The sequence below is a fragment of the Perna viridis genome, chromosome 6, assembly GCF_037379345.1.
Source record: "Perna viridis isolate PV_CMFRI_1.1 ecotype Kerala chromosome 6, ASM3737934v1, whole genome shotgun sequence".
Classification (NCBI taxonomy): domain Eukaryota; kingdom Metazoa; phylum Mollusca; class Bivalvia; order Mytilida; family Mytilidae; genus Perna; species Perna viridis.
The window spans coordinates 27,424,861-27,569,039 of NC_142450.1; the positions used below are offsets into that span (position 1 = coordinate 27,424,861).

General features: G+C 32.4%; 8 protein-coding genes, 3 long non-coding RNA genes and 2 pseudogenes across 16 annotated transcripts; 7 read left to right on the plus strand and 6 right to left on the minus strand.

Annotated features, from left to right (window-relative positions):
• Positions 1-3,247: 3,247 nt before the first annotated feature.
• On the minus strand, positions 3,248-14,956 carry LOC148614326 (uncharacterized). Of its 2 annotated transcripts, none has more exons than XM_088588413.1 (6): positions 14,818-14,956; positions 12,080-12,183; positions 9,989-10,174; positions 9,399-9,485; positions 4,475-4,633; positions 3,248-3,495 (listed from the first exon to the last, which is right to left on the minus strand). In XM_088588413.1, the coding sequence occupies exons 3-6, from the start codon at positions 10,140-10,142 to the stop codon at positions 3,299-3,301; spliced, it is 597 nt and encodes a 198-aa protein (XP_088444539.1). In that variant the 5' UTR covers positions 10,143-10,174; positions 12,080-12,183; positions 14,818-14,956; the 3' UTR covers positions 3,248-3,298. The 2 variants fall into 2 exon arrangements, with proteins under 2 accessions (XP_088444539.1, XP_088444538.1); XM_088588412.1 differs by having other exon boundaries at positions 9,300-9,485.
• Positions 14,947-23,632, plus strand: LOC148614327 (uncharacterized). Its single transcript, XR_015923639.1, has 6 exons — positions 14,947-15,083; positions 16,651-16,714; positions 17,297-17,351; positions 18,586-18,700; positions 18,897-18,950; positions 20,374-23,632. It is a non-coding gene; the product is annotated as an uncharacterized LOC148614327 (long non-coding RNA).
• Positions 23,633-32,190: 8,558 nt separating this feature from the next.
• Positions 32,191-54,812, minus strand: LOC148614328 (uncharacterized). Its single transcript, XM_088590443.1, has 23 exons — positions 54,800-54,812; positions 53,326-53,487; positions 52,680-52,856; positions 50,554-52,063; positions 49,929-50,110; positions 49,358-49,531; positions 47,964-48,104; positions 47,426-47,550; positions 46,708-46,857; positions 46,235-46,399; positions 45,281-45,418; positions 44,731-44,833; positions 44,175-44,398; positions 43,509-43,739; positions 41,594-42,053; positions 40,850-41,016; positions 40,090-40,323; positions 38,689-38,868; positions 38,222-38,382; positions 36,901-37,664; positions 36,045-36,298; positions 35,432-35,606; positions 32,191-34,038 (listed from the first exon to the last, which is right to left on the minus strand). The coding sequence occupies exons 1-23, from the start codon at positions 54,810-54,812 to the stop codon at positions 32,723-32,725; spliced, it is 7,206 nt and encodes a 2,401-aa protein (XP_088446569.1). The 3' UTR covers positions 32,191-32,722.
• A 1,206-nt stretch (positions 54,813-56,018) lies between these two features.
• LOC148614329 (uncharacterized) lies at positions 56,019-57,798 on the minus strand (annotated as a pseudogene).
• Positions 57,799-70,421: 12,623 nt separating this feature from the next.
• LOC148614330 (placenta-specific gene 8 protein-like) lies at positions 70,422-75,766 on the plus strand. The gene is made up of 4 exons (XM_088588418.1): positions 70,422-70,580; positions 72,474-72,671; positions 73,559-73,698; positions 75,620-75,766. The coding sequence occupies exons 2-4, from the start codon at positions 72,479-72,481 to the stop codon at positions 75,626-75,628; spliced, it is 342 nt and encodes a 113-aa protein (XP_088444544.1). The 5' UTR covers positions 70,422-70,580; positions 72,474-72,478; the 3' UTR covers positions 75,629-75,766.
• Positions 75,625-76,917, plus strand: LOC148614331 (placenta-specific gene 8 protein-like). The gene is made up of 2 exons (XM_088588419.1): positions 75,625-75,817; positions 76,706-76,917. Exons 1-2 carry the CDS (start codon positions 75,625-75,627, stop codon positions 76,900-76,902), a joined length of 390 nt encoding a protein of 129 aa, XP_088444545.1. The 3' UTR covers positions 76,903-76,917.
• A 1,819-nt stretch (positions 76,918-78,736) lies between these two features.
• On the plus strand, positions 78,737-90,940 carry LOC148614332 (cornifelin homolog B-like). 2 transcript variants are annotated; one of them, XM_088588416.1, is made up of 7 exons: positions 81,924-82,121; positions 83,010-83,149; positions 85,075-85,272; positions 86,160-86,299; positions 88,226-88,423; positions 89,312-89,451; positions 89,842-90,940. In XM_088588416.1, exons 5-7 carry the CDS (start codon positions 88,231-88,233, stop codon positions 89,932-89,934), a joined length of 426 nt encoding a protein of 141 aa, XP_088444542.1. In that variant the 5' UTR covers positions 81,924-82,121; positions 83,010-83,149; positions 85,075-85,272; positions 86,160-86,299; positions 88,226-88,230; the 3' UTR covers positions 89,935-90,940. The 2 variants fall into 2 exon arrangements, 1 of the variants encoding a protein (XP_088444542.1); XR_015923640.1 differs by lacking the exons at positions 86,160-86,299; positions 88,226-88,423; positions 89,312-89,451; positions 89,842-90,940 and adding exons at positions 78,737-78,969; positions 79,858-79,997 and having other exon boundaries at positions 85,075-85,221.
• Positions 88,744-91,222, minus strand: LOC148614333 (uncharacterized). Its single transcript, XR_015923642.1, has 3 exons — positions 91,117-91,222; positions 90,127-90,187; positions 88,744-89,053 (listed from the first exon to the last, which is right to left on the minus strand). It is a non-coding gene; the product is annotated as an uncharacterized LOC148614333 (long non-coding RNA).
• LOC148614334 (cornifelin homolog B-like) lies at positions 89,312-96,731 on the plus strand. 2 transcript variants are annotated; one of them, XM_088588415.1, is made up of 4 exons: positions 89,312-89,451; positions 94,049-94,246; positions 95,083-95,222; positions 95,632-96,731. In XM_088588415.1, the coding sequence occupies exons 2-4, from the start codon at positions 94,054-94,056 to the stop codon at positions 95,722-95,724; spliced, it is 426 nt and encodes a 141-aa protein (XP_088444541.1). In that variant the 5' UTR covers positions 89,312-89,451; positions 94,049-94,053; the 3' UTR covers positions 95,725-96,731. The 2 variants fall into 2 exon arrangements, with proteins under 2 accessions (XP_088444541.1, XP_088444540.1); XM_088588414.1 differs by lacking the exon at positions 89,312-89,451 and adding an exon at positions 91,879-92,156.
• LOC148614335 (uncharacterized) lies at positions 94,547-97,013 on the minus strand. The gene is made up of 3 exons (XR_015923641.1): positions 96,908-97,013; positions 95,917-95,977; positions 94,547-94,875 (listed from the first exon to the last, which is right to left on the minus strand). It is a non-coding gene; the product is annotated as an uncharacterized LOC148614335 (long non-coding RNA).
• A 3,553-nt stretch (positions 97,014-100,566) lies between these two features.
• On the plus strand, positions 100,567-106,727 carry LOC148614336 (uncharacterized). Its single transcript, XM_088590444.1, has 3 exons — positions 100,567-100,575; positions 101,369-101,621; positions 104,187-106,727. The coding sequence occupies exons 1-3, from the start codon at positions 100,567-100,569 to the stop codon at positions 105,356-105,358; spliced, it is 1,434 nt and encodes a 477-aa protein (XP_088446570.1). The 3' UTR covers positions 105,359-106,727.
• Positions 106,589-112,374, minus strand: LOC148614337 (uncharacterized; annotated as a pseudogene). Its single transcript, XR_015923643.1, has 6 exons — positions 111,664-112,374; positions 109,981-110,126; positions 109,340-109,559; positions 108,160-108,353; positions 107,716-107,784; positions 106,589-107,240 (listed from the first exon to the last, which is right to left on the minus strand). The product of XR_015923643.1 is annotated as an uncharacterized LOC148614337 (transcript).
• A 7,138-nt stretch (positions 112,375-119,512) lies between these two features.
• On the plus strand, positions 119,513-130,787 carry LOC148614338 (cornifelin homolog B-like). 2 transcript variants are annotated; one of them, XM_088588421.1, is made up of 4 exons: positions 119,513-119,663; positions 127,570-127,770; positions 128,866-129,005; positions 130,141-130,787. In XM_088588421.1, the coding sequence occupies exons 2-4, from the start codon at positions 127,575-127,577 to the stop codon at positions 130,231-130,233; spliced, it is 429 nt and encodes a 142-aa protein (XP_088444547.1). In that variant the 5' UTR covers positions 119,513-119,663; positions 127,570-127,574; the 3' UTR covers positions 130,234-130,787. The 2 variants fall into 2 exon arrangements, with proteins under 2 accessions (XP_088444547.1, XP_088444546.1); XM_088588420.1 differs by lacking the exon at positions 119,513-119,663 and adding an exon at positions 120,834-120,861.
• Positions 130,788-144,179: the final 13,392 nt, after the last annotated feature.

Here is a 144,179-nt window from a genome sequence, read left to right on the forward strand (position 1 = left end):
CCTATTAATCGCCTTTTATTTAAACATTACTTTATTAAGCATAAAAAATGTAGGTACCCATTTCAATAGGGAAACTACCCTCAATTACAAATTGTGTCAAATTTACAGATCAAACATTAACTGCAGCCATCTTGCTATTTTTATATGACAGGGATAATATCAAATATTTTACTTATATCCTGAAATACTTTAGGAAACACTGGTAAGCAATTTCATTCTTTCTTGCATCGCTCTTCAAAAACTATGCACTGTTTGAATTGTATGCTGACTCCATATTTGAGTCATTGTCCTTGAAAGAACGCGAGATGGCAAATGCGTTTACAGCTAACAATATAAATATCGTTATAGATACACGTACATTTCCTAATATTAGTTACAGCCATTGATTAGTGAAAGGAGAATACTATATTCCAGGTAAGCGAATCAAGCTTTATTCAGCCCCTTGTTTATCAACCTTTCTTTTTTTATACGGTAACCTGAAATAAAAAGTTTTAATCATATCCTACTAAGGGACTAAAAACTGTATACAGTATTTAAGGACCCGCTCGTGTTCTAATTCCGAAATTATAACAAAGGTGTTATATAATCTGATCATAAGTATTCTAAAAGACATTTAGGTGTATGACGAATTAACTCAAGCTTAAACAAATAATCCGTTATTTGCGTATGGTGGAAGAAAATTCAATAAAAAGTTACATCAAGTATTGTACTTCCAGTTTAAAGACAGCACTTTTTTATAGTTTGATCATTTTTAGGGGGACTCAACAAAATTATTAAGAACACTTTGTTTACAATTCTTAACTGTAAACAATAATCCCTTCTCGATGTAATGCAACCCGCCTAGTTGCTAATGAAAAGTCAGGTCCGGGGTAGATAAACGAGGAAAGGAAAACTATGACCTGTTGAATAAATCAGTTGTCATGGTGCAGATGGATATACCATAAAGAATCATGCTGATTGTGATTCATGGTTGGAAAGCCTACATATTTTTATATTTGATATTTTTTTTTCAAATGTTATACTAAAAAGAAATTAGCATGTTGTTTTTTTCATACAACCTTAGCTCTTAGGGAATAAAACTTATAAAGAATGTACTGTAAAATTCAAAATTAAAGAAAATACTCTGTAAATGACACTAAATACAATAGAAACTTTTGGATTCTCAATGTAGAATATTTCCTATGAGCAGACAATTTGCGATGAATGATTATGCATTTCATTATATAGACCTGAAATGCAACTTAATAACAATAATACAAATGTGTAGACTTTTTTCATGTGTATCACAATTTTACAGTTTGCTTGATTCTTACAAAGACTATTACTTAAGATCTGAGAGAAAAGTGTTAGAGGGTGAGTGTTATATTCGTGTCAAGATTAATCGTACATATTGTTTAAGTATATCCCATGTAATGTATGATAGACGTTTCTATATGAAAATTAAATTTAAGAAAATCATTATAATTAAAGAGAGACAATCAACTGAGTATAACTGAGAATGGCATTCGTTAATGCACAAAAATAAATGCACTTAATTATAAAAAAGTGTCAATAAATAAACGAAATTACTTTTACCTCTAAATGGTCCCCGTTAACCTCAATATAAATAAAAAAGTAGCATGGCACGAGTGCGTATGCTTGTTCAACCTGGAGTTATATGTAGGCATTGTAGAGTTATAACAAATACTAGGCAATTTTATGCACTTTTAATAGGGTATATAGACATCGTCACATGACTCTGATTTTTACAATATAACGAGAATTGGTGTGGTGTGTATGTCAAAGAGACAACAATCCCACCAGGATGAAAATGTCACCCCAAGCCACCCAATGATCTTCTTAGAACGACGAAGAAATCCTCATACTACAAGGCAGGCTGCAGCCGGCGCCAAACATCATTATACACAAGTACAGCAAATGAGTTGCCCGCTATATACTCAAGTAACATTTAAAATAAACTAAAGGTGAAAACGAAACAAGACATAAAGGGGCAAAACATTTCTCACTTAGGACAGGCGCAAAAAATGCGGCGGGGTTAAGGTTAAAGTACTTTTAGGCGTGACCCTTTCCCTTTAAATTTTGGCCGCTGTGGAAAAATATTACAAAATTAAACACACCTTAACATCAGTCAAAAAGAGTCTGAATCCCTTGTCACAACGAAAAAAAAGAAACTGAATATAGATTACAAAAGTGTCAAACCAAGGCCTACTAGCAGTTAACTGACATGCCAACCTTAGTCCAGTTTAAACCTGCAACAAATTATGTCCCCTTCGTATGCAAAACAATCCGAATTCTTCCAATGTGGGGTTGAGAATAACGGTACATCAAAAGTCGTACAATAATGTCACAACCATGTCATGCAAAAAGCTGCTTTTAAATATAGTGTTTTAATTTCTATGTAAAGAGCCTATGAGTGAATAAATGTAAATACCAAAAATGCTATGGATTACGATCAGAAATATATCTCTTAAGAATGATCCTATTCTTTGGTTCAGTTAACTTATTGGTTGAGTATCGGGCTTTCCGTCCTTTGTGTAGAATATTACCGTAGAACAATTGGTAAGAGATATTCACACATATTAATCTTTTACAAGAACATCTGTATTTGAGAGTGAGTTCGCTGTATCAGTTGAAAAAAAGTTGTGAATGAATTTATTATCTTGTTATATCGAAAACTTGGTGAAGTTAAGATTCCTTTCGTTTAAATCCGAAACATGAATGTGTGAATCCTAAACAATCATTCGAACATGGGGATGTGTTATTTACAGTGTTTTGAATTACGTTTTAAAATCAAAACACATTTTTGTGTAGAAGTGCATAAATACCAATAAACATGATACATATATAGTTCTAATTAATACAAGTGTTAAGACATGCATACAAATGAAAGATAATGCAGCCATCCGAGACCCTAAAATTAAACTATTAAATGCAGAATGATCATGGGATTTTAATACGTTTTACATCGACAATTCAAGTGAGTAAAATGAAAATAAACCAACATTTACAAAGACCAGACATGGAAAACAGACACACAACAAAGAACATGAAGTAACTTTAATCATACATACAAAGTAACAAAAGCATATGAGCAACTCAGACTCCACTAAAATCTGGGAGCATTGGACCAGATGCATCTTTGTTGATTTTAATATGATTTTATCTGTTTTAGTTTAAACATTGCCGTGTATGCTTTTTGGTCAACAAACTGTCAAGGTAGAATTCGCGAATAAAAGAATACTTAAGATCATATCAATACAGTAATTTAATTCAGGAGGAAAAGATTATCTACAAATTATTAACATGGTTGTGATAGAATACATCTATGTCTTCCCATTATTTTTTTTCCACAAATGCATCTTGATTGAAAAGCACAATTTGCACATACGACATGACCGCATTCGACCAAAACAAATTGAAATTGATTATTCTTGCAGATCGTACAATTCATCATTTGTTTTAACTTGTGGTTTTCAGACAACAGGGAAGAAACATCTGAAAGTCAGAAAGTTATATGTTAAAAAAAAAAAAACATATAATTCATAATTTAAAAAACACAGGGATTTTATGTTTTCATCGATCCAAAATAAATGTTACATGTATAAAGCTGTTACAAAAAATACGACAAAAACGGTAATGAACTTATTAAACCAAAAACTATGAAAACAGATGAACGAAGGTTTCTGATTTTTACACGGGAGTTTAGCTATTACTCAACATTAAAATAAATATGAAGATTAAGCATGATAAAATAGAAACACTAAAGAATATATAAAAATTTGATTGAACACACAAATAAACTAAATGTCAATTAGCATGGACTAGGTGTTTCAATAGGATGGTGTCCTCTGCTTTTCTAGAAATATTCTTTGTGTTTCTCATATCATATTCGTACTACTGACAAAGAAGATGAAAGTTTATTTGATTAAATATGTCCTTATTGCTGATACAGCATTTGGACAAGTTCATGATGGGGGCCGTAGACATTTTGAAGTCATGACTTAAATCACAAGGTGACATCAGATGATTCAAATCAACTTCATAAATTAGGGTACTACTATTTATCAATACATTAAGATAATGTAATGATTTTCTTGGGTATATTAACAGTGTTATTAGCTCAATACACCAACAATGGTTATCTGGTTACATGATATTTATATCTTCACAATAGATTGACGACAATAAAATGCATTCATGCTTGAAACAAATGGTACCCAACATGTGAAATGGCTGTATCAGAGGTTGTTCGGGCATGTGATACAAAGTCAGGATCATCGTGGTAGTTTCCATCTTCACGGATTTTACCTTAATATCTCTCTTTTTTACGGACTTTCCTAATTTAAAGTTCCTTTTGACTTTGCCTAATATTTCGGTATTGTCGTTATTACCCTTCATGAAAAACACGCCTGAACATGGTATTCGGAATACGTATAGACGCCATGAAATGCGCAATATAACATTTCTATTTTACCTTGGAAATTTTGTTGACATCTCTCTTGTTCGTTTACCCCGATTTGTAAACTAGCCTGCCTTTTGTTGTGCAGATTATTATGACTATCCATAGAAGATGCATCATCAAACCCATCTCTTGGTATATCCTCTATCGATATTGCGCTCCGATGTGACAAATCTAAACAAGAAAAAACATATTAAGACATCTTGGAAACACGGAATTTTCAATCAACATGAGTATATTATGTTTTTTTAAAAAAAAATTAAAGGATCTAACCAAACGATATTATTTCTTTCGGATCAGATCAGGTAGGACTCCGAGACGGTCAGCAGTCCTACCGCAACACTTGTTACTCCCGTAGTGGTATTAATTCAATGTGGACCCTGAAAAAATCGAACGATCTTTTGGAGACAATCGGTTCAAGACTATTATCTAAATATAAAAGAGTTAAAAGCTATGATTTTTCAACACTGTATACTTCTATTCCCCATATTCAGTTTCAATCCCGACTTAAAAACATAATATATCTTTGTTCTTCCAAAAAATATGGTAAATAAATCTAGATACAAATATATAGTTCTTGATAGAGATTCCTCATACTTTGTAAGAAATAATTCCAAATCATCTTCCAAATATACAGAGGAAGTTGTTTACAAAATGCTGGAATTTTTATTTGACAACATATTTGTCCAGTACGGTGGACGTGTTTTTCAACAAACGGTCGGCATTCCAATGGGAACAAAAAAGTGCTTCTTTACTTGCTGACCTATTCCTACACTCTAATGATGCTGACTTTATAGCTAATCTGATCCGAAAGAAAAAAAAAACACTGCGAAGTCCGCCTCATGTCTTGACCTATACTTAGAAATCGATGGTAAAGGAAAACTATTGACCAAACTTTACGACAAACGTGATGACTTTTCATTCATAATTGCCAACTTTCCTTTCATCTGTGGCATCATCCCTTCAGCACCTGCATATGGTGTTTTCATATCAAAACTCATACGTTATGCCAGAGCTTGCCGAAACTACACAGACTTTTTGTATCGCGTTAGAACTCTAACACATAAATGTTTAGAACAGGATTATTTTGCTACAAGAATGAAGTCATCACTACAGAAGTTTTATGGTTGTCATCATGAACTCGTGGATCGTTGTGGTGTATCCATCTGCACCATGAACACTGATTTATTCAACAGGTCATAGTTTTCCTTTCCTCGTTTTTCTACCCGGACTTGACTTTTTATGAGCGACTCAGAGGGTGTTTCTAGAAAAGCAGAGGACGCTTGCCCTGCGGGTGTATCTGGTCCATGCTCCCAGTTTTGAGTGGAATCCGAGTTGCTCATTTGCTTTTGTTACTTTGTATGTATGATTTTAGTTACTTTGTGTTCTTTGTTGTGTATGACTGGTTTCCATGTCCGGTCTTTGTCCCTGAATTACATTCTTTTGATTACCACTATAACCTTGGTTCCTTTGATAACACTTTAAAAAAAGACATGCATCTAAAGTATTATAAAATGACATACATCCATTTTAAGAAATGGTGTATCTGGAGCCTTTATATGATATAGAAAGCAACGGAATTTTATATAATTTACATGTTTTGATTTTTCTCTCAGCAAATTTAGTGTCTAGACATCAAACAAATAGAGCAATAAGAAAAGGCAGACGTAAATCAGTCGCGTCATCAATATGTCGGATTACGTTTCTCGTATTTGTTTGTAGACAGCTACCGGGGTTACTGTTCTAGATTAAATGACTGTAGGTATTTTATATTGAATGATGATATTTGCTAAGCATATCAATAAAATATAAAGTTAAAGTATTTTGGGTCGCAAATACTAAGTTATGCACACTAAAATAATTATTTTTGTTATATTTGCACCAAATCATCGTTTCTTAAACTCGGCAAAGTCACCTTTTCAATTTTTCATATAGTTTTCCCAATGGCGTCTTGCCTAGAAGTTTTAACGATAAATACACCCGACACCAATGATATAACGGCTAAAGACTACTTCATGTACATAGATCACAACGGTTTCTATTCATATTTGAATTCATATTTGTTCAAATATATCAAGTGCAACTCGACCTGGATTGATGGACATTTGTGTTACCGTACCAACCTTTTTTTCTCGATACCCAAATAATATGTTCACAAATATTCGTTAATACAGAACATATTTTTTAATTGATGAAGATATGTAGTAATTAAGATCAATTTTATTCCACATAATGAAAGTTCCTAAAAATTTCCGATATTTCTTATTTGGCTTTTTATTTATCACATTTCTATTTGTACTTAAAGTATTCTTGAAATTATTCAGTAGTTTAAAACTTAAATAAAAGTCATAGCTATATACTGAATGATGTAGTGGAGGTTTAAATTATAAGCTGTAGAGAGTTAATTCCGCAGTGTATCTGGCGGGATTTTCCGTACCAGCAGCGGGATGATATGATTGTATAGAAATAAGATAAATAAGATCACCCTGCATGAGTAAAGTAGTAACCTCGCATGATTTGAAAAAAAAGTTAACCCATATATTTTTTCCATTTTTTTTTCAAGTGTTGGTGCTTTAGTTGCATTTGTGGCAGGTGACCGTATAAAAATGTCGATAATGGCAACATTTCAAAAATTTGAATTGATTACTTTATATGCAAATTTAACATACTGTTCAAACGTTTGAGTGAAATGCGACGGACATGATTAAAAATCATCAACATTGCTAGGTCGACGTTTTTTTTTCCAGTTTACCTATTTTTGTGATAGTAAAACACTATTCAAAACACGGAAAATCAGTCTAAGTCTCAGGAGGTTTAGTTTTTAATAGCGGAAAACAATATACACGTCGATACTAAATGTAATATGTAGACAAATAAAATAAGTAAGTAGCAGTCAAGCTAAGAAATGTTAAAAAGGAGATGCTATATGTGTCTTATCTTTTCAATCTGTTCATTTGTTCCTAAAACAAATCGTTCATTATATAGGAGCATTTTTGGAGTGACAATTTTCCCATACCCTTTTCTTTCATAACTAGGTAAATTATATTTCCCATGACCGGAGTCAATTATATACAAGCCTACAGCGGCAGTCGTTCGTTTTTTTCTCTTACTAACTGCTGCTGACGGGCCTTTCGAAATTATCGAAAATTACTCAAATCATACGTCGTTTGACGATCGGATAGAATTGAGTAAAATCATTTTTAGCCAAAAAAGGCTGGATGCAGTGTCTGGAGTGAGTTCCGAACGTCAGACGCTGTTTTAGAGCTAGGGTCAATCATAGCTTGTAACACTGTCGGATATGATTAAGAACCAAATAAACAAATTAGGAAGAAAAACACCATTGTACCCTTTTAATGCACAAATCACATATTGTTCATGATTCTTACATGGACTGCTACCTAACTACATAAAAAAGAAATCCTTTTTTAAAAAAGGATTCCAAAAAGGAGACGTATATAGAAATATAGTTGTGAACATTTCATTCCGCGCACAACAAGCGTTCCTTTTGCATCGTGCTTGAACGCGTTGTGCGGCGATAGGTAGTCATACGTTGATAGGTAGAGATATGAGGAGTAATGTCAAAATGTTCTTTAATTAAACATAATCCAAAGATTTTAAAATAAATTCTTTTAGTGTATTTCTTAATAAGAATCATGCAAAATTGTAAAAAAATGTAAAATGCATGTATAAAACACCGACTTGATAATATAATTTTACTTAAGGGTAATTTTTCACTTTTTGTTAAAATGGTTGAATTTTTTTATCAACAACATATCTGTCCGATGTGGTGGACGGTAGACATTCCCTTGGGTACTAACAGTGCTCCACTATTCTCTGACCTATATGCTGATCTAAAGGTATATCATTTAGCCTGATTGTGATAAAAGGTAGGTTTTTTAAGAGTTGTTGAACAGGTTTGTGAGCAATTGTCAGGTACAACTTGACCTATTTAGTATCAAAGTATTTAACCAGGCTCTGGACAGGGGAGAGGCAGCATGTGCCAAGGTGGCATATCGTAAAACAAACATTTGAGTTGGAGTAAATTATAAGTATTGCCAGATCAATGAAATTGGAAATAGGAACTTTCAGTACAGAAAAATTCCTAAACTTTTGTTCACAAGATCAATAAAGTGCCCACTGATAGCCTTGGGTTTTAAAAATAATCTTGACCACACCCTGTTAGATTTTATCATTTCAATTTTGCGTGGATATTTTTGATTTTTTCTGATCTTAATGACGTGATGTGGACTACTCAAAATTGGTTTTTATTCCTTCACATGTAGAGGGGATATTCTCTTGCATATAGTTCAAGATGGTAGCAAATTGACTATAGAGTCAATCCATGGTTTGCCAAATTTGTATTAAGGCTCTCAGGCACTATGTATCACCATCAGGTGTGTGTGTGTGTGTCAAAATTTGGATAATATAGACATTACATTACATTTTGGCATGTTTAAGAAATTGTAGAAAATTTCATAGAAATAATGATAAAGTTTAGTGTAGAAATATTTTGTAAACCTCTGTGTGATTACAACAAAATTCTGATTTTATGAATAATTCTGAAGACTTGATTTGGAAAGAAAATTATATGATCAAGAGAACTTTGATAAAATGATGATGAACACAGTATTGATTTACATTTTTTATTCTTTAGTTTGTGTTGAATTTTATGTTGTATTTGACAGAAAGAGAGTGTGAGTAGAGAGTCCTATGCTTGTTTTATTTTTTGTTTCATTATTAAAAGTAAATGTTTATTGGTTAATTTTAAGCCTTTTAACAGATAAGTTTTTCCACTTGGGTCTTTAAAGAGTGAAGGTTACTTAGTTACAATAACATATACCATTCCTGTTTGTAATGTGTAACGATGGTTTGTATCTCGGAAGTTCATCTTTATCCAAGACTAATCTAGCTTGACTTTCTTTCTGTTGCTGATCATTACCCTTTACGCCAGGAGATCCACCATCTAGAACATCTAATGGTACATCAACTTTTTTGCCAAGTATTATTTTGGATTTGCATTCGTTGCCTAGAAACACAAAATTATACACTTTAACACTTTAAACTTAAGTTGTGTGATATGAAACACATTTTCTCTACTTAAATCTTTCTTTAATGAATAATTATCAAATGGTTTATGTTCCAACCTGTTGCAAAAATAACCTGTGAGCAAACAAAATATTTATATTTATATATTTTAGACTATTGGTTTTAATATATTCACTGGTTTACTCCCTGTGATGAATGCATCTGCATTTGACATTTCCTCAATTAGTCTATATACATAAATCCACTATATTTGTCACTTTAATCTGAAAATATCCCTCAGGTGGATGCAACATGAAATTCGTATCATTCATTCAATAGATATATCTAAACAGCATGAAAGAATTCGCTTATTATCATTAACTATTACCAAATAAACCAACAATACTATTGCACCCTCAATAAGGATTAAATTATGTGAACAACTGCGTGATGAATTTCCATTGGTACCTCAGTTTATAGGTTTGTAAAGAAAGTAACACGTACTATTTCTGTTCGTAATTGGTAAGGTTTCTTCGCATCTCAAATTTTCATGTTCATCGATGCCAGTTCTACCTTTCTTTTCTTCCGGTCGCCGATCACAGTCCTCTACACATGCAGTGGCGACTTCTGGGTCCCTTTCGTATACATTTTTTGCCATATTCGATATTTTGATATTTATGCCAGAGAAATCTAAACGATAAATGCATTCCCTTTTACTTATCCAAAATATCAAAGAAGATAATTTCTACTTTATCGGATGTAGTATTGTTTAGTGTGTTTGGGTAACATCTCGAGGGAGGAAAGAACAAAAGTCTACATTTTGAAAAAAAAACAAATTGAAATAACAAAATTACAGTTTTAAGGGGATATGACATTTACAAATATATTAATGAAAACTTCTATTTACCTTTACATTAAATCTATTGAAAGGGGACTGGGAAAATGAAGCTAAATAAATTGATTCTAAACAAAGTGGATACCATGATAAATATAATATACTATACACTAATTTATTTTGAAATTTAACACACAGAGTACCATGCCATGATGCAATTTCGTCATTGTTATCTAAGGGTTCATCTATTTGTGTGTCTGTTTGTTCGTCTGTCAGATTATAAATTGTTACCAGTGAATAACTGAAAAGCTTATCGACGGACCCCCCCCCCCCCCACACACACAAAGAAAATGCACACGTGTTTGGAAGTTTTGAGATAATTAAAATTGACACCTCGGTTTTTACGACAAGGAAACAAAAAATAGCTAAAAGTCAATATTTACATGTATCCACAATTAAAGCGTTAATTCAATTGCTATATTACGCAAACAATAAAACGGCAATGTTCAAAGCTTTTCATTTAAATCTTGCAATACTGTTAGACTAATTTACACTATTCAAAACTGCCATATACATATATATAAGTATTTGAATTCTTCAACAATTTGATATCAATTTGATTAGCCTAGGGTATTAAAATGTTTATTCCGATATATCATTCCACTAATGTTTCTTTCCTACGGAATGGTGTTTTTTTATGAAATGATGTATGGCTGCTAAATTATTTATTATGCAAAATAATTTACAGTAGACGTCACCTTACAGTTATCATTACTTTGACTTTCAATTTCGAAAATAATGTTTTTAGAGTGGCAGTGTTTATTACAAAAACAGACAGGAGGTGATTCCCGTATATCAACTGAGTTACTAATCACATAACCCGACTTAGTTTCTTCAATTTGTTGTTGTGCTTTTGAGATAAAAAAGAATAAAATTTATCAATTGTACATGCTATTGTCACTTTGCAAGAATTGCAGTTCTTGATTTTGTTTGATTTGGTTGATTTTATGGGAGATTAAGTTATGATTTTCTCAACAATACAGATCTGAATATAAAAATGATTATTGGCATGTAGAATTATAACATATGCTGACCGGAACAGCATCATTTGTTCCGTGGGGTTTTCCATGCAAAGAATCACTTTGACATTGGAATTGTCTGCATTGTACATGGACTGGTACTTGAACTTTATAAATGTTAACCAGTGAACGTCTTTTTGTGCACAAAATTATGCATGAATTGTTAATATACTTCCTTTTGAATCATGACAAAAGGGTTATTTACTAGATAGATATGGACAAATTTTGTTGATTTGATGCAGTAATTATTTCTATTTTGCTTCGGGTTAACTTCAAATTTTTTTAACATCACATATAAGAATATAAAATCGCATCGATTCGCTCAAAAAGCCGGTATTTGTGTGTACGTTTTAATAATGTTTTTTTTTGTTTGTTCTTCTGTTGTCATATTTTTTTGTTGGGGGGAGGGGGGGGGGGCGGTCGTGGTTGTTTTTTTTACACGAATTATATCTGATTTGAAATTTCAAGATCAATTCTGAAGGGCACCTTGTCTCTGGGGTGCGGATTGACAGTTTTTCTTCTGAATACTTTTTGCCGCTGATGAAGGCCTTATCTTATTTTACTGAGTTCCTATTTTTACCTTTTACACGTGGTTATTGTTCACTAATTCATTATTCTTATTTACGTTTAATGTGAGCCACTACACAACATATATCATTTTTAATAATAACATAGACATACCTTTTATGAATAACAAATACTTTGTAGTGAAGTCCTTCAGATTTCAGCATAACTAACCGTGTTAGTAATACTGTTTAGCCACTCCGATTTGTGATGCAAGATTTCTATGAAAATATATCATACTGATCATTTTAAGAAGTGTGAATCAAACAAACATAACTGGTCATACATGTTTTGTGTAGACCACAACATAAAACCATATCTTTAACAATTTCATTTATTTTAATCTTACAAGAATTCTTATCTGAGCAAGTCATTCTTTTGACAATGTCAATATTCTTCATCTTTTGTATTATTCTACTCATTTACGTCTTGTGTTGAGTGTCATTCTTTCCGAAATTTAAAATGTTTACGTTTTTGTATTGAAAATCTTTCGTTTAGATGAAATTAGCATAAGGATACTGACGACCATTTTGTGTGAAGACAATGTTGATTGAGCATAGCAATATCGTGATTTAGAGTATGAGAAAAAATGTTTGAATCATATAATAGTGTCAGTCTACGTAAGAATTAGGCAGTTGGTGAAACATGGAATAAAAAACCAAACATTTTGTAAGTTTAATTTGACTATTTGCATCATCAAAATCAAAGAAAAAAGACATGATTTTCCACTCAGGTAAATTGAGTTATAATTTCATTGAAATGCACCACAAATGAAAATCTTAAGGTCAGATAACTCTGTAAAAACCCCAAACGAACTAACACGCAAGTAAGATGCATTACAGATATAAGTTGTATTTCAAACTTACATATGGGTATCTACCAGTTTTATGCGAATTAGACCAGACATGGAAAACAAACATACACAACAAAGAACATAAAGGAACTAAAATCATGCATATAAAGTAACAAAAGCAAATGAGCAAATCTGACTCCACTAAAAACTGGGAGCATGGACCAGGTGCACCTGTAGGTAAGCGTCCTCTGCTTTTCTAGAAACATCAGCCGAGTTGCTCATAAAAAATCCGGGATAGACAAACGAGGAAAGGAAAACTATGACCCGTTGAATAAATCAGTTTTCATGGTGGAGATGGATACACCATAACGATCCACGTGTTCAAAATGACAACCATAAAACTTCTGTAGTGACGACTTTAATCTTGTAGCAACATAACCCTGTTCCAGGAGCCTATTTGTTAGAGTTCTAGCACGATACAAAAAGTAGTTTCAGCAAGCTCTGGCATAACGTATGAGTTGTGATATGAACACTCCATACGCAGGTGCTAAATGGATGTTGCCACAGATGAAAGGAAAGTTGACAATTCTGAATGAAAAGTCATCACGTTTGTCGTAAAGTTTGGTCAATAGTTTCCTTTACGATCGATTTCTAAGTATAGGTCAAGATATGAGGCTAACTTAACAGTGTCTGTAGTATCCTTTATCTAAAGTTCTTTTTGATAAAAGAGTAATCAAGGGAACCAAGGTTATAGCCAAAATCAAAAGAATGTAATCCAGGTACAAAGACCACATATGGAAAACAAACATACACAGCAAAGGACATAAAGTAAATAAAATCATACATACAAAGTAACAAAAGCTAATGAGCAACTCGGACTCCGCTAAAAACTGGGAGCATGGACCGGTAGTGGAAGCGTCCTCTGCCTTTCTAGAAACACCCGCCGATTTTCTCATAAAAAAAGTCAAGTCCGGGTAGACGAAAGAGGAAAAGAAAACCATGACACGTCGAAAAAATCAGTTTTCATGGCGCAGATTGATACACCGTAACGATCCACGTGTTCATGATGACGACCATAAAAGTTTTGTTGTGATGACTTCAATCTTGTAGCAACATAACCCTGCTCCAGAAGCCTTTTTGTTAGAAGTTTAGCGCGATACAAATAGTCTGCTTGGTCTCGGCAGATTGTAATAAAGTTATCGTAACTCATTTTTGAAAGCAGGCTACTTTCAAACTTTTTATGATTGAATATAACACTCCCGTAACAAGTTGTAATTCGTTTTGTTTACAAATTATGATTGATACATCTTGTAATATTTCTCAAATCCTTTATTTCGCGAACCAGTAATAGAATCAACCATACCCCTGCCATATGTATAAAAATGACATTTACTTTGCATCAGATTTTAACGACATTTCTATGTACTATAGGCAAATGAATCAATTGAGTACGTCGTAGTGAAAGAATTGATCGTAGACTTGGAAGAAGTGATAAAGAGGAATTTTAGTTATTTTTGATTATTGCTACGGACGGGACAGGATAAACTTATGAAGGTGTTAGCTCCGAAAAGGGTGGAGGAATCTGCGAGACATTTCCTATCCAACAATATTGGTCTTTTTGTCTGCGACTGTGGAATATATATTTTCTAATTCTGGGGATACCTAAACGGAAACATGTTCTTCTAGATCCGTCAGCTCTTAATGTAAGGTTTGGAATACTAAAGGATGTCTTTTCCGTTAACGGTTCTAGTTTTGCTACAGGAAAATATTAAGTCTTAAATTCGAACCTCACAATGTAACCACACATTTCGTATTGAATTGAATTGTAATTACTGCTGGTTCATCAAACATATAGTAGATAGATATCTTTTAAGATTATCTGTGTGAGGCACGTTGATCATTATTTGACATCGTGTTTGCAGTTTTGTTTAAACACGAAGACAATAATATAATTATCTTTATACGGAGAGAAGAATTTAGAAATATTTTAAGGAGGTAGGAACAACAAAGGAGTTGTACAAAGTGTTTTCAAATAGTCTTTCTTTTGTAAAAAGCAACCTACCTTGTGAAATGTATTTTCGCCGTTGGTTTTTCTTCCGGTTTTGTTGGTTTGTTTTGGTTCTTAAAATAGATTGAGCTGACTTAAAATCGAACATATGATTAGCTACTTCAGAAATACTATCGGAATTTATGTCTGCACCGGAAAGGGAAGACAACTCTAGATGAAAATTGACTTCCTGCGTTGGTCTTCCTCATGGTTCACGTGCAGCACATAATCGTATGATTCAGTTGTGGAATAATTTTTTAGGTTGACATTTTGAATTGGAGGTAAGAAGTAGATCAAATATAAAGCTATAACAGGTATACACATTAAACAAGGATATCAAATAAGCGCAAATGCGTTTTTTCTTGTGTAATATGCGCTGGCACTCAACGGCACTTCCAATAGACGATAATTTTTGTAAAAAAAATCCCGATTGAGTGTTTCATTTAAATGTACTATTATGTGAATACGTGTGAAAAGTTGATTTGGGAAATATGAGGTTAAGAGTTAACTCCCTTGGTTATAGATTTTTCTCTATGTATTGTTAAAACTTTTTTTTTTTGATAAAAATCATCAAAATAAAAAACTATATAAATGTTTTTTACATACACTTGAAAACATTACATATACAAATTGAACACAAAGAAAAGAGGGGGGAATTGGAAAATCACATCAATATATTAAATAACAATTGACAACTAGCATAAGTATACATCTTCATTGAAACATACATTTGCATGTTAAATAAATGCTGTTTTACAGAGTGTAGGTTATTTATTCAATAGAGGGGGTTTCAACTGGGATTGCCTTTCCTTTGTTACATTGCTTCCCTTGTTATTAGCAAAAAATATTAGAAATAAGTTATTTAAATTGTATATAAAGAAGATTACTAGTAAAATTTTATAATAAGAGTCATTTTTTACAGATAAACATGCTTCTAGTTATACCTTCATGACAATCTGGTTTTTCAATTATATCTGAAGATTTGAAAATATTTCGAAAAAAATATAGTAAACAAATATTACCTTTATGATAACATACTACATGGTTGATTTAATTGGATATCCATTGTGCACATCAACTGCATATAACACATGTAGACTATAGAAAGTATTTTTTATCAACAATTATACATTTTTTTCCATAGATGTAAAACTGATGTGAAATAATCATAATTATAAAATATTACTGTCATTACATAGTGGAATTTTAAAAATGAATTTTCTTTTTCAATTAAAGTAAGTATCAGGAATTTCCATGGATCAAAATGAACATATGGCTCAATCTCGGGTTGGACACATTTTCATTGTGGCGCATGTCCTTTAACACAGAAAATAAATTGCCAAAGAAAGTATAATAGGTTGAACGAGACGTATTTAATAGCACAAGCTTCAACATAGAAATTTATAAACAACAGTTATGGTAAATCTTTCTATCTGCACTGTCCAACTCAGTTATACTAAGGTGAATTTTTCCCTTCCCTATAGGCTTGACCACAGGTCCACAGCTCTAGAGGAATTAAAGTAGGTGTGGTCATTGTGTTGTTGCCATTATAAAAGTTTTTTTGTATAATTTAACCACAATAACTTATGACAGGTATAGGTAATTAATAAGTAAGCGTAATTGGGAAATACATTGTCGATTTGTGATGTGTGACGCAAATTGTTGAATACATGGCGCACGTGAAATGAACACATCGCGCTTGTTTTGAATTCATGGCACGAGGAAAGTAACACATGGCACAGGGCCATGCAGAAAGAGGTCATGAAGAACCCTTAGTATGTATATATACAAATTATCATCAATATTAAGTATGGCTATTTTCCTTAGTGAAACAATCTTTTTTTTCAGAAATACTTCACATTATATAGTATACAGAGATTCTACTTGAAAATGTTTGCTTTATAGTCACTTGGTAAGGTTAAAAATTTTAAAGTTATCTGAAAATTGAGATTAAATAATCCAAATAATGTGTCTGGTTGGGTTGCCTACCTGTGGCCTGTTTCTTCCTTGGTCTAGCACAATAACAATCAAGCTCAGCTTCTCACACTTTTGTTTCATTGACTAATTAATAATGATTTTGTATGTCAATTACATTCTAAATTTTGAATATATTTCTGTTGTTGTGCATAGATAGTTTAATCAATATAGCAATGTTTTACCACAGATTGCATTAAAATACTTTTAAGCTCTAATTAATAGCAAAACTAGAAACCTAATATAGTCTTACATAATCTATTTTGGGTTTACCATAAATTTTTCAGATTTCCTTTGGATAGGGGAGATAACTCTAAAGCTTATTAAATTGATAGAAACTCATTACAATGCCTTATATGATAAACTAAATTTAGAAATACTAAATATTTACTAAATTTCATGATGCAACCAATAAATCTATCATGTATGATATGATGTTTTTTATTTTATATGAAAACAATACAATATAGTATTTTTCTCCTTTCCATTGGTGATGTTTTTATTACATTCTTTATTGTAGATTGATACATTTCCTGTATAACACGATACATTTCCTGTATAACAGGTCTTACTTGGTATGTACATATTTAGTATTATTAGAAACATCGTGCAGTTGCTTGGGCTAACAAATAAAGAGCTCTCTTCTTTATGTCCTAGACTAGTTATGAAAACAATCATACTCTAAAACCAGTTATTAATTCCATCTGTCGTTTTTGGCTTTAATTTTATCCAAACATTATAGATTTTAAACTTGAATATTGAAGAAAATATATAATTTTACATAGATTTACAGAAATTTTGATGAGATGTTAATTTTACAGAAAATGGCAAGATGTCAATATAGGACACAATTATTGGAAATGCCACAATGCAATGATGCAAGAATAGGTTACTATATAGATTTGTCTGCAGAGAAAACATTGATGTTTTCCCAGACTTCAATATTGCAGAGGAACTTGCTGATCCATGCACATACCCATGTGACTGTAATTGTTGCAATTGCAGGACAAATGCAAGTGTTATAGTTGCTCCAGAAACAGTGGATTCACCTGATTCCCTGTTTGATCTAAGTGACACGTGGTCAGATGATTCATCCACTGTTGATGTCACATGCTGTACATAAGATGAAGGCAGTATGGCAATTTCAGAATCAGATTCCAGTAGCTTTAATCTAGAATCACAAACACAATCAAATTTGTTTGATGAGTATGACAGTCAACTGTGGTCTGATTCTGAATATGCTGTCAAACATGTAGCAAAATCACCTGGCATTTGTCTTAGTGACAGTGATTGTGTATCTCAGCCTCGAAACTGTTTACATAACCAACAGGAGGAAGTATCCTTCATTGATGCTGACACCCAAATGCCACCTGATCTTTTTGCATGTTCAGCAGGTGTAAGTTTCAGTGATGCAGAAACTCAGCCTCCTTTTAGTTATGAAAATAATAAATTTAATATTTTAACTACTGAAGATATAAAAACTTTTAACAATAAATACATGTGGAATTAAAGACTTTATTCTTTATTTAAACGTTTGCTTATTTATTAACACAAAGCTATATATTTTGCTTTAACCTAATGGGGGAGCATTATTATAAACTTTTGTGTGCTTTTTCAATTATTTCAGAATGGATTTGGTTAAAGCATTGTTTTAGTTGTACTATATGCTTTTAATTTTCCTTTAGCATTTTAAGTTATTTTAGAATTGCTTTTGTTGGTACATTATATCAGTTGCATTTTATGTTTTTTATTTTGCATTCAATAATTATAAATATAGTACTTAATACATGTTAAATTACTATTTTACAGATTATATATTGGAATCCTAAAACTGGAGGAAAAGAAAATAAAAGTTTGGACAAATATGAACTCACAGATGACAAATTTAGTAATGATCTTCTGGAAGGCACTCTTAAACTGAAATGTAAGCAATATATATATTTAAACAAGAATTTGTTTAATGCATATGTCTGTTTTTAACTTCTACAGATATTTGTTTTAAGAAAATTAAAATTAAGTATGACCTAATACTTTTTTTGTATTTTTGTTTAAAATTTTATTTATTTAAAATCAAATAATTATGCTTCTTAAGTGTATATTTTTTTTCTTATTTTTTTCAGAAATAATTGAATTGGTGAAACAGACTTTAGTTCATTGATTTGGAATAAACCACAGTAAGTTCCTTGAAATAAGTTTGAGTTATCTCTGTTAGTAATTTCAAAATCTATGTTTTTGGAAAACTTTATATGTTGCTATTATTAGAAATGGGGATATCTGTTTATTGAAAGTAACCAATCAAATATGGTTATGTGGTTTTGAAAGGTCATGGACTTCTATAAAGGAAGTTACATATAAATTTGAAATTTTATTGGATATTTTTTTTTCCTGAATTAGCTAATATGATACATTCTTCTTTCCTTGAAGAAATTAAAGTTTCGTTGAACATATGTTGTATATTCCTTATATTTTAAAAAAATCAAAATATATTCAAAAGCGCGAAGATCGTGACTCATTATATAGGTCAACTAGAAAATCACGCCCCATATACTTTCGTATAGCGAGGATGATAAAATACTATAAATAGAAAACAAACACAAGTGCATTTAACAATTTACTACATAAAGGTATGTGGTTGAAGTGTGGTTGAATTTATCATAAATTCTAGGGTATATATACATAACAGTATAATATTTGTGTCAAGATACATTTAAGCTCGATGATTTTTTTCTCAGTACGATTGAAGCAATCAGGAAAAACGTATACGTTGCAAGTGAAATAAAACCCTCTGCAAACAGAAATGATGCATAATTAACTGATGTATAGTTTGACGGTCATGTACTTCAGTCGTCAAATTCTAAAATTGCTGTATCTACCACAAGTTGTCGTGGAAAGTCGGTTGGACAACCATACTTAAATTAAACAATCTCCATGATGGAATACAATCGTGCCTACAATGCTACCGATATATTATCTCTACGGGTTCATCACGACATAGCTGTTGCACTTAATAATAAAAAAAATTGCAACTCTATTAATGTAAGATATTAAGGCTGCATTTTATGTCATCGATCATTCAATATTACGTTAAATACTTGGATACACTATCGGAATATCCGGAGTCGCGTTAAAGTAATTGCTTTTATATCTTATTAATGCTCAATGCATTCCAATTCGTACCGCTCACTTTGGCCGAATTAATCTTTATTATGGTATTCCACAGGGATACGTTCTCTGAACTAAGCTGTATTGCATTTTCCCGAGATCCATTGGTGAAATGCAGAATATATATTACCGTTGCTTCTAGTATTATTCACACGTGATTTGGTAATTAAACAGGTAGCTAATAATAAGCATTGTAAACAATAATTGTCATAAAAAATGGATAGTGATGATAATGATACATGCTTCTTCGTCTACTACTACTATTACTTATATTGATAATCAGATAATAATTGATAACAATAAGAAATGTTTTAAATATTTTATGCCACAACAACTAATCTAACGTCAAAATGAAATGTCTGACCTTTCCGACATCACTCTTTGACAATTGCAAAAATACAAAATATCTAATTTATTCGGCAATATTTATTATAGTTCGTCGTCACCATCTATCCAATCCTATGACTTTTTACCACAGAAGATCTAACACTTAAAAAGAACCTTGGTGACAGTGGCGTGTAAACTACAGATACTAGATTGACACTGACTTCGTTTCAGGACATAGTGGTATGCTTTTGTACAGCAGAAAAATGGATCCACTGATGACATTAGAAAATTTCGACGTATCATTTTTATCATGCACTTCGAAGAAGTGAAAATAGGATTTTGAGATATTCGCAAATGTAACTATACACGAGAAATGGTTAACCTACAATAAAGTGCTCAAGTTATTAGTTTGAACAAGGCGAGATAAATTTACAAGATACTTCCTTGTGCCACTGAGGAAGACAAAATAACTGCTGTATAGATTAATCCACATATCTAAAGGTGCAGATGTCCGTTTAAGGAATTGCTATGAAGTTGATGTCAAGCATCAGGGACACACATTATTTATTCTTCTCCCAAGTGACGGAGTAAAAATCGATTTGTATCACTGTATGTAAAGTTTGTATTGATCAGTTCTGTAGAGTTTCGCTCGATCTATTTATGATTTATTGACTCCGTGAGGCCCTTGTCACAGCCGAAACATATGCAAGCAGTGTTGATAAAAACTACAGATGTTTAATTGACAGTGCTTTACACCAGACATATAGATAAAAAAAGATCGTCGGAAAAACTAAATTAAAGTTTATTGGATTCAGCATCAACATGGAAGAAGTTGGAAAAGAGGTTTTTAGTTGAAAGCAAAACACTGATAGTAAAATGCTCTAGTTCCATATTGGCACACAGAGAAACGTCTTTTTACCAGTTGAACCTAGGGGAAGGAAACAAACTGTGAGAATAATCTTGACAGTTTTGATGTTTATCGCAATATGATCATAAAACAGAAAACTGTGGAGATGTAAATTAATCTTAAAACCAACTATCGCTATCGCTAAATGATAATACTTTCCAATTGAGTGATATGATTAATTCGATTGAGAAGTTTCTAAAGTTAAGACATCTTTTAGGATTTAAGGAAAGTGCTAACAGATGGAATTGCAATTTGCCATATTTATAAACATAAATACCAATATTTCTCTTGATTTTATAAGATTTGCTATTACAATGATTACAAATGAAAAATTAGGACCCCGAACGGCTTTACTTATTGATCCTCAAATGTCGATTTGTTAGTATGGCAAAAACATGAAACCATAGAGGAATGGATAATGTCCTACGTATATAAGTTCATTTCTTTACCAGTAGTAAACGATATTTCGTTCTTTTTTACCATTCACAATAAGGAACTCTTAATTTCTTGAATATGTTTGATGTATTCCAAAAGAAAGGTTTCTCTTGACATCATTACCAACGCTCCCTTTTCACGAGACAACACTTAATACGTCTGTTTCCTCCAAGTGTTTTCACAGATAGGTATAAACAGGTATAAATAGGTATAAAGAAATTATATAGCTATACAGGTGTTTTACCATTTTTTATTTTTTAATATCAAATTACGTATTACATATTTAAAGGACTGCACTAAGACGGTATATTACATATATAAATGTAAGGACATAATGATTAAACTTGTCCAAATCCCTTAACGTTTTACGTTGACATTTGCCCATTATTTACGAAAGAACTAGATATATCTAATTAGAAACTTGATATTAATTGGCGTAACAAAGTCTGATTGAAAAGAATCCCCCATACGTCACCTGCAGACGTTGATTTCTATCCAAGAGACGATATTTGTTGAACACCCTCCCGTTCAGGACACGGAAGAGACTTTCATCCGACGAAATAATCCTGGTAATCTTTTTTCTAAAAGATAGTAGTACTAGAAACATTCGCTGTTGAAGTTATATCTAGATATACTGCAACTTTTTGTAAGTAGAACCATAAAGTATTCCCGTACTCCTTTTGTAAATCGGCTGCAATTAGTATGTTTGATTTTAGGATTATCAAAAGAACTAAACAATAAACAAATAAGACATATATTTGCACCTGTACCATATAGGTCAAATGCATTTCTAAAATTTATCCTGTATAAATTTGAAAAATGTTGGGGGATATGACGAACATATTGACGTAAAAACAATAGCCATATAAGCAAATGATATACAAGCAAACCAAAGCATGAATGAAAATGAAATAAACATGCAAACCGTGGACAAAGCTAAGGTAGAGACATCCCAACTCCTCTCACTGGAGAATTAAAAAGGAAACCCAAAATTTATTTAATGGGAAAAACAGAATAGGAGGTGCACAATAGCGCCATGTGAAATCAAAAGTGTAGAAGTTTCATCAAATTTCATTCAACTATTTGCATTAGAACATTGGAGATGGACGATACGACGGACAAATAGACTGAGATAATGAGATATAATTCCCACTTCTAAGGTCGAAATATAAAAAAAGAACACTTCATTGTATATGTTCTATTATGACTACCTTAGACTTTAAACCCATTTTCTGATATAAGCGGATCTTAGTTTAAAGATTTCATTTCAACTGCCTTAGTTACATATACTAGTACAAAGATATAACCAAAAAGAATATATAAAACAAATGAAAGAGTAATCAAGGGAACCAAGGTGATAGCGGTAATCAAATGAATGTAATCCAGGGACAAAGACCAGACATGGAAAACAGACATACACAACAAAGAACAAAAACTAAAATCACACATACAAAGTAACAAAAGTAAATGAGCAACTCGGACTCCACTAGAAACTGGGTGCACCGGTAGGGTAAGCGTCCTCTGCTTTTCTAGAAACACCCGCCGAGTTGCTCATAAAAAGTCAAGTCCGGGGTAGACAAACGAGGAAAGGAAAACTATGACCCGTTGAATAAATCAGTTTTCATGGCTCAGATGGATAAACCATAACGATCCACAAGTTCATGATGACGACCATAAAACTTCTGTAGTGATGACTTCTATCTTGTAGCAATATAACCCTGTTCCAGAAGCCTATTTGGTAGAGTTCTAGTGCAATACAAAAAGTCTGCGTAGTTTGGCAAGCTCTGGCATAACGTATGAGTTGTGATATGAACACTCCATACGCAGGAGCCCAAGGGATGTTGCCACAGATGTAAGGAATGTTGACAATTCTGAATGAAAAGTCATCACGTTTGTCGTAAAGATTGGTCAATAGTTTTCCTTTACCATCGATTTCTAAGTGTAGGTCAATAGTAGGTAGGTAAAACAAATAAACAAACAAACAAAAAACAAAAACACAAATGAAACAACTTCAAAATAAACAAATCAGTGATATCATACACCATTATAGGCTTGGATAAAACCATATATGGAGAGATGTTGTCAAATGAGTTAAAATTTAAATAAAGTTTATCATTGTAAAACGCTCCTGTATTCTCAAAGTTCATGCTCTGCCAGTACCAACCCGGAAATTCAAAATATCTATCACAAACTGTCTGTTGCAAAAACCCAAAAAAGTTCAGAAATAGACTGCATTGTAAAAAGAAATTGAACGAATATTACACTTGATCGACACAGAGAATTTAAAAATTAAGACATAATGTTTCATCGTCTCTATACGTACTTAGAATTGTTTTATTTAATGAATGACAATATTTGGCTTAAATAAAGAAGAGTTACCTCTTTTTGTCAGTAAGATGCAAATTCCTCTGGGTATCCTCTGGATATTTGTTAATTGTTAGCAACCAAATAAGGCATTATGATATTGAAAGGTAAACAGTAATTTGCATTGAATTTGGAGTCTTTCGTTCATTTGATTTCAACAAGTGTTCATAAAATTTATTTGAATTAGTGAAATCGCCCCTAAATTTCAGTGTTTCGCTAGAAAATAATAATATCAGTTGATGTGTTTTGAAGTAACAATGATTGTTAATATAACGGTTTGCAACCAAATCTCAAGTTTGTTTAGAATATTATGATAATCATAACACAAATCAAGTTGATATGTTAAGGAAATGCTCCGTATATTAATTTTTGGAGGTCCAGTTTAGTTTCTTTTGATTGTACATAAAAACATTGTATCATTTAAACTTAAAACATACTTTTGTCAACAGACTCCTTGTTTACAATTTTCTGTGTGACATGAACCTTTATTATGGAATTGGATTTTATTGAATTGCTACAGACACGGGTAATATTACAGGTAACAACTCGTAACTTTAACAATGACAGCTTCTGATTTTTATAAAAGAAAAAGTACTTTGTAAGAAACAAAAATACATATTTTTCACATCAAATTATGGTTAATCAAACCGTCTCCTTTAATACAATTATATTTTGTGCTGCCTTGATCACAGTTCAAGGTGAACATTTTCGTTAATATACACACTAAGTGTTTAACAAATTTAATCTCCTGAAAACAATAAAATTCGAGTTTTCTATGTGATACATATATAGAGACTAGGAGTAAACAAAAATAATTGATTAAATTTATAACTTTCAAATAATATCTCCAGGCACATAATAAGATTCAATGCGTATATGAAACCTTATAGCAGCGGTACTGGCGACTTTTACTAGTATGGCATGCCAACAATAATATAAGATAGGCATATCTGAGGTATGCAAACTGATGTTTTAAATATCAATTGTTTAACAAAAATAAATTTTGTGACAATTTCTAAATATGTGAAAAGCCAAAATACTTATTGATAAAACAGAAGTACATTCACTTGTGCTAAGACTACTGCTTCGCCTTTTTTATAATCTAAAAAGAAACCCATTCAAAACGTGTTGCGTTAGAGACTTTACTAACAAAGGCACGAATGAAATACTTAAATTTTCAAATCATATATAAAGGCTTAGTTATGAAAATACAGAATGATTACAGTACAACATACCTTACTTGTATGGTAAGTAGAACTTGGAAAGCTCGCCAAAACTAATAATCTCTCAGATATGCCTCTTTATTAAATAAAAGATCCAAACTTTAGTTTAATACAATATTTTCAAAACTGTGACGGGAAACTAATTCATACGTTTTAGTGCCAATCACGAATCTTAAACAAGCCAAAAAAAGCCAAACAATAATCCAAAAAGATTGTATAAAAAAGTAAATTTCGCTACGTCAAAACAATCGTTATATGAACATTTTAATATTTAATAGTGAAATGAAAAATAACCAAAATTAAGTTAACTGTAACTATTCTTAACGTAATATTTTACGTTTCCTTACTCTAGATAGCAACGTATTTGTAACTTTCAACGTGCTAATGTATGAAAGGATCAACAGTTTAAAAGGACTGTGTATACTCCAAGAACGCCAAGACTTAATGACGTCAAAAACAACGTTCCGATCAGGTTTTTATATGTCGATGTTGCACAGATGGGCGGTGCCCATGTGCTATGTGCATGGTGCAGAACACGAGTGCAGTGCACCAAAATAGCAAAATGAAGTGAAAACTAAAAAGTTCTAAAGTATTCAAAGAGAGATTATAATTATCTTCACAATGTAGGTTTGCATCACAAATAAGCTCAAATGCTCAGTGAATACTGTAAAAATACCACAAGAAGGTTCTGAATGCGCTTCACATGTGCAGACAAATGATACAAAGTTATGTCACAGAAATAGTATTATCTACTCTCTATAAATAGTATAACTGTAACTTAATAAGTTACTTGCATTACGTTTAGAATATGATCCATCTTTTTAGTCAATGGCTTTTTGAAAAAATAATTTGAAAAAAAGTTACTGAAAGACATTTTCTGAGATTATTTACCAAACTGAATATAAGTATTTTTAAAATATAAATGCAATTGCAATTCAAAATTTGAAAAAAAAAGCAAATGAAAGAACTTTTTAATTTGGTGGGATATAACATGTAAGCGTGGAAAGAAAAACAAATTAATAACTTATTTCTTAAATACTGTCTTAAAGAGCATTTTCATCTGAATTCTGTTACCTAAGACCTGACTTAAACTCTCTTCTATCACCTTTAAATACAAAACCCTTGTTCTGAATAAGATAAGCTTCCCGAACAACAATGAAACTTTAGATCAAACCACATATTGCGCATTTTGATCATGTTCTCAGTATTGTAAGACTTGGATAATGATGGATTTTGACACCTCCGTACTGGACTCGTGTCTTGCATTATCTTAAAACAGGACACTTTCAGGCACCTGACACCTTCTTCAATGTATTTGGTACCTGAAAAAGAAGTCAATGAGTAAAGGCCTGTTTTAATGCCTACAGTAAAGTAAATTTGTGTCGAACGACTAGTTGTTAACACTAAATGTATGATACTTACGAAGAAGCTTACATAGTATCTGCTTGTGCATTTCAGTTTTATACCAATTTTTATCCAATTCATTTTCGTCTGAAATACAACAAACTCTAAAAGTTAAATGATCAACGTGCAGAAGGAGGTATATTATGTAAATGTATTGAAAAAAAATTGTGATTGGGTAATGTTCGGTAATGTTGGCTTTATTTAACAAATTATATTTGGAAGTTACATAGTTTTATTACCACAAATTCTTATCGCATGCATTCCTGATATTGTAGTAAAAACATTAAAAAAATCTAATTTGTAATGCCAGTTTTGTCATTCCTTACAGATCCCCTTGACAGTATAACTACCTCCATTTATTGTGCATTGCTTCGGCAGAAAGTAGCTGCAAGAAAACATCAAGTTTCCAAAACATGGAGAAAATCAATGGCCTTTGTTTCATTTTATGCAATACTCGTCGAACATTCCAATAACATATTTGGTTCAATAGTTTAAACTTTTGGCTGGTAGAACTAAAGTTAATCATACCCCGAAAGGAAGAGTGCTGAATCTCTCCAACTGCTGTACTTGTTTTTTTTTGTCTTACCAAAATGTCAAAGCAATTTGGTTACATCTCAAAAACATTTACGATCCATATTGTAGTACTGACTTTCAAAACATTCAACTCGGACTAGGTGCAGTCATTTTCTTATTTCTTTGCATTCATGATTGACGATTAACCGATAGAATGATTGTATTTTGGACACATACAGCTATTTGTTTACTATGAGTACTATATTTCCTTTCAGTGAAATGCAATTGCAAAATTATGTCTTCATTATAAGCTTTATCAAACACTTTTTTGAGTTCATACTACACTAAAAGGGGGAAATTGTTTCATTTGGTGGAAAATGCGATTTTCAATGATTTGACACATATAAACGTCGATAGACACCATAATTAAATAAGTTTGTCCAAACAAATGCTGTATTTTCGACTACAATTTCTCATTTCACGAATAAGAAAGATGTCCTACAATTTGTAAATTTATAAAAACCCATCAATGACCAAATAAACAGAAATAGCGATTTAAAAATGGTCACTACTTTTTTAAAGAAAAATATGCATGATTTCATTTTTTCCGAACATAAACATGTCGATCTTTGCGAAGTATTATATCAATGTATAAGATGTATCGTTAATGTAGTATGTGGCAGAGAACATCTAGAAAATTGAAACCACATCTACATGATGTTCTTATTAAACACAAATGGTATATTGTGTGTTCACATGTCACTGAGACATATCTAAATTTGTTTTCCCTGCATTAATAACATTTCTGTTTTTCTCTCAGAATTTCATTCTCCATGATAAGTGCATTATACTCTACAATATAAACACACAATTAAAACATTTCAACAATAAGGTTTCAATTGAGCTTTGGAAACGAATTTTAAGTTTTCTATAATTTCATTGCTATTATCTATTTTCAAAATAAGATTGCAAATGTCTACATATTGCTTCTACACTTTGCTGATACACGTGTTTACCTAAATGTTTAGGCAAATAGATATACGCTGGCGTTTCTAGATATACAAAGTGTTCTTATTAATCATATTTGAAGCACATGGCACGTGCCGATTTGAAAATAATTCATCATAATTCCAGAATTTGAGACAGCGTATATGTTACTCTCAGTTTTAAAATAAACAGTACATATAGGTTTCTTTTTCTGGTTAGTATAGACAAAAAGATGATACTCTAAATAATGGCAAGACGTTTGTCAAATGATTGAAATATGGATAACAAGTTTTATCTATGGTATCGATCTTTGCTTGAAGGGACTACTTGTGAAGCACGTTCACAATGACCCTTTAATTGAAGAAGTTGGTGATCATGCAAATAATAAAAATGAAAATTTTCTGAAAAACTCACTTGCGAAAATGAAAAGGGAGATCGAACAGCCAGGACGTGAAGAAAAAGGTTTGACGGAAAATATCTTAAACGTAAAGATATATGTACATCCATTAGAAAATAATGTTTTTGTGACAAACAGTGGGATAATAAAGCAATTATTATTGTCTGCCCCCGCTCCAGTCATGAAGCAAAAATATGTATGGTGTTCGTTAAATATAAACAATAAATTATAGACAAACAGACATCAATATATTGAAATTCCCGATGACAAATTTTAATAGCTTTTCATAGGAATTAAGTCACAACCCTTTCTTTGAACTATTGTGCTTATCTGAAGCCGCTGCACCACATGATGACGACATAAAAGGACAAGAGCTTGGTCAATATAGTAAGTCTGATATCAGGAAAGCAGAAAGGACTGATCCATTCCTAAAATTGTGGATTGATGCTCTTTCTAATCACAGAACACCAAAATTAGAGGAATGGTCCAAAATATCAAAAGACATTGCAATGCACTGACCATTTGGTAAAGAAGTATCTTGTACAGCGAAATAGTACCTAGTGATGAAAAACGGTTACAATTAGTATTACTATCTGTTGTTATTCAGCAGCTTCGTACTAATTTACATGACGATGTCGGTAATTTAGATAGAAACTGGACTTTATCTCTGATAAGAGAAAGACTTTACTCGCCGTGCATGTCAAATGATGTAGAGAAATAGATAATGAACTGTGGAAAATGCTTCAGGTTCCAAATTTGTCAACATACAAACTACAGAACCATTAGAATAGGTATGTCAAGTCTTTTTTACTTTACATATGGCAAAAGGAGGAATACAATAAATTTTGATTATCACTGATCATTTAACTCGTTACGCTTAAGCGATTCCAACTCGTAATATGTCAGCTACAAATTAAAGCAAATGCTTTCATCAACCAATCTGATCATGGGGCAAAGTTTGAGTCAAATTTAATCAATGAAGTACTAGCAGTCACAACTATCAAAATCTAGAACCACACCATATCGCCCAATGGGTAACGGAGTGTATGAAATAGGCATGTTAGGCACAATGTATTCTGAGAAAAGGTCAAATATGACAGCACGTACCTCAGCTCTCGCTCATGCTAATAATAGCACTTCGCCATGACACCGCGGATCAATCTCCTTTCAATTCAATGTTTGGCCGAGAACTTCGTTATGAAGTGGAATTTTTTTTTTTTTTTGGTATAAATTCTGATTCTAAGAAAAAGGCACTTTTAAGGTATGTTAAGGATTTAAAGCACTTTTTTAGATCAGCATATGAAAAAGCCCAATTGTTAATTAATCAATCACTTTATTAATAGAAATATCAGGAACAATGGAATCTGAAAAATGGCTAATTGGACAGCACGTCTCAGTTCCCGTTCATACTTATAATAGCACTCACCATGACATCAAAACCAAAACTCGATCATCTTAAAGGAGAAGTGTTCAGCCGATTATACATGATATAGATCCTTTATAAGTTATGGTAGTGATGTTGTTGGTTTGCATGTTTTTGGGCCAGGAGTTGAGTATCGTTCTGATAGAGCATATGTTGAGGAGTACCAGGGACGCCAATAGTCACGTTGATGACGACAGTGAATTTGGGCCTGGTTCTGGAAATCTAGATAGATCTGGAAATATTACGCCAGTTCAGGAAAATTCTGCTATGAATATTGAAACCGAGAACATGGATGATTCAAATTCTCCTTAAGTTCCCAAAAGGTCTACATGTCAAACGAGACAATCCAAATTAATGACTTTAAATGAGTATGTATTAACTCAAATAATTAAACGTGACTGACAAGGGAAGTTGATGTTCGAAATGACATTTTTTTTTCCATTTCTAGTTTTAGTTTTGTTCATTGGAAAATTTTTGATGATATTTTAGATAGCATTCAAAATAAATGTAAGGGACAACATTTCCCTGCCGGGGGAATTGTGTGCCCGCCTGGATTTTAGCAATTGTCTTTGTTTTTATTTCTTATATTTCCATTTGAATGCTTGTGTATATTTATCGATATATGGGCTCGAAGTATCCACCGTGCACAACTCCCACCCTCATGAACTTCATGGTTATCTTGAGGTACTTTTATACCTCCCATTACCAAATCAATTTGTCGCCAAAGAATATATCTATTTCTTTTTTTCAATTTAAGCTTATATTTGTACTCCACTGGGTCAAAAAGCAATACGATTTTGTGATTCAATAATTGTTTTGATGTCCACAAGAATCGTGGTTCCCTTGATAATTTTTTAGAACTTCAAAGTCCACCTGGGCCAGCATGAATAGATGAACTAATACATCTAGGTATCATCGTGTAGCCCAATGTCTCAGCACTACAATGGTAGCACGATAGATGCGGTAACACGTAGGGTTTTGGAGTAAAATATAAAACAATTTACCCTAACCCTCCGATAAATCGCTTAAATTGACATATTGCATATAATTATCATTTGTTTTTTGTATTTATTGATTGACTAATAATTGTCTAAGAGTAATCAAGGGAACCAAGGTTATAGCGGTAATCAAAAGAATGTAATCCAGGGACAAAGACCAGACATGGAAAACAGACATACACAACAAAGAACATAAAGTAACTAAAACCATACATACAAAGTAACAAAAGTAGATGAGCAACTCGGACTCCACTAAAAACTGGACAAGGTGCACCGGTAGGGTAAGCGTCCTCTGCTTTTCTAGAAACACCCGCCGAGTTGCTCTGGGTAGACAAACGAGGAAAGGAAAACTATGACCCGTTGAATAAATCAATTTTCATGGTGCAGATGGATAAACCATAACGATCCACGAGTTCATGATGACGACCATAAAACTTCTGTAGTGATGACTTCAATCTTGTAGCAACATAACCCTTTCCAGAAGCCTATTTGTTAGATTTCTAGCGCGATACAAAAAGTCTGCATAGTTTCGGCAACCTCTGGCATAACGTACGAGTTGTGATATGAACACCCCATACGCAGGTGCTGAAGGGATGTTGCCACAGATGAAAGGAAAGTTGACAATTCTGAATGAAAAGTCATTACGTTTGTCGTAAGGTTTGGTCAATAGTTTTCCTTAGCCATCGATTTCTAAGTGTAGGCCAAGATATGAGGCTGATCTTGCAGTGTCTTTATTATTCTTTATCTAAAGTTCTTTGGGGTAGATGCAATGTATCAAATCCCCGAAATTAGGATTGTTTAAAGATAATACGTCATCTATATAACGGAAACTGTGATTAAAGGATCTAGCCAAAAATGACAATGTGAAGTTTCTGATCAAGACTTCAGTGATGAAATGAAATTAAGAACAGAACATGATTCAGATCAGAGGATGAAATTTAGAACAAAGTGTTGTTTCCATTTAAACTAAATGAGATATAAATGCCATAAGTAATAGCATAACAGACTTTTAAAAATAAATTACAAATTAAAAGAGTAATCAAAGGAACCAAGATTCTAGGGGAAATCAATGTAATGTATTCCGGGGACAAATAACCGTCAATGAAAGCAGATAAACACAACAATGAACATAAAAATAAGGGTAAAAGTAAATTACCCAAATATTATCCGATTAATAATCAAGTCAAGTCCAAAACAAATATGTTATAGTTTATTGGTATGCAAGCAACATTTGAGGCTCTTCACACTTTCAAGATTACGACCCAACACTCCAGATGTATTGACGAGTCTGTCAAGTTTAGGGTTAAAATATGTGGTTTTCAATAGCTACGCGTTATTAATTTATCTTTTATCCAAAATAGTGTATACTTATGTAACAACTGTAACAAAAATTGTCATCAACAAGACAAACTATTGAACCGGTTTTTGTTAGTCACGCTATGAATCAGTATATATATTGTAATAAGCACACCAATACCTTGTGGAAATGATGGATTTTAGACTTTGCGATCACCTTCTCATCTATACAAATAATTCTCAGTACAAATATACATTCTTATTTGCTTCCAAATACCGATATCTAGATTATTAGATTTATCTAGAGAAATTCCATGCTGTTTGTTACACTGATTGACAACGTACATCAAAATATTAATAGGAAAGGTATCAAATGTACATTAAAACATTTAAAATGAAGAACACGTAAAGACAATTACAAATAAAAACAAAATACAGCAAGAGTTCATACGGGTCATGCACTTAAATTAATGTATTATCATTCCGGTTCAGTTCATCATTTACAACTAATTACGCAATTTTATCCAGTGGACCTACTTGCGATTTTTGTTTTGTGAACAACTGATTTGTTTTCAAAACGGTTTTATTCTTTACTTCCTGTTTAGGGTCTGTTTTTACCGGAACGATTGTTCGAATAGCATCTTTAACCATATTCCAAAGGTGTTTTTGCAAAGTCACGGCCGATGCTGTATGTACAAACGAAGTATTTGCATCTGTAATCCCAACATTCAGTGCGGCATTCAACATTGTCATTACAACCCATAACAAGAAGAAAACGAAGCAAAAATAGTAAAGTCTCCCAAGAACAGGGCTTGCAATGAATAAGTCATTAATTGTATTTTTACCAACGATGGCATTTGTAAGCGTTGTTGCTGAAACGAAGATATTTCTGTAGGTATCCAACTGACGTCCAAATATCAGATAACCGGACATGACGAAGGCGATGTAGACGAAAAAAAACATTAACAGACATCCGCATATATCTCGACTGACGTATGAGAAAATGTATCCCATATGGTTGATTCGCTCGCTAAATTGTAGAACTCGCATGATTCGAAATGTTATACAAAATACAATACCAGCGAGGAAAGTATTAAAAAGATCGTCCCATACAACAATGTGCTGAAAGTTCACGAACTTCAGTTTGCTTTTTTTAAATTTGTTCATCGCATATGATATCATTGCGCTTCTTCCGATATACGTTACAATACAAATAAAGAAAAAAGAGACTATTATAAGATCAAGAACATTCCATACGTTTTTAAATGCCGCAAGTCTATGTCTTCGTAGATAGACAATCTTCTTGATTGCCACCGTTACCATGCCAATAATCGTCAAGATCTCACAAATAAAAACAAAAATACCTATTCCACCAACGTGTTGATAAGGACGGAACGGTTTGAATGTTGCTGTTTGTATGGTTCCTCCAGTCTCGGGAAATTCGGTCAAGAGCGTCGTGTAGAGAAATACATTGTCATCTGTGTTGTATAATGTGAATTCAATAAACACGGCTCTAGTTTTCCTGTCGATCCATTTGTTTTGCTTCAAATTTTCCAGCATTCGGTTTGATATTTGAAGATTTATCGACATATCAGCCAAATAACCACCCCCTGCATACGTTGAATGTTGACCCCATATAGGAATCCCCCACACGTCACTTGCAGATGTTGATTTCCATGCAGGAGACGAAATTTGTTGAACGGATTCCCATTCAGGACAAGGAAGAGACGTCCAACCAATGCAGTAATCTTGGTCATCATTTTTCAAAAGTGAGTAGTCCGGGAAGCATGTATTGGTAAAATTGTATCTAGATGCACTGCAACTTTCTGTAAAATAGAATTAGTTAGAATTAAAACTTCGTCAACTGGTTGTACAAGAATAGGTAAGAATGTAAGAAGTAAAAACTACGGTATGGAAATGGCTATGGCATGCACTGCGGGAGGCACGAACTACATCAATTGCCAAGCCTCAAGGTAAGAAAAGCGACTAAAACTAAACTGGAGGAGAGCACTTGAAATTGAAAAGGCTGAAAGTGAAATAGCTTAAACACTCTTTACCAACTATGAAATGACCGAATCAATGGAAAGGAACTACCAATTGCCTATGTTCCACAAGGGAGTTGATACGGCTTAAGTTAAGTAGGTTATAGGATCTCATTCATATTGAAGAAAAAAGGCTTGAATAAAAAAATATTACGAATAACCACTATATGTACTTTTGTTGTTAACTTAGACATGGAACCGTTTTTAATTAAACTACCATCGTAATTTCAGTTTTATTTTAACTTATTTCGTTACTTTGGGAGAGAAAAAAAAGTAACAGTGACCTACACTTAGAAATCGATGATAAAGTAAAACTATTGACCAAACTCTACGACAAACGTGATGACTTTTCATTCAGAATTGTCAACTTTCCTTTCATCTGTGGCAGCATCCCTTCGGCTCCTGCAAATGGAGTGTTCATATCACAACTCATACGTTATGCCAGAGCTTGCCGAAACTACGCAGACTTTTTGTATCGGGCTAGAAGTCTAATAAATAGGCTTCTGGAACAGGGTTATGATGCTACAAGATTGAACTCATCACTACAGAAATTTTATAGTCGTCATCATGAACTCGTGGATCGTTATGATGTATCGATCAGTACCATGAAAACTGATTTATTCAACGGGTCATAGTTAACCTTTCCTCGTTTTTCTACCCCGGACTTGACTTTTTATGAGCAACTCGGCGGGTGTTTCTAGAAAAGCAGAGGACGCTTACCGTACCGGTGCACCTGGTCTGGTCAATGCTCCCAGTTTTTAGTGGAGTCCCGAGTTGCTCATTTACTTTTGTTACTTTGTATGTATGATTTTAGTTACTTTACGTTCATTGTTGTGTGTGTTTGTTTTACATGTCTGGTCTTTGTCCCTGGATTATATTCTTATGATTACCGCTATAGCCTTGGTTCCCTTGATTACTTTTTCGTAAAATAAAATTAACAAAGACAAACAAACAATCAAACAAAAAAGAATATATCCTTCTGTTTAACTAAAATTTTCTAATCGGAAAAGTTTATAATGTAGTTTCACAACTTTATAAAAAAACAGCCTTTGCTAAATTTGGATAACAATAAAACAAAAGTCGTTAAAAAAAAAGCAAACAAACAAACAAACAAACAAACAAACCAAAAAAAACCAAACAAACAAACAAACAGTAAACAAAAAAGTAAACAATGTACCCTCCTTTATTCGCAACTGTCGTAACCTGACAGGACCAACCCGAAAGTTTAAAATATCCATGACAAACTGTCGTTCGTAAGAATCCAAAACAGCTCTAGAAACAGATTGCAATGGAAAAAGAAATGGTAACAGTGTTCCGCTGATGAAAGTGTACAATTGGTCGGCACATCCAATCTAAAAAAGAAAACAACCAAATGCTTGTTTAGTGAAAATTTTGTTTTGTGTTATTAATTTCTCAAATCTACATATTCATTAAAAATAAATTATTGTTCTAGTATAATAGATCTTAGCGTAGTAGTAACTGAGAAAAACAACCCCGTCCATCACAGTCACAGATATAAAAAAAAAACAGCGTTTTGATCCAAGAAAATTCATAAGGTGATGTATAACTTGAATTGGGCATTTTTCTTTCATTATGATTGTAATAGCTTAGGAAAAAATGTATTTATTCGGTTACTGCTTTCAGCTTGAATAGGTTTTTTTTGTAAATATATCATTCATTCCTTGTTTGCACTTTGTTTTTGCTGCTTTCTCCGTAGTCATTATTTTTGACAAAAAAAAAAAAAATGAATTAAACAAATTAAATGCAAAAATTCAAACACAAATCTTTACCTGCTTAAACATTACCCGGGTATCAATAGATACAGAATTCGGTTTTTCTATCAAATGTTGTTCTATATGGTTTTTGAAATAGAACCATCTTGGATCCCTGTTATTAAAGCTAATGACATAAACAATTGTAAGAAATATCAGGTAAAGGACAATTTCCGCAATTATGCGTTTGGTTTTAAGAACCTCCTTCCGTGAACTGCGTAGCTGGTTTACTTCTTCTTGTTCTAGCGGGCTCGATCCTTTTACCGCATCGTCTAAAATGTATACACACCATATTAATACCAATTTAAATGAACGCTTGATGACACAGTCTATTTTATACTAACATACTAATCGCGATTTATAAAAATGATCTGGACGGAATTACTTTATATTAAACAAATCAATTATTAATTAAAGGATCATGTAATCGATGTTTTTTTCATTTGTTTCGTATTAGTTTGAAGTGCGTATTCATGTTTTTAATAAATCTACCTAATGTTTCATGTACTACTAATCATGTACTAGGCAAATATTTTAAATTAATATGGCAGATACAAATATCTTTCTCATGTTGCAGCTTTCAGACATGTATCCATTAGTGTACTAAAACAGCTGAAATACGGTTGATATACAAGTCGTTTGCGTTAAAAAGTACTTGTGTGTCGGTAGCTAGAAATACATGTAAAATGAAATAGCTTAATACAGTATAACAGCCTGGTCATAACACATCTTTGATAATTTATCTTTGAGGTAAAACAGTTATGATATTGTTTCTTTTACAATAAAGAAAATTCAAGACTCAGACAGACCAAATAGCAAATTTTATTCGTAACAGAAAAAAAATATAAACCGTCAACACTACGTTTATATATACCTCGAGCTCCTCTCAAGCTTGAACATCCAGATGATAATGATCGTCTTCTCGCCTCGTTCATTATTTTTTTGTAGTCTAGGTTTTTCGATTTCTGTGAGGATTTCTGTTTGCAAATTAGGGACAGCACGACGGAAATCACTATAACCTTAAGCGGATCAATCAAAATTGTTGTTTCTAAAAATGAAAAGAAGAAAGACAAAAGCCATTCTTCGGACCTAGTTTTCCCCCATTCCATGCTGTATAATATTAGAAAAAAACCGGATAGAGCAATAGTAACAACTATCAATCCCCAGGCCAGAAATATAGTCTGATAGGGCAGACTTTGTTTTTTAGATTCCGCTTCAGGACTTTTATTATGGGATTTCGATGTTGAATTACGGAATATATACGTTATAAACAGTACTGGCGGAGCACTTATGAGAGCACTGACAAACGATATATATATTCCAGCAATCGTAAAGCTGAATGGGCCAATGGATATCTTATTACCAGTTTCCTGTTCATAAAACATTGCGCTTGTTATCATAGTTAAGAACAACAAAGCGAGACAGCAGGCCAATCGCTGTACTCTGGTGAAGTTATCCTCTTTAGGTCTTAGTGCTACAGAGAGCCACAAATAACTGTCGGTCATATTTTCGCGAGAATTTGTACTGAAAGAATTTGAGAAAGATTCGACGTCGTCGGGGTTTGAAACTAGTAGAGTACATTCGATGTCATCATCTTCACGATCTATCGACAACCAACGATTGCAGATGAATGTAAACCTAAACAAAAAATCAAATTTATTAACGATAATCCGATGCATGGCGAAAACTAAATAAGTATTAGTAGCTCAGGCGTCCATTCAAGTTAGCAGAAAAAAATACAACAAGTACAATAAGTCTTTTTCGGCTTTCCTTATGCATGGATGTACCATTCTACTTAATTAGCAGTGATCATCAAAATCGAGCTAAAGATACAAATTATTTTTCCATTGATCATAATTTTTATCAATTCATATTAAGAGTAGAACTATTATTAACCTTTGCATAAATTACCATCCTTTAAGAATGTGATTTTTTTTTATCAAAATGACATACTTTTTATTGTAATAAATGTAGGTTTGTACAAATGAACAAATTGAATGACGTTAACATCAGGATGTAATAATGTCTATTGTATGTTTAAGGATTCTAATTTTTTTCTGAATTTACTTAACGTATAATACTTGCCAAAATGAGAACGTTTTCGTTTTAATTCAGACAATATTTTTTTTTAAACTAAGCCTTAATCATAACTTTTAATTGAAAATAACTGATACCTTTATTTAGAAGCTTTTTACCTTTTTCCATCTTTAATATCCTGGAATATTATTTTGTGTAGGTACCAAGATGCACTATTCCCCTTTCCACTATTATCATGCCAGACTTTTAGGACTGTTGGGTCCGTTATAGCAAAAGGAGTTGTCATTATAAAGCGACGTATGCTGCCCTGTCCAAATCCCTATTACAAAAAATAAAACTGATTTCGATATATAGAAATTAAACTATATTAAGCAAAATAAAACAAGCCAAGTCAGTATTTATTTTGTTTTGTTTAGATTACACATTTCTTTTAAGGTTTTAAATATATCATTTAACAGTACACTTCTGCCCGCCAAGTTTTTGAAGGAAAAAAATCCATTCTGTTTTATAAATACTGGTAATGGTAATCTAACTTCCAAATCATCAAAGTCGATATCTCTTTCCCTATATCAATAGTATTCGACAATATTAACATGCGCGTATATTATTTTTTGCGATTACAAACCTTCTTTTCTCCATCCTCCAATTGCCTTGTACGTGTGCTGCATTTTTTCATCTTTTCATCAATTATATGAATCTGAACATTAGAGGTAGTACCAGAATTTCGATAAAGCCCAGTGTAAACAGTTAGAAGGTACAGATGTTCGTCATATGGTGAGTTGTCTTGGAGGTATGACAAAGCCCACTTAAAAAAAATTGACATTTATCGTAAGCTTGATACAACAAAAAAATATATATCCTGTCATACATAAGACATATTAAATGAATAGTTTCAAGTGCCAACTTTTAATTTTTGTCATTTTTTTTTAAAGATTAGTTATTCTTCTTATAAAATGTTATATTGTAAATTGTGTTAAACGTAAGTATATTGCAAACGCAAAGTAGAGACAGGATCAAAACTTCATGCCTATTAATATTTAGTAATGTCATCACCACAAAAGTGTTATTGTCGTTATCATGAACTCCTGAATCAATACGGGATATCCATTTACAACTAGAACATAGAACCGATTTGTCAACGCATACGTGTCATAGTCTTCCTTTCCTCTTTTGTCTACTCTGGACTTGCTTTTTATTAACAACTCGGTGGGTGTTTCTAGACAAGCAGGGGGTGCTTACCCTACGTGTACACCTGGCTCAAGCTCCCGCATTATTTTAGTGGAGTCAATTGCTCATTTAATTATGTCGCCTAGATGTGTACGTATTGTTTGGGTTATTTCATGTTCTTTGTTATATGTGTCTGTTTTCCCTGTCTTGTATTTGTCCTTGGATACATTATTTTGGTTTCTAGTAGAATATTGGTTCCCTTGTGACTACTCTTTCAAAGTAATGTTTTCGTTTTAAACAAATTAGACTACACATTCAATTTAGCTTTGAAACAGAGTTACTACAGTACTTGAACCGATCCGTGCAACAAAAATTGCGATCGGTCATTGATGACCGATCAGTTTCCGATCTGTCATCGATCCGTCAAACCGATCGGTTAAACCGGTGATCGCATCACGTGACCACAATATATTTTACGGTTTCGGTTGTTTTCTTTGTCAATTTTACACATATTTACATAATGCAATAGATTTAAATATAATTTTGTACTTTTACTTTATATAAGTTCTATTTTTAACAGACTATTCGTCATTTTACATAACTAAACTGCGATCAGATTGGTCGCCGGTCATCGGTTATCGACCCGTCTGCGATCAATCAGTCAGCGGTCATCGATCCGTCAAACCGTTGCGCGGAACGGTTCAAGGACTGTAAGCTTTATCTGGTTTCAAAACCGATATAATAGAAAAGTGAACAAATGGTAGATAGGAGACAGCATAAAACTGAACACGAATGATCAATTACATTGATTTGTCAGGAAAAATAACCTGTTGTTATAAATACCTATCAATTAACTCACCCGTTTGGGATCCAATTTATCTTGTCTGTAAGCCCAAATATTAATAAGACTAAACAACAACAACAACGAAATAACGGTAGCAAAAACAGCTGCATTATTCTTCAGATCAAACTTGTCAAAGACGGTACTGAAGTCAATAGTGTTCGGTGGAACATAAAAAGTTGTGGCAAAATCCTCTCCAGGTGGGTCTGTACATTCACATATGGTATCTTGAATAGTTGAGAGGGATGAGACCTGTAGGAAAGAGTAATCAAAGGAACCAAGGTTATAGCGGTAATCAAAAGAATGTAATCCAGGGACAAAGACTAGACATAGAAAACAGACATACACAACAAAGAACATAAAGTAACTAAAATCATACATACAAAGTAACAAAAGTAAATGAGCAACTCGGACTCCACTAAAAACTGGGAACATGGACCAGGTGCACCGGTACAGTATTTATTATCTTCAATCAGGATGAACAGCGTGCTCGGTATTCAGAAATGTACAAATGTAGTAAAACGAATTTCCGTCTTTTTCACACCTACTGTCAGGGCACATACATGTAGTTGCATATCAGAATGCAAAAACTATGGCACCGTTTTTCAAATAATATAAAATATATACTTTGGAAAAACATAATATGAAAACACAAAGAAAATATGAAAATATAGAAATACAATACATATCACAGAATGTATTCAGTATATTCAACATCAAACATAAAGCAGTCCACATCAGTAACCTATGGTCAAAATTGTTGTCTATAATTTTGCACCTTGCATGACGTTTTATCCCAACTTTCTGTGCCTTTATTCCATACTCTACATCCTGTGGTTATCCCTGCGACTGAGTATTCAATTAACTCTGTCTGTTGTGAGACTGTTCGTCTTGTAGATCGTCGTCGTCGTCGTCCAAGTCCAAGAGTAGCATTACCAATAGAAACTTGTGACATTTGAACACCTTATGAATTATAAAATAAAACTTGACAGACAAATACATTAAAATGTGTTAAATACTACTAAACATTAAATGCTTTAATTCATAGCTCACTGTAAACATTTGTTTTACGGACACTGATTAATGATGATTCAATACAAAATATAACATTTACCACATGCAAAAATAGGATAAATAAATGGAAAGACCAAATGCGGCACACTCGTTAAATCTAGGCGTTCTTTGAAAGTTGTGAAAATATTTAGATTTTTCATGATAACCAATTGATTATTCTATTTATTATATAGATTTCCTCCATTACTCATTTCTATTTTCAACGTGATCTTCTACAATTTTGTGAACGGCTGACTGGTATTTGTTTTGTGATGTTTTGTGATGTTTTTTGACGTTTTAATGGGAGAAGAGAGTTGAATTACCAAATTTAATTCAGAGTGTGAACTATAAAATATTTTTTATAGTGGGAACATTCGATAAATCACTGCTATCTACATAATAAATCTATTTTAAATGTGTGAGAACAATTCACAAGTAAACCCCTTCGTACTTATCTAGACGTACTTACCAGAACTAGACAAATGAACACCAACATATACAAGGCAGGGTGAAGAACAAATCTTTTTATTGACAGCAACTGTAATTTTGCCGTTAGCACTTTCAGACGAATCCACTTCTGTTTTCCAGTCATAATTGCTTTCAGAAGGTTTTTGTCTTTGGCTTACATAAATCTTGTGCATTATGTAAGGTTCGACATTTTCTATGAAGAACAATAGCGAGTCCTCTGGATTATTCCAGTACATTTTGTAAACAAAACTATTTGAAAATGCTTCGGAAATATCAATCGGAACAGCAACTTGCACAGACGTTGTCGTAGAACTTTTTAAATTGTTCTTTATTTTAACATTGGATACCATAACGGGAGAGTTAACGAGATCGTTATCTTCCACTTTAACATTTACTGTTTGTGACGTAATAAATCTGGAACCGTCATGCCATGAAAAAGGATTATTGGTGAAAGACGTCACCTTCAAATACAATATTTGATTTATATCTCACAATAACGTATATATTTAGTGAAATTGAAAATGAATTTGTTAAAAGAGAATTACACAGGTTTTGTGATCGAACCAACGAAAATAAGCATTGATCAAATGATTCGCATGTTTATTTTCCACGGTATAATTGAATATAAGTATCAGCAATTTTTGATATACATATATCTATATTCTAAAACTGTGCTAGATTGATAAAATTGTGTTTATTTTTTTATTTAATCAAAGGTAATTATAAATCATAATAAAGGCGCTATCTATGCGACAACATGTAATGACGGAAGCGCAAGTAAAAAACATATAATCGCAACTCGTTGCGTGGCGTACATTATATAATGTCAGAGGGTTGGTGTACTAAATACAGATTTAAATTTTATTTTTCATCGCGTCATTTCAGACTTAAATAATCTATTCCCTTTCCTGTTAGGTAAATCATGCCTAATATTTCTAGAAGATAGATTTCCCTAGTTTTTTCTCAAAGATGAATAGACATACTTTAGTTTTTTTTTAAAGTACAGACAAAGGTCACCGAACTTGATTTTGGGATAATTCAGCTATAGTAAAAGGCATTTTTGCCACGTTTTATATGGATTCTGTAGTGTATTTTTACCACTCCGCGTACTATAAAAACAAGTTTAAAAAGAACACCGATTTACATTCCTTAATATTTTAAAAGGAAAACTAGGGATCACAGAATATACAACATTTTCCCCTCAATTTGCTCCCCTTTGAAAGAAATTTTTCCACCAATTTTATCCTTTTGAAAAAGAATATTTACAGTTTATATCTGAAATATTTCTAAATAAATTCATAATGTTTTACATATTTTAAACACAAGGAGTTAATTGAAAAAATATATATATACGACCATATGAGTTTGCAAGATGACAGAAAAAAATGCTCCGTGTGATAGGTTTCATATATTACCTTAAAAAGTCCTAATGATTTATGTTTTTTTTTTGTTCAAATAAATAGAGTTTTTTTTCAATAAATATTATACTCAATCCATGCTGAGACACCTTTTATTTGACACTGTCGTATGATCAACATAATATTAAATTTAAGCAATGTTTGATCCAATAAAGGATATTTGAAACATACTAATATGTTGTACTTTAATGGTAAGTCAATCACCGAGCACGAACTTAGCATTTGGATGGATATTTATACAAAATTTTTAAAAAATTCTACTATAACACCTGCGTTTCAGTATTTGTGTAGTGAGAGTTCCTTGTGTTTTTTTTTAATTTCTGTACATATCATTACCGAGTTGTACTCTTAGGCGTTGACTTTTGGGTTTTAATTGGAAAAAAACTTTTCCACGGGTACCTCTTGATTTCAAATAATTTCCAAATATAATAATTCGATATTACAGAACATTTAGTTTGGTAATTCCTATTCACATTTACTTTACACAGCTCTACCTACTTTGATATTTTGCTCATCCAATGATGACGTCACGGAATAATTGAAACCAAGGTTGACGTCTCCTTGTTCTACCCCTTTAGATACAAGTTCATACGCATATGTCTTATCTTGTGATGTTGTAATGTTACCATTTTTTATTTCCATTTTAAGTTGTCGACGATAATTTAACATCTCTAGAATTGAACTGAGTGACGATATTCCTCGTAGTAGTTTAGGAACTTGTTCTTGTACCTGAAAAAACAGAACGATACCAAGATTCCCAATACATGTGCATATACAGTTAAGTTATATAATTTTAATAATGGCATGAAGGTAGTCCTAGTGTAAGCTATATCATCACAATAGGAGTTTAACACTTTGCAAATGAAACGTTTTCATTCAGATTTGTCGCTAAACCCAATTTGTATTCAAAATGGGGCTACAATAATGTGTCTCCGTTGACATGCAAAGTTAGAACTTATTAATTTTTAAATTGAATATTTTTTGGATTGACTACTTCTTATATACGATTTTAAATTCCTTAGTAATGCCCTAAAAGGCTGATGATTGGAGGTTACTCATTTAAACATGTTAAGCATGCCAAAATCAAAATGGGCAATATTATTATGATTGGGTATTATTAATTACAAATTTAATCAAATCTATTGTATTATTTATTCAACTCACAATATCATTCTTCAGCTGTGTTTCCATTTTATTTCTTGAAGCTATTTCTGATACTATGAAGGCGCGTTCAAGCTTGGTTAAACTGTAGGAAACATTGTCCGGTAAAACTGACGAACGATCGTCTAAAAGATCCATAATACTATCAATATCCGTAACAGAAGGTGTATCTGCCCAAGATTCAGGAAGCAGTCCTTCCAAAACGTTGTTTAATACTTTCAACATTCCTGTGGAAATGTCATCATTTTTATATATTATGATAGAATGGTCTGATAAATAAATCTACAATAACCTGCAATTACAATGATTTCTATACCGCATCAGAACTTGACAAATTCGACATTCTAGTGGTTTTCCTCGTTCATATCTTCTACGTCAAGTCATGAATACTAAGTTTGGTATTTGAAAATAATTATTACAAAAAAAAAAAAAAAAAAAAAAAAAAATTAATAAATAACGTAATGAAAAAAATAATGATTGCGTTATGACCTGAAAATACCTGATTTGAAGTAAATGGTAGATATGTATTCCTATTTCTTACGCATTTGTTTAATTTTACCTTCTGAAATGTCGTAGTAGTCTTCGTACTTAGGATAAGTCTCATTGTCAGCTAATGTGTGTAACATATCTTGTAGTTTTTCAGTTGCTTCTAACGCTACTATCTAAAAATTTTAGAGTTTAATTTGAGGCAAAAGTGCTTGAAAGGTTTTCGGATTATAATTATCAATTCAGTTAAAATGAAACATAGTTTAGAACATGTTCGGCAACTCCTCTCGAAATGAAATTAAATTGCTTTATGTTTGTAACCAGTTTTTATATTCGTTCTCTTCAGACATTATACCACGTTCGAACCCTGCAAACGTTATTTATTTTGTTATGTTTTAAGTGTATTTACGCCGTTGACAAAGACATTCAGTTCTGGGGACGCTTTCATTTTTATATCCAAAATTAAATACATCTTCAACCTCAACATAAATTTAGTTGGACTCGGAAATTAATAGAAATTTGAGTTTATTTAATGATTAGTGTAATTATGTATTGGCGCGCTGAACTTATGAACCTCATCTCTTTATTTGAATTATTGTTGTGTTGACTAGTACACTACTTACGACAGATTTGTTTGACACAAACTGTTTGTTAGCAATATTGGTGCCGATACTGTTAATTAACTGTTTAATGTTGACAGTTGATGTCCCGTCAGCATCTTCAACCGATGAGTTTAACATTTCGATAAAGTTGGTCAGTGTCTACAAAAACACAATTAAAGGTGGGAAACTCCAACTTATGCTATTGAGCAATATATGTTAAACTAGTATAATAAATACATTGTGAAGAGTTGGTGGCACATGCATACAAATGACATCTATAACTTAGTTCATGGACCTTTATGTTTTTGTACCCACCTGCTCCATGCCATAATTTGCTTTCATCGGCGGATGTTTTTAGAAAAGCAGACGAAACTTTCCAAATCAGTGTACCTGGTCCATCTTCCAGTTTTATTTGAGTCCGGGTTGCTCACTTACTTTTGTTTTATTGTACATGTTATTTTGGTTATTTTATGTTCTCTGCAATTAGCGTTTATTTACCCTGTCTTCATCCTTGGTATACATTCTTTTCCTTTTTCCGCTGGAATCTTTCTTTCTACTCTTAATTATCATTTCATTTGTTTCTTTCATGCTGTCTTGTTGATAAAGTTTTTTCAGATGCTGAGATATTTCGAAGTCTTATATATTCACAAATGGAAAATACTTGTAATATTTTTTTCAAAAATCACATATTTATATCCATAGGCAGATCTTGATTGGTTATTACCAATTTTATTTGTTTCACACAAAAGCGATGTACTAAAAATATATTTGTTTAAGCCGTAATACCTAAAAGTTGTTTATCAACTTTTTATACGACCAATATTGTCAGACAAACTCTAAAATCCTTTATCAAAATACTTTAATAAAACAGAAGTATTTGCCGTGTGATCATAGAAACTAAACACAAAAGAACAGATATTGTGTTTGATCACCTTGTAAATATTGTTAGAAGAAATTTATTGAAAATTAACCTACCGAAATAATTTCATTATTTGAATCGTTGTCTCCGGTATCAGGATTTTCTAGTTGGTTCCACAGGTCATCAAAAGTTATATTTGTAACGGAACCATCTGCTAATGTCTCTGCTCCAATATGTACATAATTGTAAGGATCAATATCACGTAAAGTACTTGGTCTTGTCTACAAACAAACAAAGCAAAATAAGAGAGATTATAAACATTACTATTGAGGCCATAATTAGCATGCAGTGATAAATGTACGTAGTGCTCTACAGATTAATCACGTAAGGTATTAAATCAAAATTATCATAAATAACACGTAGTCTTGATTTTTTACTTCTTGTCTATGATTAAAATGTCTACCAGATTACCTTCTGAGTGAATGAATCGTTTGACTTTAATTAACACTTTGTTTAATAAAAAATTGTCTAGATTTAAGTATTGATAGATAATCAATATTATATAATAGATACAATATCACGCACTTACAAGATCATGAACAGATGACCCTGCTACTTCTGAATTCATGGCGACCTGTTTAACATTCCCTGATTGAAGGTAGTAGTCAATATCTTCAGCTGCTGAAATCAAGTATGCTGAAACACTTGCTGGGTCGAAGTTGTTGTATGTTGGCATTTTCTATCAAAATATAAAAAAGTAAAAAATAGAAAAATACAAGAAAAAAAACTGTCAACTTTCATAATTATCTTATTATAAACTATAACAACAATCTAACGATTCGAAAAAGAATTGCTGAGTTCAATTATTTTGTTATTACCCTTTTCTTAAAGTAATTAACAACTGATGCACTCGAGTCCCTACGACAATAACCTTTGCTTCCTTGTGTTCGCGAATGCGATTAACATACGATTTTACAAGTTATAAAAAGTACCATGACACTTCCATTTCTTTTTAGAAACAATCATACACCACATAACCCGTCTTATTTTTTTCCTTTGGTTGACAATCATATAATGTACATGCAACAGTTTTCATGATTGATTTGGTTGATTTAAATATAAGATTAATGCATTATTACTGATCTGTATGCAGTAAAAGACTATAATTACATTAAGATATGGTATATGTAAATAAAAAACGTATCATATTTTAGAGATTTCCCCACACAAGTCAAGTCTAAGTCAAGTCTTTACTTATTATTGTCTGAATTTGCATAAAAGCAGTAAAATGAACATAAAAAACGTACTTTTCCAGGACTCAGTACACATTCATTGAAATCAACGAAAATATCAAATATCTGTACTGCTATAGAAGTTTTGTAATCGTCGCTTTCCAACCCAGGCAGTAACGTAATGAAATTTTCTTCTTCGGCTGAAATAAGAGATAAAATGGATCATAATGAGATCCATTAGGAGCGCAAGTACTTGTATTACAAGTTAAGAAATATATTTATAGACCCAGAAATATATTTGTACATTTCTTAAAGAATAATACTATTGTTTAACAATCTGTTATATACTATTCTAAAGGTGAAAGCAAGACGTCAAAGACAGCATTTTTTTAACTGTGTTTTCTCTGTTCTGTTAAAATAGTTAATTTCCCACTATATGTTGAAGAATTTTTATGCTATTTCTTTTAAAAAATAGTATAAAACTAAATTCAAATATTTTTCATAGATTTGTGACAAAGCATACGACATTAATGAATGATAATTTAAATAAGCACTGATGTCTATCACCGCTGTGCATAAAACAAAAGTCACATTATTAAACAAGAATTTTTACCTCCATAATATAAAAGCCTTTCCTCTCCACCGAGTTTTTGGACTATTCTGTAGTTTATTTGCTCTTTCCAATCAAGAGCTGGATTCTTAATTGATCTAAAACCTTCGTCCTTCCAACCCTCCACTATAACTCGATATGTATCTTCAACATTAAAAAATGATTGACAGAGTTTGTAACATGATATCAAATTATTTAAACACAAGGACAATTAATAGCCAGCAGAATAAAAAATCATTGTAAAAATGTCATAAAAGATAACAGAGATGCTGTCCATACACAATGTATACAACGTAATAAAAATAATTTAAAAACAAGATAAAAGAAGCAAGAATCACAAACACAAAATAAAGCATTTGCTAAGTGAACTTCTCCAAAATGAGATCCTCCGTAATGGCAAGCATGTCCCGCTCCTACTCAGAAGAAAAGTGTAGTAGGACATACAGTTTTCCTACAGATATTCGGTGTTTTGATATACTATTTACAACGATTTAATCAATCACCAATTCCCTTTGATTTGGTGACACTAAATCATAGTTCTGTTTGGTTATGTAGGACGCTGTAAGTGAACAAGTGCCAAGTGACTAGTTAGTGGCAAGGTCCTTTTTGTACTTTTTATTTGGACGCTTACCTTACCGGTGCAGTTGGTCCATATTCTCAGTTTTTTAGTGTAGTCCGAGTCGCTCATTTTCTTCTGTTACTTTGTACATTTATTTATCATTTTAGTTGCTTTATGTTCTTTGTTGTGGTTGTCTGTTGTCTATGTCTGGTACATGGATTACAGTTTTTTCCTCTAGAATTTTGGTTCCCTTGTTCCCTTGATTACTCTTTGATTAATCAATCAATAAAACATTCTAACAACTTTTCCGTGGTTTCTTCATTATTTTTCTGACGAAAACTTAATACTATGCATCTGTTTTTTTTACATCCTTCATAGAACATAAAGTTGTTGACAATCGTGTGAAGAAATCATATGCATGGACCATCGTTGTGTTTTACTATACATATTTTTTTTATATTTAGAGAACTAGCAAAATCATACAGACATATATATTTTCTTTTAGCTTATAGTGTTTGAAATGATGTAAAAATAGTTTAAATCATTTTTAATGAATATTTTACATAAAAAATGTATGGTTAGATTACAAACATTATTTTTTTTTAGAATTTTTTATTTTTAGTTTAGTGGTCTTTATCTGAAAATTCCAACATAATCCATATAATTATATTGTTGTAAAAAATGCCCTGTTCAATGACTTATATTTTTACATTAAAATTCTGAAGTTCATCTTTGATAAAAAAAAAACTATGAAAATTTATATACTGGAAATATTAGGTACGATCTTTTTTAACAAATATTTCGTTTATTTTATATACTTAAGTGGTTAATGGTATACCTGGAGTATATGCTTTTACACTACATTCCCCTCCATAAGGTAGCATGTTAGTTGTAACTGACCAAATGGACAAAAATCTCTCACCGTTGGACAACTCTAAGTAGGCCTCTATCAAATATCCACTATTTTCTGTCAGTACGTTTGGCATCATTACAAATTTCCGACTGTAAACATCTGCAGATATAAAGTAGGTTACTTTCGATTTGTTTGAATGATAGGGTTTATAAGTCTCGTCATGTTCTTTAGTGGTTTCAAGAGTATGGGTATAAGTCTACCATTCAAATGCATGGAGATTGTCAATTAAAGACCAGTGGGATCAGTATTAAAAGCAAAACATCTTTTAATGTAAAAGTACCGATGAAAAATGACAAAATATATATTTCTACATGATAATTCCTAATTGCGGTAAGGAAAATGAAACTTAAACAAGACTTACAAAACCTATAGTTGTGATATCATGTGATCGTTAACCAAAAGTCCACGATAAAAAGTAAATCATGAAAAACTATTTTATTCAAATAATCAATCTACAGCTATGTCAGTTTAAGTAAAAAATATTTCGATATAATACCTGTTAACAACCAATTCTGCCAATTAGAATTGTTTGATGAAATTCTGGTTGTTGTATCAAAGTTTCGAACATTCCACAAAAATTGAGCTCCACGTAATTGGTTCTCAGTGCAATGAGGACATGAAGATTTCAATGACATAGTGGCTGTTATTGCTGTTTTCTTCATACAGTTTAAACGACAACTGGTAAATAAGTATAAAACAAGCAATATTTGGGTCAAAAACTTAAGCAATCAAGAAATTGTATCAAGACGATACTGTTAATACTGTTCAAAGAGCTTACCACAAGTACAAATAATAAGTACAATTTGATCTTATTGAATTTACTTATAAGCTTGCAGTATGAAATAAAAGTACTCATTAATAAAGGAATGATATTCTTGTTAGATAATAATTGTAGGCAATAGAACTTAAACATATATTCGCAATCTATTTTTTTGAAGCAAATACATCTAATTTCCCCATTTCTTTCACTCGTTTTTTTAATTAAAAAAATAGCTATGAAATTTAGTTTCGAGAGACAAGAAAATAGACTTGAAAATGAATTGATCATCTGAAAGGGGAACAAACATTCGTGATGAATAGGTTTCAAAAGGCAACATTGTAAAACATTTACCCAAACTTACTCTATGTCAATTAGCAATGGTTGTCCAGTAACTGCTTGTGCATATTGAGTGAAGTATGCGACAGACCCCTCGTATGATACTTGTACTATAACGACATATCCCATCCCTTGTTGAACTTCCGACTCTGTAATTGTCAGGTTGGCTTTCCCAGTTGACACACCTTCAAAATCTGGACATTCCGTCACTTTATGCAATTCATTCTGAATCCAGTCATTGTAATATTTATCTTTTTGTTTCATGCCATACCAGTCGTTAGAGTTGATAGCAACCATATTGCCCATCATTGCGTCTAAGAAGTCCAATATGCAAGTATTCGACCGGTCTATAGCAAGATGTAGGTACATGTCTAAACCGATTACACGTGTAAGGTCCATACCATCATTAATTAGCTTAGTGTATCGTCTGAATGTAGTTAAAAAACTAAGCATTTGTTCTGCAAGAACCAATGAATCAACCGCCGTATCAACCCATGCATTCAAATCGTCAAAGAATGTTCGACTGGTTACATTTGTTATTGAAGGAAAGTCTTGGAGAATATGTAAGCTTTCAAGAGTTAGTTGACTTTTTGAGAGCAAGGTATAAAAGTCTTCTGTGTCTTGTAATAATGAACTGCTCTCATAACAAGTGTCCAGAAATGTTATAAGTTCGTTTTGTATTCGTGTGTTGTATGATGGGTGCGGGTAAATATCATTAATTTTCCGACGCAGATTGGCTCCATCAGACATGTCAGAAAGGTAGGTTATATTATAAAAGTCTGTGAGTGGGACAAGTTCAAAATCTGTTAATGACGTATTGGTGCTAGAGTATACTTTTGCAAACATTTCGTCAGCTCGTAAACAAGTCGAGCCTGCGCCCTTATAATACTGATATCGATCATACAAGGTTGAAACTTCGATCCATGGAACTTCGTTTTCCACAATCATAGTGAAACCTGTATGGTACCATTTTTCTTGCTCCTCTGTAGTGTAATTGAAAGCAGATGTTGGTTCAATGTTAAGCTGTAATAATTTGTAAATCGATGAGGTAATAAAATTCATACATTTCCACATAAATGTGAGACCCGTTGCATCCCCTGGTTCCCGAGATAAACTATAGGATACAGACTGGGCATCCATTTCAAAGGTCCCATGACCAACTGTTCTTCCGGACCCACCTCTAATGAAAGCATGCGGAGGTGCATGTAGTATTTGTATATACATAGACTCTTCCATCCAGTTATGCAAGTTCTGTGGATATCCAATCTTTACATACAGCTTGTACAAGCCGACCTCATATTCACCAGATTGTATTTTGAATTTTAAGTTGAAGACTGGTCCTTTCACAAGGGTATCATTCTCTGATGAGGAATTCATATAGTAGAAGTTCCAGTAATTGTAAAGGACAAGACCAGGGCATTCGCTTTGGGTAAGAGGATAAAATTCCACATTTGCTGATGTGTAAATAACCATTGGTGATTCTGGCTCTAGGAATTTCTCGTCCAATATATTCGAAGTTAAACAAGCAGGTACATCTATTAAACCACAAAGTTTTATGCCAGATGATAAGAAATAAATAATTATTATTTAATCACTATTAACAGATTTGCTTACAGTATATAAGGTTTTTTTTTTTATTTAAGACAGTATTGCATTTGTTGTAAATTGTTCTAAGGTATTCACGTAATATCAATCAGTTTTGACAGCGAATTTAACAAAAGTCATAGAAAGATGATTTTTAATAAAATTAACATTCAGACAGTAATCTTCGTTTATTTAACAAACAAAAATGAAAAAATAAAGACACGTACCAAGAAATTATCAATTCACAAAACAGATCTTATTCAGAACATGGCGACAATAAGAAACGTGCAAACAAAACAAAATCAGTAGATCAAAAATGAAAACAAAAAAAAAATAGATAGATGATGCCGAAAATTAAAACAAAAATGACTCTTGGAAAATATAAACGAGAAAACAGTGATGCACATATCTAATTAGCACGGATTTAACAGATCATCATGTTTTGTTTAAAAAACAACTTTCAATATTAATATATATATATATATTTAAAATTTGATATGCTACATAGAAATGTTTTGTTCTTAATTTTAGAAGATATACTGAAGTGCTATACTAGGCTCAAGTTACTTCTACAATTGCCAGTATCAGTGTCTGGTCCAGCACATGTCTCTCCTCCACACAAAGGAACTGTGTAATTACAGTATCTTTTCCGGGTATAAGTACCAGTTCCGTAGTAGAGAGATCCGTCTGGAAGTTCACATGCGCTCCAAGATCCCCAACTGTTCCACTCACCATCTTGTGGACCTACAATTAACCAATCCTTTTAGAATGTTCCTTACTATCATATTTAACTCCGTAATAAATGAATCAAGTTATAAAGAAATAAAGAAAACATTGGACTAATCATGAGAATCAGAGTATGTCCATCAGTTTATTAAACGTTGCTTTTGTACTGAAATTGAACCGAATGCATATACCAAAATATATAATAAAGTTGCCTTAATGAAGGATCGAATAGATAAGTTTTTCATTCAATTAATAATGAAAGTTTTGATTAAAATCAAACGATAAGAACTCATTCCTTTTAAACCTAAATCTAAATTATACTATCGCATCTTTATGTGAGTCTAATATAACATATATAAAATAAAATTAAAACATTTTTCTTTATGACATTGAAAATGAAATGCACACATAGACTTAAGCGTCTTATTTGCAACAATCACCACCAATACATGTAGTTGATTTATTTGTGCTAAGACTTTATATTTACCGCAGTCTTTAACCAGCATGTCTGCTCCAAGGTCTGTACAATCATTCCCACCATTACATGGGGTCGGATTGTTACAATATCTTTGTTTTGTGGCGGTTCCGTGACAGTCTTTAGAACAATCAGTCCAAGAAGTCCAATCTGTATAACCACCATCCACCACATCTAAAATATTAAAATTCGAAATTATTTTAAACATTTTTCTAATGTTTAAACTTAAAAAATCAATTAATATAGGGATTTGCACTTAAAGACTGCAGTTTGAATCAATATTTATTCTAATTAATAGGTCAGTATTTAAGATAAAATATCCATGTTTCTAAAGACACACTTTTGCAACACACATGTACATTTTTTGTAAACATTAATTAACCAGAGTGCAGTGTTAGGACTAGACGTATATTTTTGATATACAGGTACGATTTTGTTCTGTTACCTTTACTTGAATACAGACATGATGAAGTGATTAATATCACATTGATTGGGTTTCGATTAAATTTGAAGAACAAAATACTGTTAATCAACTTTTCTTAAGTCAATTACAATATGCAGTCTCAAGTTCCCTACAGCAGATTGACACTTGAGCAATTTATTTTGTGGCTTAGCAATGCTCATGAACGAAATTATTGTCCATGAAATAGGAAAGTAATTTCATTTTAACAATAGGCACGTGAATCACCAGGTCAACATTCAGTATACATAAATACGGTCTTAAGGACTTACGTGGCGTTATAAGACAATATTCCCATTCTGTTGTGCGATTTATTCTTGAATAATCTGTCTCGTTAAAAAAATCGACCCATCGGTATCGGGTCCCATTGCAGTTTTGGTCGACGCTCCCTTTTATAGGTTGACATCTGTTCCATCTATGAGTTACATAAAATGCACAGATTGTTGCTGAAATGGATTAAGATAAGAACATTAGAAAAAAAACCTTGGGCTTAGAGTGGAAATTAAGGGGACCCGTATTCGAACAGCAATACAAAAGAACGCATTCAATAGATAATGACTAGACAAAGAAAATAGACACAAAAAGAACATGAAACGACCAGAGGAGCACGCACATAGAAACACACGTAAATGAGCAACCAAGACTCAACTAAAACATGGAAGCTTGAACTAGTTGCACTGGTAGTTTAAATGTTCTTGAAACACCCACCAAGTTGCTCACAAAATGTCCGGTACGGAGAGGATGAATACGGAAGGTTAAGCTACGACAGAAAGAACATATCAGTGTCCATGGTGCATATGAATAAAACTTTTTTAAGATATAACTTTAGTGGTGTTTTCGACTTGCACCTCTCACTGCTCAAGTTCACGAATATTTCTATGATCCTTGATATGCCCTATTTATTTGCAGTTTGTTGCCAATGATTGTTTCGCCTTTTTCAATACTAGGTGGCAATTAATATAGTGTTGTTCGTTGAAAATCATGAAAATAGTGCCCACTTTCTGAGTTCAACATGAACGTACATACGGCCCACGCTCATATTTCACACTGAGTTAAATCAGAACAAAATCTTTCTTTACGCGAAAAATCTAGATGGGCCGTTCGTCCGCTCACAACGAAATTAAATAAAAACAAATGAAACAAATCTCTTGCAAAACACAGATTGTAAATGTTGAAATCGAACTGCGGACCGTGCCAGTATGTTTTCCGGTTTCTCAATGTGTACATTAGGTCCAGACGATCACGTAAAAATCACTAAGAAATGAATAAAAATGTACTTTAAGGTAAGCTTTGAAGAAAACATTTAATCTTTAGATTTAATATAAAATTTCGATAACTAGTGATGTTTGTGTGGTAGAAACATCAAAAAGCGATCAGTCAGACTGGAAGACCAGTTAAAAAATTATAGAAGCTGTCAATGTCTTCGAATACGCTTTTCTACCTCAATCACAATTTAAGTATCCTGTACGCCAGTTATACTTCGGTAATCGATTTATTTTATTTTAAGACAGGTACATGTATCTATTTCTGTTAATCAATACCCGATTCAACGATTTGCCCCACTCCATGTTTTCTTTGCAAAATACCAGAGTATCACTCTTGACACATAAATGATAGTACATGTAGCCTGTTTTAAATATTCTAGAATTTAATTAGTTAAAACCCCCAAAAGCCCATGAATAGAGAAAATAAAGGGACCAACAATGATAATTTGTGTGAAGGTAGACACTACAGGTTTATGTGGTATAATATGGACTTCTTTTCAACAGCGTGAATAGCTCGATCGATAGAATCGCTGCTCGTCAAGTAAAATTTCTAAGTTCGAATCTGCTCGGGGTCTAGTCTAATTACTTTTTTAAATGTTGATACAAGTGGTATATAAAAATTGTCTGTTGTGTGTTCAATATCATTTTTAAACATCAAAAATCGATCAGTCACATCAGAAGACCAGATTAAAAAAAATGATAGAAAATGTCAAGGTCTTTGGATACGCTTCTCTAGCTCAATCACAAACTAAGTATCCTGTACGCCAGTTATACTTCGGTAATCGATTTATTTTATTTAAGACAGGTACATGTATCTATTTCTGTTAGTTAATACCCGAATGCACGATTTGCCTCACTCCATGTTTTTCTAGCAATATATCAGAGAGCCACTCTTGACACACAAATGTATAGTACATGTACATGTACATGTAGCCTGTTATAAATATTCTAGAATTTAATTTGTTATAAGCCCCCAAAAGCCCCTCATTGGAGAAAATGAAGGGACCAACACTGATAATTGGTGTAAACGTAGACACTAGAGGTTTATATAGTAAGTAAGTAAGGAAGTAATTATTTTATTATAGTGACCTGTGTTAACATATATGATAAATATATTACATCGAATAAGTGTAATGTATCAAACAACCGACCCTTTGGACCTATAAGTCACCTTATATTTAAATCATTTTATATAGAAAGAATAAGATAATCACGGATTGTCAGTAGAACATCTTTTACGTCATGACAAAAAAAAAAGAAAAAAAAGGGAATTTGAAAAATAGAAGTATAAAAAACGTTATCAGTTGATCAATTACTTGTATATCTGAGAACGTCTTAAATTGGAAGCTCGGACAATAAATTTTGCTAACTTCCTTGCATATTCACACATTAAAAGATTCATCTTAGCAATAGTGTTCGTGAATGTATATTATAAATGTTAGCATAAAGATCACATTCTAATAGAAAATGGGTCTCTGACTCCACGGTCTGTTGGTTACACAGTCTACATAGCCTATCCTCGATCTGTTCGCCAATATAACGTCTTGTCTAAATTCGGAGTAGTAAAATGCCAAAGCGAAATAGCGTTAAATGAGATCGCTCTGATTTGTTTAAGTCCAATGTCACATAACTCTCTAGTTTGAAATCGGCTTTAAAATGTCTGTAAGTCCTCGGTTTCGAAACATGCTGTAAAAAGTCTGACCATATCACGGAGTACATCTCAAGTAATTTATGTTCTACAGATGTTAAATCTATTGTTGACTTTGAGATGAAAAAAAATGTCCATATCAAACTGTTTTTCATGTCACTACACCAGTTGTTCGTACACTTAAGATAGTCCAGTTCAAACAGCATTCTTGTGATTCGATCACCATCAAACGACAGTACTGTGTTCCAGAATCTCACTATATTTATCCACCGACGGTAGTGGCTTGGTAACCAGCCGACATCTCCTTGTAGTGCAAGAATAGGAGCAAAGCGATGGACTCCAAGGAAGTAGCGGAGTGCGCGATTTTGAATATTGTCAATTGAGTTAAATTTCCTGAAGCTACATACTGCTGATGAATAATCTAAAATCGTTAACAACACATGATACGAAAAGTTTCTCATATGACTGAAATCCAAAGTCTGAAAGTATGTATAGAAGATATAATGCGTCCAAGTGCCAGTCCTCCAGCTTTGGGAAGGTTTTCAGCATTAGTAGTGAAATTACCGCTGTAAGTAAATATTACACCAATGTATTTATAGCTGTCAACAATTTCGAGTATATTGCCTCCCATGGAGAATACAAATTCTGTTTGTTCCGCTCCTGCATTTCTGAAGTGGATGCATTTTGACTTGTTAGTATTTATTAAAACACGCCATCGTTTACACCATGTGTGTAATGTGTCTAGCATACACTGTAGATTTTCAGGCGAATTTGCAAGTAAAACTATGTCATCAGCGTATAAAAGAGTGGATAATTTCTTTCCGCCTATATCTAGTCCTCTGTTGATGTTATTTATAACGGACACAAAATCATTAATAAAGATGGAAAATAGCGTAGGTGTTTAATCCCCGTTTTACAACTGAACCATGATGTCAATTTTCCGTTGAGTCTGACACAGAATTCCGAGCTTTGATACACACATTTAATAGAGTTCTATAGTTTCCCATTCACATTATTAAGTAGCAGTGTGTAAAGCATCATATCTCTATCATGAAATCAAAGCATTTCTTTAAGTCTATAAAATCAACATAGACCGATGTGTTGTTTCTGATTATATGTTATAATATGAACAACTTTTCAACGGCGTGAATAGCTCTATCGATATAGTCGCTGCTCGTCAATTATAAACCTGCCCGAGGACTAATTATTTTTAATATATTTTTAAATTGCAATAAATATGATTATTAACTGATGACTTAAAATACAATGTAAATTGCCCCTTTAATACAACAGGAGGTTTTAGCAACCATAATTTATACAGGGCAATTGCCCTGTATTAATTCAATACAGGGCACATGCCCTGTATTAATTCTGGCCCTGTATAAAAGTTAAACTTGTATGTTTCATAAAGGGATCACTTTATGGCTAAGTTCTATATGTGAAAAAAAAAACACATTAACACACAAAAAATCAAAACTGTATAATGATCTACACATTAATAAAATTCGTGGGAAAAGCTAAAGAATGCATTAAAAACCTAATTTGAGAAGGTATCAGCAAACTTGGTATATTAATATAGATCTATATAGAAAAGAACAGTTGGGGTGAATAAATGCATCAAGAGATCTGGAGTGTTACAGTCTTCACTAGGAAATATGTCATACTGAGCTGTATTTAAAGGTTTGTACAGATAACTCCTGTTATTTTAAGTCATCAGTTAATAAAGGGATCATAAAATGGTTATTTATATATTAATCCTGTATTATGTCCTCGTACAGTCGTATTGGGTTTCGACCACTTGTATTGGGCCAATACAAGTGGTCGAAACCCAATACGACTGTACTTGGACATAATACATGATTAATATGAAAATAGCCATTTAATAACCCTATTTATATAAATGGTATATAAAGATTGTCTGTTATGCGTTCAATAACATGTTTTAAATATGCATGCATTCATATAATTATTATTGGGTTAGGTTTTCCATATTGGCTTAGTCATTGTGCAGAATAAAAAAAATTAAAAAGTCGCTTGCGTGTCAATTATGATTTTTTAGGTTAGAATCAGCCCGGGAACTACTTACTTTTTTTTAAATTGTAATAAACGTGGTATATAAAGAAATTTAATGTTTGTTATGTGTTCAATAAAATTCGTAGATATGCATGCATTTATAGTATTATCACTTAAGGTTTTCCATATTGGTTCAGTTATTTGTCTGAGGCCAGCCATATTGGACTGAGCATCAGTAACTCAGCCAATCTGGAAAACCTTACACAATTGTACCTTTATTGACTAACTAGTCTAATACATATTACATATTACGTATTACTTTATTCCATTGGCCGACTAAATCCTGTATAGGCACACTTTTGTATTTTCTATGTATTGGCAGTGTTAATCATAATTGGGCTAACATTCGATCATTAGTCAATAATGATGATGATTCATACAAACTTTAGATTATAAAAGATAAACAACCGAATCTTATTCGTTGCAAAATTCAGTCAAACACAGTAACACCTCTTTACATACATGGATTCAATATGACATAACTACAGTTACGGGGTGATATTGCAAAGTCGGAGCCAGAATTGTTGGTTGTGCTCCTGTTGCTAGCGTGATTTGGTACTTAGGTTACAAACGTTATACTGAAATGAAGTCGGGTCCGTCGACTGCATATTTGTCATCTGTGACCGATGCAAGTCATCTACCATTAACTGACAGTGAAAGTGAGAGTGACAACAATAGCGTCGTAGAAGAATAACTCTTCCACATTTTATTAAACTCTTACCTCAATTACGAACATTTTACTTGAATCCATAGACGTATGTCAAGTGGAGTTTACCACTCTCTCATTAAGTAAACACATGGTGAGATATTTCAGCACTTTATTTTTGGTATTAAGTTGCTTGATAGGTCTATATGATGGAATGTGTAATTATTGGTATTAAGTTGCTTGATAGGTCTATATGATGGAATGTGTAATTATTGGTATTAAGTTACTTGATAGGTCTATATGATGGAATGTGTAATTATTGGTATTAAGTTACTTGATAGGTCTATATGATGGAATGTGTAATTATTGGTATTAAGTTGCTTGATAGGTCTATATGATGGAATGTGTAATTATTGGTATTAAGTTGCTTGATAGGTCTATATGATGGAATGTGTAATTATTGGTATTAAGTTGCTTGATAGGTCTATATGATGGAATGTGTAATTATTGGTATTAAGTTGCTTGATAGGTCTATATGATGGAATGTGTAATTATTGGTATTAAGTTGCTTGATAGGTCTATATGATGGAATGTGTAATTATTGGTATTAAGTTGCTTGATAGGTCTATATGATGGAATGTGTAATTATTGGTATTAAGTTGCTTGATAGGTCTATATGATGGAATGTGTAATTATTGGTATTAAGTTGCTTGATAGGTCTATATGATGGAATGTGTAATTATTGGTATTAAGTTGCTTGATAGGTCTATATGATGAAATGTGTAATTATTGGTATTAAGTTGCTTGATAGGTCTATATGATGGAATGTGTAATTATTGGTATTAAGTTGCTTGATAGGTCTATATGATGGAATGTGTAATTATTGGTATTAAGTTGCTTGATAGGTCTATATGATGGAATGTGTAATTATTGGTATTAAGTTGCTTGATAGGTCTATATGATGGAATGTGTAATTATTGGTATTAAGTTGCTTGATAGGTCTATATGATGGAATGTGTAATTATTGGTATTAAGTTGTTTGATAGGTCTATATGATGGAATGTGTAATTATTGGTATTAAGTTGCTTGATAGGTCTATATGATGGAATGTGTAATTATTGGTATTAAGTTGTTTGATAGGTCTATATGATGGAATGTGTAATTATTGGTATTAAGTTGCTTGATAGGTCTATATGATGGAATGTGTAATTATTGGTATTAAGTTGTTTGATAGGTCTATATGATGGAATGTGTAATTATTGGTATTAAGTTGTTTGATAGGTCTATATGATGGAATGTGTAATTATTGGTATTAAGTTACTTGATAGGTCTATATGATGGAATGTGTAATTATATGATGGAATGTGTAATTATTGGTATTAAGTTACTTGATAGGTCTATATGATGGAATGTGTAATTATTGGTATTAAGTTGCTTGATAGGTCTATATGATGGAATGTGTAATTATTGGTATTAAGTTACTTGATAGGTCTATATGATGGAATGTGTAATTATTGGTATTAAGTTACTTGATAGGTCTATATGATGGAATGTGTAATTATTCATTCTAATCTGTTTCTCTTATTAGTTAATCAACATAAAAAATCCAATAGCTTCTATTGTATTCTAGTGTCTTTTACAGAATTATCTCCCCTAATCTTAATTTTACAGTACATTATATATATATTTTTTTTATCTCATATGAACAAGGGTTCTATGAAAAACCACACGTTAGTTTCTGTTTACTTTAATATTTCAAACAAAATATCAAAAGTAAAAATATGTAGGCTTTCCAACCATGAATCATATTTTGCGTGATTCTTAGCTGGAGTGCTACTTAAACCTAAATAAAATGCGCTCTACCCGAAACAGGGTAAATGTAGTAAACAAACAGTTGGTAAAGATGTTTTAATTTAAGTATACTATTCCATATATAGAAACAACTCTTTATAGATGCATGTCCATTTCAGACAAGGAAAAATTACAATTCTTGGTGGAGAAACATTATAGGGTTTTAGGAATCGATATAACACTAGAGGAGTCCGAGGCGCTGACATTAAGGCACAATTTTTATATCTATGGTTTTAAAATTTTACAGATTACCACACACAAAACATACTAAAAATTTCAAAAGTGGAATGTTACGTAAGGTTACGTCTTTTATACCAAACAAAACAAAGAGGAACTTGCTGGTTGCTATAAAAAAATTCTGTTGCTAAATAGTTTTCATGGACACAACTTATGCAAAAATTATCATTTACTTTTTATTATCCTTCAAACCAACAGTAGCGTTTTTAATAACACAATACAAGAACTAAGCCTGGTCTATATAGAAAAAAAGCCCGATCTTTAAGAATATTGGGTTAAAAAACCCTCAAAATATGATGTTTTCAAAATGCGTTGCTAGGCAACCATAAGGCAAACTAGGCAAATAAAAATACTCATTTGTTTAACTTTGATATAATATCATATGAAAACTTGAAAATAAACTTCTTTTAAGAAGGGACCAAAAACTGCCCTTATCCTACCTAGTCCTTTCAGATAACAACAACAACAACAACAAAACAAAATGATTATAATAATAAAGTAAATAAACATTCAACTACCTCCGATAAATTTTAAAAGAAATTAAAAAAACGATATTATTATAGATCGAAGTATAAAGATAGAAGCGTAGACGATTGGTTTTGCCAGTTGTAAATGAAATGTATATGATATTCGCTATCTCAATATATTGGTTAACATTAGTGTTGACTATTTGAAGCTTGATGTATGCGCATAAAAGATAAAAAATAATAATAAAATACAAAATGAATAAAAACACTGTAACGCTTTATTCATTTAATTTTAGTTTGTGTAGTTTTGCAGAATGGATTTGCCTACGCGTCTCAACAAACACACGTATATTTTATTTAGCCGAATAAAAACTGTTTTATCTATAAGAGCAAAGCAAATAGAGAGTCAAAATGTCACGAGTTCGTTTCAATTTTTGTAATTTTGATCATGTTAGTTATTGGAATATAGACAACGTTTCGGGGTAATTTTCAACGTCATAAAGTTTTTGAACCTGTTTAAATTAAAATGTCCTATGAAAAATAAGACGTTGTTGAGTTGAATATGAATAATTGGTATTAACGATGGCTTCTCAATTGTCCAACATTTGAAAATTACAGTTAAAAAAAATATAAAAAATGTTGGATAATTGGGAATGTTTTGATAACAAATATACATGTTGGTTAATTAAAAAATGTTTTGATAACAAATATACATGTTGGTTAATTAAAAAATGTTTTGATAAAGATAGCTTTGAGGTTCTATAAGAAGTGTTTATTAAATGAAACAAAAATATATACTAGTATTACTTCAGGTTTGTGATGTTAGTGTGTATTCTGTTTATTATCTTGATTACCCTTTTGGTTTGTTGTCTATTTTATGCCCCTTGGGGTCCGGGTATCAAAAGAATAGGACCGCAGTAGCGTTAAGCTTATCGTAAATGGCGACTTAATAGTGCTCAAAACCCTTGCAGGGGGTTAGGGCACTCTGCCCCCAAGAGCAACTGGGTTGTGTACCAGGTGGTTGAATGAGGTAACCCTGTCATTCTACATGCTGGGGTTGTCAGGCCATAATAACGAAAACCTGACCGCAATCCTTAGTGATGCAACATGTTTGGACAGATGCCACGTTCCTCGCAAGTTAAAAAACCCTGCTGTGGTATTCATTAGGAGTAGGAGCCTTTACGCTCTGCCACAGGAGGCTAAATTGCCCAACACTACACACCTCACCCTATTTCAAGTGGCAATTAAAACTCGTGGACCCTATCATCCTTGTGTCCCATACCATTTTTCATTTCATCATCATTTCATTCTCATTTATCATCCATTTCATGTTTATCGCCTGGATATAGCTGAAATCTTGCTACGGATGTTAAACACCAACAGTCAATCAATCATGTTTCTGTATACGATAGCTGATGTTTGTATTCAGATATTTCAATGGAAATATTACAACATTTTTTTTATACATGTGATATTTTTTTATTTTTATTACATCAATATGAAGTTACACATGTATATTAAAGCAGTGCACATACTATTACAGTTATTAACAATAAATATATATCACTTGTGGGAAGTGGTGTGTCAGTATCCTATACTCTGTTCAGCATATAGCTTAGGCTGCTTATACTAGAACAGTTGTATTTTTGTTGGATGAAACATACAATTAAGCAATTAGCTTGCAGCGATACAACTCATTACAAGAGTACATGCCAAATATTATATTTGAATTATGATTTTATGAACTAATTTGTATTGCTTGAATTTATACTTAAATCAAAATCATTGTTAATTTATATAGTGTTTGATTCCTAACGCATTATATCAAATATTTTTTCTGTTAAAAAGTATGATTTGTTTTAATTATATTGTTTGCTTCAGATTAAAATATCCAAAACAAAATAAAACAATATGATAAGAAATAATTATATATTTCAAATTAAAATTATCATTCATCTATTCTAAGAAAAAAATATATTAAATCTATATTAATATATATTTATTATTTATTTATTTACAATAACAACCCCTTTCTACGCTCAAGTTATAGTGATAATCATACATTGTTAAATTAACAATATTTTAAGTAGGGTAATTAGAACTTTTGTTGTTGGACGATCATTACGGTTGACATATGTTTACAAAACAAATACAAAAAATATTTCGAAATAAAGAAAATAAAAATTAAAAAAAAACATGGGCGTGTGTAGAACTAAACAGCAAAAGCAAAATAAAATCTATCTCGACAATCAAACAATTTTACACGCTAATGAAGTATTTGCTTATTTTTTAATATATATTCCAAAAGCCACAATTGAAGAACAAAAAAATTAAAAATAAACAAAAACAAACAAAAACAAAAGCAAAAACAAACAAAAACATAATAACATGGAATAATTATTGAAATGATAAGAGAAAATTTTAAAATAATAAATCGAAGATGAGTCTCCACGGAAACTTTAATATTATATCCTACGGAAACAAAATCACAATATTAAGACAAAAACAAGACAAGACAAAACTGTGCATTGAACAACACAACCATCAAATATTTGATAAAAACAGCTATTTTTAAATTAAAATCCAATAAGGATTGCAATACTCGTTATTTTTAAAGGATAAAGTCCACAGTCTTCAGGGTATGGAAATGCGCGGAAACATCTAGCACTTAATGACTATACCATCATTATCGCTAATCAGAATGCTTCGACATCTCTATTTTTACTTCTTACAAAACTTTAGTGGTTATTATAGTATTATAACTTGGAAACAAATATACATCTTCTTAAATATGCATAAAAAGTTGTACTGAACTAACTAAGTCATTACCAAATGAAAGTTTAATGAAAATAAATAAAAACACAATTATAACAGTGTCACTTAAAATACAATGCATAATTGACAGTTTAATGGATTGCATTTGAACACAAAGTTGATAAAACGGGATGACCATAAAACACGAATACTACAAAACTTCGAATACATGCGTGATACCTATTTATGCGTAAAATTATATGTACAGTAATCAAAAACAAACTTACTTAGCAATATTCCAAATAACAAAATGAAGTATAACCGCATCCTTTCACATAGACATATGACATAGGCTAACTTCAAAACTATACTAATTAAATTAGTCAAACTCGTAGAAATTTAAACTTTTGAACGCAGTTCTAGTTATTTACATTTTTTCCTGAAAATATTTATATATATTCCATCAATTTTTATAGTACATATAACTTGAAATCAATCAAACATACTTCACTCAGATACAACAGAATACCGCTGTATAAACAAATTGATCTTTTATAAAGATACAATTAAATTAAGTTCATTATGAAAGTACATGCTATGTCAACAATGGTCTGTTATACGTCAAATACTTCATTTCCTAAAACAAACAATTTCTTTTGCGTAACAAAATTTTAGAAAGGTCAGAAGTATCTTTCTACTTATGTGTATCCGATGTATAATATTTAACTGATCTTTTGATCAACAAATTTGCTTTTCGATACATAGAAATAAACTAACAAAAATGAATGCGTATTCAATCCGTATATGATGAATAAAGTAAAACCAAATACATTTTGGTGTTTTATTGTACACTGTTTGTTTGAGTCATGTAGTGACAAGTGGTTGCGGGTTGGATATTAAAACCTGGTCAGGAACTCATACTAAGTATGATGATTTTTCCTTCTGTTGTGTATTAATTGATATCAAGTTTATCTTAAGGAGAGAAAAAAAAGTTGGGTAGACACAATTTGATAGAGTCCTTTTAAAAGAACTTTACTTCAACGCATTAAAAAGCTATAAGCAAGCAATCATTTTTTATTCACGTTCTGTAAAGTAGTGTTTTTCAACTGTATTGGCATAATTAAAAACACATATCAAATTCGGTGATCTTCAAAGGTATGTTTCGCTGGAAAACGGAATCAACAGAGATGCGACAAATATGCAAATCATGTGTTACCATTGCCTCCTCAGCTATATCTTCAGGATAAGCAATAAAAAGTCACTGATGTTTCGTGTTCTGAACGACAGACAGACAGACAGAGATCATTGCCGTGTATAATGCTTTCGTAGTACGATAGGTAAAACATAATAAGCACATACATATATTATTCATTGCTGATAAACTTATCATTACTTTTACATGAAACAGAAAACAATGCAAAAATATGTACTAAGTTTTTCTTTAAATGTGGAAAATATTTATAACAAATGGCACTTTTTCATTTAAACTTATAATTACAAGTAGTAAATTGAAGTAGGAATGTTTGAATAGGTGCATCTATATAGGTGTTACCTCTCCCGCCGATTTTTCAACAAACATTTCGTTATCTCCCACTGTCTTGCCCGTCTCCGAGCAGGTTCTTAAAACCTGCTCTTTCGAAATTTTCGTAATTCACCAGACACAATGATGGGGAGAAAAAGGGAAGTCACGAAACTCAGAAATGACATACTTCAATTTTGGATAAATAATTTCATTTGTGTAAATATCAATCTGATAAAATAATTTGTCACAAATTCTAATATAGTTTTATGGCAAAAAGACTCGTCATATCTTGAAATCAGGTTCAAAAACTGATTTGTTTTAATTTCACGGGAAAATTCTTACCACAAATCGAAAATTGTTCGTGCTTATATGTTCTAACAAACCACTTATGCATTGTCGCATACCTTCCAAATAAAATAAAACGGCAAACGGTACGCGCCTGCCTTTGTTTCTCGAGATTTTCAAGATGCGGATACATATCTTTCGTTATACATGAATTAAATACAAACGTAACACAGAATGCAGCTGACTGACACCAAAGACAACTTTGTTTAACAAAGAACACTGACTCTAAAATTTGAGCACTTTCGAAAATACGACAAAAGGCTGATACTGCTGATAACAAATAGCACGACAGGAGCCCTTTAACCCAATACATTTTGTATCAGATTAGACATGTAATAACAAATGCTAAAACTACATCAAGATATGTACATCAATGCACCTCATCTGATAAACGGTGTGGCAAAGTAATTCATCGGAAAACAACTTTAATATAAATAGAGGCAAGTTTTTTATTACTTCCTTTTGCGTATTTTAAAAAAAGTGTACGTTGCTACATTTATTACAACGAAATTATCTTAGACAGGGTACTACTGGTTTCTGTACAATGATGTTTTAAAACCTCTCAGCCAACGCAAAAGTAAATCATAATGTAGAACACTGTATGAGAGTTTTATACAGATACTAAAATAAACAAGTATTGAAAATTATTGGATTCAAATGTTAAATCCATAAGGAAAATCCCAAGTAAAGGACAGTGACGCTGTTCGTTATTGTAAGTACATTCACGTACATGCACTCTTTCAGTTTCAATCTTTTATTCGGTTAACGCTGGGTCTAACTATAAAATAAGTAGCAAAGGAGTAAAAAATATCTATTTTATTTACTGAATAGTCTTTCAGATGGTTTTTGTGCATTTGTTTTGCAATTGAAAATTACAAACTTAATGCATGAAATTGAATATATATAATATGAATTACATTATTATTCAGGTTTCCCCCGATTTTATAATCATGTTTGCGCGGTCAATAATTTTCAAGATGAGAAACAAATAACCGGTCAATAGCTTTGACACAAAAATAAAAAAGTAGATTTCATTTATGTTGATATACGGCAATCTGACTATACCCTGTCAACTATCCGTTTTGGTATCCAGAAACATTTCATGCAATCAAGGGATATTGATATCATTGATATAGAAACATTTGCTATTGCCCATGAGATGTTCAAAGCAGTAATAATAAAAAATTCCAAAAAAGGCTGAGTGTTGTTACTCATAAGGATAAAATAATTACTGAGGATTTACAGAACAAAAACGGCAAACGAAAAACTACAAAGATAAAAACCTGAATGACATCTAAAATAAAGACGGAAAGATGTATGAATTACCAGATATGTGGATGTTAAAAAAATCCTATAATATTATTGGCAATGACCGAAGAAAACGACGTAAAAATAAGAACAAATAAGAAAATAAAAAAGCACAAGACACAAAAAACTCGACGACAATAAAAACAATTTAACGAGGTCTCAAGAACACCTACACACAAACTGTGTACAGTGCTACAATGTATGCAGTGTAGAGACAACCACCACCCTTTCCTGAAAAGAAAAGAAAACAAACCAAAACAAAAAGCAACAAAAAGATATGAGAAAGTGACGTTTATCCTCACGACAACAGCCACCAATTCTGCATACCATAGTATTCATCCTTGATTTACTACACATTTATTTTTCAATGTGAAGCGAAATCAAAATACTATCATAGAAATTAATCAAATTCTACATGTATCAAAGTAAGTTTTACATTTTCATTCATAATGAATTGTTTTTTAGGAACTGTTCTATTCGTTCTATCGATTATTTAATATGTGAGCAAGATAAATCCGCAATACAATTACTACATCCGATGATGTTTGATATAATAACACACCGAATGGCCAAAAAAATTAGACTTCGGGTAGTATAATGGCTACGATCAGCTCTGACTGTAAACTTTCGAAACGATACACTAATCATTATATCCGCACACTTGCATTATCAAAGTGCCACATTTTAATGAAGTTATGAGCTCCGCTGTTTAGAGTGCAAATGCACATGACGTGTCAGCTCCACAAAGAACAGTATATGATAAGATTTTTACTACAGTGCCTTCAGTGCTACAGCTGATTTGAACCCCATGCCTTATACGGCTTGTTATCGGATTATGTGTTTTCACACCTTCAAGCCAAACAAGTTCCTGTTAACAAAAACAAAACGTGAAGAATGCAGTTTGAATTATTTTCGAAAAACACTGACTAGATACAGCATATCTATTCGGGTACATTGAACTTACTATCCCTGTCATATCCTGTCAATACGTATATAATATATATTCAATTTATTTCGTCTTTTAGTTTTAGATCACTGATTGGAGTAAACTAAAATGCATTAATACAGATATATGAACGCTGTTTTCCGGTTGGAATGCGTACTTTAGTCTTTTTGTAAATATTGTAGCTTTGATATCTGAATGCTTGGTAATATTAACAATGCATTATATTATGACGTCTGTAAGATCTATGTCTAAGACCGCTCTCCTAACAATGCAAAAAAAGACAGTACTTTAACACGTGTTTCTTATGTAACATTTGAATAAAACGACAAACATAGCTTTATTGATATACATTTGGTCCTTATTCCTTACATAAGTTTTCCAGACATGAATATTTGCCAACTCAAATATAAATAAATTTCTCTTTGCACCTGATTGAAACAATCCATTTAATTGTTCAGTTGTTAATTTTTGAAAGAGGAATCAGAGGAACCAAGATTCTAGCGGAAATCAAAAAGGGCAAAGACCAGACATGGAAAACAGAAAAGCACAACAAAGAAGATAATGTAACTAAATAATACATACAAAGTAGCAAAAGGAAATGAGCAACTCGGACTCCACTAAAAACTGGAAGCAAAGACCAGGTGCACCGGTAGGGTAGGCGTCCTCTGCTTTCCTAGAAACACCCGCCGAGTTGCTCATAAAAAGTCAAGTCCGGGGTAGACAAAAGAGGGAATAAAAACTATGACACGTTGAACAAATAAGTTTTCATGGTGAAGATGGATATCCGTAAGGATCCACGAATTCATGATGACGACCATAAAACTTCTGTAGTGATGACTTCAATCTTGTAGCAACATAACCCTGTTCTGGAAGCCTATTTGTTAGAGTTCTAGCGCGATAGAAAAAGTTTGCTTAGCTTCGTAACAGACGGAATTGAAATGGTTTATAAAAGTTTACTTAGATTGATAAATATTTTGCATATATACATTATCACAGAAATTACGTTGAACTTCTCCAAGGTATTTAAAAAAACCACAAAAATCATTGAATTTTTTTTAAAATATTGATCAAACAGTTTAAACACAAACTGACTAAATGTGTGGTTAATGCAGTTGACAGGTACACATTCATTACCAAAATATTAACGTAGATTAACAAGTTTGGTAACTTTTCGCTATACTTTTTTCTTTCATTTTTAAGTGGCTAATATTGTTATGGTCTTCTTGCACTCGAAATTTCAGTACTTAATATATGCATATGATTTGCATAAATATTCAGTTGGTAACTGGTAAATATCATAAGCGACCAAAAGATCGCCACAACGTTCCTCTTTTAAAACATATCATACACATGTCAATGCGTGTTTTTGCTTGTATTAGAACAGGAAGTTTACATTAAAAAATAAAATAAAAAATTTTCTAAATCATTTGTTATTTTTGATTAGATTTTACATCAAATGTTCACATGCAAAACTTTAAATATCGGCAATTTACCAATGTCACGGCGAGTCAGTATACCCTGAAAGCTTATTGTGCTCATGTCCTTGAATAACGGATTGCTATGGAATGGTATGGGCTATTAAATAGATCAAAATACGTTGCATGTAACTATTGATTATTTAAACAGTAAATTACCTGGAACACTCCGTATAAACACAAAGGACAAACATTTAAAACCTCATGAAATTAAGTAGAAAATTGTCTACAGTATTCGATAAAACGGAAGGCTCTTTTGAACTCAAACAGGTAAGTTTACTTTTGACAAATTTTAGTCCGAATTGAAACTTACAAATGGACATAATGATAAAAAAGAAAATTGATACAAATAGCTTGATTATTATTTTTTTTTTGGTGGGGGAGGGTAAATAAAAGTTTTCAATTAATATTATAAATATCATATGAATGTAGCTTGACTATGTACAAATGTAATGCACCGACAAAGCAAAGTAAAGTTAAATGATCTGCGGGGATGCAGATACACGAATCTTCATGATCATTAAACTCATAAAAACTGGCACTAAATATGACATGCATATCTCCTAAGCCCGTCATAATGATCAAGATTATTTAACGATCTTGAATTCCGATATAAACGAAAAGGATGGAATAACTACGGAATTGATAATTTTCCTACATTTTCATATCAACAACAATCACTCTACAGGTAATCCAAAATACCTATTGATTCCGGTAATATTGCAGGACAAATACAATGTGAAATGTATTAAATTTGACAATTACAAAAGAAAACATCGCTTGAGGTCCGATTGTACCACTACATTTCGATTAAAATGATTTAACTTGGCTTTAGTTGAACTATGACCACGCGCAATTACAGATGACTAAAACCCGGGTCTTCATATCTTCGGTACTGTTTTGACCTTTGATTTGACCAGTTTTGAACGTTAGAAATTCTATGCTGCCCCTTTGTATTGTTATATACCGGAAATAATCAACCGTAAGGGAAATCGGCTTTGTGAACCATTTCTGTCGCGAATGCTTGTCCTGCTTTCCAACATTCCGGTTTTTCCTTCGATGTTGCCATTTGCTATATATGCTTTCATTTTTTATCATTCCTTTTGATAATTTGGTAATTTTGTTATGCCCCTTCATGACTATTATCCCTTCTCTGATTGCCTGTTTTTCTTCTCTAACTATATAGTTTATTTTGTGTAAAAGTTACTGTGTTTTAAAACATTAAGTTTGTATCTGTAAAAATTTAGTCCATAACATAGGATCGTACTTTGTTTATCTTTTCTTTTTATACACTGTGAGAAAAATCCGTTCCAGGTACTATATTGTAAGAAGTCTTGTATTTCTATGAGCAGCTCGGACGGGGTTCATAGTACGCTAACCCCTTTCTGTGCGCCTGGTCCATGCTCCCAGTTTTCAGTGGAGTCCGAGTTGCTCATTTACCTTTGTTACTGTGTATGTATTAGTTTGGTTATTGTACAGTACCTGAACCGATCCACCCAACTAAAATTGCAATCGTTCATCGATCACCGATTAGTATCCGATCAATCATCAATCCGTCAAACCGATCAATTAAGCCAGTGATCGATTCACGTGACCACAGAGTGGTCAATGTATTCTACGGATTCCGTTGTTTCGTTTGTAAATGTTTACACATATTTGCATAATTCTATAGATTTAAATATAATGTAATTATTTTTATTCTACTTTTGATTTTTTTTAAAATACAATATGTGGATCTAATATCTTAAATTTAAGGTAAATTCAATATGGTAGTTTATGGGATTCCTTTCAATGGAAATTCTCAAATTTACATGAACCGAAAATCCGTCATTTAACATAACAAAACTGATCAAATCGGTCACCGGTCAGCGATTATCGATCCGTCAAATAGTTGTACGGAACGGTTCAGGGACTGTATGTTCTTTGGGTGTGTGAACAACAAAAACCTAAACAAAATAAAACAACATTAAAATCAATCAAACAAACAAACAAACACACAAATAAGCAAAGCATAGTACAGCATAGCACGCCTTCAAGTTTTATCCAAGTTGCGTACTTTTATTTTGCTAAGAGAGGGTGTATATAAATTATATCAATATGAAAACAATACAACTTCATCGAAAGACAGGTGGCTATAGATCTGACTATTTTTTGTAATTGCAGCAAACATGAGTGTTAATCCATACGATCAACCCCCGTCTCAAACTATGCCACACTATGGGGCTCCTGCACAACAGCAGCAGACAACAGTCGTGATAAATCAGCCAGGTGCTGCAGGAAACCAGTTGATAGTTGGCAATATTCATGGAACGAGGCAATGGACATCTGGACTTTTTGATTGCTTCTCAGACTTTGGGACTTGTATGTAATATTGATATGGCATACTTACCGTATTAATCAAATAGCAATATTTAGTCGCCTCCCGAAAGTCGCGTGTGATTTCTTCTTATTTTTTTGTGATTTGTATAAACGAACTGTATTGCAAATGAATAAGAGTTTAAAGAATAAAATAAGTCGCAATTCGTTCCTCTTTAGTTTTTTTACGGTGGAAAATTCAGACTCTCTAACTTCCCACTGCATAATTCCTTTTCCTACATTTCCAAAGCCCTATTAAAATTCATTATCGACAAATATGTGGTCCAAACGAATAAAACTAATAAGAAATCAATCAATATTTTATTTAATACATCATTTTACATCGCTAAATAAAATGAAATTGCATTCACCATAAAAAAATTGTTTGGATTTCGACTTTCCTTTATGTTTGATTCTAATGCTGATGATGAGTGGTTACTCTTTGAAACATGTATACTGCATATCGAACTTTGCAGTATGCATATGAGTGATATTTTTATTTTTGTCAACAATTTATGCCTAATTATTTTCGATTTCGCATTTACCAGACTTTGTTCCATTTCTCAGTCTCCATTGTCCTATGCCATATTTTATTCATTATTGCTCTATTTTTCCATCCAGGAACCGTTTATATCCTAAAAGGATATCGACAAAAATAAATAGAATTACTAATGTGCTTACTCACGCAATCAAATGTAATGTTATACTGTATAAGCATGCCTTATATTTGTTAATTCAACGGTAATTGTCACTCAATAATATTCTTATTTAATATCAAGTACACAACACGGACAGTTGTAAATTTTCAAAACTTCACATACTTAAAAACAATTGAATGTATATATAGCACTCTTTAATATTGTACGAATTTAAATTTCATATGCTTAAACTAGGTTTGTATGGATGGTGTTGCTATTGCTGCATGATTACATCAATCTCGTCCAGGCTCGGCGAATCGTGCTGTACTACTTGTTGTGTGCCAGCTGCTGACATTGGTTTAAGAACAAGAATTAGGACTCTAGGTGATATACAGGTCAGTGCGATTGTCACGCAAACTATACTGATGATTAAATTGTCCAATTTAATTTGAATACTGATATTTTAGTACCTTCATAAAATCAACACTTTTGGCATTTAGCAAAAAAAAAAAAAAAAAAAAAAAATGCCAAGCAAACATAAAATACTTCAAGCTAAATATATGAATGAATAATAATGATGTAACATTTCCTTAAAACCAACGGGTTCCTAAGTTAAGAAATACATTAGTATAAATGATCTGCGGGGATGCAGATACACGAATCTTCATGATCATTAAACTCATAAAAACTGGCACTAAATATGACATGCATATCTCCTAAGCCCGTCATAATGATCAAGATTATTTAACGATCTTGAATTCCGATATAAACGAAAAGGATGGAATAACTACGGAATTGATAATATTCCTACATTTTCATATCAACAACAATCACTCTACAGGTAATCCAAAATACCTATTGATTCCGGTAATATTGCAGGACAAATACAATGTGAAATGTATTAAATTTGACAATTACAAAAGAAAACATCGCTTGAGGTCCGATTGTACCACTACATTTCGATTAAAATGATTTAACTTGGCTTTAGTTGAACTATGACCACGCGCAATTACAGATGACTAAAACCCGGGTCTTCATATCTTCGGTACTGTTTTGACCTTTGATTTGACCAGTTTTGAACGTTAGAAATTCTATGCTGCCCCTTTGTATTGTTATATACCGGAAATAATCAACCGTAAGGGAAATCGGTTTTGTGAACCATTTCTGTCGCGAATGCTTGTCCTGCTTTCCAACATTCCGGTTTTTCCTTCGATGTTGCCATTTGCTATATATGCTTTCATTTTTTATCATTCCTTTTGATAATTTGGTAATTTTGTTATACCCCTTCATGACTATTATCCCTTCTCTGATTGCCTGTTTTTCTTCTCTAACTATATAGTTTATTTTGTGTAAAAGTCACTGTGTTTTAAAACATTAAGTTTGTATCTGTAAAAATTTAGTCCATAACATAGGATCGTACTTTGTTTATCTTTTCTTTTTATACACTGTGAGAAAAATCCGTTCCAGGTACTATATTGTAAGAAGTCTTGTATTTCTATGAGCAGCTCGGACGGGGTTCATAGTACGCTAACCCCTTTCTGTGCGCCTGGTCCATGCTCCCAGTTTTCAGTGGAGTCCGAGTTGCTCATTTACCTTTGTTACTGTGTATGTATTAGTTTGGTTATTGTACAGTACCTGAACCGATCCACCCAACTAAAATTGCAATCGTTCATCGATCACCGATTAGTATCCGATCAATCATCAATCCGTCAAACCGATCAATTAAGCCAGTGATCGATTCACGTGACCACAGAGTGGTCAATGTATTCTACGGATTCCGTTGTTTCGTTTGTAAATGTTTACACATATTTGCATAATTCTATAGATTTAAATATAATGTAATTATTTTTATTCTACTTTTGATTTTTTTTAAAATACAATATGTGGATCTAATATCTTAAATTTAAGGTAAATTCAATATGGTAGTTTATGGGATTCCTTTCAATGGAAATTCTCAAATTTACATGAACCGAAAATCCGTCATTTAACATAACAAAACTGATCAAATCGGTCACCGGTCAGCGATTATCGATCCGTCAAATAGTTGTACGGAACGGTTCAGGGACTGTATGTTCTTTGGGTGTGTGAACAACAAAAACCTAAACAAAATAAAACAACATTAAAATCAATCAAACAAACAAACAAACACACAAATAAGCAAAGCATAGTACAGCATAGCACGCCTTCAAGTTTTATCCAAGTTGCGTACTTTTATTTTGCTAAGAGAGGGTGTATATAAATTATATCAATATGAAAACAATACAACTTCATCGAAAGACAGGTGGCTATAGATCTGACTATTTTTTGTAATTGCAGCAAACATGAGTGTTAATCCATACGATCAACCCCCGTCTCAAACTATGCCACACTATGGGGCTCCTGCACAACAGCAGCAGACAACAGTCGTGATAAATCAGCCAGGTGCTGCAGGAAACCAGTTGATAGTTGGCAATATTCATGGAACGAGGCAATGGACATCTGGACTTTTTGATTGCTTCTCAGACTTTGGGACTTGTATGTAATATTGATATGGCATACTTACCGTATTAATCAAATAGTAATATTTAGTCGCCTCCCGAAAGTCGCGTGTGATTTCTTCTTATTTTTTTGTGATTTGTATAAACGAACTGTATTGCAAATGAATAAGAGTTTAAAGAATAAAATAAGTCGCAATTCGTTCCTCTTTAGTTTTTTTTACGGTGGAAAATTCAGACTCTCTAACTTCCCACTGCATAATTCCTTTTCCTACATTTCCAAAGCCCTATTAAAATTCATTATCGACAAATATGTGGTCCAAACGAATAAAACTAATAAGAAATCAATCAATATTTTATTTAATACATCATTTTACATCGCTAAATAAAATGAAATTGCATTCACCATAAAAAAATTGTTTGGATTTCGACTTTCCTTTATGTTTGATTCTAATGCTGATGATGAGTGGTTACTCTTTGAAACATGTATACTGCATATCGAACTTTGCAGTATGCATATGAGTGATATTTTTATTTTTGTCAACAATTTATGCCTAATTATTTTCGATTTCGCATTTACCAGACTTTGTTCCATTTCTCAGTCTCCATTGTCCTATGCCATATTTTATTCATTATTGCTCTATTTTTCCATCTAGGAACCGTTTATATCCTAAAAGGATATCGACAAAAATAAATAGAATTACTAATGTGCTTACTCACGCAATCAAATGTAATGTTATACTGTATAAGCATGCCTTATATTTGTTAATTCAACGGTAATTGTCACTCAATAATATACTTATTTAATATCAAGTACACAACACGGACAGTTGTAAATTTTCAAAACTTCACATACTTAAAAAAAAATGAATGTATATATAGCACTCTTTAATATTGTACGAATTTAAATTTCATATGCTTAAACTAGGTTTGTATGGATGGTGTTGCTATTGCTGCATGATTACATCAATCTCGTCCAGGCTCGGCGAATCGTGCTGTACTACTTGTTGTGTGCCAGCTGCTGACATTGGTTTAAGAAGAAGAATTAGGACTCTAGGTGATATACAGGTCAGTGCGATTGTCACGCAAACTATACTGATGATTAAATTGTCCAATTTAATTTGAATACTGATATTTTAGTACCTTCATAAAATCAACACTTTTGGCATTTAGCAAAAAAAAAAAAAAAAAAAAAAAAAAAAATGCCAAGCAAACATAAAATACTTCGAGCTAAATATATGAATGAATAATAATGATGTAACATTTCCTTAAAACCAACGGGTTCCTAAGTTAAGAAATACATTAGTATAAATGATCTGCGGGGATGCAGATACACGAATCTTCATGATCATTAAACTCATAAAAACTGGCACTAAATATGACATGCATATCTCCTAAGCCCGTCATAATGATCAAGATTATTTAACGATCTTGAATTCCGATATAAACGAAAAGGATGGAATAACTACGGAATTGATAATTTTCCTACATTTTCATATCAACAACAATCACTCTACAGGTAATCCAAAATACCTATTGATTCCGGTAATATTGCAGGACAAATACAATGTGAAATGTATTAAATTTGACAATTACAAAAGAAAACATCGCTTGAGGTCCGATTGTACCACTACATTTCGATTAAAATGATTTAACTTGGCTTTAGTTGAACTATGACCACGCGCAATTACAGATGACTAAAACCCGGGTCTTCATATCTTCGGTACTGTTTTGACCTTTGATTTGACCAGTTTTGAACGTTAGAAATTCTATGCTGCCCCTTTGTATTGTTATATACCGGAAATAATCAACCGTAAGGGAAATCGGCTTTGTGAACCATTTCTGTCGCGAATGCTTGTCCTGCTTTCCAACATTCCGGTTTTTCCTTCGATATTGCCATTTGCTATATATGCTTTCATTTTTTATCATTCCTTTTGATAATTTGGTAATTTTGTTATGCCCCTTCATGACTATTATCCCTTCTCTGATTGCCTGTTTTTCTTCTCTAACTATATAGTTTATTTTGTGTAAAAGTTACTGTGTTTTAAAACATTAAGTTTGTATCTGTAAAAATTTAGTCCATAACATAGGATCGTACTTTGTTTATCTTTTCTTTTTATACACTGTGAGAAAAATCCGTTCCAGGTACTATATTGTAAGAAGTCTTGTATTTCTATGAGCAGCTCGGACGGGGTTCATAGTACGCTAACCCCTTTCTGTGCGCCTGGTCCATGCTCCCAGTTTTCAGTGGAGTCCGAGTTGCTCATTTACCTTTGTTACTGTGTATGTATTAGTTTGGTTATTGTACAGTACCTGAACCGATCCACCCAACTAAAATTGCAATCGTTCATCGATCACCGATTAGTATCCGATCAATCATCAATCCGTCAAACCGATCAATTAAGCCAGTGATCGATTCACGTGACCACAGAGTGGTCAATGTATTCTACGGATTCCGTTGTTTCGTTTGTAAATGTTTACACATATTTGCATAATTCTATAGATTTAAATATAATGTAATTATTTTTATTCTACTTTTGATTTTTTTTAAAATACAATATGTGGATCTAATATCTTAAATTTAAGGTAAATTCAATATGGTAGTTTAAGGGATTCCTTTCAATGGAAATTCTCAAATTTACATGAACCGAAAATCTGTCATTTAACATAACAAAACTGATCAAATCGGTCACCGGTCAGCGATTATCGATCCGTCAAATAGTTGTACGGAACGGTTCAGGGACTGTATGTTCTTTGGGTGTGTGAACAACAAAAACCTAAACAAAATAAAACAACATTAAAATCAATCAAACAAACAAACAAACACACAAATAAGCAAAGCATAGTACAGCATAGCACGCCTTCAAGTTTTATCCAAGTTGCGTACTTTTATTTTGCTAAGAGAGGGTGTATATAAATTATATCAATATGAAAACAATACAACTTCATCGAAAGACAGGTGGCTATAGATCTGACTATTTTTTGTAATTGCAGCAAACATGAGTGTTAATCCATACGATCAACCCCCGTCTCAAACTATGCCACACTATGGGGCTCCTGCACAACAGCAGCAGACAACAGTCGTGATAAATCAGCCAGGTGCTGCAGGAAACCAGTTGATAGTTGGCAATATTCATGGAACGAGGCAATGGACATCTGGACTTTTTGATTGCTTCTCAGACTTTGGGACTTGTATGTAATATTGATATGGCATACTTACCGTATTAATCAAATAGCAATATTTAGTCGCCTCCCGAAAGTCGCGTGTGATTTCTTCTTATTTTTTTGTGATTTGTATAAACGAACTGTATTGCAAATGAATAAGAGTTTAAAGAATAAAATAAGTCGCAATTCGTTCCTCTTTAGTTTTTTTTACGGTGGAAAATTCAGACTCTCTAACTTCCCACTGCATAATTCCTTTTCCTACATTTCCAAAGCCCTATTAAAATTCATTATCGACAAATATGTGGTCCAAACGAATAAAACTAATAAGAAATCAATCAATATTTTATTTAATACATCATTTTACATCGCTAAATAAAATGAAATTGCATTCACCATAAAAAAATTGTTTGGATTTCGACTTTCCTTTATGTTTGATTCTAATGCTGATGATGAGTGGTTACTCTTTGAAACATGTATACTGTATATCGAACTTTGCAGTATGCATATGAGTGATATTTTTATTTTTGTCAACAATTTATGCCTAATTATTTTCGATTTCGCATTTACCAGACTTTGTTCCATTTCTCAGTCTCCATTGTCCTATGCCATATTTTATTCATTATTGCTCTATTTTTCCATCTAGGAACCGTTTATATCCTAAAAGGATATCGACAAAAATAAATAGAATTACTAATGTGCTTACTCACGCAATCAAATGTAATGTTATACTGTATAAGCATGCCTTATATTTGTTAATTCAACGGTAATTGTCACTCAATAATATTCTTATTTAATATCAAGTACACAACACGGACAGTTGTAAATTTTCAAAACTTCACATACTTAAAAAAAATTGAATGTATATATAGCACTCTTTAATATTGTACGAATTTAAATTTCATATGCTTAAACTAGGTTTGTATGGATGGTGTTGCTATTGCTGCATGATTACATCAATCTCGTCCAGGCTCGGCGAATCGTGCTGTACTACTTGTTGTGTGCCAGCTGCTGACATTGGTTTAAGAACAAGAATTAGGACTCTAGGTGATATACAGGTCAGTGCGATTGTCACGCAAACTATACTGATGATTAAATTGTCCAATTTAATTTGAATACTGATATTTTAGTACCTTCATAAAATCAACACTTTTGGCATTTAGCAAAAAAAAAAAAAAAAAAAAAAAAAAAAATGCCAAGCAAACATAAAATACTTCGAGCTAAATATATGAATGAATAATAATGATGTAACATTTCCCTAAAACCAACGGGTTCCTAAGTTAAGAAATACATTAGTATAAATGATCTGCGGGGATGCAGATACACGAATCTTCATGATCATTAAACTCATAAAAACTGGCACTAAATATGACATGCATATCTCCTAAGCCCGTCATAATGATCAAGATTATTTAACGATCTTGAATTCCGATATAAACGAAAAGGATGGAATAACTACGGAATTGATAATTTTCCTACATTTTCATATCAACAACAATCACTCTACAGGTAATCCAAAATACCTATTGATTCCGGTAATATTGCAGGACAAATACAATGTGAAATGTATTAAATTTGACAATTACAAAAGAAAACATCGCTTGAGGTCCGATTGTACCACTACATTTCGATCAAAATGATTTAACTTGGCTTTAGTTGAACTATGACCACGCGCAATTACAGATGACTAAAACCCGGGTCTTCATATCTTCGGTACTGTTTTGACCTTTGATTTGACCAGTTTTGAACGTTAGAAATTCTATGCTGCCCCTTTGTATTGTTATATACCGGAAATAATCAACCGTAAGGGAAATCGGCTTTGTGAACCATTTCTGTCGCGAATGCTTGTCCTGCTTTCCAACATTCCGGTTTTTCCTTCGATATTGCCATTTGCTATATATGCTTTCATTTTTTATCATTCCTTTTGATAATTTGGTAATTTTGTTATGCCCCTTCATGACTATTATCCCTTCTCTGATTGCCTGTTTTTCTTCTCTAACTATATAGTTTATTTTGTGTAAAAGTTACTGTGTTTTAAAACATTAAGTTTGTATCTGTAAAAATTTAGTCCATAACATAGGATCGTACTTTGTTTATCTTTTCTTTTTATACACTGTGAGAAAAATCCGTTCCAGGTACTATATTGTAAGAAGTCTTGTATTTCTATGAGCAGCTCGGACGGGGTTCATAGTACGCTAACCCCTTTCTGTGCGCCTGGTCCATGCTCCCAGTTTTCAGTGGAGTCCGAGTTGCTCATTTACCTTTGTTACTGTGTATGTATTAGTTTGGTTATTGTACAGTACCTGAACCGATCCACCCAACTAAAATTGCAATCGTTCATCGATCACCGATTAGTATCCGATCAATCATCAATCCGTCAAACCGATCAATTAAGCCAGTGATCGATTCACGTGACCACAGAGTGGTCAATGTATTCTACGGATTCCGTTGTTTCGTTTGTAAATGTTTACACATATTTGCATAATTCTATAGATTTAAATATAATGTAATTATTTTTATTCTACTTTTGATTTTTTTTAAAATACAATATGTGGATCTAATATCTTAAATTTAAGGTAAATTCAATATGGTAGTTTAAGGGATTCCTTTCAATGGAAATTCTCAAATTTACATGAACCGAAAATCTGTCATTTAACATAACAAAACTGATCAAATCGGTCACCGGTCAGCGATTATCGATCCGTCAAATAGTTGTACGGAACGGTTCAGGGACTGTATGTTCTTTGGGTGTGTGAACAACAAAAACCTAAACAAAATAAAACAACATTAAAATCAATCAAACAAACAAACAAACACACAAATAAGCAAAGCATAGTACAGCATAGCACGCCTTCAAGTTTTATCCAAGTTGCGTACTTTTATTTTGCTAAGAGAGGGTGTATATAAATTATATCAATATGAAAACAATACAACTTCATCGAAAGACAGGTGGCTATAGATCTGACTATTTTTTGTAATTGCAGCAAACATGAGTGTTAATCCATACGATCAACCCCCGTCTCAAACTATGCCACACTATGGGGCTCCTGCACAACAGCAGCAGACAACAGTCGTGATAAATCAGCCAGGTGCTGCAGGAAACCAGTTGATAGTTGGCAATATTCATGGAACGAGGCAATGGACATCTGGACTTTTTGATTGCTTCTCAGACTTTGGGACTTGTATGTAATATTGATATGGCATACTTACCGTATTAATCAAATAGCAATATTTAGTCGCCTCCCGAAAGTCGCGTGTGATTTCTTCTTATTTTTTTGTGATTTGTATAAACGAACTGTATTGCAAATGAATAAGAGTTTAAAGAATAAAATAAGTCGCAATTCGTTCCTCTTTAGTTTTTTTTACGGTGGAAAATTCAGACTCTCTAACTTCCCACTGCATAATTCCTTTTCCTACATTTCCAAAGCCCTATTAAAATTCATTATCGACAAATATGTGGTCCAAACGAATAAAACTAATAAGAAATCAATCAATATTTTATTTAATACATCATTTTACATCGCTAAATAAAATGAAATTGCATTCACCATAAAAAAATTGTTTGGATTTCGACTTTCCTTTATGTTTGATTCTAATGCTGATGATGAGTGGTTACTCTTTGAAACATGTATACTGTATATCGAACTTTGCAGTATGCATATGAGTGATATTTTTATTTTTGTCAACAATTTATGCCTAATTATTTTCGATTTCGCATTTACCAGACTTTGTTCCATTTCTCAGTCTCCATTGTCCTATGCCATATTTTATTCATTATTGCTCTATTTTTCCATCTAGGAACCGTTTATATCCTAAAAGGATATCGACAAAAATAAATAGAATTACTAATGTGCTTACTCACGCAATCAAATGTAATGTTATACTGTATAAGCATGCCTTATATTTGTTAATTCAACGGTAATTGTCACTCAATAATATTCTTATTTAATATCAAGTACACAACACGGACAGTTGTAAATTTTCAAAACTTCACATACTTAAAAAAAATTGAATGTATATATAGCACTCTTTAATATTGTACGAATTTAAATTTCATATGCTTAAACTAGGTTTGTATGGATGGTGTTGCTATTGCTGCATGATTACATCAATCTCGTCCAGGCTCGGCGAATCGTGCTGTACTACTTGTTGTGTGCCAGCTGCTGACATTGGTTTAAGAACAAGAATTAGGACTCTAGGTGATATACAGGTCAGTGCGATTGTCACGCAAACTATACTGATGATTAAATTGTCCAATTTAATTTGAATACTGATATTTTAGTACCTTCATAAAATCAACACTTTTGGCATTTAGCAAAAAAAAAAAAAAAAAAAAAAAAAAAATGCCAAGCAAACATAAAATACTTCGAGCTAAATATATGAATGAATAATAATGATGTAACATTTCCCTAAAACCAACGGGTTCCTAAGTTAAGAAATACATTAGTATAAATGATCTGCGGGGATGCAGATACACGAATCTTCATGATCATTAAACTCATAAAAACTGGCACTAAATATGACATGCATATCTCCTAAGCCCGTCATAATGATCAAGATTATTTAACGATCTTGAATTCCGATATAAACGAAAAGGATGGAATAACTACGGAATTGATAATTTTCCTACATTTTCATATCAACAACAATCACTCTACAGGTAATCCAAAATACCTATTGATTCCGGTAATATTGCAGGACAAATACAATGTGAAATGTATTAAATTTGACAATTACAAAAGAAAACATCGCTTGAGGTCCGATTGTACCACTACATTTCGATCAAAATGATTTAACTTGGCTTTAGTTGAACTATGACCACGCGCAATTACAGATGACTAAAACCCGGGTCTTCATATCTTCGGTACTGTTTTGACCTTTGATTTGACCAGTTTTGAACGTTAGAAATTCTATGCTGCCCCTTTGTATTGTTATATACCGGAAATAATCAACCGTAAGGGAAATCGGCTTTGTGAACCATTTCTGTCGCGAATGCTTGTCCTGCTTTCCAACATTCCGGTTTTTCCTTCGATATTGCCATTTGCTATATATGCTTTCATTTTTTATCATTCCTTTTGATAATTTGGTAATTTTGTTATGCCCCTTCATGACTATTATCCCTTCTCTGATTGCCTGTTTTTCTTCTCTAACTATATAGTTTATTTTGTGTAAAAGTTACTGTGTTTTAAAACATTAAGTTTGTATCTGTAAAAATTTAGTCCATAACATAGGATCGTACTTTGTTTATCTTTTCTTTTTATACACTGTGAGAAAAATCCGTTCCAGGTACTATATTGTAAGAAGTCTTGTATTTCTATGAGCAGCTCGGACGGGGTTCATAGTACGCTAACCCCTTTCTGTGCGCCTGGTCCATGCTCCCAGTTTTCAGTGGAGTCCGAGTTGCTCATTTACCTTTGTTACTGTGTATGTATTAGTTTGGTTATTGTACAGTACCTGAACCGATCCACCCAACTAAAATTGCAATCGTTCATCGATCACCGATTAGTATCCGATCAATCATCAATCCGTCAAACCGATCAATTAAGCCAGTGATCGATTCACGTGACCACAGAGTGGTCAATGTATTCTACGGATTCCGTTGTTTCGTTTGTAAATGTTTACACATATTTGCATAATTCTATAGATTTAAATATAATGTAATTATTTTTATTCTACTTTTGATTTTTTTTAAAATACAATATGTGGATCTAATATCTTAAATTTAAGGTAAATTCAATATGGTAGTTTAAGGGATTCCTTTCAATGGAAATTCTCAAATTTACATGAACCGAAAATCTGTCATTTAACATAACAAAACTGATCAAATCGGTCACCGGTCAGCGATTATCGATCCGTCAAATAGTTGTACGGAACGGTTCAGGGACTGTATGTTCTTTGGGTGTGTGAACAACAAAAACCTAAACAAAATAAAACAACATTAAAATCAATCAAACAAACAAACAAACACACAAATAAGCAAAGCATAGTACAGCATAGCACGCCTTCAAGTTTTATCCAAGTTGCGTACTTTTATTTTGCTAAGAGAGGGTGTATATAAATTATATCAATATGAAAACAATACAACTTCATCGAAAGACAGGTGGCTATAGATCTGACTATTTTTTGTAATTGCAGCAAACATGAGTGTTAATCCATACGATCAACCCCCGTCTCAAACTATGCCACACTATGGGGCTCCTGCACAACAGCAGCAGACAACAGTCGTGATAAATCAGCCAGGTGCTGCAGGAAACCAGTTGATAGTTGGCAATATTCATGGAACGAGGCAATGGACATCTGGACTTTTTGATTGCTTCTCAGACTTTGGGACTTGTATGTAATATTGATATGGCATACTTACCGTATTAATCAAATAGCAATATTTAGTCGCCTCCCGAAAGTCGCGTGTGATTTCTTCTTATTTTTTGTGATTTGTATAAACGAACTGTATTGCAAATGAATAAGAGTTTAAAGAATAAAATAAGTCGCAATTCGTTCCTCTTTAGTTTTTTTTACGGTGGAAAATTCAGACTCTCTAACTTCCCACTGCATAATTCCTTTTCCTACATTTCCAAAGCCCTATTAAAATTCATTATCGACAAATATGTGGTCCAAACGAATAAAACTAATAAGAAATCAATCAATATTTTATTTAATACATCATTTTACATCGCTAAATAAAATGAAATTGCATTCACCATAAAAAAATTGTTTGGATTTCGACTTTCCTTTATGTTTGATTCTAATGCTGATGATGAGTGGTTACTCTTTGAAACATGTATACTGCATATCGAACTTTGCAGTATGCATATGAGTGATATTTTTATTTTTGTCAACAATTTATGCCTAATTATTTTCGATTTCGCATTTACCAGACTTTGTTCCATTTCTCAGTCTCCATTGTCCTATGCCATATTTTATTCATTATTGCTCTATTTTTCCATCTAGGAACCGTTTATATCCTAAAAGGATATCGACAAAAATAAATAGAATTACTAATGTGCTTACTCACGCAATCAAATGTAATGTTATACTGTATAAGCATGCCTTATATTTGTTAATTCAACGGTAATTGTCACTCAATAATATTCTTATTTAATATCAAGTACACAACACGGACAGTTGTAAATTTTCAAAACTTCACATACTTAAAAAAAATTGAATGTATATATAGCACTCTTTAATATTGTACGAATTTAAATTTCATATGCTTAAACTAGGTTTGTATGGATGGTGTTGCTATTGCTGCATGATTACATCAATCTCGTCCAGGCTCGGCGAATCGTGCTGTACTACTTGTTGTGTGCCAGCTGCTGACATTGGTTTAAGAACAAGAATTAGGACTCTAGGTGATATACAGGTCAGTGCGATTGTCACGCAAACTATACTGATGATTAAATTGTCCAATTTAATTTGAATACTGATATTTTAGTACCTTCATAAAATCAACACTTTTGGCATTTAGCAAAAAAAAAAAAAAAAAAAAAAAAAAAAATGCCAAGCAAACATAAAATACTTCGAGCTAAATATATGAATGAATAATAATGATGTAACATTTCCCTAAAACCAACGGGTTCCTAAGTTAAGAAATACATTAGTATAAATGATCTGCGGGGATGCAGATACACGAATCTTCATGATCATTAAACTCATAAAAACTGGCACTAAATATGACATGCATATCTCCTAAGCCCGTCATAATGATCAAGATTATTTAACGATCTTGAATTCCGATATAAACGAAAAGGATGGAATAACTACGGAATTGATAATTTTCCTACATTTTCATATCAACAACAATCACTCTACAGGTAATCCAAAATACCTATTGATTCCGGTAATATTGCAGGACAAATACAATGTGAAATGTATTAAATTTGACAATTACAAAAGAAAACATCGCTTGAGGTCCGATTGTACCACTACATTTCGATCAAAATGATTTAACTTGGCTTTAGTTGAACTATGACCACGCGCAATTACAGATGACTAAAACCCGGGTCTTCATATCTTCGGTACTGTTTTGACCTTTGATTTGACCAGTTTTGAACGTTAGAAATTCTATGCTGCCCCTTTGTATTGTTATATACCGGAAATAATCAACCGTAAGGGAAATCGGCTTTGTGAACCATTTCTGTCGCGAATGCTTGTCCTGCTTTCCAACATTCCGGTTTTTCCTTCGATATTGCCATTTGCTATATATGCTTTCATTTTTTATCATTCCTTTTGATAATTTGGTAATTTTGTTATGCCCCTTCATGACTATTATCCCTTCTCTGATTGCCTGTTTTTCTTCTCTAACTATATAGTTTATTTTGTGTAAAAGTTACTGTGTTTTAAAACATTAAGTTTGTATCTGTAAAAATTTAGTCCATAACATAGGATCGTACTTTGTTTATCTTTTCTTTTTATACACTGTGAGAAAAATCCGTTCCAGGTACTATATTGTAAGAAGTCTTGTATTTCTATGAGCAGCTCGGACGGGGTTCATAGTACGCTAACCCCTTTCTGTGCGCCTGGTCCATGCTCCCAGTTTTCAGTGGAGTCCGAGTTGCTCATTTACCTTTGTTACTGTGTATGTATTAGTTTGGTTATTGTACAGTACCTGAACCGATCCACCCAACTAAAATTGCAATCGTTCATCGATCACCGATTAGTATCCGATCAATCATCAATCCGTCAAACCGATCAATTAAGCCAGTGATCGATTCACGTGACCACAGAGTGGTCAATGTATTCTACGGATTCCGTTGTTTCGTTTGTAAATGTTTACACATATTTGCATAATTCTATAGATTTAAATATAATGTAATTATTTTTATTCTACTTTTGATTTTTTTTAAAATACAATATGTGGATCTAATATCTTAAATTTAAGGTAAATTCAATATGGTAGTTTAAGGGATTCCTTTCAATGGAAATTCTCAAATTTACATGAACCGAAAATCTGTCATTTAACATAACAAAACTGATCAAATCGGTCACCGGTCAGCGATTATCGATCCGTCAAATAGTTGTACGGAACGGTTCAGGGACTGTATGTTCTTTGGGTGTGTGAACAACAAAAACCTAAACAAAATAAAACAACATTAAAATCAATCAAACAAACAAACAAACACACAAATAAGCAAAGCATAGTACAGCATAGCACGCCTTCAAGTTTTATCCAAGTTGCGTACTTTTATTTTGCTAAGAGAGGGTGTATATAAATTATATCAATATGAAAACAATACAACTTCATCGAAAGACAGGTGGCTATAGATCTGACTATTTTTTGTAATTGCAGCAAACATGAGTGTTAATCCATACGATCAACCCCCGTCTCAAACTATGCCACACTATGGGGCTCCTGCACAACAGCAGCAGACAACAGTCGTGATAAATCAGCCAGGTGCTGCAGGAAACCAGTTGATAGTTGGCAATATTCATGGAACGAGGCAATGGACATCTGGACTTTTTGATTGCTTCTCAGACTTTGGGACTTGTATGTAATATTGATATGGCATACTTACCGTATTAATCAAATAGCAATATTTAGTCGCCTCCCGAAAGTCGCGTGTGATTTCTTCTTATTTTTTGTGATTTGTATAAACGAACTGTATTGCAAATGAATAAGAGTTTAAAGAATAAAATAAGTCGCAATTCGTTCCTCTTTAGTTTTTTTTTACGGTGGAAAATTCAGACTCTCTAACTTCCCACTGCATAATTCCTTTTCCTACATTTCCAAAGCCCTATTAAAATTCATTATCGACAAATATGTGGTCCAAACGAATAAAACTAATAAGAAATCAATCAATATTTTATTTAATACATCATTTTACATCGCTAAATAAAATGAAATTGCATTCACCATAAAAAAATTGTTTGGATTTCGACTTTCCTTTATGTTTGATTCTAATGCTGATGATGAGTGGTTACTCTTTGAAACATGTATACTGCATATCGAACTTTGCAGTATGCATATGAGTGATATTTTTATTTTTGTCAACAATTTATGCCTAATTATTTTCGATTTCGCATTTACCAGACTTTGTTCCATTTCTCAGTCTCCATTGTCCTATGCCATATTTTATTCATTATTGCTCTATTTTTCCATCCAGGAACCGTTTATATCCTAAAAGGATATCGACAAAAATAAATAGAATTACTAATGTGCTTACTCACGCAATCAAATGTAATGTTATATTGTATAAGCATGCCTTATATTTGTTAATTCAACGGTAATTGTCACTCAATAATATTCTTATTTAATATCAAGTACACAACACGGACAGTTGTAAATTTTCAAAACTTCACATACTTAAAAAAAATTGAATGTATATATAGCACTCTTTAATATTGTACGAATTTAAATTTCATATGCTTAAACTAGGTTTGTATGGATGGTGTTGCTATTGCTGCATGATTACATCAATCTCGTCCAGGCTCGGCGAATCGTGCTGTACTACTTGTTGTGTGCCAGCTGCTGACATTGGTTTAAGAACAAGAATTAGGACTCTAGGTGATATACAGGTCAGTGCGATTGTCACGCAAACTATACTGATGATTAAATTGTCCAATTTAATTTGAATACTGATATTTTAGTACCTTCATAAAATCAACACTTGGCATTTAGCAAAAAAAAAAAATGCCAAGCAAACATAAAATACTTCGAGCTAAATATATGAATGAATAATAATGATGTAACATTTCCTTAAAACCAACGGGTTCCTAAGTTAAGAAATACATTAGTATAAAAAAGTTCAAAGTCGTTATGTTGATAAATATATACCTGGAAGTCATTTACAATTTAGTTTCATACCATATAAACCTTACATTTTGGGTAATTCTCTTAGAAGTAATCAACAAGAAATGTTTCAGGAATTGAATTTGAACTGATATTTATATTGCTTATCATTGCAGGGTTCAATGTGTAATGACTGCATGACAGTCGCATTTTGTGCCCCCTGTGCTGCTTGTCAGGAATACCGTGAGCTACAGAGAATGGGATTGTAAAATATATTACTTACACCGAACCTTTGAATAGCACCACGCACGCGCATAATATCAATGCATTTATATATTTTACTGTGATAGACGTTTAAAGATGTTAAATTTTGTTATTTGTGATTTTACGTAATTTGGAATAAACTCATTAAATAGTATGCTAACACACTATACATATATGCTGTATTGTTCTATTTTCACCTCAACTTAAGATTCAACTTTTTCTATACGACTGTATTTCAGCAAGACACACACACTTATCCTACAAAATTGTATGAGTTGTATTAAAGTATATTTTTTTAGTTGAGCCCATTCGTACAGTCATACTACTATTAGACTACCTTGGCCTCTTTTCCTTAGTGCTTTCATATTATTAAATTATTGAAGCTTGATAGAAGTATAAAAATCAACAGCTTCGAAAAGTTAATAACTAATTACAGGACTATTACACTATAATTTCAGTTTGCAGTCTATAAGAAATATGTATACTTTTATTTAGTTCGAGCACAATGAACATATTTGTACACGTTTTTATAGTTTAAAATTAACAAAAGTTAACAACATTCTGCTAGGGAGTTTTATGATTTTAATCATTTTAAAAAGTTTCTAACCACTATTGTAAAAATCGTACAGAATATTTTTTAAAAATACGAATTACCTTGCATTGATAAAAATATCCGATAGCATTTTTTTTGCAAAGCTTATCTATTTTGTTCGAAAGGTATATGTTGTTCTTATGTGAAATAATACTTTCCTGTACAATGAACAGTTTGTGTTGGTATCTTATTACTGATTCATTTAAACAATATGAGAAAGTTAGCAAGCTTTGTGATACTAAAGTGTACTGCTTGAGATGAATAGACTTTCAGTGGAATTGTTCTAGTATGAAGAAATATACATGAAATTCACATTATTGGTTTGTGAATTTTGAATCAGTGTGTTCTTAAATTTTAACAAAGATTTTTTTAAAAATTTTATTTGCTTTCTACTCCTTCTAATAAAATTGGTATATCTATTGACTTGTCACTTTAACCATATCAAGACGTGAAACTAAGCTATGAAATGCTCAAATAACAATACAGATGTTATCTGATTTATTAGAGTTAAGTTTTGAAGAACACAAAAGAGAACTATAGAATGTGTACTTGGTGGCTTTTCTATCAGACTTAACAGTATGATTTAAATACTTGCCATGCAAGAACGTTGTTTAGTCATGCATACGATATGTCATGTTCATTTGCTTTCGATTTACGCACAAGTAGTTTCGTTTTCACATTTTCAGAAAACCATAGATAAATGAAAGAATACTTGTGTGACAGTTTTATTTTTAAAGTAAACGAAAATTAGTGCTTCAATAAATGCAGAGCTAGATTGAGCTTAATTATAAGGAAAATAACCATGCAAATTGTTGATACATATAGCATATTCTTTGATTAATTGAATATATAAAGGATGACAAGATTGAATATGGTGGCTTCTTTTAGAAGGAAAAGTAACACACGTAGTACTAAAAAAACACGTAAAGCTGTATTACAATAAATGAAATTGCATCATCCTGTTAAAGTATGTACAAAATACATTTACTGGCGGAAATACAAGAAAGGTAATGCAACAAAATTCAGTTAATTAACATAATCTATTATTAAATAAACTGAATCAATGTGAATTCAATTTTGTTAATTTTGCAAAATAAAAAAAATTGCGTTTGTTATACATTTTGGTCTATAGTTTTCCTTTACCATCGATCTCTAAATGTAGGTCAGAATATAAAATAAAACAAAACACTTCACAGCGTCTGTAGTATCCTTTATCTCAAGTTCGTTGGGTTAGATGCGATGTATCGAATCTTCGAAATTAGGATTGTTTAAAGATAATACGAAGGGTCTGAAGGATCTGTCTATTTGCTAAATCATTTGTCATTTTTGATTAGATTTTACATCAAATGTTCACATGCAAAACTTTAAATATCGGCAATTTACCAATGTCACGGCGAGTCAGTATACCCTGAAAGCTTACTGTGCTCATGTCCTTGAATAAAGGATTGCTATGGAATGGTATGGGCTATGAAATAGATCAATATACGTTGCATGTAACTATTGATTATTTAAACAGTAAATTACCTGGAACACTCCGTATAAACACAAAGGACAACCATTTAAAACCTCATGAAATTAAGTAGAAAATTGTCTACAGTATTCGATAAAACGGAAGGCTCTTTTGAACTCAAACAGGTAAGTTTACTTTTGACAAATTTTAGTCCGAATTGAAACTTACAAATGGACATAATGATAAAAAAGAAAATTGATACAAATAGCTTGATTATTATTTTTTTTTGGTGGGGGAGGGTAAATAAAAGTTTTCAATTAATATTATAAATATCATATGAATGTAGCTTGACTATGTACAAATGTAATGCACCGACAAAGCAAAGTAAAGTTAAATGATCTGCGGGGATGCAGATACACGAATCTTCATGATCATTAAACTCATAAAAACTGGCACTAAATATGACATGCATATCTCCTAAGCCCGTCATAATGATCAAGATTATTTAACGATCTTGAATTCCGATATAAACGAAAAGGATGGAAAAACTACGGAATTGATAATTTTCCTACATTTTCATATCAACAACAATCACTCTACAGGTAATCTAAAATACCTATTGATTCCGGTAATATTGCAGGACAAATACAATGTGAAATGTATTAAATTTGACAATTACAAAAGAAAACATCGCTTGAGGTCCGACTGTACCACTACATTTCGACTAAAATGATTTAACTTGGCTTTAGTTGAACTATGATCACGCGCAATTACAGATGACTAAAACCCGGGTCTTCATATCTTCGGTACTGTTTTGACCTTTGATTTGACCAGTTTTGAACGTTAGAAATTCTATGCTGCCCCTTTGTATTGTAATATACCGGAAATAATCAACCGTAAGGGAAATCGGCTTTGTGAACCATTTCTGTCGCGAATGCTTGTCCTGCTTTCCAACATTCCGGTTTTTCCTTCGATATTGCCATTTGCTATATATGCTTTCATTTTTTATCATTCCTTTTGATAATTTGGTAATTTTGTTATGCCCCTTCATGACTATTATCCCTTCTCTGATTGCCTGTTTTTCTTCTCTAACAATATAGTTTATTTTGTGTAAAAGTTACTGTGTTTTAAAACATTAAGTTTGTATCTGTAAAAATTTAGTCCATAACATAGGATCGTACTTTGTTTATCTTTTCTTTTTATACACTGTGAGAAAAATCCGTTCCAGGTACTATATTGTAAGAAGTCTTGTATTTCTATGAGCAGCTCGGACGGGGTTCATAGTACGCTAACCCCTTTCTGTGCGCCTGGTCCATGCTCCCAGTTTTCAGTGGAGTCCGAGTTGCTCATTTACCTTTGTTACTCTGTATGTATTAGTTTGGTTATTGTACAGTACCTGAACCGATCCACCCAACTAAAATTGCAATCGTTCATCGATCACCGATTAGTATCCGATCAATCATCAATCCGTCAAACCGATCAATAAAGCCAGTGATCGATTCACGTGACCACAGAGTGGTCAATGTATTCTACGGATTCCGTTGTTTCGTTTGTAAATGTTTACACATATTTGCATAATTCTATAGATTTAAATATAATGTAATTATTTTTATTCTACTTTTGATTTTTTTTAAAATACAATATGTGGATCTAATATCTTAAATTTAAGGTAAATTCAATATGGTAGTTTATGGGATTCCTTTCAATGGAAATTCTCAAATTTACATGAACCGAAAATCCGTCATTTAACATAACAAAACTGATCAAATCGGTCACCGGTCAGCGATTATCGATCCGTCAAATAGTTGTACGGAACGGTTCAGGGACTGTATGTTCTTTGGGTGTGTGAACAACAAAAACCTAAACAAAATAAAACAACATTAAAATCAATCAAACAAACAAACAAACACACAAATAAGCAAAGCATAGTACAGCATAGCACGCCTTCAAGTTTTATCCAAGTTGCGTACTTTTATTTTGCTAAGAGAGGGTGTATATAAATTATATCAATATGAAAACAATACAACTTCATCGAAAGACAGGTGGCTATAGATCTGACTATTTTTTGTAATTGCAGCAAACATGAGTGTTAATCCATACGATCAACCCCCGTCTCAAACTATGCCACACTATGGGGCTCCTGCACAACAGCAGCAGACAACAGTCGTGATAAATCAGCCAGGTGCTGCAGGAAACCAGTTGATAGTTGGCAATATTCATGGAACGAGGCAATGGACATCTGGACTTTTTGATTGCTTCTCAGACTTTGGGACTTGTATGTAATATTGATATGGCATACTTACCGTATTAATCAAATAGCAATATTTAGTCGCCTCCCGAAAGTCGCGTGTGATTTCTTCTTATTTTTTGTGATTTGTATAAACGAACTGTATTGCAAATGAATAAGAGTTTAAAGAATAAAATAAGTCGCAATTCGTTCCTCTTTAGTTTTTTTTACGATGGAAAATTCAGACTCTCTAACTTCCCACTGCATAATTCCTTTTCCTACATTTCCAAAGCCCTATTAAAATTCATTATCGACAAATATGTGGTCCAAACGAATAAAACTAATAAGAAATCAATCAATATTTTATTTAATACATCATTTTACATCGCTAAATAAAATGAAATTGCATTCACCATAAAAAAATTGTTTGGATTTCGACCTTCCTTTATGTTTGATTCTAATGCTGATGATGAGTGGTTACTCTTTGAAACATGTATACTGCATATCGAACTTTGCAGTATGCATATGAGTGATATTTTTATTTTTGTCAACAATTTATGCCTAATTATTTTCGATTTCGCATTTACCAGACTTTGTTCCATTTCTCAGTCTCCATTGTCCTATGCCATATTTTATTCATTATTGCTCTATTTTTCCATCCAGGAACCGTTTATATCCTAAAAGGATATCGACAAAAATAAATAGAATTACTAATATGCTTACTCACGCAATCAAATGTAATGTTATATTGTATAAGCATGCCTATCAAGTACACAACACGGACAGTTGTAAATTTTCAAAACTTCACATACCTAAAAAAAATTGAATGTATATATAGCACTCTTTAATATTGTACGAATTTAAATTTCATATGCTTAAACTAGGTTTGTATGGATGGTGTTGCTATTGCTGCATGATTACATCAATCTCGTCCAGGCTCGGCGAATCGTGCTGTACTACTTGTTGTGTGCCAGCTGCTGACATTGGTTTAAGAACAAGAATTAGGACTCTAGGTGATATACAGGTCAGTGCGATTGTCACGCAAACTATACTGATGATTAAATTGTCCAATTTAATTTGAATACTGATATTTTAGTACCTTCATAAAATCAACACTTGGCATTTAGCAAAAAAAAAAAAAAAAAAAAAAAAAAAAAAATGCCAAGCAAACATAAAATACTTCGAGCTAAATATATGAATGAATAATAATGATGTAACATTTCCTTAAAACCAACGGGTTCCTAAGTTAAGAAATACATTAGTGTAAAAATGTTCAAAGTCGTTATGTTGATAAATATATACCTGGAAGTCATTTACAATTTAGTTTCATACCATATAAACCTTACATTTTGGGTAATTCTCTTAGAAGTAATCAACAAGAAATGTTTCAGGAATTGAATTTGAACTGAAATTTATATTGCTTATCATTGCAGGGTTCAATGTGTAATGACTGCATGACAGTCGCATTTTGTGCCCCCTGTGCTGCTTGTCAGGAATACCGTGAGCTGCAGAGAATGGGATTGTAAAATATATTACTTACACCGAACCTTTGAATAGCACCACGCACGCGCATAATATCAATGCATTTATATATTTTACTGTGATAGACGTTTAAAGATGTTAAATTTTGTTATTTGTGATTTTACGTAATTTGGAATAAACTCATTAAATAGTATGCTAACACACTATACATATATGCTGTATTGTTCTATTTTTACCTCAACTTAAGATTCAACTTTTTCTATACGACTGTATTTCAGCAAGACACACACACTTATCCTACAAAATTGTATGAGTTGTATTAAAGTATATTTTTTTAGTTGAGCCCATTCGTACAGTCATACTACTATTAGACTACCTTGGCCTCTTTTCCTTAGTGCTTTCATATTATTAAATTATTGAAGCTTGATAGAAGTATAAAAATCAACAGCTTCGAAAAGTTAATAACTAATTAGAGGACTATTACACTATAATTTCAGTTTGCAGTCTATAAGAAATATGTATACTTTTAATTAGTTCGAGCACAATGAACATATTTGTACACGTTTTTATAGTTTAAAATTAACAAAAGTTAACAACATTCTGCTAGGGAGTTTTATGATTTTAATCATTTTAAAAAGTTTCTAACCACTATTGTAAAAATCGTACAGAATATTTTTTTAAAAATACGAATTACCTTGCATTGATAAAAATGTCCGATAACATTTTTTTTGCAAAGCTTATCTATTTTGTTCGAAAGGTATATGTTGTTCTTATGTGAAATAATACTTTCCTGTACAATGAACAGTTTGTGTTGGTATCTTATTACTGATTCATTTAAACAATATGAGAAAGTTAGCAAGCTTTGTGATACTAAAGTGTACTGCTTGAGATGAATAGACTTTCAGTGGAATTGTTCTAGTATGAAGAAATATACATGAAATTCACATTATTGGTTTGTGAATTTTGAATCAGTGTGTTCTTAAATTTTAACAAAGATTTTTTTTTAAATTTTATTTGCTTTCTACTCCTTCTAATAAAATTGGTATATCTATTGACTTGTCACTTTAACCATATCAAGACGTGAAACTAAGCTATGAAATGCTCAAATAACAATACAGATGTTATCTGATTTATTAGAGTTAAGTTTTGAAGAACACAAAAGAGAACTATAGAATGTGTACTTGGTGGCTTTTCTATCAGACTTAACAGTATGATTTAAATACTTGCCATGCAAGAACGTTGTTTAGTCATGCATACGATATGTCATGTTCATTTGCTTTCGATTTACGCACAAGTAGTTTCGTTTTCACATTTTCAGAAAACCATAGATAAATGAAAGAATACTTGTGTGACAGTTTTATTTTTAAAGTAAACGAAAATTAGTGCTTCAATAAATGCAGAGCTAGATTGAGCTTAATTATAAGGAAAATAACCATGCAAATTGTTGATACATATAGCATATTCTTTGATTAATTGAATATATAAAGGATGACAAGATTGAATATGGTGGCTTCTTTTAGAAGGAAAAGTAACACACGTAGTACTAAAAAAACACGTACAGCTATATTACAATAAATGAAATTGCATCATCCTGTTAAAGTATGTACAAAATACATTTACTGGCGGAAATACAAGAAAGGTAATGCAACAAAATTCAGTTAATTAACATAATCTATTATTAAATAAACTGAATCAATGTGAATTCAATTTTGTTTAATTTTGCAAAATAAAAAAAAACTAAAGATACAGCCTACACAATAAGCGATATAAACCAGAGCTAACAAATATATTTTATATATCATTGCTGGTTATATGTCATTCCAAAAATAAATAATTCGTTCCCACAAGAAACTTATCTCTTTCTCTAAATACAATGTTGTTCACTCTAGATAATATTTCGTTTCTCAAGCTATAATGTCGTTCCCTCAAAATAATATGTGGTGCCAACAAAATACTTTTTTGTTCCCACAAGAAATACATCTTGTTCACTCAAGTTATTACGCAACTATATACCTATTTGGTGGAAACTACATAGTATCTTGAGGAAACAACTTAATATATAGATGGATGACATAGTATATTCAGGAAATAATATATTGTGGGAATAGCAAAGTCCTGAAAGGAAAAATATAATAATATATATCTTATCATGCGTTAAAGTGATTAATATCGCATATATTCAACGATCGTGAAAATGATCAAATTCGCATATCCTAAAGTGTGCAAAAGTTCTCCGTCATCGGCAAGATGTAAAAAAAAATATGTCCAATACTGGAGACATCAAATACTTTAGTACATGTATTATCATTTAAAAAAATGAAACGACATGGATTTCTGTTCATTTGATAGTAAGGCAGTTTCGATCTTGCCATATTTGAAAATTTTATGTATCAGTCCATATATAATTTAGCCAATTGTTAAGTGGTTTATGCTACATATAAAAAAACACCAACGAATAGATTTTTTTTACGTTTACACACATAGTACTTTTACATATCATTTCTGTATTCAGTATTCTATTAACTCCCACTAAAATCAACAAAAACAAACCCAATCAAGGACGTTAACTCATGCAAAATGTCAATTTCATGTACAATGTACAATCTATATAATATTTTTTTTTTAAAAGCGCAACAACCAAATGAAAACAAAACTAAGACTGATGTTGCGAACAAGATAAATGGATTTATTAGAGTTAAGCTTTGAACCAGACCTAAGAGAACTATAGAATGTGTACTTGTTGGTTTTTCTATCAGTCTTAACAGTATGAACTGAACAAGTGTGATGCAAGAATGATGCTTAGTCACGCATAAGATAGGTCATATTTATGTTTAATCGATTTGAACACAAGTAGTTTCGTTTTTACATCTCCAGAAAACCATTGATAAATGAAACAATATTTGTTTTTACGTAAACGAAAAGTAGCACTTCTAATTTTGGAGATTTGGTACATCGCATCTACCTCAAAGAACTTGAGATAAAAGATACTACAGACACTGTCAGCCTCATATCTTGATCTACACTTAAAAGTCGATGGTAAAAAAAACTATTGACCAACCTTTACAACAAACGTGATGACTTTTCATTCAGAACAGTCAATTTTCCTTTCATCTGTGGCAACATCCCTTCAAAATCTGCGTATGGGGTGTTCATACCACAACTCATACGTTATGCCAGAGCTTGCCGAAACTACGCAGACTTTTTGTAGCAAATTCTAACAAATAGGCTTCTGGAACAGGGTTATGTTGCAACAAGGTTGAAGTCATCCCTACAGACGTTTTATGGTTGTCATCATGAGCTCGTGGATCGTTACGGTGTATTCATCTGCGTCATGAAAACTGATTTGTTCAACATGTCATAATTTTCTTTCCTCGTTTAACTACACCGGACTTGACTTTTTATGAGCAACTCGGTGGTAGTTTCTAGAAAAGCATAGAACGCTTACCCTACCGGTGCAACTGGTCCATGCTCCCAGTTTTTAGTGGAGTCCGAGTTGCTCATTTGCTTTTGTTACTTTGCATGTACTATTTTAGTTACTTTATGTTCTTTGTCGTGTTCGTTTTCCATGGCTGCTTTAGCACAAAATATGAAGTTGTACCACCCTTTATAGGATGTACAAAATACATTTACAATACGGGAAAAGTAATGTAATAAATTCTGTTAATTTACATTATGTATTGTTGACTAAAATTAAGGAACTAAAGTGAATTTAATTTAATTTTATTTTATTTCGCAAAATAAAAAAATATAAAACAATATCCTACACAGTAACCGATATGATATAAACCAGAGCTTACAAATATATATAATATATGATATGTCGTAATAATTCGTTCCCACAAGATACTTATCTCTTTCTCTCAATAAAATGTTGTTCCCTCAAGATAATATGTCGTTCTCTCAATATAAAATGTCCTTCCCTCGAGATATTATGTGGTGTCAACAAATTGTTTTTTCATTCCCACAAGAAATACATCTTATTCACTCAAGGTTGTACGCAACTGTATACCTATTTTGTGGAAACGACATAATATATTGATGGAATGACATAGAATTTTGAGGGAATAACATAATGTCTTGAGTGAACAACACAATACATTGATGTAATGACTAAGTATCTTTAAAAGAACAACATAATATATTGAGGAAATAACAACGTTCTTAAGGAATAACATAATAATATATAACTTATCATGTGTTAATACATATTTTTGTTGATTAAGTATTCTACAAATAACTTATATGTATAACTAAACTTGAGCAAAACACACTCGTATAAAAAATTGGTTTAAAAAAAAGAAACAAATATAATGTGTGGTATTATAAATCAACAAATTTGCAAAAAACCGATACTGCAAAAAAAAAAAATAAATAAATAAATAAAAAGATAAGGATATTGGTGAGTAATTACAAAACGAGCACAGTATTGCATTATTCTTGGAAGCATTATTATCATTAAGAAAAGTGATATTGTCAATGGAATAAGTATTGTTCTTATAGATGAAAATACACAGACCACAAAAATTTAGCCATATTAAAATGAAACTGCTTTAATGTTTCCATGTATCAATCAAAACAAAAGAACAAAAAAATCTGAACAAGTACACGCAAAGCTTATTTATTTGAGTGATTTTATATGTAAGCTAAACACATATAAATATGAAAACACCCACAACCTGTTGTTTGGGTCAGAGACAAAAAGAAACAAACAACGACTGACGTACAGATCAACGACTGACGTACAGATCAACTGAGATTTCATTATTGTTGTTTTGCTTTAGAAAATTTTCATTGAACTTGGCAAATTATTTTCAGATATTCATATTTTTATGAATCAATTCCTTGATGTCATAGTAATTTTTTGTCGAAGTAAATAATAATTCGAGATGAAAAAAGTTCGAATACCAAAATAGAACAAAACAAAACAAAATCAAACAAAACAAAACACAAAACAAAAAGCAAAACGAGACTAAACAAGAAAAAAAACTTAAGTTAAGAAAACAAACCGGAAAAAAAAGAAACACATTTAAAATATTATTCTTTTCTCGAACGCTAACCGGTTAACGTGAATATTTTGAACAGTGTACACTTAAATGTACAGTTGTACCATTCAAATTGAACTATTTAATTTTGATTATTTGATTAACACAAGACATTTCGAGCTTTTATATTCTCACAACTTAACTAAATGCGCAATGCAATTGATTGTCTTAAGCTTACTATCTGTTACCCTAACTTGTGCTGTTAGAGTTTAAACAGATTATTAAGAAAGGTTGATTATCATCTTATATATTCAGCTAACTGGTATAAGTAGTTTGTTTGGTTTTTTTTTTATTGTCAGCAAATGTTTAATTGATGACTTTAATTGGCATACTATAAACTTTTGCAAAACACTTTCTGAATCAGGTGTCGATCCCAATTCATATGTCTTGTATACAATATACAATAGGCTGTGTTCCGTTCACAGTGCATTTATACCATTGTCTTTCACTAGCAAAATCAGTTTACCGTTACAAATATATATACTGAGTTATTAGGCAGAATGATGTTCTTTACTTTAAAACCATAAACACTGTGGTAACGAATTTCCGTAACCATTAAATGGATTTCGCCCATGTATTTTTACCTCGGTAGGTGGCGCTTCGGTACTTTCAGTTATTTGCTTCGGAACGCCTCGGTACTCTTTAGAAAGCTGTGGCCAGTGGAGATGCGGTGAACACAATTATTCCAGTGAATAAAATTCCCCAGTATTGCTGTGTGCCCGCCTGCACTAATTCTGGTGGCCACAGATTCCCCTTTAAACGACCTGACATAGTTTTGAAGTGGAGGATAGCAATTAAACGGACAGATCCCAAGACAAAGGGCCTTTGGAACCCGTCTCAGTTTGACGTTGTTTGTAAACAACATTTCGACTCGTCGGATTACTTACCTTCGTTATTAGGTTAGATATGTTACCGATACACTAGTTTGTATTTGAAACTGTATATTGAAGGTATTTTCTTGAGAAACATGTTATCTGAACTGTCCGTATGGTTATCAAACTTGGGGAAAAACAACATTAGATAATAGAGGGGTTATGAAGTCATGAACATTGTGTACCAGGAAGTTGAAATATTTTGGTAATGTGAACAAATTCCATAAATATCACAGTGTTTTATTATCTCAACTCCTTGTAGTATACAAAATGTAGTGTGAATCCTTGCATAGGGATTGCTAAATTATTTAAAGAATGGGTAGAGTCATGAGTGCCAAATATACTACACACACATGTACTCACTACTATAAGCCTTTTAAAGTGCACATGGGTGCGGGAAGGAGAGGCAGTGATCCCAATGTCATGAGAAATATTAGGCCTTAAAATGTTCCATATATATTTACCTAAATTGATATCCAGTTCAGTGTCTTGACTTCATTAATTTTTTAAATATGTATTTTTATATGGTACTATTTTGTTCAAATAGGACATTTTTTAGGTATGGGACTGGGATTGTGCAATAATTAGTTTTCTTACACCTAAAGCCCTGTACCTTCTAATTTTATTTGGTTTATTAAATTTCATAGAGATTCTTTATTGTCCATAGAAATGGGCACACGGTGGGGTGGGGGGGGGGGGCATTATACATAACCAGACATTGCAATAAAAGGAACAATATTTCACAATACATAAATATATATATCAAGTTTGACCAACATGAACAAAAATATATAGTGCAATGACTTCACATCCCTTCTTTTCTAATGATCCAAACAATATTTACTGTTAAAACTACCATTTAATTAATATACACGTACATGATGACATGTATATTATGTTTGTTCTGATTTTAAATGTTTTCTTCAAATGTTATTTAGGGAATGACCATTTAACTAATTGGACTGGTTCTTGTATTTTAGACAAATTTTTGTATCTTAAACGTTTAAAAATATTTCTACTTTATTTTTGGATAAAAACAAAATGGAAGAGACTTTCTCTCATACTTGTAGGATTACTACATGTTACATGACTTGAAAAAAATGTTATGTATACTTAAAAAGAATGATGTTTTGTTGCAGTAAATCTCAAAGCTAAAAAATCTCGCCCTAATTCTGTAAGTAAAAAGAAAAAAAGCCCTCCTCATGTTAAATGGTCAACCCATTTTGTATGGTTTATCAAAAAGTGATGCAAAAATTATTCATTGTTTACATACAGTTCTAGTTGTATGTACAACATTTGTATATGTTATAAATACATGTAATTGTTTACATTGCACATGCATGACATATTCATACATGTACATGTATGGGCATGATGTAGACCACTATGTACTAAGTATAGATTTATAATACTGAATAAATAAAATGACCCAATACACTTATACTTGGTATAAAAGGTAAACATTTTCTTGTGCATTAATGCAACTTGTAGGTGATGCAGAAAAAGACAAACAGATTTGATATGAACACAAAGTATATAAAAATGTTTGAAATCTATGTGCATAATATTTGTACATTTTAGATTTTAAATGCATCACTTGTTGATCAAATGATTTCAATGCATGATTTTTGACTTTGTTTGCTTTGTGGTTTCTTGTTGTTTCTTTCAGTTTTATGGCGAAAAAAGAGGAATGTGTAAGATATCTACGATTATTTTGACAACAAGCCTTACATGCAAGGGAAGAAAATTACAGAATGAGGATTAAATAAATGGATTTGTATCAAACTATTTAAATATGAGAAAAAATAATATATAATGTTATAGTATAAATTTTTAAGTATGTAAGGGACTAAGTGGTTCTAAATTTTATTTTGATTTCATATACTTTCATGAAATTTGTATAACACATATGTCAGAGGAAATTGCTGTCTAGTGTTTATGTGACTTTTGAATATAAGAATGGCTACTTTGTGAGGTGTTAGAAGCCATTCATATGAGTATTGTAACATTCAGACATTGATTCAGGGGCCCATGTGTGCTCAAATCGCCTTTTTCAATTTAGTAGACTGTAAGAACATGTGTGTGTTCTATCTGCTATTAAGTAAAGTTTTGTTGAAATTATTTTCACTCATGGTTATTGTTGTTAGTGTAGCTCAAAGACATATATATATATATATATATATACACCATTGCTAGTGTTGGGGAATCGGAAATATTTCATAATCGATCATCGGAAATATTCGGAAGATCACAATCGATTATTAATCAATTATAAAATTGGACAGTACTTTTTATGGAAATGATTGAATTTAATTAAAAAATTAACATAGTTTTTAGCAATTTTTGCATAAAAAATTAAAAATCCCTAAATTTGCTTATTTTCTGATTAATCGATTATTGATTTTATAATGGATTAGTAACATCTGCAGCCCATTTCGATTAGATCTTCCGATTAATCGTTACATCACTAACCATTGCATTGAATTTACATGAATAGTGATCAGGAACATCCCTTCTCTCAAACACCAAATTTCTAGTTTTGACTAATTATTTAAAGTATTTTGCTCATAAGCCATTTTTCATATTTTACAGGGGAGCGTCCAAGGTTAAAACCTGATGCTGTTCCTTCTATTTTCAATTTTCAACCCAAAGTGGAAGAAGAAAGTCCAAGATGCAAACGCATTAGGCGTAGGAAGGAGTTGAGGGAAGAGAATGATACCTTTCCAGATATCACTGATGTGCAGTCCTGTGTCACGGTGGGAGACACTAGTAGTAGTGCAGTATCAGATACATATAGTACACCATATTTGGCTGAACCAATATATTCAACAAAAGGAACCCAATGTGACACTAGTATGAATGCCATTCTTTCTATTGAAATCTTTGTTAATAATCCCAAAATGGTTAATTATTACACCGGTTTTAGGGATTATTCACAGTTTATGTTCTTTTTTTATTGTCTAGGACCAAGTGTGAATGAGTTAAATGGTCAATGTACCCTGTTAGATCCAAAAGAACAATTATTTATGGTACTTATGAAATTAAGGCGTGCTAAAGAGGATATAGAACTAGCTATGTTCTTTGACGTATCAGAATCTACTGTCTCTAGAACCATCACAACTTGGATCAACTTTATGTATTTTCAGTTAAAGGAATTAAATATTTGGCCATCTAAAGAAATTGTCGATCTATATATGCCTTTAGATTTTTCAAAAAAGTTTCCCAACACTAGAGTTATATTAGATGCAACTGAAGTGCCATTACAGAAGCCATCAGAAGTAAATGCCCAAAGTATTACTTGGTCTTCATATAAACATAAAAATACACTAAAAACTATGGTAGGCATAACACCTAGAGGATGTGTCAGTTATATTTCAGACTCTTATGGAGGTTCTGCCAGTGATAGACAGATTATTGAGAATTCTGAATTGCTGAAGCCCACAAATAGCATGTTCAAGAAGGGAGACAGTATCATGGCAGACAGGGGCATAATGGTGCAAGATCTTTTTGCGGCCCAAGATGTACAGGTCAACACACCAACTATGTTAAAAGGCAAGTCACAGCTTGACCAGGAGGAGATTATTCATGATAGGAGAGTGGCCTCAAAAAGAATACATGTGGAAAGAGTGATTGGTCTAAACAAGGGTTATAGGATTCTAACCAACACGCTACCTATTAGCAAGTTACCATATGGATCTAGAATTGTATATGTATGCCTTGCTATATGTAATTTTAGAAACAGTATTGTTGACAAATATGCATGAGGTCATATAAAAAAAAATGTTTGTGTTTCTGGTCTCCCTACCTACCATAGTTTTTTGTTCCAACCCTAGCCTTTTTATTGTAGTTTTAGCTTATGTACTATTAAAATCAAGGTAAAAAAATCTGTCAAAGACACAAAGACTTGGATTTTGTTAAACAGGACGTAGAAGTCTGACAGACCTGAATATGGGTCTCACCATAAGGGATACCCACCTGAGGCTGCATGCAAAATTTCAGAAGCCTATGATCAGTAGTTTCTGAGAAATCTGTTGAATTTTTTTTCCCAACCCGCCCATCATTCACCATACTACATGTATAATCTATTTTTACACCTTGAAATTCAGGTAAAGAAAAAAATAATAATCTATCTACCTATCCTATTTTTACAAACCACGTAACCAGAAACACACATTTTTATATCTGGCCTAAAGTTGAATTTTCAATTGTCAGTAAGTTTATCCACTGTTTATTGTAAACATGAATACTCATAAACTATTTGTTTAACTAAGGAACGATCTCTATTTTTGAACATGTTTTAAACAGGCTTGACATAATATGGTGTTTCCGGTAGCATTGTACACAATTGTTAAAGTTTTTTCTCCAGTTGGTTTACCATAAAGAACTTGGATTAGGTCAATGATATATGATATGTAGATACATTAGGATATAAATATATTTCATTTTAGGGCCGTTTTGAATGTAGACCCTCACATCCATAGTATGTTGACTTTCAGATTTTGCATCATGTTCAACCTTTAAGGTTTTTTTCCTTCTGTGTGTTTATCATCAAGAACTTGTGCTAGGTCAATGATATTTGCTAAAAAGATACCTTAGGATATAAATACTTTACTTTTGGCCACGTTTTTATTGTAAGCCCTTGCAGTCACTGTCTGGTGACGTTGACATTTTTCATGATATTCAACGTTAAATTTTTTTTACTATCTAGTAATTGTGCTAGGTAAATGGTACATGGTAAGATGATATTGCTTTCTTATTTTTGGTTTGTTTCATTGTATGCACTTTCAGTCAAGGTTTGTTGACTTTGACAATGTCCCACACACCGCAAGGGGAGACAGCTCTATGGTTTAACAGTTAATTCAACTTCAGTACATGTCTAAGTCCTTTATTTTTTGACAAACTAACAAAAGTTAATCTAAATTTATTTTTATATGATTATCATTGTAATTGTTCATTGACAATGTATGCATGTACCTAAATCTGTGTTGCAATGATTACAAAGAGTTTGCCACAAAGGGTTTGAAGTGCTTTGTGTAAAATAGTTCTAGTTTTGGTATTAGGGACCCAATGCAATATTCTGCATCTAAATCAATTCTCTGCACAAATAAGTCTTTGAATGTGTAGACAACAAAATAGCAAGAGGTCTTTTCACATATAAATAGTTGGCCTTGAATTTGATAGTAATAATTGCTGGTTGGTTTCAGAACAATGTTACCATTTTTGTCATATGTAAGAAAGTTAAAATTCTTCCCAGGCTGTACATTACCATCCCGACCAGAATACGGGCATTTGATTTCCACCAATGCGTCTTCACCAACTAGAGCATCAGGTGAAGCACCAAGAAAAGGCTTAGATTTACAAACAAAGAATCCACACTTTCTGGTTTTAACATCCAATTTGTTTTCAAAACACTTGATGGCCTTCCCTTCGTAGTTTTTGCCATGTGCTATAGCACTATTATATAACTTTGATTTTCCCTGTAGAAGGCTCTTGCAAAGTTTATTTATATTTCGTCTAGGTGTTATTTTGCATATCTCCCCAAATCGAGATGCTGTTAACCTCCAGGCCTCTCTGTTCATACCAGCTTTTTGAAGCACTCTGGGTTCTTGTTGACTTTTCAATTATTTTGATGTCATCTTCGTTAACCTAAAATGTAGAAAATGATTAAAACATAACTGTAGTATATCTTATCCCCTTTCAGCTCTAAATTTACAGTATGGTTAATAATAGCATTTTTTTACATTTTTGCTTTGGGAATTTTTTACCGTTGGCGATAGAGAAAATCTTCTGCTTGAAGAAATGATCAGTATGTTGAGATCTACCAGCATGCAAATGTTCAAGAAAATCAGTCTACCGATGTCAGAGTTATTGCCCTTAAATTACGATTTTTTGCAAATTTGCTGTTTCAACGGCCTTATTCTGGAAAAAAAAAGATATAATTAGTAAGTATAAATTGAACCTGGATGCAAATTTTCATAAAAACTGTTGAATTTTGTTAAAGTTATGACCCTATTTTAAGTATTTTTGACAACTTTTGCTGTTTACAATGCATTATACGTGTAGTAACCAGTGATTAGGATTACAAAATTTCAAATGTCCCATTAAAATTTAGAAAATATACCTGATTCGCTGTATCAATCCAGTGCTCTGTGAATGGCATCTCTGTATAGGCATGATCAATGGCAGCAGTCTGTATAAGTGATAACATTATCATTGTATTTTATGCATATATTAAGTGTTAAAAGTCAGTAAGAGTTTATTTGTAGCAGATAATGCATAATATGCAATGCAAAAATTAAGATGACACACCAAAAAACCAAATATTTTTTATAATTATTAGACATTAAAGATTGTGCTAAAACAGCTAATTATGATATTTTATTTAGCTTATAATAATTAAATTTACAGAGATGATTCAGTATTTAAGTTATCGGAAAATGTTCTATTAAAACTTTTTAAGCATTTTAAATGTTGCATTTTGACCAAATTGATTTACTTTTGTACTAAAAAAAATCAAAATCAAAGTTATTTCAGTATTTACTAAAAACATGTTTTAAGTATTTACTTGAATATCAGCCTTGTCTATCAAATATCGAAATGACAAATCTTCCGATGTTGTAGAACAATAATTGATTATCTGATTCCGAACAAAGTCAGGATATCCTGGCATGTTTCTGTACTTTGCTGGTCGAGGATCTTCTAAGGAATCTTCTGACTTTTTTCTTTTCGTAGGAATATCTTGAGCCTTTACAGGAACTCCTACATATTTTAAAATATATTGACATGTAGGTCACAGATTTTAATTAGACAAAGTAAGACAAAATCTTGATTCAAAGGTCAATGGTTATATTTAAATAATTTAATTTGGTTTAAAATAAGTGATTTGGTTGGCTGATCACTAGAAAAGAAACACAGTTTATACAGTTTATAACTAATGTAACTCGTAAATTGCTTTCATCCCTCCATCTTGTTCTGAGAAAATAGTCCACATTTTTACACTAACAAAACATGTTACAAAATAATTTTAAAGAATGAAATTAAATTATAAGGAATGTATATAATTTGAACAGATTATACAGATATAACCTGGTTAGGGAAAGTTTATGCATAACATAGACCGCTTCTAGTTCTACTCTGTGTAAACTGTCCCAAACCAAGTTATACTGGTATAATCTGTTCAAATATTAAATACATTCCTTAAATAAACTCCTTTTTATGTGCACCTGCCCACACAAATATGTGGCCAATACCAGAGATGCAGATTATTGTTTTCTGTCAGACATTGGGTCCTTAAATTTGCAGGACCTAAAAAAATTTGCCAGACCTTTCAACATGTATAATTCTAACTTTTCTAAAACTTTGCCAGACTGAGGTCCTGTACAACAGTTTCACTTGCCGAACCTGCTGAAATTTTGCCATTTGTCTGACAGGTCTGACGATTAGCTGCATCTCTGCAATACATATTGGGTAATCATTATCTGGTAAGATTCTCAGTTAAGATCCATATCTGGGATACTAGAAAGGTGGAATGGTCTTGTAAGAGGAGGGCACACTTCTTTACAAGTTGAATCACCTTGCACCTTGACCTACATTTTCTGATTCAGAGACTTTAAGTTCCCAGTTAAGGTTCATATCTGGGATTCTAGACATATTATAGCACTCTTACTTCACATACATGTACCAGTGTGCCATCCATTAATGTCTCATAGACACAATTTTAGTTTTTAGTTTTGAAATGAAAATACCTTGATAAATAGATTTAGGCTGGTGGAAAGTTTGCAGATTCTCGGTGCAAGACTTGCTGATCCTTATATTGCCTGTCTCTATAAACTCCTCCACCATCATGAGCACTGCAGCAAGATGCTTGCAGGTCCCATGAGGTCCTTTCCCTCCAGCACACTCACAATGTGTGTTGATAGGATCATCTGTCTTTTTATCTAATTTCAGTTTGTAGTTGTATGAAGCCTAAAACATTCATTAAACTTCCATAAATCATAAGGTGTAAAATTTAACCCCTTTACAGACATGCATCTGTATTTTTATCAAACCCATATTCAATACTCACATACCAAGTTTCTGTTTTACAAAATGTATATGACATTTGAATTTGTCTAGACTCCCAAGGCCCTGTACACTAAAATAATGATAACTGTTTGATTTTATTGATACAAGTTACAAGTATGTGAATTAACTTTAAATAAGACTAAAAATAAAAAAAGGAATATTTCATGATTTATAAGATATTTTTTTATCTGCCAGGCCTTGTGAGTTTCGTCCCTTTTAAATTGACTTTTTACTCTAAAATCAATGCATAATAATTTTGGAATGAAGTTGTGTGACTGGGACTCATCAGTAGACATTCACACATCTTTCAGTGAGAGATTACCTTGTTCCTGTATCTAGCACCGACAATTCCTGTAAAAAAAACATTGTCATCTTTCATAAGTATGGATGCTGCTTGTACCCGATTTCCAAGAAACATGCTCTTCCCATTCTCTAAAGCTTTAATATCTCCATTGAACTGATTATCACCTAAAAAGAGATATGAAATATCAACATAGATATCAATTTCTTGTCATGAAATATCAACATAATTTTAAATAAATGAGAAACTGTTGGAATAAAGACATGTATCATGAGTCAATAAGCAGCCCTAAAAATATGTTCATGTATATTAATGGGGGAAAAAGAATATGGAGTGGATGTACATGTGACAAAAGAAATTTGGAAAAATCTGTTTTATCAGTGACAGGGCTTGTATTCCTGTCTACATCTTGATGTCGCCTGAGATCAGTGGAATGAAAATATAAAATCAAGAATCTTCTTGACACAAAGTTGCACTATAATTTGCTGATATATGCAATAAGTTTAAAAATAAATATGTAGGACAAAAGGCATTTTACAGATTGATTTTTAGCCATTTGAAGTACATCAATAAAACAACAATGCAAGTTCTAGAGCCGATGTCTTTTTATATGCACAATAAGTTGATAAAGCCACCGTCAAATAGTGGTGGATATAAATCTGATATGGACACATGCTATTCTATAAATAAAGTACTTTCTGATTTGTTGAGAGGTTAACCTGCTATTCTATAAATAAAGTACTGTCTGATTTGTTCAGAGGTTAACTTTGGCAAAAGAACTTTGTGATTTGTCTGTAATTGTTGGTATCCGGTAAGTGGCCAATCAACAGAAAGTGGTGTCAGTACATTTTGAAGAGAGGGTTTCTGAAGTCTTCATTTCTGTCATAGCTTTCAAGTCTGAAATGAATGAATGAATTGAAACTGCATCATATTTGTTTTTCTATTGTGTCTAAAAAACTTTATTTTATTTAAAATGAATTCCATTTTATTACAAAAAAATATTACTTATAAGGTCCAAGACCTTACTCCTAGCACTCCATTGTGCTAATCAATGTGTAGTTTCTTTTATTGAAAGGAACATGTCGTATAAAAGAGGGGGTCAAGGAATGTCCCATTAACAGCACAACAGTTAAATCATTTTTAATACCAATAACAGATAAGATATAAAATTCAAAACTAGTGATAACACTTAAAATGTTTAGTCAATAACAGCTTAAACACAGGGTCAATAACAGCTATATTTACCCCAGTAATACAATATAAACAGTTAATACCCTTGCCCCCTCATATGATAAAAATATACGACATATACTATAAGTTTTCTTTAGGGGTCCCATAACCTATGACATCACTATTACACACCTAACCCTAACCGTCAATGGTGTGGGAACCTTAAAGTAAATGAAGGCCAAAATACTGTAGATTTAACAGATGGGGGATTATTTATGAACGAGGTAGGTGTTGTTCGTAAGTATAATATTTCCAATAAATTAATATGTTTCTTATGTTTAGAAAGTTATCGCCTATATCGCCAAAGTGGTCATTGTTTGGTAAATTATTTGCCCGGAATGATGTTATCAACATTATCAATGTGATGCACTTGAAAAATGAAGGTCAAAAAAGGGGTGTCTTTCATTTGTGAAAACCAAGAATTTTGCCATTGGAAAGAGAAAATATTTAGATGTCACATAAATTCGAAGTTACCTCTCAATCAAGTCTGCCTTCTTCCCCCGTACTATTGCTCCCTTCGCCGACAACGCATCTTTCAAACGGTCGACTGTCCAGGTCAAGTAGCGACTATACTCGGCGTCACATAAATAACATACTGTTAAAATTTGAATAAAAATATTTTCTACGACTTTATTGACACCAACCGTCGTTTAAATTGTCTTAAATGACTTGCTCATTCGTTTAGCCAAACAGCTTCTCAAAAACAAGTCGCTTATTAGCTTAAATCATGCGTAACAAATCCTTACGGGAAAATCCCATACTAATATCCGCCATGTTGGTTTTTACGGGACGATTTGTTTACAAACGAAGTGCGTAAGTTCCCGTCGAACTCCGGTGACAATCGTCTGCTTGATCAACTTCTCGGTATTATACGTTGTTCGCGTAAAATAAATCCGAGATATCCGAAATAACGCCGAATTGCATTCTGGGTTCTTCGGTTTTTGGACAAACCATTTTAACGTAAACAACATCTCCTAGCAACCCGATCACTGTAAACATGGCCGACTTTTTACAATGTAAATATTGCCACCTAGAATTAAAATCTGACCGGAATTTAACGATTCAATGTTTAGGGAGAAGCCGTTTGGCTAAACGAATGAGCAAGTCATTTAAGACAATTTAAACGACGGTAGGTGTCAATAAAGTCGTAGAAAATATTTTTATTCAAATTTTAACAGTATGTTATTTATGTGACGCCGACTATAGTTGCCATTGTTTTCATTGACAACAGCCCGGATGTAAAAATCATCACTGAAAGTACCGAAGCGCAACCTGGTGTAAATAACGTGAATGCAAGCCATTAGTATTAGGTGTCGACTAAGAATGTTTACTATACAAAGTAGTTATATGACAAACTAAGCAAAATTATGCTGAAAGAGTAATCAGGGGAACCAAGATTTGAGCGAAAATTAAACAAAAATATATTCCAAGCTAGACAAGGAAAGCGGGCATACAACATAGAACATGAAATAACCAAAGTAACACGTACAAAAAACAGAAGTTCATGAGCAACCCGGACTCCAATACAAAACGGGAAATGGACTGGTGCAGTAAGCGTCTCCTGCTTTTATATAGAAACACTGACCAAGTTGCTCATAAAATGTCACATCCGGGGTAGACAAAAGAGAAAAGGAAACAAATCGGTTTTCATGGTGCAGATGGATACATCATAACGAAGCACGAGTTTGATCACGATGTCATAATTGTCAAAATATGATTGCTTTCAAACTTTCTTTTCAAATAACAACCTGGTGATCATTTATTTTTAAAACTATCACATTATGACATTTTCCAAGATACCAAACCCATTAATTTACAGCACGAGAACGCGTTCTGCTTAGTCTTAACGGCGAATAGGGAGGTGCCATGAGGATCAGGGTTGTATGGTATAAATTTGAGGACCATTTTGTCATTGTACACCAGAAATCATGCCATGCGTCGCTTGATAACTTCTTTCAAACATCAAAAACAGATGTCTCTAGAAAAAGATTTATCTTTCGATAAATATGTGAAAGCTAAAGTTCACAAAAATTCAAATTGATGTTCAATATATATTGATTCATAATTTACGAGCACTACTAGATTTAATATCAGTTCTAAATACAATTTATATTAGAAGCGAAAAATCTGTTATACACTACACGAATGAACTCTCACCAGCAGTATTAGAACTAAATACACAGGAAGGTCTATACCCAAGAATAAATTGTATATAGAAATAGTCAAAACTGAAATACTAAATTAGAAAGCCACATCTAGTACCATTTCTGTGCATTTATATAATATGAATATCACTTGTAAATAACAGTATATGTAAGAATAATGCAAATTCAATGATATGTGATACATCCCCAAAAAAGGCTACTTATTTCTTATGTTTGTTGTTGTTACGTCGCTTTATAGATCTTTATGGTGATTTGTATTATCATTCATTCCGATCTGTCTGCTCTTAGGAGATATCCATATGGAAAATCCCATAGTTTTTATTGCATTTTAGTATCATTTACAGAGTTGTCTTCGCTAATTTTGAATTCTACAGTTCATTCTATATTATTTTTATCTCTAATGAACACAAGTTATGTGAAAAGCCACATGTTTCTTCCTGTTTATTATGACATTTAAAACGAAATATAAACAAAATATAAAAATATGTAGGCTTTCCAACCGTAAATCACATTTTGCATGATTCTTATGTTGAGTGCTGCTTTAATTGTTTGTGTTGTTCGTTAACAAATATGAGCGTACAACCTCAACCACCTTCCCCCAAGTAATCCATAAACATGGTGGGTATGGTCAACAACTACTAACGACAGTCGTAATGAACCAACCAGCTGCAATGGGAAACCATCTTACAATTGGCAATATTCATGGAACAAGGCAGTAGACGTCTGCAAAGTTTGACTGCTTTTCGTATATTGGATCTTGTATGCTTTAGAACCTATTAAGCATCAGATTAACATCGCATTTGTTTTTTTTTTTTTGTTTTTTGTTTTGTTTTTTTATATTTTTTTGTTGTTTGTTTTTTGTTTGTTTTTTTATTATATATATTGTATTTGTTTTGTGTGTGTGTGTGTGTGTATGTTTTCTTGAAAATAAACATGTCTTTACATATTCATTTTAATTTTTATAATTTAAATCTTAAATATCTGATTCGTTGTCGACCACCGGGCAAAGCGAATGTCCTTGGGTAGTACCGGGCAAAGCGAATGTCCCTGGGTAGTACCTTTCTAATTGCTCCTTTATGTCAGCATTTTTGCAAAAATTAACACTTTCCAATATAAAGGGAGTACCGTCGCCAAATCGTAGTCTATGTCTATTTGAATGACAGTTGGATTAACATACATTATCTGTTATTGAAACAAACTTGATGTTTATACATATATACACTTCTGTAACAGGTGCATACGGGTGGTTCTGTTACTGTTGTACGCTGACCTAGATAGCATCGAGAATAGGAGAATCTCCCTATACAACTACTTGTCATATAGCATCGAATATGTGGCTACTCGTAAACACTAAGGTTATATGCACTGTACTAAACATTGAGATACAAAATGCAATTCTTTTGACTTTCTCTGGTATGAATCATTGGTTTAAAGTACTTCTTCTCTACCATATTTTTTAGATCTTACTTTCTAAGGTGTTTGTATCTTAAGATGCTGTTATATGGTCCTCTTTGAAACACGTGTACTGCATACCGTAAGTTCCAAATAGGCTTCTGGAACAGGGTTATGTTTCTCCAAGTCATCACTACGGAAGTTTTATAGTCGTCAACATGGTCTCGTGGATCGTTATGATGTATCCTTCTGTTCCATGAAAACTGATTTATTCAACGTGTCATAGTTTTCATTTCGTAGTGTGTCTAGAAAACCAGAGGACGCTTACCCAACCGGTACACCCGATTGATGTTCCTGTTTTTTTAGTGGAGCCGGGGTTGCTCATTTAATTTCATTTCTTAGTACATGTTACTGTTGTTGTTTTAAGAACTTTGTTGTGTGTTTTTTGTCTGTTTACCCTGTCTAGACTGTATCTAAGTAAAATATAATATTTTGATTTTTGCTCGAATCTTGCTTCTCCGGGTTACGTTTTCATCATCTCAAACTATACCTGACACTAAATTCTCATTTCCTTTGATGTCATAGTTTTTATGAGGAAATGAAAGTAACTATGGAATTGTACATAAAAGTGAAATCTAAACATCATAAATATATCAATTTTTAATGTTGACATTATAATAACAAAATATGAATATGTATAATAGGGAAATACAGTCTATAAAAATTGCTTGTATTTAAGACGTCTATCAAATAGTTATGATTGTGCAAAATATTATAAGTCTACTTCCATACTTTCGTGTGTTAAATGCCAAACCATATACATTAAGATAAATTTGTTGGGTAGGTGGCGCTTTATTGTAAATACCTTTGATTTATATCCCTTTATAATGGTGTCATCTTGTGAATTCTTCGTAAATAGCAACTTGAAAAACCAACGAGGTATAAGTCTGCACTGCAGCTTTTACTTTAACAAGCCGAGCTACTCATAGTGCTTTCTATATCTCCGTATTAAGAAAAACTGCAAATTCAAATGAAATGGTCAAATTGAATACAAAAACATACAGCTATAAGAAATCAATTTCTGTCAGGTACCACACAAATATAAATTTTGTATGTAAAGATAGTGAAATATTCGACACAGAGAATAGAAGGTGTGTATTTGGGCATGACAAACAAACATTTATCACAAAGTCATTTACATTTTGACTAGTTATAGTCCAAAGCCGGTCATATTTACCAATATGATGGGCCAAAGGCCTATAATTCAGCGAACCTGAAAATGGCGCTTAATGACATCTTTATTAATTAATTAAAAGTTCAATATTATCATGTATTATCATGTAACAAAAGTTGCTTCAGTAAGTAGTTTGAAAACTTCATTTCTTACATTTACTTATGTTAGTCCTGAAAAATTCGAAAGATCTTTTGGAGACAATCAGTTCAAGACTATTATCTGAATTTAATAGCATTAAAACCTATGATTTTTCAACACTGTATATTTCTATTCCCCATACTCAGTTAAAATCCCGAACATTATACATCGTCGTTTTTTCCAAAAAAGATGATACACCTAGATACAAATATATAGTTCTTGGTAGAGATTCCTCATACTTTGTAAGAAATTATGCCAAATCATCTTCCAAATATACAGAGGAAGATGTTTACAAAATGCTGGAATTTTTAATCGACAACATATTTGTCCAGTGTGGTGGACGTGTTTTTCAACAAACGGTCGGCATTCCAATGGGAACAAATTGTGCTCCTTTACTAGCTGACCTATTCCTTCACTCTTATGAGGCTGACTTTATAGCTGATCTGATCAGAAAGAAAGAATATTGTTTAGCTAGATCCTTCAATCTCAGTTTCCGCTATATAGATGACGTGTTATCTTTAAACAATCCTAATTTCGGGGATTTGATACATCGCATCTACCCAAAAGAACTTGAGATAAAGGATACTATAGACACTGTGAAGTCGGCCTCATATCTTGACCTACACTTAGAAATCGATGGTAAAGGAAAACTATTGACCAAACTTTACGACAAACGTGATGACTTTTCATTCAGAATTGTCAACTTTCCTTTCACCTGTGGCAACATCCCTTCGGCTCCTGCGCATGGAGTGTTCATATCACAACTCATACGTTATGCCAGAGCTTGCCGAAACTACGCAGACTCTTTGTATCGCGCTAGAACTCTAACAAATAGGCTTCTGGAATAGGGTTATGTTGCTACAAGATTAAAGTCATCACTATAGAAGTTTTATGGTCGTCATCATGAACTCGTGGATCGTTATGGTGTATCCATCAGCACCATGAAAACTGATTTATTCAACGGGTCATAGTTTTCCTTTCCTTGTTTGTCTACCCCGGACTTGACTTTTTATGAGCAACTCGGCGGGTGTTTCTAGAAAAGCAGAGGATGCTTACCCTACCGGTGCACCTGGTCCATGCTCCCAGTTTTTAGTGGAGTCCGAGTTGCTCATTTACTTTTGTTACTTTGTATGTATGATTTTAGTTACTTTATGTTCTTTGTTGTGTATGTCTGTTTTCCATGTCTGGTCTTTGTCCCTGGATTACATTCTTTTGATTACCGCTATAACCTTGGTTCCCTTGATTACTCTCTAACACAAATCCCTTCGAAATATAAACAATAGATCAAACGTATAAAATGAAATACTGCTTATTAAAATTTTATATTCGGTTTCAAGTTATTAAAAACCCACGTATATATCAATTTAAATTGTTATGCTTGTTTATAGATTAAAGCTTATAGAGGTAAACAGCTACCTTAGATATAGTTAACAACCAACTACTAGAAGTCTGTTATGACTTAACGATTAAGAAATGTACCCGATAAAAGCTCACCAAACAAGGAAGAAGTTTAGACAACTAGATCTTTTAGACTAAATGGTTTTTCTCTGCGAATTTACTTACCATTTGTGATCTAATATTTGTATTGTTATATATCATATTAAGATTATGCAAAAAATGTATTCAATTCATTTATTCAACTTCCTTTTTTGCTAGGAAGGGGGTAATCATAGACAAGATTTTACCGTACCAAAATTCTTTCATGAAAGGAAAATATAAATCTTACAGCATAATACTAAATTTATCTCAAACTTCTTATAATGGTTATGGAAATCATTAAACCATTCAACGAAAAGAAAGGCAAAAGCATACAGCAGCCATCAAAAAGTCCAATTTAGCTCAGTTAAAAACATCTGCTTAATAATGTGAAACCAAAATTTCGACAAAACTTGTGAAATGACACATAGACTGACATCCTGAGAAACTTATGTTGCTTCAGTTGTAAATGACGGTTTAATAATATTCAATAAAATATATTCAAATTAAACTTTTGTTTTTAAAAATAATCAATCTACTGATACAATAGATATCATCAAATGTAAATTATGATAATGAAGTAGCATGTTTTTGAGGCCTTACTGTAGAAAAGGTTGCACTGTGTTTTCCTGCAGTTACTTGTAAATCCATTGTACATGTAGATAAAAAAATATGTTCGGAATATTTTCTTTCTATTAATTTTGTTTCAAAAATCTTCTAATAATACGAGTTAAGATTGAAAAAAAATGGTATTCAGAGAATACAAAAGATAATTTAGATGTCGTGTTTACAAAGCATTGTTTTTGAAAATAGTGTTGAAATTGAAAATTGACTTATAACGGGAATAAGTATGGTGAATATGTCAGAGAAACAGCAACCAAACCGGGATGAACATGACAGCCCACGGCCACCCATTGGTCTTCAGTGAACGACGGGGAAACCCTTACACCCTAGGGCAGGTTACAGCTGGTCCAAAAACACCATTATACACAGGTACTGCAATTTGGTTGCCCCTTAATACTAAATAGGAGACAAGTCTGACTACTTTATTGACAAAAAATCGGGGACTTCAGGTCCATCTCCACTTGCATCGATCCAGCGGTCATAAAATACAAAGAAAATATCAATCATTTATATATTGCAAATTATGATATACTGTACACGTTTTCTAGGGTAACCTGCCACCAGGAGCAGTATGATTTAATATATAGGTCGATCAAAATAAAAAAAAAGTTCCTCTTGTATACAAGAAGTACTCAAAACCAAAACTACCGAAATAGAAGCCAAATCATCATCGAGAGGTTCTACCATGTGCAGTGCAAGGAATGAAGTATCGGTGATTAATGTATTATGGAATGTTAAAACTGCATATTTTTATAATTATGATAAATATAATTCGGGGTCAGAAATGTCAGACTATTGGGTTGGTGAATATTTTTGGGGACCTCAGTTCCACCACCAGTGGCATTGGCTCAGTGGTTGTATAATAAAAAGAAAATAACAATCATATGTATTTTTCAAAAAAACTGAATACGCTGTACACGTGTCTCAAGGAGTAACATCTCGATTTAACAAACAATTATGTATTCAAGCATTAGTAAAATCCATGATTTATGATGAAGGGTAAAGACAAAAGAATCAACGGCTTCCATTCAAAGGGAAAAATGAAATAATTCCCTTGAAGTTCTCTATACAAGATTATGACACATGTAGCTCAGAAAATCTTTTTGTATAAAAAAAATCGGGCATTATAATTTTTGTCTTGAATATTAAAAATAGAATGTGAAGTTAAACAAAACTTGAATTTCCCTCATGTGCTTTTGTATCTGAATGTAACTAAGATTACCACAGTTAGTCAAGTGCATTTCGATTTGACAAACTTGTGTTGTACATCAATGAAATCTGTACATCGGTGAGCATGCGCCAACGTGTTTCATGGAAGTTATTGAGAGGATGTTATCCTATTTCAATATTCAAATTTTATCGATCGAAATACCTAACTGGTATATTTAAAAGTGAATCTGAAAGTAAATTTGGACAGCTTTTAACTCAGTGATTATTTCATACAGGTATGAGAAAAATAAGAAAATCGGAAGTTAGTTGCTTCACAATTTTCTCGAATAGAAATAATTCTGTGAAACTGGTCTTTCCTTAGTTTTGTTAAACCTTTAGAAAACCCGATTTTTGCTTTTTAAGTGGATTTTTATACGTTAAAGTGTAGTATATTTCATTCTAATCTTGATGTTGTGATATCAAGTTGTACATGTAATCTTATATTCCTTCTTATTTCAGTGTATCCGCATTGATGTTTATGCAAACGTAGATTATTTTATTATTTGAAGCTTCGTAAAAATCTTGACAAAAATATGGAATGATATTTCCCAACTGAATAATTATAAAATAGAACTTAATCAGATTATGACGTTTGTATGCAAAGTTTCTTGCTGTGAGTGTATATTTTATTAATAAATGAAAAGCCAGGCCATACCAGTTGTGTTAAAAACCGATGAGTCATATCTAGTCCCAAAACAAATCTCGACAATCTCAAATGCGAAGCGGCTGATAGTTTAGGCGCCATTTTGTTTTCGTAGCAACGAGATTCACGCTGGCTTATGATATATATTTCAAGTAACACACATGCAACTCTGGTACTTTGTCCTTATCTATATTGTTGCTCAAATGTTTCCGTTAATATAAATTCGTTCCATTTAAAAGAAACTGATATTTAGTCGACCAGTATTTCCATTTTTGGTACGGCTGAATTAGCAAGAAATTTAATTTAAAAAATCCATGGCTTAATAGCATCTTTGTTCACTTATTGGAATGACAATGGAACTGTATTCATTCTTGTTTTAAGCAATCTTTAAACGAAGCAATATTTAGATAAACCACCAGTTGTAAGTCAATATCTGTAACTATGTGGGTTAGGAGTGAGAGAATAACTTATTTTGCTTTTTTTGGCTAATATTGTAACTGTTACAAGTAGAGAAAAGGTTCAAGGCTGAAATGTTTTTTTTTTTATCAAACATTCATAAGGAGAGGAAATTAGTTCAGGTCAGATATTCAGTCATTGTAGGGCCTCTAGTTCTACTTTACAATCGTTTACTGCAAAATAAAAATGATAATATTCCCACGATTAGATATCTAATATCAATCCTAGATAAGGTGGGATAACAATCAAGGTTTTAAAGTGTGTAATGGTTATGTGAGTCAATCTCGCATACACTTACCGCTAATGTTGGTTTTGAAACTGAATGATAAATCAAGGTATTTCCCAATTTAGTTTGTTACAACTATATTATTGAAATATTATTAAGGCCCTGTAAATCTATTTCAACCTACCATTTTGTTTGAAATGTCTGTACCAAGTCGGGACATTTGCAGTACTAGCTACATGTACTCCGATGGTGTAATATCTATTTTGCCAGATGTAATTTCGACTTGAAAACGTGGAAATGTACTTAATTTTTCATTTTAACCCCATTTTCCGACGTGTCCGTAAGTTTGACCAGAAGAATTTATACAAATATTGAAAAAAAAATTATAAAAGAGAAGTGAAAAAAAAGGTTGTTTGGTTCTGGTCAATGTATGCAGCCAAACCGCAAAATACAAAGCCGTGTCGTCTGCTACAGCGTCAAGAAGAAAGAATGGCGTCGTTCCTGACAGAACATTTATCTACTCCGTAAAAGGTATATATTTATATTATTTGATAGGTGTCAAAGAGTTTATCCCGGGAATTTATAGAAAATGTAAAAGTTGTACGACATAAAGTTTACATCTTATGACAAGGGAGAAGGGGTAGACTAAGGGTAGGCTGTCAGGCTATAAGATATTTGGTTTGAGTTACGCTGTCACAGACCTGTGTATTAATTGTAGGTCTCTGGTTATGCACTGAGTATTTACTTGTATACAAATGTATATGTATTTTAGGTGTGTTTAAAATAAAGTTGTTATCCCATATCATTTCGAATCATTCGGCATCGTCCCGGGGCATGGTATTCTTTATGGTGAATGAAAACGCCGAATCGCCATGTAGACATATTCGTGATTTTGCAAAATATTGACGTGAAGAAAAAATTTGACATTACAACATTTTTTTAAAAAGCTTAAAGAAACAGCACAGCAGATGTTTAAAAATGTTCACCAACAACAAATATAGTCTATTTTAGAGCATTGATCAACAGATAGCGAATGTAGCTTAATCGGTAACGTACTTGTCTACTGACACCAAAATGTCCAATTCGAGTCTGACGGAAGATAACATTTTCATATTTATTTTTCGTTGTTTTATTTTATTTTATTTTTTTTTATTTTTGTTTGTGTTTTGTGTTCTTATATCTAAATTAACACTTTTTCGGTTAAGAGTTAAGACCCCTTCTTTAAGATAGTGTCTTGTTCCAACAATTTTTTGTTAGCGGTATACGTAGAAGAGCGGTATATTATAAGTTGCCTTGCTTAAATATCAAAGGTCAGTCTCGTATCCTTTAAATCGAATATTTTGTCTGCTTCACAATGCGCTAGTTTATGCCTAATATCGTGTCTATTTGATTGGATTACAAGTAGTAGTCGCCCGATCTTTTTTTCCAAAACATGTCAGCAAAATTGGTTCATGACGCCGTATCGCCTTGTATCAATTTAATATTCATCAAATATAAAGTAATGGAAATAGCATAAAATCACATTACAAGCAGTCTTCAAAATTAAATAAGGTTTTAAAACATGAACTTTCATTGACTTCTTGATGATAACCTTGATTGATTGATTGATTGATTGGGGTTTAGCGCCCAAGCAGCAATATCTCAGCTATATTCAGGCGATGAACATGAAATAGATGATAGAGTGAACATGACATGATGATGATGCAATGAAAAATGGGATGGGATGGGATATAATGATAATAGGGTCGACAAATTTTGATTGCCACTAGAAAAAGGGAGGGATGGGTAGGGTCGGGCAATTTAGTCTCCTGTGACGGAGTTCAAAGGTTACTACTATCGACAAGCTTAGCGCTGTGTTGGCCTATTCGTTTGACACCCGAACTAGCACGGGTCTTGATGATTAGCAATACAAATACTATTTATTTCCTGCGAAAAGTTTATCGGTCTGCATAGCTCAGTCAATAGCGTGTTTACTTTTTAACTAAAAAGACAAGCAGATTGAATCATGAAACTGCGCGCGCATTTTTTAAAATTTAAATATATATTTTTAAATATTGTTTTCATTAATATAAAATTATTTTTGATTCTTTTTTGTAGAAAGGTATGTTGTTTTTTTTTATCTGTCGTGCGTCTTTATTTACTATAGCGATGTGATACATTTCATACGTTGAAATAAGTTCCTTTGTCTTATATGCATCAATATATACATGTATGCAATATTTGAAGTCTAGATTCTATCTGCAAATTCCAACTTTTTTTTTTTACATTTTCTACATAGTTTAACGTTAACAAAATATTTAGTCTAAGAGACTCGTACGCACTTTTAAAATGAAATAGTTTCGATATCACGATGCAATGAAATTAATCAATTACTGACTACTGCATTATTACCACACTTTCTCTTTAGATTTTCAGGATGCCTGGACATGGACCTATAGAATATCCATGCATATTATGCAATAAGCGAATTAAACCAAATGAAAGGAGACTAATCAATAAAGGTTTAATAAAAACATTACGGAAATGTTTTATGATCAAAAGAACAGACACCAGAGTCATTTGTCAAAAAAGCAGGCATAAATATAATAAAATCAACACTGCCCCTAAACTGGTTCCACAGAGGTTCAAGAATGATTCACCCAGTAACACAAAAGAATGTTATTTTGACTTCACTCCAGACAATAATGTTACCCATACAGTGCATATTGTGTCCTATGTGAAATGCCAGGACCAAATTGACCGTAGTATCTACGGATTCAAGATATAAAACATTCATGGCTCATAATGTACTTCTTCCAGCAGAGTCAACATGTTGTCCTTAACATATTATTGACGGTGCCTTAAGTAAAGAATCCATTAACAACGCACAAAGTTTCAAAGATACGTCATATGTAAATAGCGCTACAATAATGGAATTTTGCCGCAGTTGAAAATGAGACTTGAAGATCCAAAAAGGCTTGAATTTGTTGACCCAAAGCCCTTTCTGAGGATGACTACAAACTTTGACATAATTGAGCAAAATCTACTTTGATGATCTCATGAGGTATGTTTCTGGCATACAAAAAATCTAAATCAAGAACAATCAGGTCGTGTGTTGCAGTTTTCCTCACTAATATGAAATCTTCTATAGACAATAAGATGCTGGCAGATATGTTTAAAATGACAAAACCTCAGGTAATTGAGATGTATAATAGGTAAATAATTGATTTCCATCTTTCATGTTGTTGAGTCAAATTGTATAAAATACCAATATCAAGGTCATTTTTTGAATTTGAAGCGTCAAGGGGTAGGCGAACCGGTATAAACTGTATGACGCAGAAATATTGCCCCTGTTGCCTTTCAATATATCCGTCCCTTTTTATGTTTAAGAGTTGAGTGCATTATTTTACTTATCATGATTCAGTCACAGTGTTTCAGGAGAGAGATAATGTATGGATAGATTGTCGAAAATAAGTAAACAGCTAATGTTGTGTTTGCGATCCTTAATTTTCTCCGTTCACGAACAAGTCTGAATATAGCTGAAATATTGCTGCTCGGACGTTAAATCCCAACAATCAATCAATCAATCAATCAATCAATCAATCAATCAATCAATCATGAACTTATAATTAATCAAGCTGGCCGAGTCTAGGGCGCTGGACTTTGTGCAGGGGGTGTAGCGAAGGCGCTGTAGCAAATAGAGTCCAGCGCCCTAGACCAACGAAAGCTATATTTTTATATAGCATAGGTGGTCGAGTGGTCTAGATTTCGTGTCGTCGTTGTCAATGTCGTCGTCGTTAGCTTTTTTTTAAACTCTTCTCCTCTGACACTACTTGACCAATTGGAACCAAACTTGGTATGAATGTTTTTTTAGGTGTCCTGCATACAACCGATGTAGGCATTTTTGATCCGTTGGAAAACATGGCTGCCGTTACTAAAAATTGAACATAGGGGTCAGAGAGTAGTTGTTTTGCATATATCTCCAAAACCGTCAGCCAAATCTGACATAAAGTAACAGTGTTCAACATGATGAGATCTATCTGTGGTGAAATTTTCATTTTAATCTGTTAAGCCATATTGGAGTTATTGCTCTATTTCGATATTTTTTGCTATTTTTAATGTAATTTCTTTCAAACTGTTCTTCTCTGACGTTATTTGACCAATTGAAAGCAAACTTGGCGTGAATATTCCTTTGTGTATCCTGCATAGAACTGATATGGATATTTTTTGATCCGTTGAAAAACATGGCTGCCGTTACTTCAAAAAAGAACATAGGGATCAGACAGTAGTTTTTTGATTTCGTGTATATCTCCAAAACTTTTAGAATTATCTAAACACTTTCAATTCCTGAAATGATCCTTATTATATGGCCTTCAAAAGTCTTAGATATAGAAGTTGTCAGGTGACTACTTGTAAGAGTTATTGCTCCTGAAAGATAAAAATTGATGTTATTTTTACAGTGTTCAGCCAATATCTTGAAAACAATAATAGATAGAAAGAAAATATCGAATGCTGCACTGATCCTTATGATAAGTCCTACCAAAGCCGTCTTGAGTCAGAATTGTTGGACAACTCCTTTCTAAATTTATTGTCCTTGAAAGACTTTATCCAGGTGAGCGATTCAGGCTCCTGAGAGCCTCATGTTTTAGTTATGGTGGTGATGTGGTAATGACTTTACTATATTTTTGACATGTTACGGAAGGACACTGGCCATGTCAAAATAGTTCATCAACACACTGAAGAAACAAGCTTTAGGCAAGTGCTACCGGTAGCTAGAACTGAAGCCTTGTCCTTTATTTTTTCAATGGCCGTTGCTAAGTGCGACACTAACTGTGCAAAAAAAATCTGTTGAAAGAGGAAATAGAAATAGGACAGTTGGATAAAATGTCTTACAAAATATAAAACAGAGGATACGTCGGAAGGTTTTCCTAGATATACGGAAGATAAGATAGGTGAAATAACAGTAGGCGTATACCAGGTTAAACATGCAAGGAGCTATACGCAAGAACATTTCAATCAGGATTGGAACTATGAAATGCTAATTGACGCTAATGATAAAGGGCTTTTAACAGGTAAAATACAAAGTAGACATACCTTTAGTAAAGAGTACATGAGCTGGATACGATATGAAGAGGGTGTTATTAAATCTTGTTATTGTCAGTGCAAATCTGGTGCTAAATAGTTGGTACATGTGCACATATAACAAGCATAATTTGGTACTTACATGTAGCTTTTGCATGCCACTCAGGTTTAAAATTAGACGGTAGTAGACAGCGGAAAGATTATATTAAGGATGCTGCAGTAGTTCCGGAAACCGTTGATGAAAGTGATGGTGACAGCAGTGTGATTAAAAAGTGAATGTGTTGAGAGGATTTTTCGCGTATTACTTGAGTAGCTGGACAGTTAATACCAGTACAAAATATTTCTTTTTTATTCGTATAATGAATAAATAAATTACATTTGATCCATTTGTTAATTACATGTATTTAGAGCTGGCAACAGAAGTAGTGTTATATTTTGAAGTGTGACGTAACGTCATTTAAGACAATCTTAATCTAGATGGCTGATTGAAAAACTTATTTCTTCCGGGAAAAAAAATGTAAAAAGCATTGTATTTCTATAAATTACTTACCTTAGGGGTACTTTCAGCAAAAAATTAAGAAAACACTGTAACAGGGCCAATTTCCTCCGAAAACGTACTTTCTCCTTTTGAAGATAGACGATATATATTTTGTAAAATTTAAATTATGAATCAAAGGCTGAAAGCTACATTTATCTAGTTGATATTCCCCGAAAATGAGTTATTATGTAATTATGAATCCAGTACTAAAATATTGGCGACAAATGTCTTTATGTATTAAAATGTACCCTAATATGTAATAACGGAATACACATTTATTTATGGGCATATTAGACAGGATATAACGCACAATAGAATGAAAAACTTGATGGTTTTGGGGCCCAGTAGGAAAATTCATTATATAGCAGGAGTCGTCTTATTTAGAGGGTTTTATGGATTTATCATGGGTCGGTGTTTTCTATATCGATTTATAAAGCATAAAAACATGGTCCACACACCAAGAAACTGGGATTACCGTTCAAGAACCCAAACAGATGTAGCATACAAGGTCATATAACACTTACTTGTTTTTTATTCAGCTTCATGTATCGGATGAAATCAGATCATTTCTGATGAATTCATTCTGATTCGGCATTAGTTGGAGATTTTCATGACAAACCATTTTCATGTCTTTTTATAACATGTATTTAAACGATACAAACAGTTTTAACAAAGGTGAGTAATTCACGACAATTCCTTATTTAGGAATGGTATCTTTAATCAGGTGTTCAATACGGGTTGTGTCCGTGTGGTGTTTTCCGGTGAGAGTTAGATATTTCCGTTTATCAAACAACCTATTATGGTCAAACGTAACATTAATCGTTATGAAAGTATTATATTATTTTAAACATCTACATAACAAAACAAACAAACAAACAAAACAAAAGCAAAAAAAAGGAAAACACATTTAATTCATAATTTTGGAAAAATTTCTAGAAAAGCAGAGGGCGCTTATATCTGCAATATCTGCCCTCTCATGAGCGTTACTGGCATCACTTCCGCACAGCTCTACATGTTCAAAATATTATCCTGTTCATCGGAGACTTCACAGTCTATTTGATGTGATATTGTCAGTTGATATTGCGAAACACTCAATTTATCTACAAGTCTTTTATGATTTTTCTTTCTTTGAAAGCAAAATGAATTAAATAATTCATTAGCCAATTAAAAAAAGCCATGTAATAATGAAATAATCTATAATTATTAATATATCTACAGCAATAATGAGTGTTGACCCGCACGTGCCACCTCCGCCCCAAGTCATGCCACACTACGTTGGTCAACAACAGCAACAGCAGCAAACAACGATCGTAGTAACACAACCTACTGTTGAAGGAAAGAAACTTCTCATTGGGAACATTCACGGAACAAGACAATGGACTTCTGATCTCTTTGATTGTTTCTCTGACTGTGGGACATGTATGTATCAATTAAGAAATAATTCATGGAGGGGGTAGATTTGTACTCATTTTAACACGGGTACAGCATTTATATTCGATTATTTAACACCGAGCGACAGCAAGGTGTTAAACTAGGATATAAATTCCAAACCCATGTTAAAATGAGTTCAAATCAACCCCCGGAAGAAATTATTTCTTTTCTAATATGACAAATGCTGTATTTTTTGTGATGAAATTTCCTTTTGCGTAGCCAAAATAACGGCTGTTCCGTTTAACCTCCCCCATATGGAAGTTGGATTAAATTTGTATATCTATGTCATCGTATGTGTTAAATGTGTGTATTTATCTAATTGATTTCATTTAGATAACCTTTCAGCTGTTAACGTTATAAACAAAATATAAAAAATAAAAATATATAGGCTTTCCAACTATGTATCACATTTTGCATGATTCCTAGCTGGAGTGCTGCTTAACAAATTACATTGCCAGAAAATAAAATTACCAATTTCTAAAAATTAAAGTTAATTCTGGAAACTGTTTAACAAAAATTGTGATGCCACAAACGCAAAGATTTAAAAAAAAATATATTTTTGTACATGTTAACTCTGATCAAAATAATCATTAACCCGGATGTTATGAAGCATTCTGTGAGAGGTAAAGGGAGTGGGTCCTAGGACGCGACGAAAGAGAAATCGGAATTATTTAGGCACACACAATAAAAACTGTATTAAGCAAACATTACATGCGGAATCGAGCAATAGAAATTTGGTGGTTTGGAATTTACCTATTGAGAAAAAAATTTTTTGGCAAATACCGGTACAGTCTTGACCTTACATACTCTTCATCGTGCCTTCTGGTGTATAAGGTCTCCTCACATCTCCGGTAGTCATTCTGTTTTTTTTTGCCAGTAGCGTTGTCCACTCCCAGGTGTATCCCTGTGTTTTTAGTTGTTAGTTCTAGATCTAATATTCGCCTCAAATTGATCATTGGTCGACTGCCATTTCTCTATTCTATAAGGTACAACCTTGAACATGTAGATAAAATGCACGCAAAGTAACGATTTTTATTCTAATTGTAATGTTAATTTCTAATTCTTTGTTATATATTAAACCAGGTATGTACGGATGGTGCTGTTATTGCTGTATGATCTCATCCATTTCTTCAAGACTGGGTGAATCTTGTTGTACAGTGTGTTGTGTACCAGCGGCTGATATAGGCTTACGAACAAGGATAAGAACACTTGGTGACATACAGGTATGTTTGATTGTAAGACAACTTTTTCGATGATGTATTGATCATACCTAATGACAAGTTAGTATGTTTTGAAATCTTGTCATGAATCTTCTTTAAATGCATTTGTATTTTTTTAGTCTCGGTCAATGGTGGTAGCCTAATTACATGTAAGAATATTCATTTATAGATAACATTGAATAAATTTAAACAACTAATGAACGGTTATTGTCACCGCAATTCACAGGCGATACATCAGACACATCTATCATAGAATATTTGGTATTCAGGCTTCTCATGATCTACCTTTTAATTGTACATTGCAATGTAAAAGTCACAAATACATATTTGTGATGATTTAATTTGACTTACACGTATATAGTAACATTGAATGTCCAACTTTATGTTGACTCGGTACATGTTAATTTAAGGGCATCAATGATACCCAATTATATCTGTAATTGCCTGGGGAAAAGCCATCTTTTATATTCTGGGTAATTGACAGGACCAACATAAAAAAAGGCATAATAATATTGATATATTTTTTACCGAATATAAACAGTAAATATAGTTTACTAAATTACCCTTTGAGCATTCTCTTTTTGTGGTTTTATTATTTGACGTTATGTCCGACGGACAGTTTTTCATCATCTCGGTATATGTTACGTTATGTACTCGCCACAACTTGTGAGAAATGTTTGAATCAGATTGCAGCTTATCGGAGTGAATTTATGGTTGAGGATAAGCATATTTGTGTTAACTGGCATCTTTCATCAGCTGAAACAAATACTAGGCGGCGGTTTCGGAGCAAAGTGTGGAACTCATCCGTAGAATATTTTATAAATAAATGACACATTTTGTTTAAAGATCATTCATGTTTAAACTTTCTCATAAATAATGAAACTGTTACATTAAAGCAAAACTATACTAATGGACAGGAGTTAAAAATACATAGTTAATGATTAAATGTACACATGTAAACAACACAGATACTATAAATGTTCCACTGTTCAAAAGAGGTATACTTAATTGATACGTCGTGTGTAACTAACAAAATAGGCCAAATATTTCAGAATGTAAAAATTCATAAAAAAAATATCATTTCTATTCATGGAGTACGGGGTTAGTTTGTAAGTGTAATCATTTTAAAATATTGTAGGGATCCATGTGTAATGACTGCATGACCATCGCATGTTGTGCTCCATGTGCTGCTTGTCAGGAATACCGTGAGCTGCAGAGAATGGGACTGTAAATTATGTTTCACTAATGCTGAATAATAACAATAAAACCGCCCATGGATTAATATTTGTAACTATAATAAACAATTTAACAGACAACATGTTTTATAATCTCTAGTAATTAAAAATGAATCAGTTGTTTTAAAATAGGAGTTTAACTGATAACAATAGTATTATTTTTGGCAGCAATTATGGCGTAAGATAATTTGATCTGTTTTCTCATGTTCAGAATATTGCTTCACGAAAAACTATTCAATACGACTAAATGTTTTTTTTACGAATTTCAATAGGATCTGAAGCGGATATTTACAAATATATGATTAACAACTTCAAAAAATAAATATGTTTATGCAGTTTCCTTGCAAAAAATATGGGTGTGTTTTTCATTTCTTATACGGTCTATTCCTTTTGACTATTGTCTACGATTAATCATTAAAGTACGTGGGTTGAGATAACCCCCATATGTCCCCCACTCATCAACCAAAATGTGATGATAAGGTATCCTTATACCTGGCATTTCCGAATCTTCTTATTGCAAAAAAAAAAATAAACTGAAGCATTTTTGGTTTGTTTTTGTTTGTTTGTTTGTTTGTTTGTTTGTTTTTTGCTCCTTTTTCACCTCGTTGAGGCAAAAATCCATTTTTACGGGTTTTTTTTATTCTTCGAACTTCTTATTTTTACAAAATGAGTAAACTAATATATTTATTTATCATCATGTAGCCAAATGTCTGAGCTTTTCAATGGTAACAGGAAAGTTGCAGTAACACTTAAGGTTTTGTTGTAAAATGAAAAACAAAATGTACCCATACCCCACCGAAAAATCGCTTAAATTGTCTTATGTTTCCATGTCAAAACTCTAGAGTATTTATGCTTCGGTAAAAATTGGCTTATTTGGTATTTCATGCTAAGTATTATCACAGTTAATACTTCTGTGGTTCTTTTGATGAATTTTGTTGATTTTTGTAGTCAGAACTTATAAAAAAAAGATACGAAAAAAATTGGATTTTCGATTTTTCCGTAAAAAGTCACATAAATTCAACTCTACAAGTTACTGCTCGACTATAACGTCTCAAATATCGTATCATTGGATAGATAATTCAATTTTATAAATCATTCAATTATCAACATAAAAAAAACACGAAAAACTAATTTTCGGGAAAAAAAATTCATAAAATGTTAATAATTTTACCCCTAACCGTAGAAAATTGGTCTCAGTATCAAACGGAATTCTCATTCACAGCATACCAACATCGTAAAACTCATGTTTTAGGCATTAATGATTACGATAATGATGAACCCAACATATATGATCAATTCAGGCGCTTAGATGTTCTTTTTGGGGTTACAATTACTGTAAAATCGTAAAAAGGAAAATTTTCTGAATTTCAGAATTTCTTCTATATCACCCGTTTTTTTCCATTTTTTCTGAATATTTTAAACAAGCTTTTACTACACAATTGTGTACTGTCCTAGCTTCCTAATGAGCCCAAGTAATAAATATTTGAACTTTTCCAAATCGAGTTAGATGAAAAACTGCCACCCCTACCCATGAAAAAAAATATCTAAACAGATTATCACGAATTTTAGCACGTGAATTGTGTATTTATTGTTTAAAATATCACAGTTTTAATATGTTTTGATTTTGTTTGCTATCATTATTTTATACATATAATGTTTCAAAGAAGCAATAACGATGAAAACTTGCATACATGTATCCAAAACCATTTAAAAATACTAATCTACCGCATACAAATTGTTGATTTTCAAAGAAATTTTACTGGATATGGGGTACTATTATTTTGCCTAAATGGCCTGAAATTCGTTAAATTATTCATTGCCTTGGCCCATTAGAAAGCTTAGAAGCTACATAGATGTGTATGAATATATACAAAAGCTTGTTTGAAGTAGGGTACTAGAAAAAATTGTAAATTAGCGATAAAAAAGAAGAATTTACTTTGGAAACCATTGAATGCATCACACTCTATGTATTTTCAAATGAAAATGTCAGTAAAAATTTGGTTTAATACATGTAGATATTTACATGTATTATATTTGCAAAATACAAGAAAATTTTCGGTCAAGTTTTCTGCACCATTTTCCTCCATAAACAAGCTACATTATCATATTATATACCTGCATTAAAAAAACACGCATTTATAGTTATATTTAAAGGGCCTATTAAATACATGTAGACTACATAGATATAAATGCAAAATAACGATGAATTACCCTCTGCTTATTTTTTGACAGAATCTCACTATATGAGTCTTTAATTGTCTTATAACGTATAATCATCAAATGCATATTTCTGTTAATCTGTACTATATGGCTACCAGAAAGATTAACTCGTGGATCGTTACGGTGTATCCATCTGCAACATGAACACTTATTTGTTCAACGTGTCATAGTTTTCCTTTCCTCAATCGTCTGCCCCAGACTTTTTATGTGCAACTCGGCGGGAGTTTCTAGAAAAACACGGGACGCTTACCCTACCGGTGCATCTGGTCCATGTTCCCAGTTTTTCCAGCATAGGACGCTTACACCTGGTCCATTTCTAAGTGTTAGTAGAGTCCGAGTTACTCATTTACTTTTGTTACTTTGTATGCATCATTTTAGTTACTCTGTGCTCTTTGTTGTGTGTGTCTGTTTTCCGTATTTGCTTTTTGTCCCTCCCTTGATTACATTCTTTTGATTTCCGCTAGAATCGTGGTTCCCTTGATTACTCTTAATCATAATTTTTGGAAAACACTTTTGGTAAATTATACAAAAACATAACAGGTCTTGATTTCACAAAAAAGTCATAAGTGTAAAGTTGGTCGTAAGTAATGACGTCATAAAGTAATTTAGCATTGTGACGTCATGATTTACGATCAATTTCACACTTACGACTTTTTGTGAAACCGACTCCTAGTCTGGTACAAAAAGTATAAGCTTTCAAAAAAGTACACCCCTTAGAATCTGAACATTATGTGACAGTATATTTGATTCATAGACACACATTCGAAAACATGTAATGGACTTTTAATGAGGTCAGTACATTTTGTACAGGCGTGGTGGAATGATATCGAAAAGGGTAAACCCGAGGTCACTATATAATGTATTGAGCGATTCAAGTAAGTTTTAAAGAAAAAGTTGAGTTATCTGAGTGTCAAACGCATAGAATTTGTGGGAAACATAGAAAAAAAGTCACACCAAACACAAATTAAAAATACCACAGAGACACAATAAATGAATTACTAACTGAAGCTTTACGGAAGTGTGAACATTTCCTTGAATTATCGGGAAAAGTCTAAATATATCAAAGCAAGATTTATTCCGTTTGTATTTGTTGTTATATCAAGTTAGGATAAGACGATGTAAGAGAAAAAGGACAATCCTAATTAAAGAAGAAAATTAACATTAATGAACTGACTGGAGAATTTATAAAGGGCCTATTGTTCTTTACTTTGAATTATGTATATATCTTTAGAAAGTAATATTGATATTTGTTATCTTTGTTAGAGACATAGATTAATATTTGTTCATATAATTTTTCTTTTTTAATTTATTTAGATTTTTATTTAATCAAATTAACAAAGACAACAGGAAACAGAAGAAAATATGCAATTTTCCATTTTATCACATTACAATTAAATATAAAATGTTGATAATAAATCATAAATTATCAAATTATGCCGATTTCACGAATGTCATCCAATATGCCAATTTGGATCGGGGGAAATGACATTTAACTAGTAAGCCTATAAAGTATTTATTGTACGCACCAAATATGCACTATCGGACTAACCAATGATTAGCTAATAGAAAACTGTATTGTTAATTGCGCAAATTACGCTCCAGGTAACGTAGTTAACAGAGGACCAATAACTCAGCTAAGATAGGGAAGACATTAAGATGAACAGTTATGGCCTCATTAGGGGCATATGCCCATGACGTATTAAAACGGTTTCGGTAAACTGCAGTTAAAATTTATGCCTTATTCAATAGTATTCTGAAATTACTAAAATACATCCATTGATTTAGTTTATTTTTGCTTCCGGGATCAATATATTTTAGTGAGCTGAAAAGTACTGATTATCCGAGAGAATGTTTACATTATGTGTTAATATGCCTTCCGTAACTTCCGTGTTTTATACACATTTCGTCAGAAGCACTTCATGTCTGTATTAACACGTAAGCAACACATAAAATCATTTAATTTTTTTGGTTTTCAATACAATTAACAATACATGCAATAAAGCAAATTATGAAATACCATGAAATATTAAGGGGTAAAAATGAGAAGACCGATCATTGTTCAATATTTGATAAGAGTAACCTATTTGCACTTAACAAAACTTCGTAGAGGTGTTCATGAGTAGTTTTAAGTAAGCGTGTTATTGAATTTCTCAAAGGGAAGAGAGATATAACAAACTAGTAGCTAATGTTTGCATACCACTGTAATCTTGGTTTAGTTCGATAAAGTTGTAGTTTTGTTTCGGAAAGTTTTTTCCAAAGCTTTCTTATATGCAGTGCAAATTCTATTTAACGGAAACATTTAATTATATTTATGTATTTAACTTACATACAATGCGCATTTGTTTCTCGTACATTGTTATTTTTCTTAAGTGTCCAGGGGATATCATAAGGGGACATTTGTTTCTAGATTGTTTTGGATACCTTTTTCAAAACATATACACATAAGCCTTTCCCGTAAAGGTTAGTATGCTTAAACTTGATTTTATTTCGTTATGATTAGTTATTTGTTTTGTGTGTGTGGTCTTACATCAGCGCACAGAATCAATATTTACCTTGAGATAAACCATAGGCATTGTTCTTCGAAAAAAAAACAACCAAAAAAAACAAAAACAACAAACAAAAAACAAAACAAATTATAATAAACTGTTTCGGTAAGAGGCTAGTACCGTTTGCAATAATTTAGATTTGTTCGCAAATGTATTTGCCTTTAACCGGACATTCATTTTTAACATTTAGTATTCAACTTGTTTGACCCAATAAGTTAGGTAAATGATTTGATACTTGTTTTGCAGATCCATCATTACAGAAGCTACTTGCTTGTTAACTCGAAGACTAATACTATATATTAATTACGGCATACACAAATACAAGCCAATTCGATATACGGAATGTCATGTTTCAATTAATTGTTTTGTTTGCGAAATCCCCCAAAATATATTTATTTATTTATACCAATGGTTTTGATAGTTTGATTTTATTGCTACCGTTTGACCAAACAATTATATTTAACGGTTCACCCGTTATAGAAGTTGCATGTATCTGTAACCAGAAAGAAGCATAATCAACATGGATAAATATTCATCAAACTGAGGGATAAAGTATCCACAATGCAGTCATACATTATTCACAAATCTTGTAAGAGTACTCAGGAGAATAAAAATTCTAGCGGAAATAAAAAGAATGTAGTTCAAGGACAAAGGCCAGACACGGAAAACAGACACACACAACAAAGAACATAAAATAACTAAATTATCATATACAAAGCAACAAGCAAATCAGCTACTCGAACTCTACTAAAAACTGGGAGCATTGACCAGGTGAACCGGTCAAGCGTCCTTTGCTTTTCTGGAAGCACCCGTCGAGTTACTCATAAAAAGTCAAGCACCGGTAGACGAAAGGAAAATTATGACACGTTGAACAAATCCATTTTCATGGTGTAGATAGATACACCGTAACGATCCACGAATTTATAATGTCGACCATAATATTTTGTAATTATGATTTAAATCATGCAGAAACATAACCCTGTTTTACAGAAGCCTAAATGTTAGAACTCCAGCACGATACAAAACGTCTACGTAGTAACGGCAAGTTCAGGCATAATATGAATATTATGATATAGAAACTCCATACACAGGCTGAAGGGATATTGCCTCAGATGAAAGGAAAGTTGACAATATGTTTTTCGTAAAGTTTGATCGTTTTCCTTTACCATCGATCTCTAAATGTAGGTCAAGATTTGCTTGATATGATTCATGAAAACATAAGGAACTGCACATGTAATTACTTTTTTTTAATGCCAAACAATATATTTGTATTCATATATTTAACCGTAGTTCAATAATCCTATTTAGACGATTTACATGCTAAAACAAATTTCACTTTTTCCACGTTTCGTAGGACTTGTGTCATTTCAATACTCTATAGGGAGGTTAAAATACAACCATTGCTGTCGATTTTACGGTACTAGTTGTGTGAACTTGGTATGGTTCTGGCAAACAATCTTGCAGAGGATGGTTTATCATCTTTTGTATTATCTTTATCTAGTAACCTGGATGTATTTAAGGACCCCTGTAATTTTCCCTGCAAATGTTTGCTCCACGGGAATTGTATATTATGTAATAACTTTTGACTGATAGAAGTGTTAAAGAGTAATCAAGGGAACCAAGGCTCTAGCGGAAATCAAATGAAATCAATCCAGGGACAAAGACCAAGCATGGAAAACATACATACACAAGAAAGAATATTAAGTAACTAAAATAATACATACAAAGTAACAAAAACAAATGAGCAACTCGGACTCCACAAAAAACTGGGAGCATGGACCAGGTGAACCGGTTGGTTAAGCGTCCTCTGATTTTCTAGAAACCCCCTCCAAGTTGCTCATAAAAAGTCAAGTCCAAGGTGGACGAAAGATGAAAGGAAAATTATGACACGTTGAACTAATCAGTTTTCATGGTGCAGACGGATACATCGTAGTTATGCGCCACGTAATGCTTCAAATGCTCGCCGTGTTTACCGCCATAGCGTCATAGTTTTAGCTTCATACGAGATGTACCTCTTATGTATAATACACGTGTGTTCTACGTGTGTTTCTTTCTTGCACGAGAACGGAAAGTTTACATTAAATGATCGGTTAGCTTTGGACATTACCAAATTTCCGATTCAGGTACTGAGACTCTTTACAAGACTATATATTAGCACACCCCTATATTTATGAATATTCATTGCCAGCTGCTAAATCTGGTTCATAAACTGGTTCCCTGCTCAATATCATAAGCGAACCAGAGATCGCTACAACGTACCTATTTTCCAAAAATTATTATACACATTGCTATGGGTGCATTAAATTTATAAAATATTACCCAGTTTCCGATTTAAACACAATCGTTCGTTACAAATGATTATACAAATGTCATATATATTATCAGGACACCGATATCTATATATAGTCATTTGCCAGTTGTTTAATCTTGTTTCGGATGATCGGGTCATGACTGTTACGAAAGAGTATGCAATGATATCAAGAGAACCAAGATTTAAGCGGACGTCACCAGATTTTAGAGCATATCGTATTTTGCCATTTCGGATGTTGAAGAAAGTAAGCCAAATTGAGTGACACTGAATATTTGACGATTGGTGACTTTGAAGACTTCAGTGTTCGATTTATTTGACTTAAGCGCTAATAAAATTGATGCTTTTATTCAACATTTTTATTGGGCATTCCGGAAGGTTTCCAGCAAAAGCAGTTTGTGCAAAAGGTATGTGTAAATTTCACATTTTCTCATTTTGCAAGATGAGTTGTAACTATAAAATGTGATTTTCCGCAGAGTACGCTTATTCTGCCGGTACATGTTCGAAGTGTTGGTGGAGTCCGGATTGCTCGTTTACTTCGGTTTTATATACATTTCATTTAGTTTTTTCAGTTTTTTTTTCTTTTGTTTGCTTTTTAAGTCTGTTGTCTCCATCTGGTCTTTATCCTTAGAATATATTCTTTTGATATCAAACATATTGTATCACACTTAATTATATACCATTATAGTGATCTCAATATCACAAATTCACGGAAATAGACAACTAATCGGCAACTAATCGGTTGTGTAGTCACACTTTTTTTTATAGCAGTAATGATGAGTAGGCTGTACAAACAGTACAAAATAGACTTCGTATTGGAACAAAATAATTTAGGTATGAGACATTATCTTTTTTTTGTATTATTTAGTTTTGGTATTATGGACAGGAAATATATACATTAATCATTGTCTCACGCATACGATCATTATTAAAAGGAATAGAACTAAATGATTGATTTTAAGCAACCTTTGTTCATTTCTCCATTGAAAGCAGATCGATGGTGATCTTTAAAAACTCTTCATTATTTCACAACAATAATAAGAGCATCTTGTTTGTATGATAACTACATATGATTTGATAAAATCATACACAAGTATCTTGCAAAAAATTTATGCAATAATTATAATTGGTCAAGTAAAGAGCACTTATAGGTCCAGTTTTAGCAGATGACACAATTTCTCTCATTATAGTGTTCGTTCACTTAACGGATACAATGGCATGTCAACAACGACAAACAATGTCTTATTTATTGTCTTTGAAATATTGGAATACGAACTGGTTGATGTACATGGTTTATTTCAAATATAATATAGGATTGCACGGTTTTACCAAAATACATTAAAACAACTTTCGAATTTTTATAAACACGAAAATTACTACGTGTTGAATGAGGATGATGTTTTAACAGATTTGTTCACTTACCACCACGTTTATAATGGAACATTAAATCGACGTGTCATTGTAAATTAAATTTTAATTCTGTATTAACTACTTTCAGAATAAAGGTAATGGCATATATTTGTTACCTAAAACTGGTTTATTGTGTGCGCATATTTCAGTGTTTTTAACATGCATACTCTTGATGATGTTCTTGTCAATTGATGTATGATTGATGCTTACTTTCTCTCTCAATGAGTTCAGTTGTTATTTACCACCCCCACTTAAAGACTTTATCTAAATGTTGTGCATTAGAGAAATTATTTGTAATAGCCCAGGAGAAATTTAATGAATACACAATTCGACTCGCTATATAATTTGTTGACTTTTTATTTCATGAGTACCTTCAAACATAAAACAATTTGAACGACGCGGTATTATGTGAGCTGTCTGTATACTGCTCTAAGGAGTTGTCATTCTTGGAAGCACTAAATTATTCGGTTGTAAAGTATAAACCTTGTCAGTGATTTGTTGTAAATATATTTTCAAGGACAACTAATCGCTTTTGGTGAAACATTTAAAAATCACAAATTACTGTTTAAATCAGGTCTTTACGATCAATTATAATTATACTCCCACATGGTCTTCAATGATTGGCAAAACCCACACCATAAAGTAGGCCGCAAAAGCCCCCCCCCCCCCCCCACACACACACACACAAACACAACTAGTGGGAAACTACTACAATAATATGAACTATAAAATTCGATTGAATTTGGATTTAACTCTTGAGATCGATATAGGATACAAACACATTAACAAATAGGACAAAACCCAACAAGTTGTATCTACCATGAAAGAGTACTCGCTTTTTCTGTAAGCTGGTTTAACATTCAAGAGCAACGGATAAGCACATTTGTTGACTCATATAAAAAAAACAATACAAATATCTCCGAAAGGTTTTTTTTTAAAATACATCATAAAGTATTCAAATCAAGCAAGGTCGTCTTGCAAATGCCGCGATTAAAGGTCAATTTTCCGGTCAAAGCATTATCAGCAAGTACAATAAAGACATTTTGCTCATAACTCCCATAAAATGAACGTACAGTACACTGACAATAGTTGGAAATAAGTTTAGTTCGTTGAAATTAGAATTATAAATTACTAGCGACAGAAGAATAGAAAATGATTCTATGGAAGAAATACTTTCTTTCAATTCAAAACGTTTGTAATCCTAAACTGTAACAAGTAGAAATTCGAAATGCTTGCAAGTACCTTGTTTGTCAGAAAAATCTAGTAAAAACTAGAAAGCAACCTTTGCAAAACAACCTTGGCAGGTATATATACATCAAGACGCTGGAATCGATGGGTGGCTACAACTGTGCGACGAAAATGTTGTTGCCCCCTAACCAGCTCTTTTTATAAGAAAAAGATCTAGTCAGCTATTTCAGTATATGCGTTGTTTGTCCGTTCTTTCTGCCATGTATCAATTGTAAATATGTTTGACCTCACGTTACACTTATGATGTGTCTGAGCGTTATCAATAATGTTAACAAAGTTTTTGTTTGAAAAAATAACAAATTACGGCAAGAAAAGTAATTATGTCTTATTCTTTTTTATTCTTTTTATGACTAACAGTGAAATATAATTGACAGTTTTAATATAATAATTTCATATTACACCGTTACGACAAATATATGATAAAATGTGCTACATTCAACTAACTCTTTGAAAATTGTTTACCCAACAAAATGTGAAAACTGGTAAAGCAATGATTCACACAGATACCCTGTACTTATAAGTACAAAATTGATATGACAATGGGGATAAGTTAAGTGAAGTAAATTGCATATCAACTTTTTTTAATTCTGAACCTTTGTTAGTCTCTTTTTGACATGACCTTGCTAACTATTTAAGGGTTTAAGGGACTTATGGTAAGTTATACTGTGTTACCCATGCATGATGTGATTCCTGAACATATGTCTTTGAACAAACTTTGAAAAAAAATATAATAATCAAGGTTTGACCATTCATTAGTACCTTTCAATCATAATTTTTTTTCTGATAACGCTTATAGTTAATCAAATCTAAGCTCTAGACATCGCTTTATTGTTGATAAAGTGATTTAATTCACAACTGGAGCAAACTGTACACATTTACCTTTACGGTCACAAAACATGATATTATTGATCAGAAGATTCAGAAATTTGACTAGTTCAAAGCCTTTCCTACATATTACATATTGTTCAATAATAATAGCTAGAAAGCGTACATAATGATATTTTCGCTTTCTAAGCGACTAAGGTGTTCATATCTTGTTTATCAATAAAGCTGCTTGATTTTTAGCATTGTTTTCCCATGTAATTGTTTGGATATTTATCAATATATGCATTGGTTCAGACACAGAAAGTATGAATTTAAACCCTCAATAGCCAACCCAATCCCAAGGCCAAGAACAGGCGACAGAAATCGACCATTGATCTGCTCTATTTATGTCTAGTCATAGATCTAAGACTACCATTCAAATAAGATAAAACTTAGAACATGCCGAGGTTTTTGTTACTGTTAAAATGTTTGCTTATGTTAGTTTGTGGAACGTATATAGCACATTTGTGTATATAACTGTCATTCTACGAGAAAACCAGTCACATAGAAAAATATTAATATCTGCAGTATTCGCAAACCCCAAAATTGTAATAGATTTTAAAAGTATATGTGTTTGAAAAAATGCATGTCATGCTGCCCTCTGTTTATTTGCTATAGTTCTTGAAAAATAAATTGGGGATTAAAATTCATTAAAATGAGCCAAAAATATCGAGTCAAACATGACAAAATGAAATGACAAAATTTTAGGTTCGTGACTGTTATTTCCACAAACCATAAACTAGCAATAAAAATGTGAAAAGTAAAGACCTAGTTTGAATTACATTTATTTGAAACAGTAATTGACATGTTGTTATGGCAACGACGCGAAATGACGTCATATCAGCTGTTGTGCAATAATTATCAAATTAACCCAGTATAAAAGCAAAGAATAGACGCAATATGGTTTGAGAAATTTTATAGCTTTTCTTCTTTTCTTCTCCATATGTGCCATCTTGATTATTTGGGTTTTCGCCGGTTTAAAAATAAATGACTTTTGAAATAGTACTGAATTTACGTTGCGATAAATATGTAGCAAATTATATATATAATTATTTCCAATCGAATTACTTGTTTGTAACGATTCTCTCCGATCACTAAAGTCAGCAAATTATTCAAATAAACCTGCTTTTTATTTATGTTGCGCCGAGAAATCACCATTAAACTCTCTAAAAATAATAAATAAACCGTTTCCCATTTCGGTACCCTACAAGGTAATCATTCTCAATTGTGCGGTAAAATAGTTCATTGCAAAATGGCAGCCCTCATTACGTTGTATACCTAGAAGGTTTGTTCATCTTTTGGATCTTGTTCATTTGTGTCATGTGTAATAATTTCTACATGCAGGAAAGACACCCTAAAGCACTAAATAAAGTATAAATCATTCCTAGTCCATGCACATTCAATTATACCAGAAAACCTATTCCTACTTATTCACGCAACACTGGAGGACAAAGTACTATTACTGGTTAAGATGTTTCTGCATCTACTGCATTGATGGAGAAAGCGGACCACAAAATAACTTGTGCAACCACTGGCATATTGTAGAGTTAATTCTGGTAAGGAAAATAACAAATACACGTATAATGATATGAGGCAGGTGTAACCTGTACGAGCATGATGTAGATTATATTAAAATTAAAACAAATGCATGGCTTTTACAGTTTTACATCATTTTCAATTTATTTTTCTTACACGATTTGATAAAATTTTAAGATGAACATTTCTGTTGAAATTGTATCAGTCCCTAGCTGAGAACATGAAGCCATTGAGATTGCTCATTTATCATTTTTTTAATATCTACTAGTTACGACTGTTCAAATTAAACAATAGGCGCTAAATGGAGGTACAAAAGTCAATGACATAATGCCCACTGGACATTGTATATCGTATCTGATTGTATTGCTATTGAATACCATATTGGGACTTCATCCTCTATAAGTCAGTTTAAAAAGGCATGATTTCCAAAGTCTTAGGTAGCAAGTAATATTCTACATGGTCATGCCATGGAGGGCTACAAAGCATTATATTAAAGCATAGACCCTATTACCACATAAGAGTGGTAGTACTTAGACAGAGAGGCTCTGTCTGAAATGGGGGAATGTGTATTCATGGCATATTGAAATTGATAGCTAGCTTTCCATATTGATCCGTCACTTGAATAATGTCCATTTCTATCTAGTTTTTGTTTGTTGTGATTATTTTCCTCTTTTATTATGCATTTCTGGAAGAGAATGTTATACCATTCAAGTTGACCCTGCCTGGTGCTTGACTTGACAGCACTAACACCCTGCAGGTAGGCATGTTAGCCCACTCAGACTCATAAATATATTTTTCTGTCAACCATTCATAACTCAACCTCTCATACGGCACAGGTTAGGCAGAGAAGCAGTACATGACTACCAACTTTATAATATGGTGTGTCTTAGCCAGGGGTCAAACCCATGAACTGCCACACATGTGTGAGCATGAAGGGTTGTTTGTTTACATGTACAAATATAAGTCATGAAAAATATGTCGCTGCCACCTTTGTACTCAATTGCACTGTCATATTGATTTCTTCAGTAGTTAAGCATTTCAAAAAGCTACCCTAAACTAAAATTAGGTGATTTTAAATGGGAAATATCAAATTCCATGGAATATACTACCTAGATTGATTTAAGTGAGATTTAATGAAATCCTTGCATGTTTTATAATGATTTACAATTCCACAATAGTTCAAGATAAGTCGTTATTCCCTTGACTTATTTTATTTTCAGGACATAAACCATAAACTAATCTCTTTTTTCGGTTTGAATTATACAATCTGATTATAATTAGCTGTTATAATAAGCTACACTGCTTTACATTCTATAGCATATCAACCATAAATGACAAAAAACAAATGAGAGAAAAATGTCTACATGGTCCTCAATTGAGTGGTGCAAGAATTCCCACAACAGCAGTATGCCTTGGATATGCACCTTGAAACACCTTGAAACACAAATACATGTATACAGCAAACTGGGCATTATGCTACACCCTACTCATACATGTATATAAAAATTGAATATCAATGTTTTCAATAGCTAGCATTTAACAAAACAAGAATCCCTTGAATTATTTATTATCTGTCAATAAAATAAGAAGACATTAATCAAAACATTGGTCTCCTTATTTAATACATCATACAATGTGGTAGAAGTTGTATTTTCCTGAATGTTCCCTTAATGTAGGCATATTAATAGTAAACATGTACATGTATATCAATATGATACAACTGAGTGTACAAACCACGGAACAAACGATCCATATTGTACTGAAAACCCTGGGCATTTGTGTCCAAAACAGGTTATCAATACCAGATGTA

Coding starts and splice junctions, on each gene's coding strand:
- LOC148614328 (XM_088590443.1), bottom strand. Junction 47,551..47,963: donor AAGGCTTTTATATTATGGAG/GTAAAAATTCTT, acceptor CTCTTATTTCAG/CCGAAGAAGAAAATTTCATT. Junction 41,017..41,593: donor TGTTCATTTGTCTAGTTCTG/GTAAGTACGTCT, acceptor AAATGTCACAAG/TTTCTATTGGTAATGCTACT.
- LOC148614336 (XM_088590444.1), top strand. Junction 101,622..104,186: donor TTACTTACCTTCGTTATTAG/GTTAGATATGTT, acceptor CATATTTTACAG/GGGAGCGTCCAAGGTTAAAA.
- LOC148614338 (XM_088588420.1), top strand. Junction 127,771..128,865: donor TTTCTCTGACTGTGGGACAT/GTATGTATCAAT, acceptor ATATTAAACCAG/GTATGTACGGATGGTGCTGT. Junction 129,006..130,140: donor GAACACTTGGTGACATACAG/GTATGTTTGATT, acceptor AAAATATTGTAG/GGATCCATGTGTAATGACTG.
- LOC148614330 (XM_088588418.1), top strand. CDS start 72,479: ATGAGTGTTAATCCATACGATCAACCCCCGTCTCAAACTATGCCACAC. Junction 72,672..73,558: donor CTTCTCAGACTTTGGGACTT/GTATGTAATATT, acceptor TGCTTAAACTAG/GTTTGTATGGATGGTGTTGC.
- LOC148614326 (XM_088588412.1), bottom strand. CDS start 10,142: ATGGCAAAAAATGTATACGAAAGGGACCCAGAAGTCGCCACTGCATGT. Junction 9,486..9,988: donor ACCAATTACGAACAGAAATA/GTACGTGTTACT, acceptor TTGTGTTTCTAG/GCAACGAATGCAAATCCAAA. Junction 3,496..4,474: donor ATGTCAACAAAATTTCCAAG/GTAAAATAGAAA, acceptor TCTGACTTTCAG/ATGTTTCTTCCCTGTTGTCT.
- LOC148614332 (XM_088588416.1), top strand. CDS start 88,231: ATGAGTGTTAATCCATACGATCAACCCCCGTCTCAAACTATGCCACAC. Junction 88,424..89,311: donor CTTCTCAGACTTTGGGACTT/GTATGTAATATT, acceptor TGCTTAAACTAG/GTTTGTATGGATGGTGTTGC. Junction 89,452..89,841: donor GGACTCTAGGTGATATACAG/GTCAGTGCGATT, acceptor TTATCATTGCAG/GGTTCAATGTGTAATGACTG.
- LOC148614334 (XM_088588415.1), top strand. CDS start 94,054: ATGAGTGTTAATCCATACGATCAACCCCCGTCTCAAACTATGCCACAC. Junction 94,247..95,082: donor CTTCTCAGACTTTGGGACTT/GTATGTAATATT, acceptor TGCTTAAACTAG/GTTTGTATGGATGGTGTTGC. Junction 95,223..95,631: donor GGACTCTAGGTGATATACAG/GTCAGTGCGATT, acceptor TTATCATTGCAG/GGTTCAATGTGTAATGACTG.
- LOC148614331 (XM_088588419.1), top strand. CDS start 75,625: ATGAGTGTTAATCCATACGATCAACCCCCGTCTCAAACTATGCCACAC. Junction 75,818..76,705: donor CTTCTCAGACTTTGGGACTT/GTATGTAATATT, acceptor TGCTTAAACTAG/GTTTGTATGGATGGTGTTGC.